The sequence below is a fragment of the Falco rusticolus genome, chromosome 14 (assembly GCF_015220075.1).
Source record: "Falco rusticolus isolate bFalRus1 chromosome 14, bFalRus1.pri, whole genome shotgun sequence".
NCBI lineage: Eukaryota > Metazoa > Chordata > Aves > Falconiformes > Falconidae > Falco > Falco rusticolus.
The window spans coordinates 14,165,542-14,309,720 of record NC_051200.1 but is presented as its reverse complement, the minus strand read 5'-3'; the positions used below and the strand labels follow the sequence as shown (position 1 = coordinate 14,309,720).

General features: G+C 41.5%; 1 protein-coding gene across 14 annotated transcripts; it reads left to right on the top strand.

Moving 5' to 3' along the window:
• Positions 1-23,335: 23,335 nt before the first annotated feature.
• On the top strand, positions 23,336-108,099 carry KLHL13 (kelch like family member 13). 14 transcript variants are annotated; one of them, XM_037408112.1, is made up of 10 exons: positions 23,360-23,428; positions 33,654-33,741; positions 42,286-42,344; positions 51,447-51,518; positions 86,570-86,711; positions 88,242-88,374; positions 88,638-88,834; positions 95,815-96,610; positions 104,179-104,292; positions 106,324-108,099. In XM_037408112.1, exons 2-10 carry the CDS (start codon positions 33,712-33,714, stop codon positions 106,809-106,811), a joined length of 2,031 nt encoding a protein of 676 aa, XP_037264009.1. In that variant the 5' UTR covers positions 23,360-23,428; positions 33,654-33,711; the 3' UTR covers positions 106,812-108,099. The 14 variants fall into 14 exon arrangements, with proteins under 14 accessions (XP_037264011.1, XP_037264018.1, XP_037264016.1 ...); XM_037408118.1 differs by having other exon boundaries at positions 23,364-23,428; positions 33,654-33,718; XM_037408114.1 differs by lacking the exon at positions 42,286-42,344 and having other exon boundaries at positions 23,336-23,428; positions 33,654-33,718.
• Positions 108,100-144,179: the final 36,080 nt, after the last annotated feature.

Below are 144,179 nucleotides of genomic sequence, written 5' to 3'. Positions count from 1 at the left end.
CCTCCCGGGGATGGTAAAGCAAACTAACTCGGAGCTATTTCTCTTCCACATAAAGGCTGAGCTTGAGCATGCTGAGTCCCTTGGACCTTTCCACTTGCTCCTCCTTGCAGCAGGTCTCGGGTTATTTTGACCCTCTCTGCAAGCGACAAGACCCTGGTGGCTTTTCTCAGCTCATTTCCAGCAGTTTGGTTATTGTGTACCAGTTGAAATACTGATTGCAGCGTGTCTGCAGTAAAGCAAGCTGAGGTCTGCCCCATGCACAGATCGACTTGGCTGCTCTCTTTGCTGAGAAATGCAGGAGGCTCGCAGACTCTTCTGCATGGATATTTCAGAAAGGCTGGAAGGCAAAATCAATTTTAAATGGATTAGCTCTTATGGGTGTACCTCTGTTTTCCTGAGTATATATCACAGGGTAATTTAAATAGATTAACTCCTATGAGTATAGCTCTGTATCCTGAATACCATGGAATTAAGGGAATCTTGTTTTGTAAGATCTCTGGGAAGGACACGGATTCGTTGCACAAAGCACGGGTCTCGGCGCAGGCCAGTGTCTGTTGGGAAGGAGCTTGCTCTGTTGCTCAGGTTGCTGCTTGGTGCTTATCTTCCTTCACGTGTCTTAGAGCAAACAACATTTTGCTATGCTCTTCCTCGGGCAGGAGTGAAAGGTAATTCTGGTACAACCGAAAAGCACCACTGCTTCTGCCATAATGACTTGGAAAAACATATTGCCGTGGGGGAAGAAATGCGGTGGAAATGGAGCTCCCCCTTCCCTGGCACTGGGGCAGGCATTGGGAAGCAGGGGCAAGAGGGGGTCTGGCACTGGGTGCCATGCTGAGGGTGGCATCCTTAGGCTCCTCTCCCCCTTCTGCCACCTGGGTTTGGGTGATTCCACAGTGCCATGGCACTCCCACGTGCAGATGGCACCGCTGCGGGGGACTGTGTATGCATGAATGCAAGAGTCACACTGCAGGCAGGGGGGGTATCTGCTGCCAGATCCCCTGCAGAGTCACTCTGCCTCTAGAGCCAAAGCAGCTTCAGGCCCCCAAGCATTTAGCATACAGGCTGCTGGAGTTTTTTGTCTGAAGACCTGATTTGGAAAGCAGTTTGCAAACCCGTGGAGGGCTGCTGCTCCCTGGCACAGTGCTCGCAGGGTGATGCTGGCATCGGGAGAATGGGCACTGCTGCAGTGCAGTAAATCCTGCAAGGATTGCCAGGGCTAAGGGCTACACCACGGGAACACTGTGAGGTCTTTCTGATGCCTGAATGTTCATAGTCACATTTTTATCAACTGCTGTTATTAATGTCAGGAAAATACTGCAAATGCATAGTTAAAATCCTGGCAAACACTCTTGCAGCCATCCCAGTCTCTAGATCTCCCCAATAATGTTGCAGCTCTTAACAGATGCATATCTGTGGTATGCTTGCAGGTGACTGTCAGTGGTAAATCCACTGTCTGCCCTCAGCACAGGATATGTGAGAGAAGGCCTTAGCACTGATGTCCAGCATCCGTCTGGTGTCCTACATCAGGACAGAGTCACGTAAATGGATTAACTCCTGCAACTTCAAGGCAATTCCCTGTAACTGAAGGACCTATGTACATTGTTGTAATTGAGGCTGGTGTGCGCAAAGAGACCAGATAACCTGTGTCATGGAAAATCACATTCATTATATTTTGTATCTATCTCTTCAAATGTTTCTCTGTAAAACATTGTTTTCCTGTTGTTTCTCAGGTGGCACAGCCATCACTACCTTTAGATTTAAACCTTGCAGCATAAGTGGGATGGATGGAAGCTCATGGACCGATGCTCCAACTGTGCTTTTGTCCCGTAGGTGGGCTCGTTACTTGGTGCACAGTGCCAGTTCACTGCGAGGTATTTCTACTCCTTTATTCTAGTTTGCACAAAGCAGAGAGCTAGGTGGTCACCACAAACGCCTAGCTCTGCGACTGTCAAAACTTTACACTATTTATACAGTTTAGCTTACGAAGACATCAGCCTTCACTGGTTACAAGTTACCTAATTCCTTCATTTCTTAGTATTCAGTTTCCTATTTGCCAAATAATTCTTCCTCTTCTCATTTTAATTAGTTCACATGCTCAGTCTTAACTTCTTTTTGGGTCTGGGGGATTTCTTGAGTCAGTGGTCAATGGGTCGTGGTTGTGAGCTACCCCTTATGGAATTATCTTTCCCCTAGTTTTTGCTGAGCTCATTCCTCGTGATGAACTCCCAGCCAGCTCATCTCTCTGTGGGGGTGCTTCCTTCTGAAGTTACTCTTTTGGACAAAGGATTTACTGATACTCAATGAAGTGCTTAGCATGATATACAGAATTACTTATCACTTGAATTAACCATTAAGAACTCCTTTGTTTCAATTGTCTTAAAATTAAACCTCTAGCAATTAAACTTCTAGCAAAAAAAAAAAAAGATTTTATTACTTATTCTGGTAATCATTTGATATCAGCGTCATTTGGCAGGCACACATCTCTGCCCATGCTGGCCTGGATTTGGCAGCTGCTGCAGGCAGGCACGCTGCTTCACCCTCACTACTTCCTCTGGCCATGGGGGCTAACACCTCCTGCTCCTTCAGTGCAGGCTGTGCCACAAGGTGTTTGGAAACACAAGACAGCATCGCCCTGTCTTGCAGATTTTAACCCTTCTTTTGTTTTTACAACAGAAAAATGAGCAGCTAATTCTACCAAGCCCATAAGGAAAGACTTGCCCTTTCTGGGACCCAGTATACGTCCCCAAGCAGGCAAACTCTGTGCATGCAGCACAAAGAAATATGTCAAGGAACAGAAGAAAACACTTCAAGAGATAATACCCGTGTATAAAAAAGCCCAATGAGTAACTACTAGTATGAACTTTGAAATAAAGGAGCCAGACCCTTCCTGGAGGAGCCACAGCTGGATGTGCAGGGCGGGCAGGTCCCCAGGGCACCAGGCCTTGGAAGGCTTCTGCTGGACCCTCAGAAACACTGGCTGGCAGCTGAGCACATGCTACTCGCAGTGCTATTCAGCAATAAGCAGGAGGTACCCTGCCAGCTTGCAGTAAAAGCAAATATTGACATTTTGGTGAGGAAGGAAGAGAAACTTGTAAATAGCATCTCGGATAAAACTTTATTTAAGCAGACAGAACCTTTACACTCACAAGCAATGTGAAATCCAGCAAAGACCAAATGTCAGACCGTAGCCTTTAAAGAACAAGACAAATGACCACAGTAAAGGACACAACAATAAATAAAGCTGAAATCGTCAGCAGCCCTCAGAGCACTTGGAGGAAGCAAAAGTTGCTTCTGCAGAGCTCTGGTACCAGCATCCCACCCGTCACCATGCACGGTGCACTGTGTGCAGCAGAAACCAATTTCCAGCTCGTGCTACTGAGGATGACCCTGAACCAAAGGCGATGATTCCTCATCCTTCTCTAGTGCATGGTGATGCCTGCGATGTGCTACTTCACAGCATAGACAAGCTGCACCAGGGTCTTTTTTCATTGAGCTGTTCCAAGGCAGAAAAGCAGTGTTTCTCCAGGGGCAAAGCTATAGGGCTCACATGCCAGCACCCCAGTGCTAAACACAGTGATGTTAATCCCTGGCACTGGCAAAGCAAGACCCAAGGCAGGTCTGAGGTGGAAGGAGCTTCTCTTTGTGAAACAGGCAGTGCAGAGCATACTTTTGAGTGGAAAGGGCCAAGGCTGAGCACGGCTATGTAACAGCATGGAGGTTTGTGGCACCCTTCGTGCCTGGGCAGTGCAGGTCCTGGCTGGATGTGCTGGCAGGGCAGGGGATCGCGCTCAGTGCTTTGCCAACCGTTCACTTGTGCCTCTAGCTAGTGCTATAAATAGTTCACTTTCGTCAACCTCAAGTTCATCACCAAAAGAGAGCAAGCAGATTTCATTTGTTCTGAAGAGAGCTTTGTCTAGTCTTCATGGGGAGAAATCAAGCCTGGCTTATTGCATTTATTATTTATACAGGATGGAATCCTTTGCGGTGCAGCAGCAGGGCCAGGCAGGGACTTCTGATGGCAACTGTGACCGTCTGTCCTTATTCCTGCTAATGAGGGCCGGGCCAGATCCAGCGCTGTCTGTGGCGGTAGTTCTGCTGAGCCTGGAGCTAACACCAATGCTCAAATTATTTCCCATTAGTCAAGGACGGAATAAAACAAGATCAGCGAGGCTTAAAGCCCATGCAAAACCCCTGTACAGCACACTGAACTGGGCACACTCACATGCAGAAATGACTTGTTCACCTTTGCATAGTAAAGTAAGGACTTTCACAGGGGGTGACTGTTGCAGAGCTGTGGTCTCAGGGATGCAGCAGAAAGCATGGCTCAGTCTGTGTTTTGACACGTTTAAGTCAGGTGGGTGCTGGGAAGAGCAACTTGTTAGGAATCACAATGTTCGTACTCTTGTTGGATGCATTTGGCCCTCAGCATATCGGAGTTTAGACACCAGTGTCATCCCACTCGCATTTGATTTGCTCCTCAGCCCAGAATGTATTCCTCTATTTCTACCTATTATGGTTCATTAGATCTAAAGAATAATCATATTGCTTCAGCCTGAGGACTCATCCCATTTCTTATGCTGATGTACACTGACACAAAACCGGTCAGGAATGTGAAACTGGCAATATTTGCTTTGAGCTTCCTCATGTGAAGCGCTGTGGGACCGAGTCGTGCCTGGATGCCCACCGCAGGGCTCTCCGGTGCAGCAGTGCCACGCTGCGCTGTGCCAGCTGCAGGCACTCCTGTTACAGCACCATGGTCCTAATCAAAGGGAACATCAGGGCTCTGGCTCAGGGACTCGCTGCTCCGATGCAGATAACACCACAGCCCTGGCTTGCAAGGAGACTATTGTGGGAAAATGCTAATGTGACTTTTGCCGTTTATTTACTGTAGGCCAACACTAGCAATAAGAAACCACAAATTATACCTGGCTGTAAAGACAAAGGCAACTCTGCAGAGTGACTTCAGAAATCAAGGAACATGACCCACAGAGTTTCTGTAACGTAACAGCATATAAATATACCATCTTCCACATGTTCTTCTAAATGTCCTGGAGAGCTGACAGCAGTCTGTCCCCGCTGCTGCTGTACTCTGGGCTGCACAGTCCATCGGCAAACCTCAAGCCCCAGTTTGTACCTTTAGCCTGAGCAGCCTCGTGTGAGCCGATAGCTGTCTCAGAACACGATGCTCAGGCAGCTTTTTGTTCTGCAAAGGTCAGCAGTGATGGGGAGAGGCCTGGGGAGAAGCCAGCAGCTTGACATATTATTGCGGCCCGGATCAGATCACTGTGCACGTATCATGCCTTTGTTAAATGGGAAATTAAAGAAAAAAAAAAAAAAAAGAGTAAATTGGGAAATGCCAAAACATTTCAGCACCGCGCTGGGGCTGCCTGCCCTGCCACCATGCCCAGGGAAGCATCAGGTAAGGACTCAACTCTCAGCCTCTCCCAGGATGGCAGGCACCCCCTCAGCCATCGGCCACTCTGAAAGTATATCCTTGCTCCACACATATGTCTGGGTGTTTTCTCAGTGTGTTGCATACCTGCTTACGCTCGTGGAGAAGAAGTTCAGGGCCTCCTGCTTGCACCTTCTGCCTGGGAGACAGCCCCTGGCTGGGGTTAGGACCACCCTTCTCTTGACACGATGGTGGCTCAGCTGGAGAGAGGATGAAAAAGGTTTTGATTTGGTACTGCAGAATGGCAGGCGAGAGACCTCAAAGAGCTGGCTCAAAATGAATTATTTAATTTCTCGGTGGGAAAGAAGTACTTCAGCACCAGAGTATTCCAGTGGAAAACACTGGTTAGTAGTTAGTTAGCTAGAAAATCCTGACCTGAGTCCTGCTGGCAATGCGCAGACGCAGTGTCTTCCCAGAGCTTGCTCAGAGCAAAGTTTCACCATCTTCCCACATGTACGTAGATTTGTTTTGTGCTCTCTTGAGTGCACCCTTTAAGATCAAGCAAAAAAATTAGCATTGTTGCAAAAAAAAAAAAAAAAATCCTGCCTGCTGGTAGTTTGGGAGCCGCTGCTCTGGAGGGAAGTGACTCATCCTTACCTATAGAGCAACAGCTTGCTCTAGCCCTCGCTGTGGGGAGTACAGATGCTCCGGTGATGCTCAGGGTGAATTAACCTGCCCTTTGCGGGGGGAGTCAGTTTGTGCCAGGAGTGGGTCAGCCCTGGGAGCTGGAGCCTTCCTCCCAGTTTGGCCTTCATGTACATCCTGGTGCCGCTGGCTGCAAGGCTCCAGAGAAGCTCTTGGGCACCACCACTAGCCCTTACACCTTTTTTTCCCACCCCTAGTGAGGAGCAGACCGTGCCTTAGACCACAGCCATATCAGGGATCTGTGGTGTCCACCCCACGGGGCTTGGGGCAGGAAAAATCCTGGGCCAAGCTCCTTTCCCCAAGCCTCAAAACACTCAGCAGCCAAGAGCAGCTGGTGGCATTGCTGCAGGGAGGACCTAGCATACTGGTGCCTGAACCCTGCCGTTCCCAGGGTGACACTGGTGCTGATAAAAGACAATTTCCCACACGTTCTGCAGTTTACATAGTGATTAGCTTCTATGCTAATTCCCAGGGGGAGGTAGCCAAATTATAATTGGATAGATGACGTAGCAAGGGTGTAGCTTAACTCCTCAGAAGCCTTTTCTGAAGCAGATGGGTATGATTATGCTGTCTGCATTTCTAGTCAAGTGTTTGTTGAACAAGGTGTATTCTTTATCTAGATCCAGTGCTCCCCCCTCCCGCAGCCGGGTGCTGAGGCAGCAGCTCTGAGCCGATGGAAGAAACCATGTAGGTGCAGGTGGGTTCAGGAGCAGCAGGACAGCCCCAGGCATGATCCTTGCGGACACGAGGCAATGCACAGAGACAAACACAGGCACAGCTCTGCTCCTTCCTTCTTGATCACAAGCATTAGGGTTTGAAATACTGACAGTTTTTGTTTTGTTTTCTTTTTTTTTTAATGTGTTTTTCTACAAACTTTACACAGTAGGTGGGGTTTTTCTATTGGCATTTTTCTGATGACCTTGCCAGGTAATTGAAAGCTTTTGGAAACCGTGTACAATCTCAATCTGCATATGTTCTGAAAGAAAAAAATTGTAGGAAAAGGAGTAAGGGAACGAGTTGAGGTTCACTTTCCCGCCAGCAGCTGCAGAGTTGTTTGGCCAGTGAATGATGCTGGGGCCACAGCTGGCAGGCAGGCAAGAAGCAAGGGCAGGCTGGGAACATCCCCATAGCTCTCCTTGCCTGAACTGGCTTCCATCAGGCCCAAGGAGACCTGGAAGGACACCCCAGACAGCTCATCCCTATCCAGAGGAGACACCTCTCAAAACAAAACCCAGAGAAGGCGTCGCTGTGGATGCGCTCAAAGCATGGCCCCATCTGCCCAGAGTGTTTAGGGCAGCATCTCCCTGCAATCAGGGAGAGATTAATGTGGGATGGAGCACTGAACTGCGGTGCTGAACTTCCATTTCAAAGTGCTGGGCTACGTAATAAAACCTTTAATCATTGAAGAAAACAGAGAGGCATAAAAATAGCGCTGAATGCATGTAACACTGTGGCACATCTGGCTACGTGAGTCACTTTTAAGCACAGAAGTTTTTTTGAAGGAGTAGAACCTCTGATGTTTGTGAAACTTCAGGAGACAGGCTTAATAGCAGGGGAAACAACTAGAAAATCATCTGAGTACAAGTTGCCACAAGGAACGGTATATATGCTACAAATATATGTATTTTGGCAGTGGAGATTTAAGGCAATAGCATCCACATCTGATTTCTGAAGAATTACTAAGTACTTATTTTTGTCAGGCAGTTTCTCCTTAGGGAATTGTTAAGGGAAAAACATCTCAGGGGCAGCAAAGCAGCATCTCAAACAAACTCCTAAAAGACAAGCTGTGATTTTAAAGTTAGAGGAAGCATTTAAGAAGGCACAATAAGTACCTGCCAAGTGGCTCAGATGTGGCTGGATTTCTGCGGGTCTTTTTTCCCTTTGCTTCCTTGGCAATCTCTCCCCAGCAAGTGGCTTCACACTGACCAGGAGGCTTGGACACATCCAGCCCTGATCCGCTGCACACAGCAAGAACCGCAACCAAAGGCAGAGCTGGGGTGTTATCTGACCAGTGCTGGCAATAGCTACCTCTGATTTCCTCAGCATTTAGAGGGTCTTAAAAGATTTTTTTGTCACTGGCCTCTCGGAGGTGTCAGCATGTCTAGTGCTGAATGTGGGACTGATCTCCCCAAAGACACGGACTCCTTTTGCTTTGAATTACACTTAAATAAGCAGAATTAAAGAACGTCTACCTGAGAGACTGCAGGGGAGCAATCCAGCAGAGAAAACAAAAGCAAGGTGGTAATGTTAGAGAGAGGTTTTTAGCAGAAAAGCCCTGGAGGTTGTGCCTTTGTCCTAATTTTACACTATTGGTTTCATACCTTTCCTTGTATCCTGAGGAGTGTTATTACAAGATATAAATAGCTGTGACTGAGAACAGAGCAATAGCTTTGTCTCTTCTACAGCAGAGACATTAACTACGGAGCATTAAGCAAGCAACCCTCCCCCTTGAAATAATAAGCAAAACTGATGAGATTCATTCATGCTTGTAAACGCAATTACATTCTGTGATGGTACATGTGCATTCAAATGAATCTCAGACCAAGGCTGATGGGTGGGTGAAAAGGGATCACTCTTCCCTGTGGTTCCCGTGAGCCCCAGGCAGATGCCCAAAGCAGGCAGAGCCCAGCCCCAGTGATGCCCCATCCTCCTTGAAGTGGTGCAAATGCTTTGAAGAGAGAGCTGTGAGGACATGAGAGTCAGACAAAGCACTTCAAATTAATGCAAAAAATGGATGCAGCTTAGTGCTGCTGAATGGCTGCAGTGAGGGAGCATGTTAACGCTCATGGCCATTGGCATAACCATGCCTGAGATGAGTGGGACAGAGGTAGCGGCAGCATGTTTCAGTGGGGCCAAGACCTATTTCAGAGTAGAAAGTCAAGGCTGACACACTGAACCCATATTTCTGCCTGCATTTACCTCCATATAGCCTTCTCCCTGCTTCTGTTGGCCCCGTCCATCCTGTTTGTTGGCCTATGCACTTTTCCTCCATTTTCTTCAAAACAATGCAAGGAATTCCTGTTTGAGAGCATTTCCCCAGAAGCTGAAGCTGTGGCACTGAAAGTCAAAATCTTTTGCAGAAGTAATTTCTGAGCGTCCTTTTACATGTCAAGGCTACTACAGAAGTAACAGCAGCAAGAATGATGCCTGGTAGAGGTCTCAGCATAATCTGTAAAGTTTCTCAAAGATCAGCCAGCAGTGGCAGGTATCCAGATCTCAGTGGAAATCATCTCACATGATCATCTCAGATTCACATCTCCTTTTGAAGGAGTTCACTGGTAGAGGCAGGCGTCTGAGCTTCGCTGGGCATCACCTCTGTGTGCACATATTCAACCTGCACTTGGTCTCTGCATATTTCCTTGCCTGGCACTTCAACACTTCTTTTCTGACCTTCAGTGCTTTTGGTTATAGACCCTCCAGAAGCTGTCACAGGACAGCAGTTGTCCTCTATCAGCAGCATTCTGTGTATCTTTTCCTAGATATTTCCTTTCCCCAGCCGGTCATGTTTTCTCCTCTGTCATGATACCCAGACTCTTTTAATTTCTTACTTTATGACTTTTCCAGTAACATACACTATTGCAGTGAGCACCTTTCTGCGGTTCTCCAGCACGCAAGTGCAGGTAGTAACGCCTTTCCTGTGGGGATGCTTTTCTTGGCTGAATTTGAGTGTTAGCTGCTATCCCTGTGGCTTGCAAATGCTCACAAGGGCCAAAGGCAATGTGCAGGACACTAGCGTGTGTCCCCAGGACAGCAGAGCCCAGTCTTCTGGAGTCCCCCAAGGTCTGAAATGGCTCCTGGGGGTAGGGGGAGCCTGGGTTGTCACTTATCCTCTGCTCCGATTGAACAGGGCAGGTACTGGGAGCCCTTCAGGATGATTAACACAAATGCCCCAGTTTGCCCTACAGTTAGTGCTGCCTTTGCATTTTTGCTTTGTGCATTTGTTACATTCAATATTAATTGCTGCAATTAAACACTGCTTTACTGTTTATTAAAGTTTTGTAAAATTCTGCCTGTTTTATCTCAGGGCTTCCAGGGAGGAGCTGGGACTTCCCTTCACGGTGTTCCCACCCTGATCTTGGAGATGCTCTGTTGCTGGAGTCCATGCTGGAGTGAGCCAGGACTATGTCTGAGCCTTCTCCTGCCACTGCTGCTCACAGCACCTGAGAGGTGGTGGAGCAAGCTCAGGCCAGCTTCCAACTGCTGCCCCAGGAGGGTGAGCGATTTCTACCCCAGTGCCACTGGCTGGAAGTGACAGAAAGGTATAAATCCCCCCTAACCACCTCAAGGAGCAGAGCCAGCCATGAGCCAGCTGACACTGCTGTGGTGCAGGGCTGCTTGGTGGCCTTTCATATCTTAGGATTAATATTTTTTCCTTTTACACAAATCACGTTTATATTCTACATCACAGAAATTTCAAGGAATTTGTGTGTGGATCCTTGTTTGTTCATCTCTCCCATATATGTTAAATGTTACATGTAAAATATACAAAATGAATTACAAAATACCTTTGTGAAGGTTGTTGGATAGGGTACCTGAAGGTGAGCTGGGAAAACGGTTCCTTTTCCAACGATGCAGTGAGACATACTAAGGGAGTTTTGCTCTTTAATGTAAAGTTGCTTCTTATATTGTTATGACTTTCTTTAAAACAAGAACCCCCCTGCAAAAAAACAGGGGAAACAGAGAAATGGCTAGAAAATGCTTAGCAGTGGCACTCCTGGAGCTATAGTGGTTTGAGGATGGAAGTGGGACAAGGGAAGCGTGATGTTAACCTGCTCTCTCCAATACTATAGAAATCTCTACTGGCAACAGGATACTCTCCTTTTGAAACACAAAAGGTAGAGACTATTTTTAGCATTTTGATTTCAGAGGTCAGTATATTCAAATATTTATTGGATCTCCACTCTTGCAAGGGTGTGTCTATTCATTTATAGCTGCTCGGTGTTCCTGATTATGGTTTTTCTCATTCTTTTGTTGAGTCCCAGCTAAAACAGCAATGTTTACAACCCTCCTCTGCATATTTTCCACGTTCATGTTACACATAGAGCAACTGGGAACAATAGCACCCATGGTGAAAACTAAATCATGCCTGGAAAAGAGGTACAGTGAATGCAGTTGCTGTAGCCAAAGGAAGTTATATTAACCTGTAGGGTCTTTTGGCCTCTGCAGGGGCCAAAGCCTCCACTGACCACCACGATCACCACTGCCCGTGCCTCTCAGGCATCAGCAAGCTGTCAGGAATGCTCCAGGAACCAGGCATCCTGGCTGCTCTTATCTCTGGGGTGCTGCGTGCCCAAAAAGCCCAGGCGCAAGGGTGGATGTATCTAATACCTTTTTGTTTCTGACACCTACTTTGTATTTTGCAGCACCAGGATGGAGTCACGCTGCAAAACCCAGGCAGGATGAATTAAGTGGGCCGACATACATTCAAATCAAATAAATTTGCAGCTGCCACTGGATCATATTCAAAGAAGAACTGATTTGGGGAGCTACGAAGTGCACAGTGACTCATATATTTTTTTAAGTGGTCTATGCTGTTTATTTATTATGCTTTTTAGCATATATAATATTTTTTTTTTTGGTTGGTTTCTGCAGGAACTTTCGCAGCAGCAGGGTGGATATGTGTCTGGCTGTGGTCCATGCTCCCCAGCTACTTGGAGGTGCCAGCCCGGAGGCTGCCTCCCATCTACAGTGCTGAGAAGGGAGTGGAGGGCTGCGGCTCCTTGGAAAAGCTTTTCTGCCAACAATTCGCAGTGGGACTGATTACACATGTCCTGTGTTGCTGGCCAGATCTCTTCTCCTGGAGTGATGCTGATTTCTGTCCTGCTTTGGCTAAGCGGAGACTCCACACCACTGAAGGCTTTTAGCTGGGAAGTAATGGGATAGAGGTGATTTCTTAGACTTCTTTAGCTAGAAAAGAAAAATGCGCTTTTTTGGCCCTTCACTTCTGAAACAAAAGCAGTGAGCTGAAGTGCACACAACCTCCCGCCTAGAGGTCGATGTTCATTTAGACAACCTCCTTAGAGAGATGACTTTCTTTTAGATTCAGGGTACATTGTCACGATCTCTCTTTATACTCAGGGTTTATCTGTAAAACCTTGTTCTTACAGCATTCCTCATTAAAATAGAGTTTACACAGAAAAATCGTGTGGTCCAGCACTGCCAGCATCAGGCAGTGGTTTGAGCAGGTGTCACTGGGACTTGTCCACATCTCTGTGACCTGCCTGGGAAATTGTACTAGGCTGTTTGCAGGGGCTTGCAGAGCCGTGGGTGAAAAATGAGACAATATATATAGAGAGACATGATCAATTATTTCAGAGGTATGGTGGAACATCAAATACACAGTGAAACACTGACATTGGATTTTAATGTCTTTCCACTTAGCTGCAGGCTGCAATTCAGTTACAATTCGGATGCACTGTATTAAACTGTGATTCCTCACCACCCCTCAGGAGCTGCACAATAAAATGCAGGCAGCATCCAGGATACCTGCTGCATTTCTGAGCATCAGCAGCACCATGGGCAAGCAGGAAGGATGCAGTGAGGCAGGAGCAGTAATCTCTTTTTAAAGGCTTCCTTGGCAATAATTTGGTGGGACCAATGAAAGTTTCTGCTGTCAGAAATGTGTATTTTTAATGCCAAATCTGTTGATGAAAAAAAAGTATAATCAGTGCAAGTACCTCAATTTTTATTTTTTTCTCCTGAAAAGCTCAGGGACTTTGGAAGCTGCCTCTGGGGTCTTGCGTACAAAGGGTTCATGCAAGGAGACTGAAAAGAGGGTTAAGCAGCTCAGCTATGATGCCTTGAGACAGAGCAGGTCTGAGAATGGACATGATTTTTCTCATTTAATGAGAATCCTCATTTCATTTTTTAATAAACTGATTCTCTTCCAGGAGGAGTCACAAAGGAGGCACATCACCCCACCGGTACACAAGGGCTGGCCAGGAAATGGAGTTGGATATAAAAAATTTAAAGTGTATATTTAAAACATTAAACAAAGATGGTCTAAATTCCTCCCTGAATAAGAAAAGGAATAAAGTCACCGATATTTTCAGGCAGCCCTGCATGGCCCAGTGTGGCTATGAAGCAGCCCAGCAGGATGGAAACCACGCACAGTGGCGGCTGATTCTCCACTGAGTGCACATCTGCCCATGCAAGGAAAATCGATTGCCATTGGCATGCCCAGGGTGTGCGGGTGGAAAGGAACAAGAGCCCCTCTGCTGGATAGCGGCAAGTGTGCCAAGGCAGGGAGGAGAGGCAGAGGTTTAGTGTTAAATGGATGTGATACCATACACCCCAGCATGATGTGGTGGTCAGCGTCCTCGGGAAGGCACCCGTGACATCAAGGATTCTGCTTGTCTGTGAGATGGCAAAGAACTATTAGCTGCATCCTTAAGCACTGAATAGACAGGGCTGCCTGCAAGGCACAGCCTGTGGACTGTGCATGTTGCAACCTCTGCTCCTGAAGGGAAATGCAGAACCAGTTTTCTTTTTCCCTCTTTGCCTGAACACCTGGATTAGAACATCCCTAAGGATCCCTCCCTGGCACTGAAGGGATTGCTATAGAGCAGATATCCAAGGTATCTGAAGGAAAATGCAATCTCTGCCTTGTAAAGCCCCCTGAATTCCCAGCTGTGGAGGCTCCAATCATCACATAAAAAATACTGTCACAGAGCCCAGACAACAAAACACTGGAGAAAAGACAATCAGGGCTTGCTTCTGCGCCTCTGGTTTTAATGGCACAAAGAGGAGCACTAGCTGCGCTCGCTCATCAGGCACTCACAGCTATTTCCAGGAGCCTTTCAAGGATATTTTGAAAATGCTTGCTGTAGAGTTTAATGGAAATTATTTTCAATGATGCATTGAACCAAATGAAGTGCAGCTTCACTGATACAGACACCCTATATATTTGTATTACTTTTGATACTGCATTTCACTGGATTGTGTCTGGGTTTGCCTCTATACCCTATGGACAGGCATTCTATGTGATCCCTGTCCTGTTATTCAAAAGTGATGTTTAGAGCCATCAGAACCCTGCAGCTGGGACCAGCAGTAAATAAGGAGTTTCGAAAGCAATTGGCCGGGTTCACCTCCAGTATTTATCATGCTGTCGAGCACCTATAATTTCCCTGCCAATACTGATGACCTGTAATTTACAACCCACACTTTATGCTAATTCATTATGTCTCATTGAAGGGAGGATTGCACGCTGCTGAGAACTTTGGCCAAAACACAGAGAATCAAATTTTAAAATTAAAATAATGTCTTACCCCACCCCTGGCAACAAAACAAGCAGGGTTTTACAGGTTCTGGGCACAGCGATGAGGGCCGGTGGTGATCAAGATTTCCGTCAGCAGTGGCCTTCTTTCCTGTGCCCCCTCTTTCTCATACACAAAATTCAGGGTGACCCATAGCAGACACAGAGCTCATATACACAGGAGCTTTTGCTCATGCAGCCTCTACATGGCAATACACTGTCTGGGAGATCGACTAGAACTAGTGAAACGATGATCCTGTGGCCCGATTGCTGTTGTTTACAGCCAAATGCACCTCCTTAAATGAAGCCCATGTTAGAAAGCTTGTGAAAAGGGTAAATCTCTGTGGTCAGAACAGATATCCCCGGGCAGACCTCGCGCAGCAATCAGTCTCTTCAGGAACTAGGCTGTGAACCTTGCAAGGAGCTTAGGTTGTTTCTTTTGATGTGTTGTGTTGTATTTTTGTTTGTGAATTTCACCTTCCTTTTGCCATTTACGCAGGCTCAGTGGGGGTCTCTAAAATTCACCTCTGCCCTCTCTGGTCTCACAGATCTTGATCTTACCAAATCAGTATGCGAGTAGCTGAAACGTTCCCCTGTTGCTAAAGTATTGGACTGAAGGGCTTCTTTGTTTTCCCTCCACAGTCAATATCCTTGTTCTGGACAGAAAGATAAAGGCATGGGCTTTTAGTGCAGTCACAACTCAAAACTGAGGATTTATACCCACACAACTTCTGCAGTAAAATACCCTGTAATGAGGTAGCTGCTTTCATTAGATTCTGCAGATACTGTGCACACTGCAGTATCTCAGTGGTACAAGCGTATTTCATGAAAATTTGTTTATCTCTGAAGAAATAACATAGCAAATAAACCCTTCACTGCTGCTCCCCCAGTGCTGTTTAGCCTCAGTAGATGTACCCAAATCTGCCTCAGGGCAGGAGAGCACATGAGTTTGACATGTGCCTCCTTGCTCTCGGGGACCATCGTGATGAGGCACTACATTTTATCCTGTGGCAACTTGAAACTTCTTTTTGAAGTGTTGCTTTTGGAAATGTCAGCTGCATAGTCCTGTGTTGTCCCCCTGACCAGGTTTAGGGGTAGCTCATAGAGTACTGAGATGCTTTACTACTGGGTGAGCTCAGTTGATGCATGGAGTACTTCCACATCACTGACATTAACTAAATTTGCTGCTCTTGGAACCATTGAGCTGTTCTTGCTTGGAGACAGTTTTGTTAATGTATTTCCTGACAGCAAACAATAATTTATTTTACATTCATTGTGATCTTTAATTGGGAGTGAACTTAAAGACAGATTGCTTGGATATAGGAACTATCGATCACTGCAGAAAGCCCACTTAGCAGCTTACATTCTGCAGAACAAGAGTATGCAGCTGCTTGCACCACTTCTGTGATGCCAGGGCAGGTAAGAGGTAGTTCTTCTGCCAGGACATAGTTAGGTTGTGTCATAACCAAATTCTGTCAGATTTTACAACTTTCACATGAGCAGTGCTCCAAAGATCAGCATGAGTGTTTGCAAAAAGCAAGAAAATCTGGCTTTTAATACTTTTCTCATTACAGTGAAAATAATATGACAGAGATCCGTATTTTTCTTTGATATGGTAGTGATAAAGGATGATTTATTACGACATGCAGGCGTTGTTAGAGTTCCAAACTTTCTAACCTTAATGTTAATTGTAAGGAAACAAAGGTGCATTGCTTTCTTCTATGTGGAAAGAAATTCCCAGGTACCAAGCTAGCTTATGGAGTGTGCCATGTACCTTGAGCAAAAAAGCAGTGCAGTGCTGTAGTGCACTGCTCTATTGCCTCATCAAAAGGCACTGCTCTCCCTATTGCTCCAGGGGGAATTACATACATAAACCCTCCATCTGGCACAGGCCACTTTTCCTGCATCCTGGCTGAACTCTGTTGGCTGGAGCAGTTTCCTCCACTGGCATTTGTTCCTTGTCCATCCCCACCTGTGGGAACGGGAAGGAAGATGAAAGTGATCTTCTTTATCCTGCCACATTCCTGGCAAGATAAGTGTTGAGCTCCCTGTTTCCTCTTTGTGATAAGAAAGACCTGTATCACCAGTTTTAGGAGTCAAAAGCAAGGTGATTTTACTGAAGTTTGCGATTTTATTATTATTATTATTTTAAATTCCTGTCATATTCTTAAAGCTGACCTGTGGTCATATGGGAGAAGTCAGTACCATTTGCCAGCAGGGAACAAAAGCATATAAGCATGCAATGATAGATTGTTTAGCCTGGAGAATATACAGTCTACAGAGGGGAAAGTAGTTATCTGTGGTGACTAGTAATCCTGTGCAAAAAGTGCTGCAGTTAATTGCCCAAACTAGAAGAACAGTGAGGACTTGCAGAAGACATTGATTAACCCAGCATTTCTGCTGGCTGTTGAAACTTGTATATGGTAAATGAGAACGTAATTATTTCATGAATCATAAAGCATTCCCATGCTGGCACATCAAAGCTCAATGTTGGGACATTCTAGCTGTACAGACATTTAAAAATAAAAGAGAGATTGATGGGAATGATATTAAAAGCCCTTTTGTAGCACATTTTGGAAATGTGTAGAGTTCAAGCTGAGTATTGTATTTTGTGTTTTTCCTCTGACATTTGTTGGAAGCATTTCCTTACTTGCACTACTTCACTTATTGCCTGACAGCAAAAAAGGGATTACATCTGGCTATTTTTTTCCTTGAGATAGTAAAAGCTAGATCAAACCCCAAACCTTGGAAACGAGACAGTGAAGATACAAAACTGGCTTACAAAACCCCAGATAACTGGGACTTAGAACTTTCTGAAAATCTATGACTCAAATGTCGGATTCCCACTCTTCCTGGACTGTCTCAAAACGTGTGTAAGAAATTAAGAAAAAGAGCAATCCAGAGTAATAGTACCACTAAAATAATAGGTTGCCCCAACCCTCTTTAGGAATATGTATCTCAAAGAGAGCAAGCAAGGGAAGACTTTACAAAAAAATTCCTGTAGGACTTACAAATGAAAGCTGCTGTGGAAGAGCGCCTGGATTTCCAAGGAAATGTCTTGACAGAGTCCTGCACTGAGTTCTTGGGCACAACCTGCAGCCTTCTCCTGCTCCCCAGATAGTTCTTTACCGCAGCTAAGGAAAACCACTCGCTGGCCAGTAAAAACCAGTGATTTTTAAATTGTAATATGTTATAACATAAAGGACTCAATTTTAAAAATAGCTATTCCTCCAAATCTAAAATTCTGCTTCACTGAGATTAGCTGGAGGAAAAACATGATAAACTCCAAAATGACTTTGGAGAAAATTGCAAGTTCCACTGCTATTTATTTTCTTTGAATGAAATCATCTGAGGTAAGGGAAGACTCGATGCTGAGACTGGCAGACTGCAGTTGGTAAAGGCTTGTTACTTGTCCTTGCTTATGTTCCCAAGGAAGGCTTCCAAAACAATTTATTCAACCGAAGATGAGGAAGTCCTTGTTACAAATGTAAATGTTGCAATCATACAAGAATTTGCAAGACAAAGTGGGTAAAATATTTTGTGTGGCCATCATGATAACTTGTACCCTGGGCAATGGACCTCTGATGCTGAAAGGGAGTGATGGACGGTCTGATCCCCACTTCACCTGTTTATACAGAGCTGGCATGATACAGCAGGAAAGATCTACTGCTATTTTGTTTAAAAAGAATAACTCAAATAGCAGTCTTACCACATATGAGTTTAAAAAAATAGGATTAAAATGTCAGTGTTACTTTTTTTTTTAGTCCTTCATGTTATCAAACTATAGAGGTTATTGTAGCACAAGACAATGTAAGGATGTAAGTGGCATATTTAGGTCAGATACTGTCTTTGTAGTTGCTATGTTAAATTTTGCAACCACTCCAAATTCCTGAGGCGCTTAACCCTCCTCTTGCACTGGGATGGCTTCCTTTCTGCCTGAATGTTAGTTATGGACTGTACTCCTTGCAGTACTCTTCTCTGATTTCCCCATCTTTCCTTCCACTCCTTTCACATTTCATTTATCTTCCTGAACTCTTAAGGTTTGGATCAATCGTACCCTGAATGTTTACTGTCTTTTTTTCCCTACACATGATGAATTTTAATGCTCAGTGGCCAAAGTAATTCCCCCTTCCTACACATTTTAGTATTTTGACTGTGTCTCTCTGGTGACATGCTCCATTTACATTGGAAATGTTTCTTTGAGAATAGCAATGATGTTTATGCTGATTTCTTCCTTGTTCTGCTGCGGTTTTGCCTGGTAGAGAAGGGCAGGCTGTCCAAACAGCCGGTTTGCTCTGCTGTCCCCAGTAACCATCATTTCCACAGTGGGAAACTGTATGGAGGGCATAGAGAGACCAGACATTAACAGGGCAAAGAGAGATGAGACATTAAAAGTGGTATCAGCAAAAATTAGGTTTTAGGTTAGTTTTTTACACTCCTTTTTGTGTTTGTGGGAATGACTATGGATGGTGAAAAAAGGCTGAAAATCAAGGCTTGCACACGCAGGGTCTATCTGTATTACAACTGTAATCTAAAATGCTAATGTGTGCCAGCACATACCAGGCAGTTATTTTCTCTTCCAAGCTTTGGTGGGTTTGCATGGCAAGGTTTTGGTAGCAGGGCGGGGGGCTACAGGGGTGGCTTCTGTGAGAAGATGCCAGAAACTTCCCCTGTGCTGTTGTGTTTTAACCCCGGCGTGCAACTAAACCCCATGCAGCCACTCGCTTGCTCCCCCTCCCCGGGGGAATGGGGGTGTGAATCAGAAGAGTAAAAGTGAGAAAACTCAGGGGCTGAGATAAAGGCAGTTTAATAGGTAAAGCAAAAGCTGCGCAGGCAAGCAAAGCAGAACAAGGGATTCATTCACCGCTTCCCATGGGCCGGCGGGAGTTCAGCCATCCCCAGGAGAGCAGGGCTCCATCATGCATTAACAGTTAACTTGGGAAGACAAATGCCATCGGTCTGAACATCCCCCCTTCCTGGGAAATGGGAGAGGCTTTCCTTCCTTTCTGGTGTTCCTGGAAAGTGGCTGGTGCTTCCTGGGAGCTGCGGGAAGTGGAGGTGGAGTAGGGCAGCGTGGTAGAGCACTGCTGGGACAGTGAGCCTCCCACTGAGGATTTTGAATTTGGTAACCTCCTTGGGGAAATTTCCAATTCACACCGTGGGAAAACAGCACATATAGGATGTAGGTACGCTCTGCTCTGGAAAGATTTTTTTATAAGGCTTCACCAGCCTCAGCAAACATGATTTATTGCTGCTCAAATCCCTATCTCCCTCTTGGAGGTTGGAGTAATACTGATGGAGCTGCTCCAGACAGCTTTAGTTACTAAAAAATAACTACAAGATGTTACTTTTTAGTCCAGGTTAATAAAACTGACTTGGAAAACCCAGCTCTGTAGGATTTGTTACGCATTAGTGGGGACAAGAGTAGTCAGTGAACTTTGGAAATGAGTGTGTATGGCTGGAATCAAGCTGTCTGTCACTGGGGGTGATGGGGAAAGTTGAGGGCTTTAAATATTCTTAAAATTAATTATTTTTATCACAAAATATTTTCAGTGTTTACTGCTTGACAGATATGCACCTCGCATGTCATTTTAGAATTATTTTAATTCTGTGAGGCTGTTATCGTGGCATGAATATGCAGATCTATCTAACACAGAATGTTTTCAGTATAGAAAAAGCATAAATACTGAAAGCAACTTTTCTGAACAGCAAAATGCAAAAGGTGCAAGGAAATAAAAAGTGCTTGTGCAATGGACAAGCTCGCTTCAAGAGCTGGAAGTAGATGCATTTTACTCTACAGCATCGCACTTGGAGAAGGGGTCGTGGATGGTGCAGTTCGCTTTGGCAGGCGATGCTAGCCAAAACAGCTGGAGAAACGCTGCCTTAAATACACATGTATGTGTACTCCCCCTGCAGCTCCTCACACGCTCAAATTAAGTTTACCAGTGACTATCTGCAGAACTGCAAATAGTGAATCTACCCCGTCACAAGCAATTGAAGCTTAATAGAGCTTGGTTCCTCTTAGTTCCTTAGTTCCAAGTTCTGCATTTGGCTTCCTAATAGATTCTGTTATAATTTATGACAAATGTTCAGAGTGAATTGTTTTGAGCTCAGGTGGGGCTGGGTATGCGTTATATTTTCTTTTTAGATAAGATCAAGTTGTAAAATTTCTGAACAGGAAATACTGTTGCTGAATGGATATTGTTTTCTCACTGTAATCTGTAATATCAATGCAAAATGATTGCGGGGTGAATATAAACATGCTCTGTCTGAACTGGTAATTTTATTCATTCTTTATACTGCTGTTAGATGCTGGAAACATATATTGCCTCGGCAAATTGTGTTCATTATAGTTATCAAATGTCAGATGTGTGACATAAATACTTAGAATGATGTTTTGAAAGGTACTATGCTGGAAGTAGACTTTAATAGGAAATGTTTGTGATTACAGTCTTGTGTGAAAGTTATGTATACAAACTTGCCCTGTAGATTGCTTTATATTAGTAATTTTGTATATTTTTCTTGTGTTGTGTTTATACTCTGAGATGCCTGACAGAGGGACTACAGCAAATTTAAGGTGGATTTCTTGCAGATAAATAGATAACAGAGACATCAAAGCTTCATAGAAAAGTATGCTTGGAACAATTTTGTTAATGGCAATATAACATTTGAGCGACGCTAGTACACAGATTTTCCATATGAAATCCTTAGTGACAGAGCCTAGGTCTGCTGAACAGGGCTTTCCAGACCTTCGCCTGTGCAGCTGGGCTGTCATCTAGGGGCTTCCAGAGGCACATCTGTGGGTTTTGGTGCTGAGAGATCCCAAGTAAAGCCTGGGAAAACTTGCCTGGTTTTCAAGGTGGAACATTTAGAAGAACACCGGAGCACTGTTAGATTCATTTGTCAAGTCATTAGCAAAAAATATGGGTATATTCAATTGTGAAGTGAGATGGAACATGGGCTGTAAAAATCCCACCTTCTGCTATGTAAGTAAGCAAAAATGATCAGAAAGTTTCTCTGTGGTTAGAAGTGTGGGTTTGAAACCTGGACAAGAGCCCATGTTAAATGTGCATTGTAGACGTTACCTTGCCTTGGGAATAAAAAGAGCTGCAAGAGCATTGTATCTGGAGGGACCCGTGTTTTATAGCTACGGTCTTTTTTAATGGCAAATTTCACTTTCTAATGGAAAGAAGTAAGTATAAAGGTGAAGAGCTCACTGTAACAACCTGCCTTTTGTAAAACACTGTGAGCGAGCACATTCCAAGACTGGAGTTACTCTGGGAACATTTGTGAAATAACCAGCGTGTCGCTATGTCCGTGTCTCTTCTCAGTGGAGATGCGTTCCTCCCAAAGTTTTGTAAAGATAAGTTGAGATTGGCGCTGGCTCATGCACGAGGCCATTTTCAAGGACAGAAGTAGGAAAAGTATACACACAAAATGCTTTCTTCTACAGATGAGATACTGAATTTCTTAACAGCTTGAGTCTAGCGACGATTGGTTCTCTGTGCCTGAATTTGCTTCCGTTGGTGTTAAAGATGTGAAGAGAACAGAAGTGAACCTGAAACTGCCCATAGCAAAATCTGTTAGAGAGTTACTTAACCAGAATCTCTTTCACTCTGAGATAGATGATATGCTGGCTTTGATAAGCCAATTTCAAAAATTTCCAGATAAGACGGCTTTAAAAGCAAGCAGTGCTGGAGATAGGCAACTCTCAAATGGTGTGGTATGATCTCAGAGGTTGTTTAACCTTTCCTTTAGGGCTAAAGCTGGCATCTTTCAAGCCAAGGACGTTTACCAAGCTGAAGTTACAGAGCTGCTACGAGGAGTTTATTGCAGTCTTGGCTGGAAGGCTACCTATGGCTTCATAATTAGTTTTGCATCCAGTTCTGCCCTGAATTGCATTGCTGAAATTCCTATAACTTCATCAGGGCTGACTGGTCTTAACTAAGGCGTTATTTGCCCTAAGATTACCTACAGGCAAAAATTTGTTGAATGTTGGAGGTTCAGTAATTAAAGGTGTGTTTACAGGAAACAATACAGGCAGAATGGCAGAAGAAAAACAGTTCCCAAATCGAAGCTTCAGCCACATGAAAGAGAGGACAGGACTGTGAAGAAACCTTGGGGTTACCATCCTGCAGTGTTACAGGAGCAGGTGAAGCAATTCTGAGCTTTGGTCAGAAAAGCAACTTGGGGCTGGCCTTTCACTTGGTAATAACGCTGGTCCCAAATTAATCCCCTGGAGAACACAAGGAGATGTTTTTGTACATCTATCACTTGCATTCGCTAAGTCACCAAGGGCTGTTGCTGCCTCTTGCTGTCCTCCCTGCTCTTCCAGCAGCTCTTCTTGATGCACCGTGCTCCTGGGGACAGCCCCCACAGGCAGTGCTCCTGCCCCTGTGCACTGCAGCCTGCCCCCTGAATCACCCCATCCATCCCTCCCTACCTCCTTCCTTCCATCTATCCATCCCTCCCTCCCACCCACCCACCTACCCACCCATCCCTCCCTCCCTCCCTTCCTCCATCCATCCATCCATCCACCCATCCACCCATCTGTCCACCCATCCACCCATCTGTCCACCCATCCATCCGTCCATCTATCCATCCATTCACCCTTCCATCCGTCCGTCCGTCCGTCCATCCATCCATCCATCCATCCATCCATCCATCCATCCATCCATCCATCCATCCATCCATCCATCCATCCATCCATCCATCCATGCATCCATCCATCCATCCCCCCTTTCCTCCCTCCTGCCCCTCCCCGGCCCGCGGGCACATACCACGCCCCTTTTACATAGCCCCGCCCCTACCACGCCCCGCCCCCAGACACGCCCCCTCGCCAGTCCCCCCGCCTCGCCTTGGTCCCCTGCCCCCTAGGCGCATGCGCACAGGCCCGGCGCCCGCCATGTTGGCGCGGGCGGTGACGTGCGGTACCGGGAGGCGGGGCCAGGCGGAGGCGGGGCCAGGCGGCGGCGGGCGGGCGGGCGGGCGCGGGGAGCGGGGCCGCGCTCGGGACTTTGGGAACGCTCCGGAGCGGGGCCCGCGGCCGGCGCCGGGCGGGCAGCCGCGGCCCGCAGGTGAGAAGGGTGCGCGGGAACGCTCACCGGTTCTGCCCCGCTCGGGGTCCCGGTGGGGCCGGGGGCCCCCAGTGTCCTGCGGGGCCTGTGCGGCCGGGGGTCGCGGGCCGGCGGGCGGGGAGCGGGGCCGCCCTGTGAGAGCGGCGCGGGGCCGGGCGGCAGGGAAGGGGCTCCCCTCTGCCGGGGGAGCTGACCTGAGGGCGGGGAGGAGGGAGCGCTGCTGTTCGCAGCGGGGGGGGCCTCGGGGTGCCCTGCTTGCACGGGGTGGGGGGGGGCGGACAGCGTGTTGCAGCGGGGGGAGACCCGGCTTGTGAGGGGGGGAAAAAGAGGGGCTGCCCTCGCTGCAGCCGGGAGCACCGTGCGAGGGGAGAGAAGGCGTGTGCAGGGGGCAGCGGGCTGTGCCGTGCCCCGCGGGGTGTAGGCGGCTGGGGGACGGGGGTTAGCGGGGGCAGGCGCAGGGGTCGCGGCGGGCGGGGGTCCTGGCAGGAGGCGGCGGGGAACGAGGGGAACTGGCCGGGCTGGGGGTCCCAGCTGGCTTGGGGAGTGGGCTGCTGTGCTTTCTGCTCCTCCGAAAAAGTGTCTTCAACTCTCCTTGCCCAGGAGTCGTTCCGCAGTCAGTGTAATGGTCTTCTTCCTTCCCCCGACCCTTTCTGCTCATCAGTGTTTATTGTTCCCCGGCCTTTAAATAGGCTGGTTGAGGTCTGGGTGCAGGAAGGAGGTTGGGGGATTACTTCTGAGATGCGGCCCTTAGAAATGGGGATGCAACTGTAGGTTTTAATTAACTTATCGGTTTCTTCTCACATAAAATTTAGGCCATGCTCTGTTTTTACTAGGTACTGTTCAGGACTTTTTGCCTTGCTATGAAAAACATGATGCTAACTTGAGAGCCCTTGGAGTTTTGGCTCAGGTCTTCGTATAGTTCAGGAGATGCAAGGTGCACATCTCAGTTCTGTATGGCAAAGGCCTCTTTAGCCTAGATCTTCAGAGTGTTAGTGAAACTGATGCTGTCATGGACCTGCTGTGAAGTCTGCATCAGAAATATCTCCCTTCCCCGTTTAAATATGGCTCATGCATTTGAATAGAATGCCACAGAGGACTCTTCCTTATTCTTTCCCCAGTGAGCTACACATAGAGATAATGCTAATGAATAACCTTCAGGGCACTCTCCCCACTTCTCTGATTTCATGGTAAAGCCTGTTCTTCAATCCTGTTTAATACTAGCATACACTGCAGAGTGTTGATAGTAAAAGAAGTTTGGGTAGTAACTGGGATTAAATACTATCCTGAATGCACTTCTTGTGATCTCTTTGATTCTGTGATTATCAAAATTGTGCTTCTAAACATTTTTCCTTCACTTCTGAAGTTCAAAAAATTGTAGTGAGCTGCCAGCACAAATTAGCATGCTGTTCTGCTTCAAAGAAGCAAGACTGTTTCTCGTGAGCCTTGGGTTGACACCAGGTGTCAAAAATGAATTAAAGCGACTTCACCCCAGCCAGCTTTTTATTATTATTTTAAAGAGTTTCTTCTGCTCTTCTGTAAAAGATTTACTAAACTGAAAGTTAGCTGAGGCTATAGTTCAACTGTACATAAACCGTAGCAATAATAGTGGCTTGGGGACTTGGCGATTTGTGGTGTCACTGGCACAACTTCTGGTGGTGCCAGGCATGAAGCAGAACAGCAAACTTACCCAGCCAGAAAAAAAGGGTCATGCACAGACTGCCTGATCTAGTTTGCAGCGCGGTCCCACAAATGGTAGCAGAGCGTGTCTGTGGGGAGATGATGAGCGCTGGGATCATCTCAAACAGCTTGTGAGGATTTGGCTTGCTCAAAGCAGGGCTGAGTGGGGTGAGACAGAGAAAGGGAGCATGTTCAGCTGATAGCGCTACAGAGGCAGTGTGTGTGAGATGGATGGTGAATCCTTTATGAGGCTATAAGGGGGCTCAGAGGGGAAGTGAAATGTAGCTGCTGCAGAAAGGGCTCTTGTGCTGCTGGCACATGAACTGGCGAGAAGCACAGTGGGGTTGAGCATGCAAAGTAAAGCCTTGCTTTTTCCTCTGAATTCTAGTAACCTTAAGCATGTTGGTTTGTTTCTGTCGTTTTGCAACAGGCTGACGGAAGTGTTGGGAGTTTCTGGGTGGTGGGTGGGTGGGGGAATCAATAAACTGTCTCATGTTGAGTGTACCTCAGTATCATATTATACTTGTATGCGTTTCATTGACAGTGGTGATCAAGCCCAGGATGTCTGGTTCTAAAAGCATAACCTTTGCTGTTTGATTTAAAAGTTTCAGTGATGTTACTTCAAGGGCTGTATGTTCTTAGTATGGTCCAGCTGTTAGAAAGGGGCAATTAGTCCACACTACAAAGAAACATGTTGGTAGAGACTCCAAATGAATTTGCAGTGTATTCTGCTGCGAGTGTTTCTGCTAGCAGTACTATATCATCTCCACAAATACCACAAGCAAAGCTATCAAAAATGCTCTGCTTTTTCATGGTTGTTACGTTGCTGAAGTAGCAGTGATGTTTAGTACATGGCTTTTTTACTTTATTCTTTTAGTTGATATATCTGTGCTGGCAAAACTGTCTGAGACACTGCACTATGCAAAAATTGAACAGTCATGAAGCATTTGTTTTAAGAGCTAGCAGCCTCAGAGAGTTTATTTGGTGTTTGGCTGTTTCACTATATCAGTAGTACAAAACTTTTCTAATGACTCTCAATAGCTTATGAGAGTTGACTTTGATGGCCTAGGGCTAGGTTCACAGGGACAGATGCCTTTATCACAGATCTGGCATAGTGTATATGGTGTCAGCGTGAGTGGGAGGTAAAAGCTTAAATAGATGGGGCAACAGATGTTCTGCTTTCTTTTCAAGGTTCTCTACTTTCAGCTTTTTTTAATTCTCACAGCTGTATTGCATTGTCAGAATACTGAATGGAAACATTTTTATGGTTTTCTTTTTAACTATTTGTGATGCAACAAGCTTCCTAAAATTGGGAGATTAGAGCTTTATGGATAAATTAAAAACTCTAGCGTGGAGGAAACTTTTCTTAGTTCATTTGCTATCCCTAAGCCAAGTGTCTTTGAAAAACTAGGAAGTAGTTAAGCAATGTCAGTGGTCTCTGGAAGAAAAGGCATGCTTTCAGTGAGCATGCAGGGTAATTGATAAATTTGCTGGTTTCATCTGAATTATTTTCATAAAACTTTGTCTCTAAGGGTTTTACACAGTGGTAAGTGTTTCAGGTGAAAGCGCACCTATGCTGTATAGTGTGGATAGCCTCTGTCCCGTGTCAGAAGGATCTGACAAGGGAACTAAGCTCCAAGTGCATTGAATTGCAATGTGTGACTTGGTATTGGTGACAGGAGAGTTTCAGAAGTGGATTTCTTGAAGGTATCTTTTGGATTAGGATATGATCTGTTTGAACCCAAGAGGAGCTTGCAGGCTGGGACAAAATTTTAAGTCTGACTCCTTTAATTGGCTTGTATGTTTGAGAAGACTAACAGTAAGAAAATTCAAAAGATTTCCCATGTTCAATGTCCTATAATGAATTTGATGTCTTCCAATATGTATTTTGAGAAGACATTTTTACGTGAATCAGGTATGTTAAATTTTTGAAGAATGCACCAGCTTCTGACTTGCGTTGTCAATGTTTTTGCTTTGAACTTGCTGTGGGCAGTATGTAATTTTCTTTCCTTATGTGGAAAAAGTGCTTTGTTGTCAATACGAACGACACTGGTCATATGATTTCTTGGGGCTTTTGTTTTAACTTCTTTGTGATTGATGCAGCTGCTTGGTGGTGTGTTCTATGGTTGTGAAATGTGAGATTTGTTTGGCAATGCCAACATGTTCTTTTTTTTAAAGCTATTCTGCTTGGTTTCTCTAATATGAAATATTTTAAATATGAGAAGACTTATGTACAGGTGAAAGCAGAAATGAAAATAGGTTGGGAACAGAAATTTTGCTTTCAAAGAAGTTCTCAGAGCTTTTGCCTTGACTTGTAGTTGCTTAAATTTTGAGGGAAACTTAAAACCTTTTCCGTTGCCATGTTAAAGAGCATTAATCCTGGCAGGTGCCCTGTGCCCACTTGAACGGTCAGGTTATGTGTCCTGCTGTTCCTTTCCACAGGACCCTGCTCCGGAGGGGTGCCCAGATGGTGATGCACGTGGAAGGCTATTGACAGGGCCAAACTGCTGGTGTCTTTTCGTGCAGGTGTGGATGGGACCAGAAGCAGAACTGGTTGTCAGTAGTCAAAGCAGCAGGACTTTACCCACATTGTCGGACACTTTCCTTTGGCTCCCGCAGCGTACTGGCATATGTACTTGTTTGTCCTGTCTCTCGGAAGTCGCTTTATTTGCCTGAAGGTGGGAGGTATAAGCTGCTTTAGGACAGAGGTCCTGTCTAAGCTGTTCCACCTTGGCAGAAGAAAAACAGCCAGCACAAAGCATGTGGGAATGTATTGCACAGGTCTCATGGTTCCAACCAGGGATGGGATGATTTGACTGCCTGTGCTAGCTCTGAGGACTTAAAAGTAAATGTTTTAACAGATATTGTAGTACTCAGTATGTCAATACGTTAGTCCCATTATGAATGCAAATTTCCATCTTTGTAAGGAAGTGAGGGAAGAACTTTGTTCTTTTATTCTTTATGAGAAAAATAAATAGAGGGACAATTTTATCAGTCTAGTGTTCAGAAATTGCAGACCAGGGCAAATGAAGACAGTGATACATTGTAAATAAGCTTGATTATACCTCCATCTGGTCAAGTGCAAACTTTAGGAGGAAGGTGAAGTTCCATGTTGTGAATAAAATAAAGCTGAATTCTTGAGGTGTATAATAATGATTAAATATTAGAATCCTGTATGTTGAAGAAAGCAAGGATAAACGTGTAAATTTAAACCCAGTTCCTTTTGATTGTTTTTTATGATCTCCATGCGAGTGGTCTGTTCTTATATCAAGTTGAATGTGTTCCACGTGCATTCCATTTAGCATCGTGGGAACTTTGATTCTTTTGAGTAACTGACCTTATCTGGTAATGCTAATGTGGAATATCCAGCAGTATGTTAAGATGGTGATCTGAAATATCCAGCAGATTTTTATTGTACTGGCACAAAACCCAGCTCTCTAAAGTTGAAGCTGTTACACATTGATGTAGTATGTTTTCTACTTATTTAAATAATCCTGTAAGAAATAAATACGAAACATTTCTTTTAAATTTTAAACTCCTTCATAAACCTGTTACGGATTGAAAATTAAGCAGAAGATTCACACTTGGAGGGCAAAACCTGATGCTAGAAGCTTTGGAGGCAGTTTGGTGCTGCAGGTACCTCATCTGATACGTCTCGGGTGGTCCTACCTTGTGCCCCAATCCCCGCTGCGGCTCCCTTGGCAGAGGTAATGCTTATGTGATTGCAGGGTGATTTCTTTCATGCTGCTTATCTCATGGGAAACTAACCCACTCAGTAATGTTTTTATCAGTTCGCTAACTCACCCTGTGGCTACACCTTACTATTGCTCTCACAGGTAGAAACAGGAGTGACGTGGCTGGAGGTGAGTGGAGGGAAAGCAAGACTGCTGTTCCCAGCAAATGCTGGGGATGGAGCATCACATTGAACACAGCAGGATGGGGACAGTGCTCCCACTTGAAACTAGTCATGTTTCCAGATGCCTTTAAAGAGATGTTCCTGGGACTGCTGTTCTCCAGCTAGCTTTCTGCCTGTGTAGGAGCTGAATGATCCACATCATTTCATGCTTTCCGTAAAATCTTTACATGAAAGCATCAGTTCTGCACTACAGTGAGGTAGAGGAAAGGCTTTTTTTCCTGAGCTCTGGAGGAATCAAAACACTGGCCTGCATCCTGCTCACAGATGTTATGTGGCTCTTGAAGGAAGCAGAGAGGGAGAAATGGTTTGCCCTTCTGCCTTGTCAACTTTTGGCTTCGCTGTTATGCAACAGGCATGGTTCTGGGCAAGGTTATGGCTGCCCACGGATTTTGAATAGAACAGAGGAAGTGAGTAGCACATCCGTTATTTAAAGAAAGCTGTGAGTGGCACTAGAATCCTACAGACGTTGGCATGTATTCTGTACATGTATTTTTTTTTTTTTTAGAAGCTGGTTACCCACCACGGTGCCAGAGTTGTAGAAGGCTTGTATTAATAGTTTACACACACGCCCCCGCCCCCGCCCGCCAGCCTCCTCTCCCTGATCATCTTTCTGCTCACTGCTAGTGAGGAACTTTTTAAGTAGTAGCAGCTAGAAGTTACAAAATACATGTGGTTGTATTGCTGTCACTTATTAACAACTATATTTTATTGCCTGTTTATGTTGGAAGCTTTTAACGGGGACAGAATGTAACCAGTTCTGTTTAATATTGAATTTGTAACTTATCAGTGATGGTATATCTAGAAATCTAAGCTGGGCTCTTGTGTTTGCTGTTCTAAGCTTGTTTTTATACAGTGGAATTAAAGTATTTCCTTCAGGGTATACGCCCTATGAGATATATAAACTAGAGACCTTGCAAGCTTACACAGTCAAACTGGAAATTATGAATGAAACAAGTGAGCTACAAAAGAATCAAATTGTAAATCTAGATAATTCAGCAATATTGAATCTGAATTTACTAGATTGCTTAAGTTGCCTTACATTGCTTCCCCAATGGCTATGCAAATCAGACCAGTCTTTTGTGGCTGCTCACATTTGTCACGGAAGAGTAACGGTAAATGCATAAGCATTCACAGTCTCTGTTCTTCATTTGACTTGGGTGTTATAAAATACTGGTATCTTTAATGGCAGAAGGGCTAGTGTCAGGAGTTTCATAATCTTGGTGAGACTTGGTACCATGTTTTCTCTGAGTCTGAAAATTTTGTCCTTAATGTCCAAGTAGGGAGTTTTGTTATTTGAAGGAGAGTAGTAATGAGGTGATTATATTATCAGCTATCTTGGAGTTGGTGGACGATAACTCCACCAGTTATCTTAGCGATGGTGGTATCGTTAGCTATGAGAGAGCCTGGGCTGTATCTTTGCAAGTAGGCTAATTTTTTCAGGAATTGTTTAGGAGCTTACCTTAATGTAAAGTTGGATATGTGGAGGAGTTTGCTGTGATGCTCTAAATGGATCATGGTACAACTCCCCTAGCGTCTCCTTTTAGCAAGAAGATGGATACCCTGGGGTTTTGTTTTCTTACCACAATTCCTTAATTTCAGGTTTTTTTCTTAATGCTCTTGCTGATCTGTATACCTGATGGCATTTGAGAGCCATAGTGATGGACCAAGACCTTGGTGTGATAGTGCTTCACATGTGCAGAATAAGAAGGCAGTTTCTGTTCCCAAATCTTATGCTACTGTAGTCTTCTACTTGTTATTTTGCTGGGGTTTGTGTTTGGTGGTGGGTGGGGTGGCTACAACAGAATAAAAAATAGTTAACATTGTTGGCAACATCTTAGTAAGCATGTAGTCTAACTTTAGCCTGTGGTGGTAGCATTTTTCTCTTTCAAAACTTGTAGCCTTAAGGCAACTTAATGGATTTTTACCAGCATCTTTTGCCTTCTTTCAAGGGCAGAGGCTTGCATGCAGTGTGACCATAGGTGCTCATGTGGCTGTCCTGGCTTGTGGAGTTCTAAGTTACGTCTTTTCTAAGAGCTAGGTGAAATTACTTCCCTAGAAAGGGCTGAGCAAATGTAAGCAAGAATTGCCCTCCTCTTAAAATTCATTCCTTGAGTCATGACAAATGTGCCAACAGGCCTAGTTTCTTTTGGGACTCTGGCAGGGGTTTCTTGTGTGGTTTTGCTGTTGGCCATCATTCCCGGCTTGTAGAAGGAGAAAATATTTCAGTAGGGGGGCTGTAAACCTTCCTTCTGGCAGCTTAGACAATTATGTGAGCTCTTCTGCAGAATGCCAACCAAAATAAGCTGGAGTAGTTTAAACGGCCTAAATAATCACGCTTTGTATTGGTTGATCCTGAGTAAACAGGTTAAAAAATACTTAAAGCAGCTCAGCTGGTAGCCTTCTGGCAGAGAGCAGGGACAAGCAGCTGAGGGTGCTGAGCTCTCCTGTGGCACAGCTGTATTGAGAGGAGGAGATCCAAACCCAGGGCAGAGGTTCGCAAGCTAAAAGGCTGCTCAAGAGGTAGAAATGTGGCTTCTCCCCTGCAGATAACCCTGTGATTGCAGGTGAAGTAAGAGAATCCCAGTTCATCGTCCTCACAGGCAGCGGGTGTGTTTTCTGGTTAGGCTGTATTGATCTGCTGGTGTGGAGTGAAAGAAGAAGTGGTTCAATTTAAGCATTGCTGATGGGGATGCAGGGGAGGGCAGTAGTGCTAGCGCTCTGCTGATGGTGCCGCCAGGCTGGCAGGTGCTGTGGGATGAGGTGTGGGGTTGATGTGCAGCAGTGTCCTGTCTTCCCCATGTGTGTATGGAAAAGTCACATGGTTGTAACCAGCTCCCATTACTAGTTCAGATTGTTTATTCATGAATAAAATCAATGGTAGGAGGGGGGGGTGGGCCGGAAAATGCGAATGTGCAAGAGAAGAGGTTGCATGGCAACACTTTATAGTCCTGAACATGGAATCAAGAATAAATAATGGTGGAAAAAGAAATGGGAGGAGGAAAAAATGAGTGAGTTGGAGGAAAAACCGCTATCTTTGTATTGACTTTATTGTTTCAGTGCCATCCCAGATGTGTCTAACAAGTCTGGCATTGTTCGAGATTTTCATCACTGAGAGCCTTTCATAAGGCCCTCCACTGTAACGCTTGTGTGTGTCGCTGGCGTAGCCTGACACGGCTTTGCAGAGACGCAGGTCATGCAAAATGCTCTGCTAGGGGATGGTGGGAAGCCTGGATCTTCCTCCTGGTTTCAGAGGGCTTCTTGCCACCAGAAACTGTTTTCTAACTTCTTGTCTTTCTGGCTTTCTTCACTGAAACGACCTGTGTAAGAGGGTTCCTGGTGGATTGTGTGTGCCATTCCTGACATGTTAATATTTTAATTGTGGAACACGGGTCTTTCTGATGGCTGCCATGCATAGATGGGCGTGTGTAAAAAGCAAAATAATTTGACACGTTTCAAGGAGGAATATCAAAAGGAATAAAGCTTCATGGAATAAGATACAATAGGTTCTGTTATCTTCAGGTAACTCCTTTCTTTTGGTTAAGAAGATTGAATGTCCTGTAGTGCTTCTTGTCAGTTTCCTATGTGATTTTTGTTGTTAGTATTGTTTTATTGTTTTAACTGGATGAATAGCTTCAGGTTGGCAAGGGCTTGTAATAGACAAATTATTATTAATTCGTTGAATTATAGAATTGACCCTCACTGGTGTTAACTGAGTGTGAGAATACGAGTTGCCAAGTGTAATGTTTCAGTTTTTTTCTTTTCTGAGGGGAAATGCAGAGGAAGTGAAAGCTGGCAGCGCGTTTACCAGCGTTTCCTCGCTTTGCTTTACATTAGAATGAATAAAAAAAGGACTGCCATTGCAAATTACAATACTGCTAATTGCTCTTTGCCTTTTGGGGTAACTGGCTGCTTTTTTCCATGGACATGCTATCTTTTCAGCATTAGGAAACAAAAGCAGTGTCTTCTCCCAAATCCTGCTCTCCAGTTGTTCGTTCTGGCCGGTAAGATGACTTCCAAATGGCGGTGAAACCTTTCACTGTAACTTTGTGCTATTTCAACTCCATTGTGACTGGTGTTCTTTTTGCAAGCCCAGCCAGATAGCTTCCTGCTGTGGTAGCAACTGTGGGGTGAATTTATGAAAAGCATGCTTGGCTTAATATCATGATGCAGGGTATTACTTCTGTTAGGACTTCTATACCTCCTGTGACTTGTGTGTGCTTAGTGATTTACATAAAATGCAGGGTCTGCTTTGGAGATACACATAGAGACTGTCTGACTAGCTTAAAAGCAAAAATTAGCTCAAACTTTTTTTTCTTCTGCGCTGTTGTTAGAATTGATTTTTATTTGAAGCTGTAGCCTTCCAGAATTGTGTATGAAATACTCTGTATACATGGAAAAGAGCAAGATGCCACATATTTGTTGTGAGTTATGTGAACTTTCCCTCCAGGCAAGAAGTGGGGCTATCCAATTTTCCACTCACAGTGGAGACAGAGCTCAAAGAGCTGCAGAAGCCAATAGTTAACTCTGTTGGAGATGCTATACCCTGCAGTTCTTTAAAATAACATCTACAGAGAATAATAGTGTGCAGACGTATGTGACAATTTTTTTTTCTTTTCCTGAACCTTGTTCTAGATGTCAAAATTAACCTGGACTACTTGGGAATGGCGAAACATAGCCCTGGGATCCTGCCATGAACAGTAAGAAAGTTGAGATGCTTTGTGTATGGGAATCATTATTTATTTTTTTTAAATGGCTAAACCCCAGTGAAACTGTTCCTGTTCAATTAACATTAACTAGGCAACACATTGTGTAGTTCAATGTGGATGTGCTCCCAGCTTTTCATGCAGTAAAAAGGCAGTACAGTAAGTCAGAGGGGTGGCTCAGTAGGGGAGCACTCTTTGGGAAACAATACCGGGGAAGTCTCTGCAACCAGTATGACACTGGAGGTGGGAAGGCTATTATGGGTGGTGCGTTATGAAATTGAGGTGGTAGCTGAAGGATGCTTTCCTGTAATGTGTAATTATATTGTGAGACTCCGTTGTTATCTAGTGTATAATTATATCGAGACTCCATTGTCATGGGATATCTTGAATGCAAATTAGTTTGAAATGTGATTAGACAAATTAGTGGAAGAAAAAAGTGAGTTGTGGAGTGGTGAAGATGGCATTCTGGATGCAGTTTGTGGGAGGAAGGCCCTAAAAATGTGGCTGAGGGAAGCTGTTGTCACTGCTCCTCAATCAACTGCTGTTAGACAGGTAGCTTGGCTAAACGGGTCTTTGGTCTGACCTTTCATATCTGACTTCCGTGTGGTGATTTCCTTATATTAAACTTACTGTTTAATAGATGTTGGTTAAGTGGTTCGTGCATCCAAGGAGGCAGGCACCTTTACAGATATCCTTGAGTGTCAATCAAAATATTCAGATACTTTTGTGTTGTTGGTAGCCTGAAATGTTCTAGTTTGCATACCTAAATAAATATTTAGGTATGTACATGCTCTGTATTATTCATATAGTTTTTTCCAGGTGGTGTTGTAGGCATCCTTAAATTGATGCATTGAAAATTATTCTGATGAATTTTCCCAGTACAAAATAGATAACTTAAAGAGAGACTGTGTGGGTGAGTAGCATGCTTGTAAAGTGTAAATTTTCAGCAGCTGCTGTTGATGCTATTTGTCAGCCTTTACTGGGACAGAAATTAGAAGGCTTGTGTATTGTTGGAGATGATGATTTGGATATAGTCAATGGGAAATGAACAGCTCTTGGAAACTCTTGTATCTAAACTCCTCACAGCAGTTTAAATGCTTAACATGCAAGTGTTCAAATGAAAAAAAAAAAAAAAATTCGTTTTCTTTTGTAGAACTCCCTGATCATGTCATGTTTAATTCTGTGGGAGCAGTGTTTTACCCAGGACTTTCAAAAGCTCATTGATATACTTGAAATGTTAGGCACTGTTAGAATCTTGAAAACCTCAGAACTCTCTTTTGATGAAAATACTGTAATTGTTAAATTGTTGTGGATCAAATTACGTAGCCTTAGGTCATTTATTAGAACAATTGATAAAGACAGAGGAAGCTGTTTAGTTCTTTGTACAAAATGGTTTAACAAGGAGATACTGTTAAGACTGCTTTCAGCTTTTTGAGAAGTTTGTTCAGCTTAGCTGGAAAAGATAAATGTATGTATTTGTAGATTATTAAGTAGCTTTGAAATCTTATGATAATGCAGCTAAAGCTTCAGTTTACTTTTTCTGATCATGGATAGACTGAGCTAACAATTTAAGCTGTGCTGCTCAGAAGTAAAACATTCATTTTCAACTGTCCTATTTAGCAAGCTTCACTGTTTGAAAGGTAAGGCAGGAAGCTTTGTTCAGCTGTTTGCTGTGACAAAACCTTGTGATTTCTTGTGGAGTTGAGAACAAATGTATGTAATGTCAGAGTGTAATCGCACATGTACAGTGTAGTTAAGAGGAATTTTAAGGAGGAAGTGATTCTTGGTACAAGTTAGGACATCTAGAATGATCTTGGGTTTTTTGTTCCTGGCCAATCAATTACCTAAAAATTCTGCGGTTTCTCCTCCGGCTCTTTTTTTGAGGTGGCTATTGGAGCCAAATGAGTTGTACTGTTGTACTGGTGCTTAAGGTTCTCGTGTTTGGGAGGTTTTTAATGTCCATTTCTAGGACAAGTGGCATTAGAAATCTAAATCTCACCTTGGTTATCAATCCTCTAGTGTTAGAACATGTCCTCCTGATACTAAGTAATAAGCTAAATTACTAACATGTGAAGTGCATCTTATTCAACTCATGTTGTTTGGCTTATGATAAGCCAGTGAGTTGTGTGTGCTATGTTGTGCTCTGGATAGCCTTATTGACCTAGTGTTTCCTGAATTACCACTTCAGTGATTGTGTCTTTTTTTTAAGGTATGCTTGAAATAGCTGTTAAAAAAACAAAAGAAAACTAATGCTTTTAAGTGGATCTACAGCCTGGTGTTCCCTTAGTTTCCCCCTTCACCTGTTAACAGCACTCCTAAATTAGTAAGCTTGCTGATGGTGATTGGTGTTTGAAATCATGCTGACTAACTTGATGCAGAAGCATTTTTCCCAGGACTTTATTTGCATATGTATATATATATATATTTTTTTTTTCAAAGGATGTGGTTTAGATGAAGCCTGTGGGTGAAGGACGTGGCTGACAAAAGTAACAGCAGGTGGGAAGGCTCAGAGTTTAGTGCAAAGTGATTCCAAGGTGGCTTGTCACATGGCTACTTGAATGGTAGCTTAAGGAAATAACATGGATTGAATTTCTCAGTGAAGTAGGTGTCTCTGATACTCTGGTGTGTGATACAGGAGAGGTGTAGCAGAAGTTTTTACAGCAGAAGTTGGGAAAGTGGGCTTTAATGATCTGAGCTTTTTTGCTTTTTTTGGGGCAGGTAATATATGCTGGCTATCAAAAGTCACTTCTGAAGACCGGAAGATTTCAGTCTACTGGAGCATACATTAAAATTAGGAAGCTTCACAGGATTTCACCTCCTGTTGTTATCACTCATTTTCAGTCTGGTGTGAACTGGCCTTTTCATTAACCCTTCCAGAGCAGCATTTAGTTGATGCCTCTAAATCTGTGGCATACACTCCCCAGAATGGAGCTCCTTACAAATGGAAGGGTCTTAACTCTGTACATTCAGGGCTTTTGAGAGATAACTATTAAAAGCCTTCCTCCCATCCTAACCATGGAGGCAGAAGACCACATTGCTTTTAATAGAGGAGTGGCGTGGAAAATGCTTGCTTTATGGTCTGGACACAGACAAACGAGTATGGGCATCGTCATCGGTAGGGACCTGCTCAGGACTGGGTGTAGGGATAGCATCAGCGGGGCATCAGCATTTTAGGCAGCTGCTACTGCCAGACCCTGTGGGTGCTGTGCATAGCTCTGAGTGATGCTTGGAGCTGCAGCTGTGGGTGAAGAGGTGGTGCAGGTGTCTGAGCCAAGGGCAGGTGAGACAGAGCAGTGCTGCTGTCCAAGCAACAAAGCCAGTGTGAACCCAGGAGAGTTACTAACCTGTCAGGTCTGCATGGCTCTGGCAAGGAGCTGGTTTGTCTCACATGTGCTTTCCTGTGTTTTTGGACACTGGTCCCTGCTGCCTCCTGGTTTCCTCCCTGTGCTGGTACCTTAAAACTCGCTGCCACTGTGGTGTGTCATCCGCAGCCTCCTCCTGTGCCCCTTTGTTCCCAGGCTGGGATCATTTTGTGTAGAGCTGGTCTTGTTAGGGCTCAACCTAATGGGAAAAACGTCCGTTCATTCTCTGGGGTTGGATTAAGCTATGCTGTAATTGCTGAAGCTCCTTGTTTTGAGATCATAATATAGGGGCATCCAATATGGCATTTCCCTGCTGCCTGTGGTGTCATTTAAAACTGCAGGTGTTTTACTTGGGTGTGCTTTGTAGGCAGCGTATTAATGGTTCGATCTTTGGAGAACTGTTTTTTCTTGCTATATGAGTGGAATACGATACCGAGAAGCTTGTTTGTTGTACATAAAATATTACTGAAGACTTCTAAGCTTGTGTGAACATATTGAAGCTTGGTTTGTGTTCCTAAAATAGGTTGAATAGAATTTTCATTGAACATATTTTTAAAGCACATTAACAAAGGGCATTATGTAATTGCAGTTAACAAGCATGGTTGCATTGCTTTCGGTGGGTAAAACGCCTTCGCTTAACACAATTATTAAACTTCTGTTAGGATAAGATCTGTTCTGCTACCTGGAGTTGTATTTCAACAGATAGTTGGCTTCCTTTACGACACTGAGTTTTTCAAAATGCAGTACCTTGGTTAACTGAAGCGAACTGGTACCTTCAGTTGCATCTTCTGTAGTCTTAAGGTAAGGGGGTTCTTTTGTGTGTGGACTTGATTTTTATTGAAAATGTTTAAGTACTTGCATACTTCTAGTTTATAGGTGGAAAATAGTAATGATTCTGCTTGTTAATTATTGATTATTGGGTGATATTTGATATATGTTAGTGCTGCTCTTGGGTAATTCAACTCTGATGCCTGTTATAAAAGCTGGGAGGCTGTGCTCATGTCCAGAAACACGTACAAAGTTCACGATGAAAATTTCATACGTCAGGCTATCCTGCTTTTAAGATAAAAATGCTGTTTTAGGCATATAATTCTCTGTATTTATGGAGAGATTTTTCTTATTTTTACTTTTATTTAGAGATTAAAGCAGCTCTTTCAAGAGTACAGTTTGGTGTCAGATTTAGTCGGCTGCTGCTGAAGGTGCCAGTGCTGTCTTCTGCTTTTTGCACAGTTGGTCATTGGGTGCCGGGGATGTGTGGGTGCTACCAGGTGAGTGGAAACACCTTGCTGGGCTGATGGGAGGCAGTGTGTTAGCTGTGCTGGGTGCTGCCGGCTGTTTTCTCTTGAATTCTGCAGCTGGTTGGTTTGTTAGGTTCAGCAGAAAGTAAGCAAGTGGTAGTTAGGTCCAACTAAGCGTAATGTGGAACTGTGTCCTTCGTTAATGTTCTCAGGCTAGAATTTAGTGTCGTGCTCCCTGTAGATCTAGTCAACAGTCTGTTTTCCAGCAGTTCTGTTTTATGGTTTTAATTTTCATTGGCTACTGTTAGTTTTCATGTGCTAGAGAAAGGACTGCGTTCATGTTGTAGGTCAGGCTAAATCACGGCATCTTCTGGCTTTGTGACTTCTGAGCATCTTTTTGAAAACAGCTTCCCTTCTGTGGAAATGACGTGTTTGCTGAGGTCTGTCCTCTGACCTGCTGAGCATATTCTTCATGTTCACTGTGCGCTCTTTTGTTTACCCCTGAGGATGCATGGGTTTGTTCATTTAATGGCTTCCTAGACTGCCCCACACACTTCATTGTACGCTCTTGACACGTGTCACTAATTTTCTGTTGTTTTTGAAGAGCTGACTGTAACTGATACGAGTAACCTACATAAACCGTGTGCATTGTCTATCAGCTCTGAAACATCTAGAGCATTCTGATAGCAGATGAAATATAGGCATAAAGTAGTTTCACAGGGTGTCTGCTATGTGTGTTGTGTGCACTGGCATATGACCAACACAGGTAGTGTTTTTATTGACTTTATGGAATTGGAATTAGAAGTAGTGTAACTTCTCTGAGAAATGCTAGTCAATTTATACATGGGTCTTGACCACACCTCTTTTATTCTGTCTTCCCAAATTCATGCTGAGGGTCATTAAAACAAATATAATCTGTTATATAGGAAATGAATCATTATTCATAAATATATGTACTTGCTTTTGTATATCGGAAAGAATGATGACAAAATATAACAGCAGCAACACGAGCATACACCACAAACCAAAGGGACCTGAGGAACTTGCACAGCAGTGAGAAATTTAGCCCCCAGCTCCTGGCCCAGGGAGGCAAGTTAGTGCTGGTGATCAGATTTGTCCGTTCTGTGGACACAGTGAGTAGCTGTAAAATTGTAAGCAGAGGTGTGAATTTCTCATATTTGTGCGTTGGGCATGTAGAATCAATGGTGAGGATGGAAAAGTTGATAGCGGTGCTGTTGTTGAAGTTGAAGGTTAGCTAAAACTTTTCTGACTGTGAAAAATTTTATTTTTAACGTGGAATTTGAACTATCTGAATTTCTGTGGTAGTGAGACTTGGTGTATGTTCCTCATGCACTTGATGAATTTTGTGCTTTATTGGAAGAAAATCCATCAGTTGACAGTTGTAGAACTTGTGTGCATCAGCTTGCCTGCACTATTTATTTTTATAATCTTTAGTTTCCTCCTGTGTACAGGGGGAAAAAAAAACATTTCTCATTTTCTACTGCAAGTCAGCCCCACGTGGCTGCAGAGGTAGTTTTTGTCCTGTCAGCAGTGGTTTTAAAAAAAGCCCCTAACTTTAAAAAAATAAAATAAAATTCAGCTTTCACCTTGTAGTATAATTGGCTCAGCTTTCTTTCACAAGCAGAGTAATGTGAGCAGAAAACAAGCTGTTCTGCTAAAACCTCATCCCAGAGATACCTTCAGGTGAGAGCAGGAAATATACAGATAGAAGGGATTTAATTTTTGAAGTCAATCTAATAGCTTTGTACTGGAAACTAGGCAACAGGGGTGAAGTTATTAGAAGTAGTACTGACTGTGTGTAAATACGTTTGCCAGTTTAATGTGTTAAACAGTCTCTGCAGGAAGGTGAAAGTGATGTTTTCAGGAGTTCAGGTCTGGTTTTGTTGGGCACAGCACAAATTTATTGTGTGCTGCTAACCCTTATTTCTTGAAAAACTTTAAAAAACTTGCAGCTAAGTTGACTTGGAGTGACCTGTTTAGGGAAATTAATGTAAAGTGGAAGGATTATCTCCCCCCCCCCCCCCCCCTTTTATTTATAGTTTAATAATCGAAAGGCCAGCTTTTCTTCCTGATCTTTAAGCAAGCTGGAGTGAGCAGTATAGTTGATCTGTACAGATAAGCAATCCTGTTAAAGACCACATCAAAGGAACATGGTTTTGACCTCACCGAGCAGGTGTATGCGAAGATGCTTAACTATATACACAAACTCATCTGTAGTATATGCTTGCTCAAGAGGAGGCCAGCTTCATCTATTTCTTAGAATTAATTTAATCCCAGCCTTAGAGTTCTGTGAAGTTGAGGGGCAACTGTCTTTTGATCCCTTCCTGCTGTTGTGTAGTGTATTTGCCTCATCAGAGAAGCCTGTGCAGTGCCCACAGGATGGTAAAAGGAGTGAGACTACAGTGTCCATCCTAATTACATTAACCACACTGTGTATCATGTAGAACTTTGCAAATAACTTATTTCTGAGTATGATGGTAGGAGAGTGGTTCAGAAGTACATGGTACTCTTTGAACGTGTTAGTTCTATGATAGAGGATAGATAAAACATGTTCTATTTATTCATCAGACTTACTTAATAGAGGAAAGTTTTGAAGTTTATTTGGAACAAGGGGATGTCCTAAGAAGCAGCAACGCCAGGAGTTAAGAACCATCTTATTCTACCTGCTGCTTTAGCGTCAGTGCAAGGGAGTGGGCAAGTTAGGTGCTGTTAAGCAATTCTGTTTGATGCCGCCTCTGTTATGGCATGTTTAAAGTACTGCAAAGCACAGACTAAATTTATAATTCATGTTTACAAATATTGTCTACTGTTTCTTTCCCCTAAATGTCTAAATCTGCTTTACCAAAGTAAAATTTTAGAGAGGCTCCTAAGTTACCATTGCTTGTGAGCTACTCTGAAGTCAGAATTTTATGTGTAATGATAGAGAGGAATTGGAGGGGAGAGGATGATTTGCAGAAGTTTGTTTTTTCTTTTGTATAAACAGACCTGTTATTTCAAATCTGTTACATATATTTAATGTTTCGTGACCATATCTAAAAATACTGTTTTACTTGTGCATGTTGAAAGTATTAATTAAGGGGTAGGAATTGCTCCTTTGGGCTGTGAGTTAATAGTAAATAGTAAAGAAATATCTAATTCATACAGCTACTACCTTTTTATCATTCACTTAGGTTTATCAATGGAAAATATACAAAAGACCAAAAGTCAGAAGTGTGGTATTTTTTCAGGAGTGTTGCATAGTTTATTTCTGTAATGCTTGCTGCTAAATGATGTCAGCAAATTGAAACATTACACCTTTTCCACTGTCCCTTCAAGTGGAAGTACGAGTTCACAAATTTGAGTAGTCTGTAGTCTCTCATTTCAGTTAATGGCTGTAAGATATTCTTGAGACAAAAAAAAAAAAAAAATTGAACACGGAATATTTATCAATTATATTAGATCTTAAACATGGAACTCCTTAAAATTTTGGCCTCTTCTGTACAAATTAATGTGATTACGTCTTGCACATAAATAATTTGAACTGTTTTTCTCCCTCTTAAAATAAAAGGTGGCTTTAATGAGTCACAGCTTCCATTTCAGTAAATTGTTCACGGGATAGGCAGGCTCAGGAACAACTGGGTTAAACCAAGAGATTATTTGAAAAATCTAGGGCATGTGCTCTCTCTGTTCACTTGATTAGTTTTCATAATTCATCCTTGTTTCCACAGCACAGAGCAGTGTAATACGTGCAAACAAGAAGCAGTTTTCTTCCTTTTGTGCTCCTTTATCTCTGTGATTTTACGCGAAAAAGTCAGTGAAATGGGGGAAAAGTCATATTGTGTGTGAATGTTTAGAATGAGTCTTGGTTGGTTTTGTGAAAATCTGTGAGATCTGAGAAGCAGATGCTATTTTGGGATGTCTGCCTGTGACTCTGCTTCAATTCTTTTCTGTTTGACTACAGGTGCATGAAGAACAGAGGAGATATTTCCGCTTATCAGAGATGATGTGGAGAGACACTTTGTGAGTAACCGATGTGTGTTTTCTGCAAAGCCCAAAATGCTAATGTGGGAATTAATTTATGTTTTTGTTCCCACTAATTTAGAATAGCTGTGCCATTTGCCTGACAGCTTCATTTGGTTCTGGAAAGCTGTGGATATAGAGCCCTTCATGGAAACCACAGACAAAGCTGATAGTTGAAGTAGAACTGGAAAAAGCAATAGAATATGTATGGTTTCATAAATGATTAACCATGATGCCTAACTTCTTTATACTGATCAGTCTACCGAAGGCTTTTACTGTTGGCTGCAGCATGTGTGCTAGGCATCGGTAAAACCCAATGACTTTGGGTAAATGGGTTAACCTCAGTAGGGTTAACTTGGTACTTAAGCTCTTCTGTCAAGCTTACAGGTGCTACCTATTCTGTGACAGGTTATGAATGCTTTATTGTCCTTGTCTGATTTTGATTGGAAGTCTGATATATTTGCCATAAAGAAAATAGGAGTAGTAGCAGTCAATAGAAGCTTTCCTGAAAGTTTTCACTTCCCATCTACTGGAACACAACAGTGTTCTGGGATCATGCAGTTAAACTGCGCTTCCAAAATATTACAGGAAAGAATGAACTTCTGTGACATAATATAACTATACCTAAATAAGTATTTAAAGGATTTACTTTTGTGGAAACAAGGCCACTTTTTAAATGGTTACAATTAGGTGATGAAATGTCCTGCTTGTCAGATGGACTCCATAAATATGCTATGTTTCTAGTGGTATAGATGCATTGGCCAGCTCTTTCCTTTCCTGCAGTTAGTCCCAATGTTTCCTTTTTTTTTTTTTGGCCAAAATTCCAGTAATTATAGGATTTTCCATTATAGTCTTTGTGCTTAGTTTTTTTGTTTGTTTTAAATATAATATGAGTAATGTGGTCTTGAGTGCCGCCTTTTAAACCATAAGCTTTGATACTCTGGAGCTACTGCTTTGTTCTAATGATAATTATCTGGGAGAATGGTACCTTTGTGGACAACTTCAGTGCTTTTCTTGGCACTGAAGGGCTCAAGAGAGGAGAACTGCTGTTACCTCAGGCACCTCAATTTCTAAATTCTTTTGCATTTATAGTATTTATGCTATATAATGAAATTTTTTTTGTTTTTAACTCCTAGTTAGGAACCAATTTGGTTTCTTACATGGGATTTGCCTTTTTTGTTACCTAGATCTAAGGAAAAGGTTTTTTTAATGTTTCTTAGGCTTTCCTTTTCCTGGAGCCCTTTGCATACTTTCATAGATATGATTTCGTGATTTGTAGTTTAGTGTAACTACTTAAAAAATTGTCATTAATGCTTAAGCATTAATTTCCTCATTCTAGAGTGAGGTTTGGTATCTGCAAATAGTGTCTGGTAGTCTGTCTTGCTTTCAGTCAAGAGAAAATCCTCTTCAAGCTAATACTGTCATGTAGTCACCTTTTTCCCTTGACTTCTTCCAGGCTTTGGCTCTCAGTTCAGGAGGGCTCCAGGAGAATTTCTTTATAACAGCGTCCTGGCAGGGTGGTGGATTCTTTATGAAGCAGCAGGGGAAATCCTTGTGCTGATCCAGCTGACTTACCCAGGAGATAGTGTTAATTTGATGTACTCTTTGACCTTGAGATCACACTCTTGTGGCCAGAGTCCATGGAGATTTTGCTACAGTTGGCTGAGTAGCAGTGATAATATGGAACATTCTTTAATAACTCTTAAGAATAATAATGAATGTTTTTAATAATAAGATTATATTCTGTGGTACCTTTTATGAATAACCATAGTAGTGGATTATTTGATTTACTGGTCATGGCACACGTTGTTCTTGTTTTCAGATTCTTGTCAGGGCTCAGGCAGAGTCCCTAGATTAGATCTTGTGGGCAGAGCTGCTTTTTGCAGCTCCTTGAGCTGTTCCAGCCTGCCCCCGAGACCATCATCTCTTGGCAGTCCCACCTCTGACCCAGGTAGTCAGGTAGGAGTTGCTCAGGGGTCTCCTACTTGGGCTGCTTCATTCATGGATGGCACTGTGCTTAAAAGTGTCCCTGTTTAAATTCTCCAAACTCAACAACAGAGATTCCTGCTGTTAGGAATGAAGTGAGGGGGTATGACTATAGACTTGGTTTGGTTCAGATTCTTTTGCTTCAGCTTTCTAGGCTGCTTGCTTAGGACAAATGAGCTTTTTCATAACCAAAAATATTCATCCTTTAAAAAAGAAAATGTTCTTTAAACTCTTGCTGTAGCTTTCTAGAAGGTATAAGGGTGAATGAGGGAAGTAGTAGTTGTGTGGCCATCTAATCTACATGATTGCATAAGTTTGTGTTTTAGACAGGTACAGTGTTTTAGAAAAGTGCAGTTTTATTTACTTGCCAGCTGGGTATCGCTACAGAACTTGGAAAAAATTGCAGTTGAATAATAACTTCATTATTTTCACTAATAAGATATCTTCGTCGTTAACAGCTTAATACAATTGGAACTAGAGCGATATTTTTTTTTACAAGAGATACAGTTTAGATATAAATGTTCTGAGTATCAGTCTACATAGCTTAAAATATTTCCATAGTGATGCCAGAGTTACTGATAATACATATGTTTTTCTTTGAGTGTATTTACAGATGTTGACTATTTTTAGCGTAGTAATTTTCAGAAAAGGCTCTGTGAAAAATAGACAACAGTTATTTTGTGGGGCTAGCATTTAATTCGTACAGATGGTTGCTGTTAAGGACCTTTTAGTTGCGTTGCAGACAGCTTTTCATGGTCTCGAGCATATGGCTGGGTCAGGTTGTGCTCTGATACTTAAGAGAGTGGATAAGGCTTATAGCCAGTGACACCCACCGTGAGCAGTGTTTCTGGATTTGCCTACGTTAAGACTCCTCTGTGTCAGCGTTAGTAGCTGCAATAACAGGTAGTATCTATCTGGCTAGTTCCTTTAGTTCTTAGGGGGTTATTGAAAGGGTAAATACGGGTGAGATACAGTGGGATAGCTTGTGAATTGAATAGAGTCAGTCCTTGTTGCAGGTTGGAGGCGCAGGAACGGGTTTCTTTTCCCAGTTCTACATGATCATAAACTTGGCTTATCTCTGCGCTGTAATACTACTTTCTGTAGAGTGGTATTTATGTGGTCATATAAAGTTTGTGGGTTGTATAATGGAAATTGCTATTTACCTGTTACTGCTGTTTTTATCGTGGTTGTTACTGTGCAGTTAGAACATGCATTATTTCTGGTTAAAAGTGGAAAAATGTTTTGCCTTTTGAATGCTCAAGCAGCAAGTTTAAAGGACTTGAAATATGGACTGCAACTTAGTCCATTACATAAAAAAGTGTCTTTGCTAATAAGAATGTGTAATAAAAGCTTTTTCATGTAGTAGCATTGACTCCTACATTCATAAACTTCAACAACATTAATTCCTAAGTATACTGGATAATATTTAACTTAAAATTGTAGAAATAAAGTACTTCAGCCAAAACGGAGATAGGCACCCATTCCCTATGCTGATTCTTTTTTTCCTGACAGGCTGAACGAGGGTGCCTTCTTGTACTTGACATCTGCCCATGTCTGAGTGAGTCTAATTTGTACAATAGTAAAAGGTACTTGAGCTGTGCCCTCAGTAAAGTAGATTAGGGGTGTATGTGACAAGTTGGACACGGAAGGGACATGATGTGTCTAAGCTATTTGGTTTCCTCGTGAATGGACTAATATGTTCCATTGGCCTTCTCTGATCTTAGTAACCACGTAAAGCTTTATGCTCTTAGAGTAACTGGCAGTCAGCAGGTGGTTTTTTTACCAGGATTTTTTTCACTGCTAGTGAGGAGAAAGTGGGATCCAAATGTCATGAGTCCTGTTGTCTACTTGGAGACAATACAGGTTTTTCTTTTACTTCTATTTGTGGGATTGCTTCTGTGTGTTTTTTTTTACGTGCCATGCTTATCTAATCAAACTTGTCAGTGGATTCAGCAGTGTGCATTTATTAAGTATAGGTGGTGATCAATGAACTATGCTGAAGTTGTAGCTGTAGGTGAAAGGCTTTATGAGCGATGGAAGATGCAGGTGAAATGCAAGTCCTTTACATTACACTGAAGGTAAATCTGTGAGGACTCAAACATTTTAAGAACATGTCTACATCAAACTGCTTAGATATTTTTGGGTCAATTAATAAGCTTCGTAATATTTTTATTCATCTTGCCATAAATCTGTGAGAGTTTGCATTTGGTTCATTGTGCAAATCCAAGCATGAAACAGTTGATGAGTGGGCTTGTATTTAAAATAATATTTCATTTAAAACAATGTTTTGGTACACACACCTCAGCATTGTAAAAATTTTGCGTTCTGCTACTTTACTCTCAGTGCAGGGGGTTGGGACTGTCCTTGCACTGTACTCTGACCTAGTGTCACATGCTGCTGCTTGTGGAAATGGGTGAGTTTTCAGGTCCTTGCCCTGTTTGTGGGAAAGGTGTGATGCTGTGTAACAAGGTAGTTTTTTTGTCCTTGGAAATCCTCAGGTAAAAGCTACCTTTGCTGGCAGTAAAATAAGGACATTTGAAGAATGGAAAGGGAGGGGGGCAAGGGAGAACCCTACTGCCACCTGTAATGCATGTCAGGTGCATGGGACTCACCAGCCTGATTCTTCACAGTTTGATATCCAGTGCCAGAAATACTGCCTGAAATGGTTGATGTGGCAAGAGGTGTCCCTTCCACTACAGCCTGGAGGGATGTGTCTGGGGGGTCTACTGGATGGTGAAGTACTGGTGGGCAAGAGCTGTTCGTCTCCGCTCTTGCAGAGGCTGTTGGCTGCAAAGCTGTAGCAGGCAGGCTGCTGTGTTGGTTTAGACACAAGGCAGTGTCGTCTTCAAGGTCATTGGTGTGGAAAGAAGCTCGTTTGAAACAGACGAACTTTAGAAATAATCTACAAAGAGAGGAGGGATCTTTGACTCGTGGCAGACTCAAACTAGTGCATTAGAGTTTCAGTAAAAGCGTGTGCTCCAGCTGCGTATTGTCCTACATGTCGCTTAATGAGTATATTAGCAGAGAGGTCTGCTTTTAAACTTTAGTTACATAAATTTTATATAAAATGCTATTCTGTGTTTGCTTTGGAATTTAACAATGACTCTGTTATTGTCTGATTTGTCGCTCTTAAAGTCCAGGTTAGGAAGCTCTTAACTGCCAAAACATAGATTGACTTCAGAGCCATGATCTGTTAGGGCACAGATGCTGGTACTTAGGCAATGAAATAATCCTGTTTTAGCATGGGAGCACAGTAGCAAGATTGTGTTCCTGCAGATGTTGTGCAGAGGTTGAAATTGCTGAATGGTTTTGAGATTATAGGTTTGATTGCATTAAGACTGTGTGAAGGTTTTTCTTGCCCTGTGTTTATTTAAATTTTGCTGTCTGTATGTTTTATAAAAGATTGCTGTAGCTATGCAGTGAAACTGTATTCTGATTTGGTGCAGGCATCTTTCTGGACTGTTTTGTGACATGTTTTAGGATGATCAGGGTAAGGCAGTAGATCTTGCGGAGCTTTACGCTGTGCACATTGGTAAAGTTTCCATTGCCGGCTTGCATCCTGTGTGTTAGAGTGTATTTTTCACAAGCCGGGTGTTTACATTGACTTAATCGTGCTCTGTCTGCTGTACAGGCTAGTTTTATAGTAGAATGGTTTACATAGAACAAGAATTACTTGCACTGATTTTAAATATGGTTTTGTATTATGGAGTTCAGTGTAGTGGATCCTGTTCTGTTAAACAGTCTCACTTCCTTTTTGGTGTATGCAGCTTACCTGAAATTGCACTGCTTGTAAATGGCATTTCAGGAAGTGTGAACTGATCCAGCATGTGCCTCCTGCTGAATTTTAATGAACTCCTGTGTGCAATATGAAGTGGGTTGTCTTTTTGAGTAACAAAGCTTCCTTAAATTTTAGGCTTTGGACAGTTTCATGTAACTTTTGTTTTTAGTGATGATCTCTTACTTTTGCTTCAAGAAGCCAAAACTGAATAGTTTTGGAAACAGTATTACTTTTTTTTTTTAAAAAAAATGTAGTAAGGAACACTCTTGTAGTCTTTTCAATTAAATTGAAAAGTCCATGGGGAATATCTTTTTTAAATGTTGATCTGATGCCCTCTTTAATGCTTGTTTCTAAGCAGCATCTGGGTGTTTGCAGCTGGATCAGAATAGCTGCTGGTGGAAAGGGCTGAGTCTCTGCTGTTACTGTGCTAGCAGAGTGCTTGGCAATTGGCTTGCAGCTGTTACCGTGTTTCGTTTTGATCAGAGGTAATCAACTTTTTGTACTGGGTTTGCAAGAGGCAAAGTGTTACCTTACCAATTGCTTACTTGCACTTGTAATGCTTACCTGTGCTGTGTCAGCCTTGAACTCCTGGTTCTTGCTGCAAAGGCTCAGTGATAGTCTATTTTACTGGAGGCAGTCTTGTGTTATAATTATAAATAAAAACAAAAATTCAAGAAATTTATGAACTTCATGATGCAGCAGTTTTTTTTTTTACTTTATCCATATGCACAACTGACTGATAAATATATATCTTTCATTCTTTTGAATTTGAAGATGGTATACTTTTACTTAATTTTTTTTGTGTATGTGAAAAGTACAGCTCAATATCTAGTTTGCAGAAACTCTTCTTCAGTAATGTTGTGTGAATACTCACCTGACAAGCAGTGCTGGTATACAAAGGTAAAACTAAATGTCTTTCATCCAAAGTGCTTGTAACTTGGAGTGCAAAATGAAGGAGAAGTGCAGATGGGAATCTATGGAAAATCAGAGTTACTAAGAAGTAATAGTTATGGTGTATCAGCACTCTGGCTGTCAAGTGCCATGTGTCGTTGCTGACTTGGTGGTGGTTTTGAAGGAGAAATCCTCACTGCTCGTGTTTTAAGGCTCCTTTGTGTAAGGGGTCACATGAAAGTAAACAGAGGTGCTTGTTGGACAGTTTGCCAAAGGTTGATCTAATTACGGGGAACAAATGTTGCAAATACGGCAAAGCTGAGCCCTGAAGGGCATTAGAAAACAGCTTTTTATGCTTTATGTGAAGGGAAGCAGGACTATTGGAAGGATGCACTGTGGTAAATTAATGTGGCTGAAGGGACAATGTAGGAAGACATTTCAGAAGTTTCAAAGGTTTAAGAAATGTGGAGCTTGTTTGAAACCAGAAAAATTTAATTTTGTGAAAGGTAGATTTTACCTGAGTAGATAACAAGGGAGAAAAGGTTGCATCTTGAGGATGTTGTAGAAATACCTTTCAAAAAAGTGTATTTGACGGTAACTCTTTATACAGGCAGCATATGCCTGTGAAGTGTGGCTTTTTCCCAGTTTATCCTAATAGATGACATGTATTGATAAATGTCATTTATCAATGCAGCTGCATTTGTTAAAGGCTTTTGCTGGTCTGAAATTGTAAGTCCATTTAGAGGAACAGCACCTTCATGTTTCCTATGTCTTCACTCTTTTGCCAAGGGAAATGATCCTGCAATTTCTTTACTGCCCCCTGGCAAATGAGTTGCCAGTCAGGCAGAATTCCCCATCCTTAATGATGTAAGTACTGCAGGCAAGATGAAAAGTATAAATGTAGAACTGTCCAAAGACTCGAAGTAGTATGTGGGTAGAAAAGAAGAAATGAAAAGATTGTTTTGATGTAAATATTGTCATGTTCACCCAAGGCTTTATAATATTAAAATGTCTGAAGACTTAGTTCAACTTGAGAATTTCATTTTCATTCTTAATGCTTTGTTGGCAAAGAGAATGACTAGGAAAGTTCGGTGGTGGTTTTTTTATACAGAATTTTTCATTGTCTGGAATGCTTTGTGGTGACAGAAGTGACTTAAGGGTGATTTTAATTGGGAAGCAATTCAGTTCTTAGCACCTTCTTAAGAAATACCTTTAATGAAGAAAAAAGGAAAAATATAAGTGCGTCCTTGTGAAGGGAGTCCCTCTTATCTTCTCTACAATGGCATTTTAGGTATTGGAAACTTGTGATTAGATCCTTCTGAACCTTTTCTTCTATAAGCTGAACAGAGATGAGTAAATAAGAGAACAAAGGAATTTTCTTACTTCATTTACTGTTTGTGCTTCAAGTTAGGCCCAAATCTGCTACCTTTCCTATTCAGACTTTCAGCAGTTGAGGAACAGCAAAGTTGGTCCTTGCATTGAAATAGAGCACTGTGATTTTATTTCCTTCTCACAGAAACTGCCTCTGTAGCCCCTCTGCTACCAAAACCTTGCCATGCAAACCCAATACAACAAATTAATTAGAAATTATCATCCTAGATTAGATCCTGCCTTTGTGGGCCAGAAGATGACTCATTGAAGATTATGGTAGTCAAGGTAGTCGCAGAAATACAGGCAACGCAGCTGAGCAGTAGGGAGTGAATTCATGCAGAGAAGAGTGCGTGTGCACTAGCTTTGTGGAAGATTGTGATAAAGGCTTTTCATAGAGATGGGCATTTTTAATATTGTCTGCATACAAACTGGGTTGTTTAGCCATGTGCCAGTACAAACTGGATCTCCTGGCCTCTTCCCAGTACAGACTGGGCCCCATCCCAGTACAAACTGCAAGCCCTGGCCCCATAGCTGTACACACTGGTAGCTGTAGCTCAAAGCACCTAAAGCTTGAGGATGGCAGGGAGTGTGCTGATGTTTGGTTTAGTATTATAGCCCTGCAAGGAGCAGGGAGTTGGACATGATGACCCTTATGGGTCCTTTCCAACTCAAGATCTATGTTGTGGTTTGTTTGTTGGGTTTTTTTTGCCTGTGTCCTTTTTTAACTTCAGACTTTTCAGTTGATGGGGTTTATTCTTGATTTTTTTTTTTTTTTTCTCCTGCTGTTGATAGTCTGGACATATTTCTGTAAAAATCTCAAAAGGTAGTACAGAGATGGATAGCACACAGATACTGTTATGCCTGAATAAATTTTAGAATGGCCCATCTCCTTTGTGGCTCTCTGTGATTTAGTTTTTTCTTCAAACAAGACTTGTTACCAAAACCAAAAGATGGACTCCACAGGTCTTCAGGTGTCACTTGCTGCAGCTTCATTTGTTCTGCCATGTTAAACACTCTTCAGTGTGTCTGGTCTCATCTAAAATTACATATTACATTTTATCTCCTTTGGTCAACAGGGGAGTTACTAACCTGGGAGGCATGGATCATTCTGTGCTCAGAGGGGAGGTGTCAGCAGTGCTTCATGACAGGTATGTTGGAAGTGTCTGAATTCCTGCAGAGACATGAGTTTTCTTCAGAATGACAGCCTGGAAGGTCGTGTGTGTGGTTTTTGTTTTTGTTTTTCTTTTTTTTTTTTCCCTTCCCCATCTGGAAAACTGAGGAATTCTGGAAGAGCTAATTAACAAGTGACTTAAGAAATGAAAGGATGTGGTTAGTGATTTGTAAGCTAATTTGTTCCTCAGAGATGGACTACGTGATTTTCAAAGCAAGAGGACCTCCACCTTCACTTCCCCCTGCCCCCCAGCCTTAGTCTTAACAGTTCAAGATTTCTGTGGATTTTTTTGATTTAGTTGATCCAGTTGCCATTGCATCTGCTTTTAGGTATCCAAAGGCCAATTTTAGTACAAGGAGGCAATAACAGTTGCTATCCAGTCTTTCAGCGTATGCTGAAAACATTCCTCATATGACTGGAAATGAATTTCTGTCTTACAATATATTGAAATCAGCGATTCTGTCTGTCTTGGTTACACTTTACCTGCTATTTAATCTTTTTGTGCTTTATGATTTAAAGCAAGAGTTGAGATGATAACCTTATCCTGGAAGAAATTCCAGCAACCTTATTTCAGTGTCTTCCTTTCTTGAAATAAAGTTCTTACTTAAAACATAATAGTTCCTTTATTAAGTCAACCTGAAAGCTATAAAATTGTTTATATTATCTTGTGCTGTACTTTGTACGCCTGCAATGGTGGTTTGGTTCATCTGATTAATTTATGTTGGAATGACTGGTTTCATTCTTTCAAAGAAACAAGAAAAAAATAGTATTTTTGTAGTGTAGTATCTTTCTGTAGAAAATCTTTGAGGTGCATGCTATATCTTGATTAGTTTTCACATTTTTTGTAGTTGAATAAGAATGTCATGCTTAAATGGAAAAGAAAACATAAGATTAGATGTCTTAAGTTTATAATGAAGTAGCTGCTGGCACAAAAGTTTCTGGCACTCCTTTGTATAGGAGCTTCATCATGCCAAGAATGTTAGTTTTGATTTGATGTTTTTTGTTTCTGAGGAACTGACAGGGTACTTTTCTATACCGCTGTATGAAACATAGCAGCATGAATACGAGTGTTTCAATTTGTTTTCCTTTGTAGGTGGTTGAAAATATTACTGCATCAAATGGCATCATTCATGACTAGCAATTTTCTATTAATGCCATTTAAGACTTATACATTCTTCATGTTGATTGATTGTTAATGGCATTTAATCATTTAAACCTTTCATTTAACTAGATTAATATATTTAAACAACTGTTTTAAGCATTCTTCTGAAGCATAAATGCTCAATTATTTCTGTTCCAAAGGTTGTATTGACATTTAGCAACCTTGTTTTTTTTAGCAAGTTTAGACTGAAGAAATCTGAATGTTTGTATGAGTATGACAACAGTTGAAGTTATGTTGGCAGCAGTTAAATCATTCTTGTAGGATGATCAAACTGAGCAGCGTGCTGCTTTCTGCTTCTGAGGCAATTTTTCACTGTACGTTTGATCTTGGATTAGAAGTTACAGATTTTCTGCTTCTTTTTTTTTTTTTTTTTTTTTTTTCCAAAACAGGCACACAAGTGCCCGTTTTCTGCTGGGTGCATTTATGGTGACTTAAGCATATCCAGTCTGTTTCACTTTTTACTCTTGTGTATGAGTGATTCTTATATACTGCTGGCACTCAGTATACATAGGAATGCATATGGCCATTTAGCAGTGTTGGTCAGTCACATTTCTGCTTAGCATGAAAAACAGCTGTTTAATGAATGATGCTTGATGAAACTTGAAGAAAAAAAAATTGTAAAAGCTTTCCTTAAAGCAGAGTTATGATGTGTTCTCTTTATCTTCAACTTCCAGTCTCTAGTAATCCCAGAGTACCTCTTTACTCCATCCTATTTCCCTCTAGTTACTCTGTTGTACTTGATTTTATTTAGCAGACATGCCTCTCTCCGTCTATACCAGTGACATTACAAGCATTTTCTCTTCTTCTCATTAGGTTTATGAATTTGTCTGTTGTTCTTAGGCAAGTGCACTTTTTTATTTATATTTTATAAGTATGTTTTCATTTGAGATTTGAATGGTGGCATTTTCATATGAAGCCTTGTGAATACATTCATGTAAGAGTTAAAGTTAGAAAAGAAAGAACTGGAAAAAATCTAGTGGATTTTTCTTTTTTTTGAGGAGATGACAAGTTTCTTATTTCTTGAGTACTTGTATTGGTCACATCTGGTCTCAGTATGGTGTGTATGACAGTGTTTGTGCTTGTTTAGGAGGAAATGTTTTCATAACATCAGTGGAAGGAATAACCTCTTCAGTAAAAAGTGTTTCCTCCAATAAATGCTTTTAGCTTTCCAAATTACTTTTTTATTTTTTTTAACCAACATGATTTAAAGAATAATAAAGTAAAACCTCACAGCTTTAGTGTTGACTTGCATTTAAATAAAATCTCTAATTTTTTTCAAGATTGACTAGGGAAGAGTAATGTGTTCTTTGTGATGGAATATTTGATGAAACAGAAGTTGCTCTTGTGTGACTAGAAATTTATATGCAGTTTTGCATATATTGGAAAGGTAGCATTGGGTGTACTGTTAATTATTTTTTTTCCATGAAGAAAGGATAGGTGGTTCAACGTAGAAACATTCTCGTATATTTAAAAGCTGGTTTTTGGTTTTGGTTCAGGTACATTTGTGGGTTAACTGCAGTTAAACTCCCTCTGTACGTGGTTTCTGGATCTTAACATCTGCCCAAATATAATTTTAGTATATGATTTGAAAACTGGTGCCTTTGACACGTGAAATGTTTGCAACTTGATCTTGATGTGGGAAGCAAATAGGTGTGGATCTAGAACGCTTTGTATTACACATGAAGAAAGTGAGCCTACTGCTTTTAATGGGAAAGGAAGGCTTGCAGAGTAGGCGAGCTGCTTGGAAAATCTGGCTGGTTTGTACTGTGTTCATGACTGGGTAAGCGGTGTTTGCTGAGAAGTTCCAAGTCTGGAAAGTTCTCCAACTGGTGACGTGTTGTTAGCAGTGTAATGTAATCTCATGCTGATTGTCACTTGCCCTTTCAAATCCATACCTGTCTTCTGTCACTTGGGTGGATATGCATTGGTTGGAACGGTTTTCTTGATGGCGAGTGGTGGGTGTAGTGTTATAATTAATTGTTTCCCTGCTCAGTTTGGTGTTTATTTAATGTGTCAAGTTAAAGCCACTTTATGCTTATGGTAAGGTGCTTTAGAGTCCTAAAACTAAAATAATCTTCTCAAATAGCGTGTATAGCATTATCCCTTAGAGAGGTTATGTGATTTTTCTGCACACAATTTATCCATTGCGACCCTATATTTAAATTGGGTCTATTAGTTCTCGGTCCAGACTGGCACAGTTCTTAAATTGATAATGCACAAAACATTCAAAAACTAAAATAACTCCTGTTGTTGCAAAATTGAATCATTTTAATATGCTGTTTAATCTGCCTTAGCCAGCAGTTGATCATCTAAACAACTTCAGAAATAAAAGTTGTCATCTTTTAAAGCAACAATGCTATCTTTAATTTACTTAGTCCCAGAAAATACTTTCGGTGCTAACATTCTGCTATAATCGGTGTCCTCCCATATAGTCAAATATGGAAGAATTAAATTATTCTTCATTAATAAAGGGAGGGGGAAGAAAAAACTTCTCTGTGGTTGCATCTGATCAGTTTTTGTGTCATTCTGCTGACAAGAAGGCACCTAATTTTGAAAAGAGAAGTAGACATTTCTTTGTGGGTGCTAAATAGTTTGGTACTTCCTACATGTAAAAACAAATGACCAAACAGCACCCCACCCCAGAGTAACTAACTGAAGGATGTGTATATTTGTGCCTTACTTGAAGGGAAAACAACCCTCACACCTGAACCGCAGAAAAACTTGCATTATAAACCCCAACCAGTCAAAAAAACCCAACAAACCCCACTTGTATATTCCATTTTTTTAATGCTAGAGGTGTTCGAGGTGTTCTGCATGTATATGTTCATGTGTGCAGCATGATAATACGTTTCTGACGATTCCATTGTCTTTGGACAGCTGGGATGTCTGTGATTCAGGTTTTAGTTCATGTGGATGTAAAATGAGGCATATCTTAAAAAATAATTGCACAGTGGTGGAAACTATGCTGGAAAAACAGGATACCCAGTCTTGCTTGGGTGTTCACCGTATGGGGAGATCTGTAGGATTTGCATCTGAAACTGGTGTTTTGTTTTGTTTTGTTGTTTGGTTTTTTTTTCATTTTAAATGAGCTGCTCTTCAAGCTAGCTAATGTTGTTAAGGATAACTTGTGAAAATGAGAAGTGTTAGGTTATATTTGCATTAGTGTCCTGCCCTGCACAGTGACATTTGAAGCAACTATTAAGTTTTGACATGGTCTTCAGAGGTATCATAAGTATTCTGCAGGACCAGTGAAGGCTGCTGAGGAAAACAATTTGTTTTTTCAGACAGCGTGTTCTTCTACAGCCTGGTGACTACCAATCCCATAAACAGATGGACACTGAAATTTGAGATCCAGATATTGGTATGATTCCTGCAGGTAACAGTAAATTTAACAACTGAATATAATAGTGCACTGTTAAAATGTACAAGTATTTCCATCACGGAAAATCCTTATCTACAACTATTACCACTACTCTGCCTTGTTACAACGTTGTGCATATATTTATGCCTGACCTTCCTAAGACATTTCTGAAACCTGAGCGTTTTGTTAATCTCCTTCCATCTTCCCAAGCTATGTTATCACATCCAGCTCCATCGTGTTGGATTCCAAACATTTTCAGCATGCAACTGCCCTGTTCCAAATTCCAGACTTCTGGTTTCATTCTTCTGCTCCAGCTCACCTCTTACAGGCTAGTTGAGTCAAAGCTGACAGCCAGGTAGGTGGAGGTCTATCAGCCAAGGACCTGGAATGAAATATAATTTGAAGTGAATGTGTTAAATCTTCAGATGCTGTCAATGTGCTTCTGTTGTCCTAAGGAGCACAGAGGTCATGTATCAACAAGTCAGCAAGTTCCTCAGTACCCCAGCTGGACAAGGATCTCAAATCTGTTTTCGCAGTTGCTTAAATGTGGGTCGATGTGACCTGAGTGAGTCAGAGCAATGTGGGAGTGCAGCAGAACATGAGAACTGAAGCAGAGGAGTTTGCAGTCTTTGTAAAGCTGTTCTCTCCTGGCTAGAGCAGCATCTTTGGCTGTTGTCTGGGTTCCTCTTTTCTCCCACAGTGCGCTTTTCTCCTCTCTTGTTCTGTCTCCCGAGTAATTAGAGCACCAATGTGACTGTTCAGTTCTGTTTCTGGATAATTAGAGCTGGGCCCATATAGTTAAATACATAGGAGTCTGTCTGGGGCTTTGCTTGGGGCTTTGCCAGGACATCACTGGTCTGTCATTGTCAGCCGGAAATCCTTTTCTGTTTCGTGGGGTGTGACAAAGACGTCAGCTGATGAGCAGTAATTATGTGATGCATGCTGGCTCGATCTGAATTTAGACTAGCCATCTCTCTGCTATGCGTGGTTTAGGAGTAATGAGGAGTGTTGTTTAAGAACAGAATGGCCTTGTTCTCTGGACAGTTATCGTGCTGGGTTAGAAAACCATTTACAATGCAGAACTTGGGAGCAAAGGGGGGTAAATGAACTGAATCACATTACTGGAATTTGCTATTAAAAAGAATTTATTATGTGCATGCAACAATGGAAAGCTAAGGCTTAATAATTTTACTTAGTTTTACTTTTGCCCTTTAGATTCTGTATGCTTTCATTGGATTACAGCAATGAGGTAAAAATTTAGTCACGCTGCGCCTTGTGCATTCTTCTAGAGTGTTGATAAAAGGTAATCGTAAATAGTCTCCTTATCTGAAAATGCTAGATTTAGTTACTCTACACTGAGGTGTTTGATGTGAGGGCTGAGAATCCTGGACAACTTCTTAACTGTTTATTGAATGTAATTATTTAACATCCCTGGTAGTCTTCAAAGAGGTCTTTTCTTTTTAATAAATCAGGATTGTGTGTTTAAATTGAGTATTGCCATTGTTCTCCCTCAAAATCCCTGAAAGCACATTTCAGGAACCAGCACAATTTTGTCATATAACAAAAAAAAAAAAAAAAATAAAATTCCCCAGCAGCTGCTTTTTGCACAGCAAGATGTTCCTATTTTGCTTATGTTTCCACTTAAGTGAAAGAACCAAAGAAAAAGGTATGTTTGTGCGTGTTGTTGCTTGATTCAGGATGTGAGCCAGAACAGAAGTTTGCAGAAACCTGATGAGAAGTACTAAAGAAAGAACACTCTTCTGTAGCAGTGTTTATGTAAAACTCCTGTGGTCTAATAGTTACTGTAACTGTTGGTTTCTGCATAGGTTTATTATTCACTGGAAAGTTTTTATTTCAGTGTTTACAGAGACTCTTGTGGCAAACGTTCATCTTATCTTGAGCTACCAACTGCGTTTTGCTTCAAGTTCCGTGCTGACCCTATTGAATAAATACCTGGCATATTGCCCTGCCTTCGTCGCTTCCTAATCTGTCTGACTGCTGTACCCTGTGCTTTTTGGATTTGGAGTAGTGTATGGCTGGCTCATTAGAGATTTCCCAGGTGCCCCCAGATTTAATCTTGCCGCTTTTTCATATTTCCATTATATGCTATTTGAAGGCTGTAAAATCTTCAGCTCTCAAGGGTTGTAGTATCATGAAAGTATTGAGTTCATCTGAGATTACCTTTGACTTGCTAGACACCAGAAATGATTTCAGTTTAAGGTTTGAAATTTAGAATTGCTGTTCCAAATGAGTGACTAGATGTTTGCAGTTTAGCAAAGCATTTCTTCGGTGGCAGTTAAATGACTGTAAACACATGGGTAGACAGGAGCAGTCCAGGCATGACTGACAGCAGTGCTTGACTTTATTTTTTAATTTGATTATTTTAACACTTCATTATGTGGGATTGTAGCATTGCATTTTCCAGGCAACACTTTGTGCAATACGCAGCAAGACTTTGTTCAGGTGGCCACAGTCTCATTATGCCTGGTCTGAGTTACTATCGTGATTCTTCTCAAATATTACTGTGCAACTTTGGTGTTATTGGTGACTTTTGAGGTTGTTGGAAAATCTTTCAGGCAAATAAAGTGGTGTTACAGCATGACTTGTGGTGGTGTTTGTGATGAAAATAATGTTTTGTACTTCTCGTGGTATGTGTATACCTTTCTGCATATCATCATTCTGCCTGGTGTGGGCAAAATGATAATTACAGCATTTCCAGAAACCAAACTGCTGAACTTAAGAATGAGTAAAAGCATTAATTGTAAGAACACGTTAGAGCAAATCTTTGCTTAACGCATAAGTTTTGCTTTGTTTAGAATCCAGAAAATGATTATAAAATGGGACACATACTGCAAAGAGCTGAATATGTATATAGCTGAAAGAATATGCAAAGGCTTGTGGGAAGGTGTGATAAGTAAGTGGGGATGCTTATAGATGTCCTTGTATTTCAGCTGTGTCTTATGTTGGTTCTGCTACTTGTACGTAAGTACCTGAGCATGGTCGTGGGTTTCTGTGATACCTACACCAAACTTCCTAATCACATTTTAAATTCATGTAATTAAACTTTAGTAGTCCAAGGTTAGTGGAAAATTATAGCCAGAAATTCTAATTTGTGGGTCAAAGATTGTCTAAAGTTGGAGAATTGTTAAGGTTTGTCATGTGAGGAACAGTGGAGCATCAGAGTTGACGCACTTGGAGTCATTTATCCACATAATTGATTAATGTTATTTTACACCTAATTCTATGCCACCTTTCTTCCTTTTCCTGCTTGGGAAACTGTCGGTGGAAATTTGACATCTTGAAATGGTGTTATATTGAAGGCTTGGGTTGGAAATGTTAAAATTACTGAAATGAAGTTACATCTTAAATTCTTCTTTCCTTGTGTGCTTAGCAGTACAGATTATATTGCATAGATCCAGGTATGATACAGAAAGAAGGGTGTTTATAGTTCTTATATACACTTGTCCTGGGACAGTGTTAATGACACTTTGGAAGTGGGAGGTAAAGCTGGAGAAATTTGGTTACTGGCATTGTATGTGACTCTGCTTTGGGTCACCTGCTGTGCCTTTCAGTACAAACCATTTTTTTTTTTTTAAATTACTTTTCACAGTTACTTCTGTGAATCTGTGTTGTAAGAAGAAATGGTAACTGGAAAGCTGATAGTGATAGCTGAAGCACGTTACGTGAAGAAGTTTCTTATATTTTTTTTCTCCAGATATCTGCTAGTTTCATTTGAAGCTTTCTTTTTATTGTGTCGGCGAGCTGATGAGTAATGACTCCCTGTATACCTTTACCATTCTTTTTGTGACGCTGTGCACTCCTAATGTATTCCTTGTTGTCCGTCTGCCTTCTGTGCTGTTAAGTCCAATCTACAAGTTGTTCCTCTTACAGAAGCCATTTCACAGGCTTGCTCATCCTTTTCACACTCTGCTTTTTCCAGTTCCTTTGCTATAGCTGGTGAGATGGGGCAAAGTGCAGAACAGCTCCCGTCGCAAACCAGGTAACTTGAGGGAATGATGCTGTGTTTGCCAGCAGGTACTACAGGCTTAGGAACTTGTATGGCTGGGCACAAGCTAGTCCAAGCTAGGGATGTTGCACAAATCAACTGACACTTAAGACAGTCGTGTTTTGCATCAGTGTTCTGCATGAATTGAGTTTTCTGTTTGTGCTGGGTTTTTTCCATTTAAAATGGGTATTTATGAAAATTAGTCTTTGTCTTGTAGAGCAGTTCTTATGAATACCAGAAGGTGGCATAACTGATTTTCCTAAAAGTGTTTTGATTGGAAGTAATACACGGGATTCTACTAAGCTTATTTGAAAGCTGCGGTGAAATTTTGATCAAAGGAAAGTTGGAACAGTTTAGCCTTTAAATATTAAGGGAGCTATTCAAAGATGTACTCACTCTGCTCTTTTTCAAAATGTGAAAAATCTGATGGGATTCATGCTGGCTTTTAGATCTGGTTTTTGGATTTGAAAGTAGTTAACTGAAGTGCAGGATGGAAAGAAAGGGTCTTCTATCATGTGTGCAGTGGAATTTTTTCCTGAACTGTTCTACAGAATCCTGGTTTTCCATGAACACATTGTTTAGATAATTTGCTTTACCAGTTTGCAAAATGAGACTTACTTCTGTCTGTGTTAAGCTCTTCAGGTTAGCTGGTGCTATGCAAGAATAAATTATTGATATAGTAACTTAACAAGTTGTAGTTTTATGCTGTAGCAACTCTATAAACACGTGCAGATTCATAGGTGTACCCATGTTAAGTGTTTTAAGTAGTAAGTGGAAAGGGTATGCAAAAAAAGACCAATAAGCATTTAAATGAAAATTTGTTTTCAACATCATATGTATTTCATTCTGGCAAACTGGAAACTTAGTCTCTGTGCAGTGTTGCCATGCATTAAATGTTGATTTTGCATTAAAACTTTTTTGGTTTGAATAGTTAAATTGATTGGTGTGGGACAAAACCAAAACTTTGGAAATAATGGGATACATGGGATTTTTTTTTTTTCTTTCCTTCAGCTCCCTCTGGCAGGCAAACACCTGAACTACCACTGCCTTGTTTTGAACTGTTCCAGAGAAAGGCTTGTCCCAATTCAAAGTTATCACAGTTGTTTGGTGTTGTGTATGTATGAATCGGAAAGATTTTTCAAGTGCAGAAAAGTAGATGACTGTAGAAGGCTCTAAAATAAAAATATTTCTTATTTTAGCTGACTTTCGTGCAGTCTTTTGACACGTCACAGCTGTGCAATGCCATTTCATCCCAAGGACCTCTATACCATGCTCATCTATTGATCTTTTTTTTTTCTGTAATGTGGCCTTTCCTGAGCCAGCTGTGATTCACTGGAGCAGCACAGATGAGTGATGTGACTGTTTTGCATACAAGTCTAGTGGTGTTTGCAGAACTGAGACACATTTTTTTTGCTGGCTTGAGGGTGGGTGGTGGGGAAGTGGTGCGGCTCAGCTGTTGGTAGCTGTCACCCGGGCTGACCCTTCGACCACCTCTGGTGCAGTCTTCCACCGATTTTTAAAAATTTATTTATTCCCCCTCCCCAGTTCTGTGTTTCTGAAGGGCACTTTGCTAGGATGAGGTGGTGTGGTCACATCTACAACACTATAAAGATCTCAAAAACTGCCATGGGTGTGTGGTAGTGCTGGTAGAATGGCTCAGCGGTGGGACCTGTAGAAGCTGCTACATGAACGTTTCTGAAAACATTGAACTTCAGTTTTCATTAGGAGTCAGAAGTTTTATATAAATAAAGGTTTGTATTCAGGAGACTAAACTATTTGATTTAAATATTTCATAGTTTTTAAAAATTCAAATAAGATTACCATTCTTCTGTGGGCCTTTCTAAAATCAGCTCGCTTAGTCTTTTCTCGCTACGTACAATTATTTTATGCCAAGCAGTATGTCCTGATTTGACCCTAAATTATCTGGGTGGTTGTGTTGTCACTAATTAGGGATGTTGTACCTGCAAACTTGTTCCTGTCTACTAAGTAAGTTAAAACTGTCATTTCAAATCTGCTTTTGGAAATGAGTTCATAGTTTGCCCACCATAACAAACTTGAATAAAATAACTTGCATCTTTTGAAACTTTGCCTAGGAAATGTACAGTTTTCTCTAAAGTTATATTCACATAGATGCTAAAGAAGAAAGCACTTTGTAATTTTCTTTCTATAATTTCATTATTACACAGGAATTTTGACATTTGCTGAATTAGAAGTAGAGTATAATGGTGTATTTCAGAGAAATGGAACTGTATAAGATGAAGTGTCATTTCTGCGATAATTTTTTATCTTCTAGAAAAATCAAAATGTAAGCAAGGTATAAATTTTGAAAGTCATGTATTTTTTGTAAATGTTAATAACCACTAAGATTGTGCTAAGTCTGTCACGTGAACATACTGATTTTTACACCCTCCCTACACCCCATTCAGCTGAATGTTAAAGGCTGTGCCTTTTGGGTCCTTTGTGTAACAAAGCTCAACAGGGGGAATTTACAGAAAACCTTTTTATGGTAGAAGATGACTAGATACCTTCTGAAGAGGTAGTATTGAACTCTGCAGAAATCTTGCAATTAAAGCTGCTCCATGCACTTAAGATTGCAAGGATGGTTAGAGATACCATTGAGGTGTAAATCTTCTTGAGATGCAAACACACATTTTCAGTGTCTTTGCTCCTGGCCTCCTCCCAAGTGCAAGAACCTGTGAAAAGTGTATATTTTTTGTCAGTTTTCACTGCTGCTGTTGGGAATGGAAGAGCATCAAAATGAGAGACCCAGTTACTTGATTTTGCTTTCCTTTTGGGAACAAGTAGCGTGGAGGTTATCACTGGCTTAATTTGCTGAGGGAGGGAGGATCCTGAGCAAACAAACCAGGGAGGTCCCCCACATTGTCTTTTGGAAGGAGTCTTTGGACTACACCTACCTTTGTCAAGTGGGAGGAGCTGATTCCTGGTTACCTTTGGCTTACAGGCCAAAAAAAACAAAACAAAAAAAAAATTAAAGTCTGGCGGATTAGTACAAGACACCCTTTGTCCCACATGACTCGTAAAGCTGTTCCAGCTTCAGTACGAATTCCACCTGTTCTCATAACATTTAGTTGGAATGATCTGCAGACTTGAAACTTTTTCTAGTGTAGAGCAACTGTACCTATTTTCATGCTGAATGGGGGAAATACTAATGTTAGTGATAAATTGTAAACGGAACTTGTTGGTATGTAAGCCTTTCACATACCATTATGTGTGAAGGCAAGCTGAACTTTAACTGCAAGTTGCTATTCCATAAAAAAAAATTGTATCTGTGTGCTTAGGACTAGCTGATGGCTAATTGATTGACTCTATGAAGTGTCGCTTTTTTTGTGACCCCTCAAAGGGATCCAGCCAGCAGCAGTGCAGTGGCCGTGGGCAGCATGGTACAGCAGCTTTGTCGTTTTCCAGAAGACTCATTCCTGCTGTTTCTCAGCTCCCCGGTTGCACGCCACAATTTCTGAGAACCTGGTTGTGAAGCAATCAGCATCTTTTTAGAAACCTTTTTAATCTCCTTCTTCCCCGAGGGATTCTGACCTTCAGCTAAAGATGTCGGACTGCCCCCACTGGAAACTTTGTGGGTTAGCAGATCAGATCCATCGGAATTCCTGTGCTCAGAGAAAGTTTATCTTTAGAGACAAAACAGTAAGTGGTGATCCATGTGCTTCATGCTTGCTTCCCCAGGCCTGCCCTTCTGTGGGGACTGCTTTGCCTAGTTGTGCAGGACCACAAAAACTCACTTCAGTGGATAAAGACAATGAGGTTTAGGGAATGCAAAATCACTAACAGATTGCATATAAATAATGGAAGAATGAAAGAAGCAGCCTACAAACTTTTACTTTAAGGATATTTTCAAAAAGCTTTAATCAACACGTGACTTTACACAATCTGCAGTTTGCTGTCTGTGGTGCAGGAAATACTGAAGTTGTTGGTGGCTGGTGCTTCAATCCTAACCTCCCTTCAATTACTAAATTGTTTAATATATTTGCATCATATGAGTCAGATGTGTAAATGTATTTAGGCATACTTCACTAAAATAAATTGTGCAGCCAACAGACCATAACAGCTGTAGAGAAGTTGTCCAGAAAGAAATTCTTTGTAGTTCACAGTTTGACCTAATAAAAATAACTGTTGCTTCAGACGGTTATTTTCAGCAGGGTCAATCTGGCTGCTGTGACTGTGCATTCAGATTTCTGTAGTGATTTAATAAATATAATCACCTGGGAAAGATGAGCACAGTTCTCTGAATAAGTTGGTGTTAATTCAGAAACATTTCTTCTGAGTGGTATGTTGTCAGCAGAGTACACAGGCTTAGATCAGAAGCTGGAAACCTTCATTAAGTCACTTTGGTTTTACCTCCTAATAAATGTTTTAAGACCTTATTTTACCTAATGCTTTCTGTGTATGAGTAGTTTGCCTAAACAAAGCTGAATATTTTTTTTTTTGCATACTGTAACCTGTAGCTTGTCATTAAGTTAACAGTGCATCTTGACTCTTGGAATTCATTTCTTGGTAGGAATCTTACCTCAATTTTAAAGCAAAGCCCTCTTCAGGAATAAACAGAAGAAAATGCAGAGCATCCATAAGTGGCATCAAATAAAAAAATACTTCCATGGCCAAACCCACACACTTAGGAATAGATTTGAGAGATTTATGAGACTGTGTAATTACAAAATGTATCTGAAACTGAATTTATTATTGTAATAAATTAACCCTTCTAAATATTAAAAGTGCGATTACTACAAGGATTAGATTTGGTGTGTGTGTCCCCTTTTCCTGTGAGTTTCTGGGAAGCTGACTGAAGACTTAAGTTGTGTTTTTAAAAGAGTTTTTAAAATATCTGATTGTGATCTGATGGAAAATGGTGTGAGTTTTTAACTGTTTGCTGTTGCTGAATAATTTTGGAAATTTCATGCTTGGACCATCAAGATATTTTTCTTGCTAATGAATGATACTTGCAAGGACCAGGGTTGTGGGGTTTGGAAGAATGTATGAAATAGAGAAACTCATTACTCAACACAATTACTTCTCAGTCAGCCAGCTGCTGCCTCTTTGGTTTTTTGAAGAACATAAATTTGGGTAGTCTCAGAATCATGTGAGAACTCAAATGTTTCCGAACTGAGCGTCTGGGAGGGAAGGGGAAGTGGCTGTGTCAGATATAGGGCAATATGTATTGGTCATACATATATAAAAATGTGTATATATAGTACATATATATATAGTTTGTGTGTATATAGATGAAGACATATATATAGTGTGCATATGTATATTTTTGTATAAAAATAATGTTTACTGAAATGACGCATCCTAAAATGTTGCTGCAGCAATTTTCTCACACAGGAAAAAATGCTGAGTGGGTGGATGGCAAACTGCAGTACTTTTTGTTAAACGTGTGGTATATGCCGTCTGCTTAACCTAAAAAAAAATACAAAATAATAATCCCCCCATCTTTAAATATTTCCCCGTTTTAGAAATGGACAAACACATTGCTATAAAGACAGTAACCTGTGTTGCTTACAGCATTTTGACAGCAGGAGGGGATGGCTACAAACCTAATTTATCTCACTTCTTTATGCTTTACAATATATGATTATTCCTTGAGCGGTCAGCCCAATTTAAGAGTTAAATATATTTAATAGTAACTATTTTGTGAGCATCTCTGTTCCATTTATGAAGCAGCGTGCATCTTAATGTCTACAGTGCAATTGTTTCCCAAAGCATAGCTACTGTCTGAGGGCTTCCCCTTCCCCCCCCCGGTTATAAAAGAAATAAAAAAATATTTGAAACAACACAGCAGATAGTATGTCAAAGTACATGTGTAATTTTTGGAACTGTCTTCAGTTATTTTAAAGCTTATTTCTTAACTTAATTAAAAAAAATGTGAATGAAAGGTGTTTCTTTGTAAGATGGATCTTTGAGGATTCTAGAAAAGTTGTAGTTTCAATAAAAATACTGTCAGGTGCATATTGCCATTTTTTTTCTATACTTCAATATCTGGGGAATGTTACAGTGTTGCTGTGAAGGAACTGCAAACATAACTGCACTAGTTTCCATTGCTTTCCTCTTCAGGAAGATATTTGCTTTCCCTTCATATGAATTTTGATATGAATATTTTCACGATATATAGTCAAATTGTGGTACCAGACTCATATGTAGGGCAGTACTGTCAACACCATCTTTTAATTCTCTTCCAGTAATCGGAACATATGCAGTTTAATAGATTGAAAAGCCAAAGGTAGAGGCATGAGAAGCATCCATGTGAAAGGGAAAGAGCTGAATAAGGGGAAGCAAACTAAACTATCCCACTGAATTTTTTTTAGGGATCCTGAAGAGAAATGTTACACATCCTTATTTGCCCTACTCAGTTTCTAGACTTCTGCCTTTACAGCCTTATTTAAAATTCTGAAATTATTTGATGTAGAAATGATAATTGCTTTTGAGCTCCATGGCTTTGTGACTATTTTATGGGATTTGGGGCGTTCTTTTTTATTTTCTTTGTGTCAAAATGGTCTTCAGTGGCGGTGTGCATCAGCTCAGCAGGTCGGTAGTTGTAAGATAACACGAAAGATCTGAACGTTTCCTTCCAATGCGAAACTGAGTTTCTGCCTTCAATTTGGAGTGAGTTTTGCTAGTGCTGATATCACAAAACAGCTATTACAGAAGTACAGTATATATCCATTTAAACATGGAAACATGGCTTTGTATCAATGAATTTTTAGAACACAGGTGTTGGGGGGAAAAGAATCTCAAAAGTCTGAAGATGTTTACTAGTCTTACCACCACCATTGTTACATGTTTTTCTGTGGTGTTGAATCTGGCATCTTTTCGTATATGAACACTATCAGCAGGAAATAGTCTAATGTTATAAAATATAAAATTTGCAACACAAATATGTAGGCCTTTCTGTTGTCTACGTTTCTAGATGAAAATGGGAGATGTAAATCATGCTGTCACTGTAACTGAATGTTTTTTTTTCTGTAAAGCTTAAAGAAGCCTGGGGCTTTGGAAGTGCAGAAGACTTTTCAGGTCATGCTGGAAGGGGTTTGCAAGGCTTGAGGAAGTTTCCATATGGCTTAACCCTGTTCCCACCTAGTGCTCTCAGTTCCTCTGGTACTTAGTAGAATGAAAGGAGAGAGGTAAGCAGCTTGTTGGAGTGGAACAGCCACAGCAAATCACTTGGCTGAGCAAATATTTTTCAGCTTTGTTTTTTACAGTGTAAGGACAGAAAAAAGAAGTTACACTCAATCTGTGCAAACTGATAAAAATCCAGCGGCATGTCTAGAACTGAACTTTTACTCTGCTTAGTTTTCCTACAGAAAAAAATAATGTGGCATTCCAAGGCTGAGAATAAATATTTGTAGACTAGTACAGTTTGACATTGTCACTGGGCTGTGATATATCTCCCTGCTTGTGACTTTTTCTTTGAACTACGGGGCATGCAAAGATGGCTTAAAAGTTTTGTTGGAAGTACACATGTGCCAGACGTGTAAGCATACTGGGTTGTAACAGACGAGCTTGTATTTTATAATGGCATATATTTTATATATACCAGGTGAAAGGCAGCAAAGGCATATATCTTGACAGTTGGTATGTATGAAACGATGTGGTAGCAGCTTAGCGTTGAAGTTGCACGAAGGAGGGAAGAGGGTATCACAAGAAAAATTAAGACAGTCGCAAGGGAAGTGGTTTTATCTGCATTCCTACACGGAAGATTAGGGAGGGCTGGCAGAAGAAAAGATGGCAGTGATCAGCACACTTGAAGGGGAGGTCCTGTGTGTTATTTGTTCATGTGCTTGTGCAGTATGGTGCTGCGTGCCTGCTCCTCTCGCCTGGGGCCGAATCCTGCGTGTTGGCCTGTAGCGAAGCAGGGTTTGGTGTGAGGGATGGAGGAAGAGGAGTAAGAAATGCCTTGCTCGGTTAGGCACTCAATGTACCTCCTCTTCTGGGATCAGATCTGCACTGCTGTACAGCCTCAGTCAGCCGTTGGCCATGCTAACAGCTCACGTCTGTAAAACGGCAATGTGGGATCTTGCCTTTGGTCTTTTTATTGTCTCTTTTTTCTTCTTATGCCACCTGTTCAGTTACTTTCTGGAGGAGTTTTCTGCAGAAGTGCTTGTTACTGTGTCAGTTACCTTACTGTCCACGTGCTCAGTGCAGCTTTGGAAATACTGGCGTGGAAATGATTACTTTAAAAACAAAGGACGACTTCTTTCTCATCTTCTGTGTATAGAATAGAAGATATGTAGGAGACTGATAGTAAGTAGAATGTAACTTTAAGCAAGTCCTAAGTGCTAGATCCTTTTAATCTTGAACATGAACTTGCTTGTGAGAAAAAAAACCAGAAAGCAAGACCTTAAATGGTCCCAAGAAGCTGTTTAATCTCTATTGTTATTGTGGGACTTCAGCATTTAAGGGTTTTAAACTGAAAAGCAAAGCTCCAGTTTGGTGTGTTTTCCTAACACTTGTCCTAGCAATAACTGTTTTCTCGGCAAGTAGGTTTCTGCACAGAGCTGTAATGCTGCTTTTGTCCCTCCAAACGAGTTAATTTGGGGTTGAATGGCAAAGCGATGTAATCCGAGAACAGAAAATGTATATTCAGTGGGTACAATACACTCCAGGAGGTCAGGTTATTTCCCCCATATTTTTAAATGTGTAACTAAACTATTATTGTGGCATCTTAATTAAAATAGCAGAATAACATACTGTGACTTTTCTGTTGTCTTAGGAATAGTTTATGTAAAGCATAGAATACATTTGGGTAGTATTTTCTCTGGGAAGACACAACTGACTGTCAGGAAGAAAACAGTATTTGATTTATTTTTTTCTCATGTGCAGATAGGCGATTCATTTCTCGCGTGGTTTTCCTTTTGCAAATGAAAAGCATTTGCCTATTTTTAGAGTACCTGGCACTAATTACTTCAATTCCCCATTTTGTACATTGGGTGTTTGATCAAGCAGCGTGTGCTGGACATTAGGAGGAGGTGAAGTTGGGCAGTGCTTGGGGTTCATATACTTTAAAAAATATTTAGTTATAGTTTCTTCTGTGAAGTTTTTAATTAGGTTACTTGTAAATTAAATGGAAAAATAAATGGGAACAGAAGCACCTAAAGGAGAATGAATGTTTGAGAACTAATGTTGCTTTGTATGGTGAGTGATGTTGTTGGGTCAGAAGTGAGAAGCAACTCCAGTTTCTGGGTGTGATTGACTTGACTTAAAACACCAGTCAGTGCTTGGCAATGACTGTGTGGCTGGAGCTGGCTTTTCTTTTACTGGTCAAAAGGGTATTTCAAGAGTTACTTCTGAAAAAGTGGCCCATTGATTGTCCTTAGCCTCATTCTTTTGTATTAGTAATGCTACTGTTAATAAAAAAAAAAAGTGTAATCAGCTCCTTGGGGCTGGCAGAGCAGAGATACACATTTAAAATGAGTTACCAGTTGGTTGCACTGGCTGTGCACTTGGGATGAGGAAGGGAGTAACAGTGTTTGCTTATTGTATTTTGAGACAGTTTCTGCAGGTTGACAAATGCAAAAGCAAAATTGAGTGTTATGAATCCAAAATTGTGCTGTTTTTCTTTGTGGTTATAATAGCTGCTATCTAACATCTCTCAACTTTTAGGCCTTCAGTGCGGAGAAGGCATGATCTAGTAGTCTGAGGTTATGTGTGTGTGTGAGACTGTACGCGGTATTTACAGTGTGAGCAGGCGAGCATGGCTGTTGGCATGTAAATGCATGAATTCTTTTCCTAAAAGTAAGACTTCTTTATGTTAAAACTGCATACTTGCTCTCTGCAGGGCTAGTGTTTCTTAATATTTATAACGTATAAACACTGTTGTCTTACACAGCAAATGTCTGTTCAGCAATCAGGTAGCAATTTCTGTGAAATTTGTTGCCTGTGTTAATGCTGCTCTGCTCATGTGTAATTTAGAACTTCAAAGAAATGGGAGAGAGCGCCTCAATTGTTTGTCAGATAGGTGACATTTGAATTAGTCCTCACCTCTGATCGTCCTGGGTTATTTTAGTTCCTTGCCTGTGGTTATGGTAACAGCTTCAAATGCCCAAAACTATTTTGGGCAAACATTTTCAATAATAATGACCAGAAGCAGAAATTATTCCCTAGTGATTTCATCTCAAAAATAAACTGAACAGTGTATGTTTCACTATTATGGAAAACCTATCGGTGTTATTAAATGTTACTAAAGTGTATAAATTTACAGGAATACTGCTCCTGGTTCTGTTCTTTGTTGCTGAGTAGTGTGACAGGGTGTTGGCTTTTTTTTAATAGGATTAAGCTGTCCTGATGAACAGAAAAATTGTCGTTCTGTACAAAGACTATTCTGAAATATGTAGATTAAACATCTTTGTGTTGATTTGGTCTGCTGTGGCAATACATTAGAAGTAATTTTATATTTTTTTTTTCCCCTGTAAGGGAGTCAGTATAGTTGAAGGTCTACCTTCTATTCCCTAGAAACGTGCTCTGCTTATGCACGATATGCTATTAAATTCTCTGTTCCCTTTTTAATAGGTTGCCTTCTATGCTCCCCACTGTTGTCAGCCCCAGGAGGTCACCAAGCAGAGCACAGAGTTGCAGAGTGGTCCCTGATGGACACCTGCGTGACCATCTGCTTCGTCAGTACTTCAGGCAATTTGTGAGCTGCTGGGGGGGGCGTTGAGAATTAGATTCTTGATAGCCTCCCTACAAAGACTGCTATTAACAGCGTGCTACTCTCTGCTTCTCTACTGCAGAAGACAGAGTGATATTTGCGTTCCCATAGCATGTTGCAAAATGCATGAGATTTTGCTCATCCTCCTTGGAAATGAGAATAGGAAAATGAGAGCATCCTGAACCAGAAGCTAGTAGAAGAGCATGCAGAAACCTGCAGCGATTTGTGCTTTATTTTGTCTTCCTAGCTATGGATTAGAAGGACTGTGATTTTTGCAATGGGCTTTTTCCATAATGGCATTCTTGTATTGTTTGGTCAGAGCTTGCACAGGAGGAAAACAGGCTGCTGAATTTAGTCACTGATCTCTATTAGCCGTGGCCTAAGGCTATGCTGAGATTTATATCCCATTTGTATTGTTGCAGCTCAAAAGAAGAATGTTCAGAGGATGACAAGTGTATTCTGAGTAGGTATGTTGTTTCATTTTCATATGAAACCCATTTTTTTTTTTCTGCTTCAATTGGTCAGAAATGAGGTTATAATAGGAAGAGACTATAGTACAGTGCTGCAGTGTCCCTGTTAAGGTAGAACAATAGCATCAGAAACAGTTCTTTAAAAATTAGCTGCTTTTATTAAATAAAGCTGCATTGTGCTGGTGTGCACAGTGCAGTCTTTCTTTTTTTTTTTTTTTAAACATATACTGCAGTCAGCGCTTCCCTAACGAGGTGGCACTATTGTTGAGTTAGAAGGATAGAATCATCATATTGCTTTAGGGGACAGCAGGATTTAAAAGGAGATGCCTTGCAGCCCTGTTTTACAGATTGGAAGCATCGGTTTAAGGGCATTGGCAGAATCATTTCCTTGTTCTTAGCAGCAGCCACTGCTGTGTCAGTAGTGTGTGGAATGGAAGTCCTAGTTGGTAGTCTGTTATGGAAACGCTGTTTACTGTTATTGTAGTACCGTGGTGACAACATGCCATTGAAATGGAAAACGAGCTCTCCTGCTATCTGGAAATTCCCAGTTCCTGTGCTTAAAACATCCAGGTCATCGCCACTTTCTCCAGCATACATGTAAGTGAGAGAAATGAGGATAATAAGGTGGGATTGCTTTCGTGAGACTACCCTGTGGCAAAATACCCTGTTATATATTGAATGACATTGGCACTCAGAATTTTACCTTGTTTTCTATGTAGACCCCCCCCCAGATTTTATCCTGGATGTTTCATGATGGATGTTGTGTTGAGTCTTTCCCTCTTTGTTGAAACGTAGAGAAACTGTGCAGTTTAAGCCGTATTCATAATAATATCTTATGTGCTCATTTAAAAAGTTCATGTTGCTGTTAATTTGTAGAGCTGATCTTGAATTGACAAGTTAAGCTTTGAGGCAGGCTTTCCTTTGTAGTGTATATGCTAACAATTTGTCCTCCTGACTATTACACTTTGAAATTAAACATGAAATCACCTGCTGTATTGTACTGCACTTTTTGTTCATGTAAGTTCTCATATAAAAGAAATCATCCTGATTTGGTCTTGTTTTATTCTCGAAAGTCTTAGCCTGAATACAGATTGAATGTCTTTTTACAAAGTTACAGTAAAAGCTTAAAACAAATAGAAATCATTCATATCTGAGTACTTATGTAGTTACGCACTTTGTCCATGTAAAGTAGCTTCACATGAAACAGTATTTTAATACACATGGAAACAATATGCCTTTGTCTTGCCAAATCTTGATGGAGCTTTTGTTCACCTTTTGTTGCTCTGAGTTCTCTGTTAGCATATACAGGTGGCTTTTTTCCTTCAGAGAAATTAAACTAAGCGTAGGGTACTGAATTGCTTCTGCCTTTATTTAAAGAAGCAGCTTTTTCAAAATGAGGAACAGTTGCTTTAAAATGCACAAGTAGCAGTATAGATGACTTGCCTATCTGGAAATTACTATAAATACTATTCCTTTCCAATAGCATTCCAGCCAAATACCTTCAATATTAGTGCTTTTTACGCTTGTATTGTTGTCTTACAGATAGTCTTTTGCTTCAGCTACTGTAGGGACATGCTGTAAGAAATAGGTATTTACAGGTCCTCTAAATGTCGTCTTTTTATAGTTGTTGCTGAGGATTGCATTGCTAAACAGTGGAGCTGAGACAATACAACGTCGTATGTGTGGTCACTAGTGTTCTTTGTTTAAGAAGAAGGCTGGGGTTTAAGGAGCTAACCTGGCTGTATAGAACCTATGCTGTGCACGCTCCAATTTAAGATTAATTTTCATGGAAGTGCTTCAGCATTTTCACTCACTAGATGCATCAAATATGCTTAAGGCTACCAGAAGATAAACTGCTTCCAATAAATTGCCACTTACTCTGAGTTTTTAAAAAAGTACAACTAATACAAAGGAAGTGTCATGATAAGAATTGTGAGGTTTTTGAACCTATTTCAGAGGAATAGTGTCTTTAGTGTTGTATGCTGTGCTTTTCTTTTTAAACTCTAGTACTTATTAAATGCAAGAAAGATCAGAAATAGCCTGGTTTGATCTATCTGCTTCTGGAACCGAGCACTTCTTTTGTGTGTCACCTTTAAATTGCTAATCTAGCTCTCTGTATGCTCTGGCTTTTATGATGGGGATCATGTAGCTGATTATCTCAGTGTGTGTTGAAAGTATGTGAACAGGTTTAGTGATCATGCTTAACTATATGATGCCGAGCTTATTTGGAGCATGAGAAATATGTGATCAGCAGCCTTAATCACCTTTTTATAATGAGTCAATGTATCCCACTGCTCATAGAGACATTTCTTCACTGGCACACAGTCCTGACATTAGCAGGACTCTTAAATCTAATGTTGCAATTATTCGTGTACTTTATAAAGAATGAGAAATATTATGAAATGGCACCTATTTGATTAGGCAGTATATATCAACTGATAAAAAACCCCCTTGTAATTTAGGTTGAACAGTAAAATAGGTGGTGGAATGAATTATCTTCATTGCAGAGATTACAGTAAATTTGCTTCTGTTTTATGTGATCCGATATTTTTCATGTTGATACGTGTAAGTTTTCTGTCTTAAGTATTACTCTGCACACTGGCGAAAGGTTTGTTTTGAGTAAAAGATTCAGGAATAAGTGGCATGTGAGATGGAACATGTACTGATGTAAAATAAATGACCATAAAACTCTTGAATTCACAGACGAACACTTTTGTACTTGGTATTTTGCATCTGGAGTATACAAAGGTATAATTAAGCTTTTAATCCTTTTAATACTTGAGATCTTAATCTTATAGGTTTGTAGCATAATTTGGAATGTGAAGTAGGGAGCTCTTAATGGTGTGGGTTTTTTTGTACTTAAAATGAAATTCCAAATTTTCAGGTTTTTCTACTAAAGTTGACCTTAACGTTAAAAGCTTCATCCTGCTTATGACTTAGAAGTAACTTGCCTAGAGATTAAACTGATGGTCAGGAGGCAGATTTTATTAGTGTTTTATTTGGTCTGTGTACCCGATACCTGAATTCTGCCTTTGTTTCCCTGCATCGCAATGCCAGGACTGGTGGTCATGAGCATGTTTGGTTTGGATGAAGCCAGGATCGGCGTACAAAGTGCCGCTGTAAAACGGGTAACTGCCCTGCGAGCCGTGCAGCTGGGGCGGTTTAGCTGCAGTCTCTGCTGGAAAAGTTTGTGGTAGCTCCTGAGGTGGGGAATGAGTACAGAGAGCTTGTCCCAGAGAGTTCTCTGCTGCGGGAAACTTGTGACTGGGTAGTACATGAAATAAAGGACCTGCTGAAGTTGAGCTGATGACTTGGTAGGCAAGGACAGGGTTCTGTTTACTGGGAAGTCTGCTGGTTTTGCTGGCTTTGGTAGTGCTTTCCTGGCAATGGGAAGGAGCAGCAGTGAGATGCTGCCTCTTGGCTGGTGGTTTTGTTTACCACCAGTTATTTATTAGGGATATTTTCAGAATATTCTGACTGCAAGAAGTAACGCTTCGTGTTATACACAGGGTGAAGGGTTCCTCTGAAGGGAAATGCAGATATCCCCTGGCTTCTGGTGGAACTGGTCCAGAGTAGCTTGAGCTTTCCCCCAGGTTGGTGGAGAGATCCGGTGACATTGCATAGGGAAAATTAGGTAGTATTGGAATCGGAGCACTGGCGTGTGACCAATATATGTAGGTGTAATGCAGCCTGGCTTACTGCATGAGTTGGGAATGTGCAAGATACGTGTGCATGCACGTGCTTTTGTCAAGCTGCTTTACATTTTCTTTCATGACGCTGTGTTGGGGTTTGGAATATAGATTCCTTTGGTCAAATTAACTGTGAAAGCTGTTACAGCAAGTTTATGCACCACTAGTGAAATCATGTTTATATTTGTGGTTGTGTTGACTATGTCGGGACAGACCTAGGTGACGTAACGTATTATGTGGGCAGGTGAGCACTTTCAGCAAGTGAATTAGAGGAAATGACTGAGTGAATAATATGGAGTTGGAGAAGTGGTATTCCTTGGCATCATAGCTGTGTATTAACAGCCCTGTTAAAAACAAACAAAAATCCCACCCCACCCCAACCCCAGTGACTGACATAAGCAGAGGTTAAGAATAGAAGCACTACTTCAGAGAGGGTGAGGAATGGTTCAGAATTTTACACCTCAGCTTTGAGGTATAAAGGAATATGCATCCCGATTATTATTTACGGGTTACATCATCTCATACGTTAAGAACGAAGAAGAGAATTCTTTCTTATTCGCACTAGCAATGCCATTTATATTGTTTTCCAAAGTTGTGCACATCTTCCATTAACACGAATGGAAATGTTTGTGGAAACTCTGGAGATTGAAGTACTATGATGGACATCTACAAAGAATCCAGTAATGCAAATAAACTATTTTCAGAAATGCTATTCTTATATATATAGCCTATAAATATATAAAATGCTTATATAATAAGCCTATCTATATTTTCTGAAAAGTTAAATATTCAGTTAAGTATTTATATGTTTAAACATGCCATGTTTAAAAATCAGAAAAATTAAAAAAAATTATTAATGCAGAATAATTTGGTTGTAAACTTACTGCCTTCTATCCTTTTACGTGGAATGGTGTGTTGATATTTTAAATGGAAATTATCCTTCACATGTGTTTTCATAAATAATGGACTAATGTTAAGAGAAATAAACAAATGTGACATTCCAAATCTATTGCTATCAAAGGATTTGCAATGCAGCATATCTATCCTGAGTCATGTGGTTATGAAATTTGTCCGATAGGAAATGCTTTGCAGTAATGGAAATCAGTTAGTGTGCAGAAAAGCAGAATAAATTCTTAATACTCTGGAGTAATCGGCATTAGTTTTAGCTGCTTATATAGGTTAATGCTTTTGTGTCTTCTTTCAAATCTCCGATTTGCTCTACAATGAGCTCTTTGAATTTATGCTATACAATCTTATATACTTAAATGGGAAAAGGTGTTTATGCATAATTCATCTGACTATCTGTATTAGTTTTCTTTTGTGAGACCGCCCTATGTGTTTCTGTCTTCATTGGTCATTTTTAGTAAATAAACACTTTTGGGCTCTTGAGCATTAACAGACTACATGGTATTCACACTGGAATGCTCGCCTGCCTTTGGCAACGTTTCCATGTTAAGCAATTACCTCCTAGATATTTCACATTTCAACATGTTGAAAGTGTGCAGGTCATCCCAAATATATATTTTTCTTAAACTAATCTGGCAATGCATGCAAACAGATTAATTGGGTGGGTGTGGAATAGAAGGGGTTTATGGCTTATGAATAGAAGATTGCTTTTTATCCCAGCAATTTGGTACATAGAGTTATCATTTGTGCCTGTAGATCTTAATTTTGCTTTTTAAATAAGTGTTTTGATAGATTATTCTAAGTTCTTGAAATGTGAAATTTCATTGCAGTAATAAACTGGCAAAAACAACAGAAAAAAACCAAACCTGGTTGTCTTGAAGTTTCCCAGTGCTCATGGTTTTTCTGGGCAGACCTTTACAGGTGATGCTGTGGCTTACAGGTCCCCATAATTACCTTCTCCTCCTTATGTAGCATGATGCTGCAATATTGACATGTTGTGACATGCTGAAGAATCTTTATTGAATTGTCTTGATTATGTTACTCAGCCTGTTCTGCCAGAGTGTCAGTTCTGCTGGTTTGTCATCTTTGCCATAATTTCCTTGTTACTGTGGAAAAATCTTGTTGCCCAGTCTCTACTCAGTGGGATTTCTAGTGTTTTGCAGTGTTTTTTGATGACGTTTGGATGGAGATACCTACAGATTTTCATAACGTGCTTGGTGAATATTGGGTTTTCAAAATACTAAGTCACTTGTTCTAAATGGTTATAGTGGGAATTGTAGTGTAATCAAGCATAGCTATAACACTAAAGTGGAAGTGCACACCTATATTATTGCTTTAATATTTTGTCGAGCAGTGACTGAGATTGTTGCAGTATCAAAGTTGCAAAAATATTTTTTTATGGGATGAACAGGTCACCCACACCTGTTATCTGGCATGCTTAGATTTAAACTGTCATATAGGGAAAAAATATTTTACAATTGAAAGTAATTAATGTCCCCCTACATTTTCCCCAGGAGATTGTAATAAAGGAATGCCAAAGCAACTGTGAGAAGTGACAAAGCAAGAAGAACAGTCGAGCAGACCTAGGCAGCAGAAAGAGCAGGGGTTAATTACCAAAATCTAATGTCAGAATCCTGTTTGCTTGTTTGCTGGCTTTTAAGCTATCGGAATTATTCTGTGCAGTATATAGAGGGGGAAGAAAAAAGCCAATACTCTGGAAAGGAGTTGTACCTAAATCTGTTGAAGGAGTACAGTGGCATGTGTCCTATGACCAAATCTTGAATGTGCAGGTGCCACCTTAGACACATAGATGTTTTCATCTAAGGAATCATTCTGCACATTTAACAGTTGGTAAGTGTATGGAAACTAACTTTAAAGACACATCAGGTAGAGCTGTAATCCGCTAGTGCATGCAAAGTGTTTTAAGTATTTCATAATGCATAGGAAGTATTCAGCTGCCTAGCTAAATTATGACTTGACTTTTGAACACTTAAGACCAAATAGGAAGGGCAGGGAGTAGGATGTGCAGTGTCAGTCCAACCTAAGCTGTGAAACCCCTGAGTGACTTGCATTTTACCCTTTTGGACTTCAAGGAAATAAAGTAGTTCTAATTCTGTAGAAAAGCTACAAAGCGTGTGTATTTGCTTTGCTTTTTCTGTTTTTAATAGTCGGAATCAATAGACTAACACTGACTTTGGCAAAAAGTCATTAGAGAACAGTTTCTAATTTAACATCATTAAACAATCTGAGTCTGCAAATTTAAGCTACAAATGGCTCAATGAATGTAAACCCTTTGTCAAATAGATAAATGTGGATGTGACACTAAGGCTCCCAGAGAGACTAAATACTGTTAGGAACAAAAGCTATATAGCAGCGACTGAGCCAAATACTGCTTTGTTTCTGTGGAAAACAAATTTGAATTAACCAGCAGGCTGTAATTATGCCACAAACAGCTTGAGACCTCTGATAGTTTAGTTGTTTAAGAAGGAATTTTGAGGAGAGTATTTTCTGTGTGTGTATCCTTAGGAAATCATCCTGAAATGGTTGCTGATGCTCGGTCCGCTTGTGATGGCTTTGTGGGATCTAATTTTGTACTGGCTTTGGTCATGGTGTGGCCTTACTGGGAAGTGAAATAAAAAGGTTCAAGTGATGGTGGGAATATCCTAATTTCTGTGGTGTTCTCCTTTCCACCTGGATCCATTGGCGCTTGGAACAGTGGTCGTGTCTTCAATCATCCGAGTGTTTCTAGTAGCTGTCATCATTTCTGCTGACATTCTGCTTGGCAGAACCTTTTTGTCAAGATGGGGATTGTGTTGAAGTTCAAAGAGACTTAACTTTTTTTTTTTTTAGGTACAGTCAAAGGCTTGACACTTACACACTAGTCTCCAGAACTTTGCTTCTAGAGTAGCTTAAGTAGCTTAGTTACAACCTAGCTCTGGCCGAACAAGGTTCGGTGTCCCTGTCCATCAGGTCGGTTTGTATATGTTGTTTCTCTTGTGGCTTTACTACTTTTGGTGGTTGTGCCTGCAGAGCTGCTCAGGGCTATACAGCTTCGGAACTTGATTTCCCCTTGATTTCCCCTTTAGACACCTTGTTAAGCTGATCATTGCAGTGAGCATCTCATGCTGTCGCTGTGTCCACACAGCATTTAAAGTTGGCAAAATACCTGCCTCTGCTTGCTGCCCATCAGCACGTGTCCAGAAACAATCTTTGATGTTCCCTGCTGATTTCGGGGGTTTGGAAGGCCTATATCCTCCTCTCCTGCTGTCCTTGGCCAGAGACTTGTGGAAGTAATATGCCACTTCACACTGATTTGCTCTGCTGTATAGAGCCTGGTTTTCACAGAACGCCCTTAGAGGACAGGTGGAAAATGGATATGGGAATGCCTTTCTCCTGGAGTGGAGATACAGAAGAGCTCGGTATCAAGTTACTAAACAAATGTGTAAATATTCTGCTGTTACTGCTGTCCTTAATCTATAAACAAGGTCAGGTATAAAAAGTGAGATATTAAAATATGAAGATCAGAGCATTGCCCCAGGTGAGCAGTGTTCTGCAGTAGCTGCTGTAGCTACTTTTGAAAATCACACCCACCGTAGTTAAAATGCAATGTTAATTCACTTGGGGTAAAGGTTTGCAAACTTGTGGTGGCCCCTTTCAAGTGAACAGTATTAAAATGGTGTTTTGAAGAAATGCAGTAACCTGATAAATGCAAAGTGTTTATAGTTATGTTATCGGCAGCTAGTTCATTTTTAGAAATGCAGCCTTTAAATTGTTCTGTAAAAACAGTGAGATCTGAAGCTGATAGCATGGGACTAGTGGTTAGAACAAGAAAGGAAAAAAAGGCATGGTTGCTGCTGCTGATGCTTTGCATCACAAAGACATACACACAAAGCGATTTAGGTCCTGCCTTCCCAGGGCTGCTGTTGCATTCATCCTGCTTTGAGATCTGTAACAGCAGCCTGTGTCAGTACCTGTGTGCTGCCAAAGCCAGAACTGAAGTTTGCTGAACATGTTGGTTAAGGGGGGAGTTAACTTGCTCTGTCAACCTGTTGGAACAAAAATATTTTGTCTTTGTGTTCTAGCTGGAGTCACGTATCTATTTTAAAATGTAAAATTGCATTTTCTATAGAAACTTTTGCTGTATTATTATAATAAGGAACCATTAAAAATTATAAAACTATCTAGTTTTACTGGGCTACTAATATATACTACAGAGGAATGAAGTTAGAAACTCCTGTTAAAAAATGGTAATAAAAAGATGAGATGTTATTTTAGGGGAAGACAAGTGTAAAAGTAACTTCTTTGCCAGAATAAAGGATTTCCTGAAATTGCGTGGGTGGAAGATAAAGAATGGAAGAAATATGAAATACCATGATTGTGTAATTTTTTAATCTAAATTATATTAATATTTGAATTTCTTAATAGAAGCATTATGAGATTTTCTTTTATACAATGCTGCCATATCAGTTATGCTTATTGAGCTCCTAGGTGGCCATGTAATTTGTTGGGGAATTCCTAAATTCATTACTCACGAAGCTGGAACATCTGTTCATAATGGGAAGACAGTAAGGCAGTCAATACTTAAATTATTTTTTGGCAGACTAAGCATACTAAAATACTTTTTGGCAGATTATGCATACAAAGTAAAGAATTACTCTATCTAATAGCAAATGAAAGTTTTTCATTGTATTTCAGTGGCCTTTTCATTAATAGGTTCATTAGCAAATCACATGCATAGCTGGATGTATAGGGATAGCCCTGTAATATACCAGATTATTTTGATAGATCATAAAATAGGAAAGACTTGTCTTGTAATAAGAATATCTTTGTATGAAATTGAAACCTGGTTCTTTGTCTGCTGATAAATACCAGAGTACTGGCACATGCCAGGAGTGATTGCTGAAGATGCCATTTACCAGTGACCAGAACACTTGCAGTCATGGTTCATTGAACAGTAATTTGACAGAGAAAATAAGGTTATAATCCTTTCAAAAACAAGCTATTGAGCTTCACCAAATTAAGAATTCACTATCTGGCCAACATGGCTTTGGCAAGCTTAAACTGAGTTATGTAAAGACTGTGGGTTTTAAATAAATCGGAGAACATGCACTCTAAAATATCTGTAGCTGTAGGCTGATCTCCTTACTTTGTTTTCAAAGACTCTGCACTATGCTCTGACAAACAGATCAATGGTTTACTGATGTAAATGAACAAATCCCCAATAACGCGCGTAGTTGCTGTGTTTCTGTTGCACCAGACTGAGTTCAGCTACTTCTGAAGAAAACACAGTAACAGCGTATTGTTATATTTCATTCATGCCACTGAGCTCTATACAAAATGGCAACTCCATAATTTGAATATTCTAGCTGAGAGTAAAACTTGTCACAGTTTCCACAGACCCCTGCTTATCACGGGTCACCTGGGTGCCTCCGAACTGTTTTAACAGGTTAGTATTTGCTAAGTGCTTTGGGAAGCAGTTTGCCTCTCTGAGTCCTGTTGTAACTCCAGCCACTTAAAAAGTATTTGTCAGTATGTGCTGGAAAGTTCCAGTACTTGTAAAGCCTATTTTGAAGGAAGGTACAAATAGCAATTATGCTAGAGATGTGGGCAGCTATGTTTGCCAGCAAGCCTTCAGCTAAGGATTGAGTAAATTTCAGGTTCTGGTTCAGGCTTACAGGGTCTTGTGTCCTGTCCTGGTCACAGAGTTAGTGGCTCTTCCCCTATATCTGTATTTCAGTTTCTCCTTTAAAGTCGGTTCACGGTTTCCATAATTCCCTGTAAGTAATCTATAGAGATTGCATACAGAATTGGGAGCACTAACGGACAGAAGTCTTGTAAATACTTTGATCACTCTGTGTGTTTTCAAATTGCTTATTTAGTGTTCTCCTGGAATACTAAGCTCCTTAATGTTTGTGTCAGTCTAGATCCCCAGTTGTGCCATTTCTCTGTGTGCAGGGGCCAGCAATTAAACCTAGAAACTCATGAAGATCCATTGAGATGATTTCCAACCTTCTTTTCATTAACAGAAGTCAGCTGCTCTTGTTATCCCACCATATTTTGTCCTGCTTTGCAACAAGATTTAGGGAATTATATACCTGATAATATTTAAAATCCGTTGAACTTGTATCTTTCCAGTTAATTAAATATTAAATAATGTTACTGAACCATTCCAATTCGAACTCTGTTTCCTCTGCTGGGGTGGTGCATAGCTATGGTTTTCCTCTGCCTGTGCGATGGAAAAAAAAAAACCCACCCAAACAAAAAAGCCTCAGAACATTCAAACCCCAGAAAGTCAGTGTAGCTTCACATTAGCTTGGCAGGACTCTGGAACTATTGTCATATTTTTTGTCATAGCTCAACATTTGGCTTAGAGTCTTCTTTCTAGTTCTAAAGTAACTGCTAATTGCATAGATTGTCAAAGAGTGTGTTCAGGTACCTTTTAGTAGATGAACAAGATTAAAAATATCTCCAGAGAGAAAATGGTTCTAGTGGGCAGTCACCTAAAGACAGAAAACTTAACATCTCTGTAAAAAGCAAAGCTATCTTCCTTCAGCACTGACAGGAATGCAGAAAATGGATATATAAGTAATATCTATATAATGCATACTCCGTATTTCATCGCTACTGAATTAACACTTGGAAGTACTTGGAGGTTTAACTCGGAGTAATGCGAGAAGCACATTTGGTTCCAGTAGCTAGGAAAAAACCTGTGCTGTGCATGAAAGAATCAACATAAGGTTGGGAGGAAGATTCTGACTGACAGCTTATTCTGTGATAGCAACTAATTAACCTCTGTCCCCTGAACGGCGAGTCGCTGCTTCCCAGAGGTTGCAGAGTCCAGCAGCTCCTCCGCCTTGCTGTTGTGGTGTTAATACTCATTTCATGCTACACTCCGACGTTCCGTTGTTCCTGACACTGTAATGCTCAACCCCCTCCAGTCCAGGTGTATACGTTGAAAGCGGTGTCAGCACCCACATCTAAAGCAACTTGTGAATTATCATCGCTACATGTTATTGTAGTTTTAGCAGTCTCCTCCAACTTCTTTTAACCCTGGTTAAAAATGCTGCTGCTGCACTTCTTGCTTAATGATTTCTATGATCAGAACAATGAAATTAATTAGAAAATGAAATAGCTTTCTTCTTTGGTAGTGTGTTTAATTGTGGTATGCTGTATTTACAATACAGTAAAAAAATATCAATATGTTTACATTCATTATTACCTAATTATAGTGCTTAGCAGACCTATGTTAATGAATGTAAATAATGCTTTTGGTAAGTGTCCAAACAAGACAGATGTACTTACTATGTTTTTGTTGGGAATTTGGTTGGATACAAAGCATGTTACCCGTCTGTTCTGGCTGTGAATGGCAGAGTTATTTCTGAATATTCGCTTTACAGATCTCCAAACAGAAGTTTAAATAGTACTATATTTAAGTTACTTAAACTGATTAGTTTAAAATTTCTTTGCAGAGTACTTTTTAATTACTGTCATTGTATATGATACAGTGCTTGGGTTTTGCTGGTTCTTTGTCCGTTGGTATCAGTGCAACCCATAAGAGCTCTTGCGTTTTCGCATTGTCTTACAAAGTCAGGTTTCTCTTGTTGTGCGAAGATAAATCCTGAAACTGGTACAAAGCCAATGACAAATTCATAATTTCTGGTCTCTCCGGGAGTGCTCTTTCCTTCTCGATGAATGTCACAAGACTGGGATTCGGGGGATCAGTGTGCTGTTGCCCAGTCTTAATGCTGACTGTCATTGTAACTTCTGCCAAAACCAGCTCCTGAAGGTCACTTTCTGCATAATGGGAGAGGGTGCTTGGCCTTCCGAAACTGTAAAGCTGCAGGTAAAAAAGGTGGTGTAGTGAAAAAGAAAGTTAAACCGAAACAAGAAAATGTACCCCCACAAAAAACCAAAAACCTGCCAAACAAACAAAAGGAACCCAAACAAAAAAAACCAAAACAAAACCTTTTTTTTTAATCGTTGTTTAGATATAAAGCAAAACCCAGAACAGGAATAACATAATCTTCTTATCTTTAAATACATGTATTCTCATAGAGTCATATGCTGCCACGTTAAGGTTTGAGACTAGAACTGTAGCATTTATATTCTGGTGTATTTTTATAATATGTAAGGTTGCAATTTTTAATGTCTAATTTGCATATGCAAGTTTCTGTACATATATAACAGCAAATTTGCAAGAGAGTGAAAATCTTCTGCAGAAGAGTGTCAGGTTGTGAGCGGCTGAGCTTGTATGTGTGATACAGGTATTGGACGACTCCCCATTATGTATTGAAAATCAGGCAGGGCAAGTAACTGTTTATAGCCACACTTGGCATGTCTAATGCCTACTTTTAAGTATTGCAAATTATTTTGAAATACATCATATCCTCTCTGTTGGCTGTGTAATTAGAACAAGGCGCCTCGTGCTGGAGAGGACCTCTTTGGACAAAGCTTGGGAAGGTGTACGTAACGTCCCGTTCAGAAAAACGCTTCTGTTATCACTGCCATTCTTGGAACAAATGAATCGTGGTCAAGGTCTTTGCCTTCATTTGTAAAACTTATGAATTATGCTGGCTGTTAAGAAACAAAGTAGCATCTTGTAGGTGGCAAACATGGTAAATAGCCCACTCCAAACAACCAAGAAGGCTGGTTTACTTGTACGTTTCTTTTCCTAAGGGTTTTGACTGATGCATACATCTTCTGTTTTCCTCCAAGTTTAGGAAAAGTATTTTAAACCACTTCGTATAATGGCTATCTGATCTGACATTTCAGTAAGATCTTTCAAGAGCAAATAGTCAGATTTATGCTAGTTGTCTCTGTGGTTCTTTCCCACCCACGCTTGCAAGTCTCCCCACATTATTTTATATTTCTTCTTAGAAAGATATGTACAAATTTAGAGGCTGAGTGTCTTTTGAAATTATGCTAGCCTTTTCCCTTGATATGATTGTATTAAAACTAAACCAACAAACAAAAACCCACACGTGTGCGCATGTGTGCACAAAATGAAAACAAACCCAGAACACCCTAGAACAAAGTGAACAACATAATTTTGGGTCATGAGCTAGCAGCTGCTTTGCTGCTGTCTTACATCGTTATATGCAGTTGTTGAATGCCAAAGATAAGTTTTGGAGAGCACTTTTTGAAGGTATACCCTGTCAAACTTTATTTAAATTGCACTCCGGATTTGCTCTATAAAATAGAGATAATTGTTTCAAAAATGACACAATTCTTGCATGCTGCAGTACATCCACATTTATTAATTCTTTCAAATGTCTTGAGTATTGGGTTGCTGCGTTAGAAGTCAAAGCTATTTTGATGTACCCTTGTTCCTACAATCTGTCATCATGTCTGTGTGCATAAAACCTCACTGTTTCAAACCCATGTACGCTGTTGAATGGTGAATTTGTTTTGAATATGTTTTTGTAGCTGACCTTATGTACTCATGGGTTTGAACAAGGCATATCGGCACTATCAGGGTAACACGTGAGTTTCAGAAACTGTTCTACATAGTCCATGTACCCAAAGAAGGTGGTGGTAAATTAGTTTTTAAAAATGAACAAAACTTTTTTTGGGGGAAAAAATATATTTTTCATCTGCAGATTCCCAATTTGTTTATGCATAGTGATTGCAATTAAAATTGGAGGGGAGGGGGAGGAATTTAAGCACATTGTTGTCACTTATTTAAAGTAATTTCTGAAACTGGCTTGGAGGCCAATGTTTTAAGCTGCACATTTAAAATTTGGAAAACTTCTTTTGTCTGAGATTTGCAGCAATTATGTCAAACTGCTATGAATCTTGTTTCAAACATGGATTCTTTATTAATAATGAAGATGCCTTCATCTGAGGGTTAACAGCTTGTTTGCTAATTAATATTGTGTATATATGCATTATACCCCTATGCATGCTAATAGGTAGTACATTAGAGCACAGAAATTACAGGAACTAGTTATTGTTAATATTTCTGGAGATGAAATTTATTTACATTTTGTATTAATTACAGGTTAGGGTAGTTAGAATCTCATATGCATATCTTTTTATGTAAACTTAATTTACATTTCAGGATTAAAATGGAAAGCTAATAATAATGCAGTAATTCTTTAACAGTTCTACCTGAAATTAGCTCTTCCTATCTAGATTTGGACACTAATTGCTTGGAATCAAAACCATAAGTATTGACTTCATACTACTAAATATTAAATTACAATTATTAATTGGTCACCTGCAATAGTAAAATATTGGGTATCGTGTCCTTCTAGTTGTGTGTTTCTAAAGGTAGCTTGAAGTTACAGCTTGACTCTCCATTATGTATATTTTCTATTATATTCATACTTGAGCCAAGATAATGCAAGCCGTAAGAATGAGATTACTGAATTTTAATACTACACTGAAGAGTTTCAGTCTTTGAGCTTTCCTTGGCAATCTGGTAAGATACTTGATTTTGAAAACTGGATGAAACTCCTGCAAGTATCCTATGATACTGGAAGCACAGTGTCTTAATCGGGGAGGTAGGGGTGGAAGGCAAAAAAAATATTTGCTGAAAATGAAGTTTTTGAAGTTACGCTATTCTAGAGACTGTTAATGCTTTGTTTTCTTTAGATTAGCTGAAGGGGATGACTAAGGACTGATTCTGTCACCTGCTGATTTTTAACCTGTAGCCTCTATGCTGTTACATTTCATCCCAGGAGACTGGTTTTAGTACACAAGAGCACTGAATGAAAATTAGTTTGGTCTTAAGGTTTCTTTGTTCTAATCTTCTTAGATCTCTGGTGGAAGAGGAGGATCCTCATATGAAAGTGTCTCTTGGTAGCAGCGATATGGGCGTCTCTGCCCATCTACAGTCTTCGAAGACAGGGACCACAAGATTTTTCACCAGCAATACTCACAGTTCTGTGGTATTACAGGTAACTAAATATTCTTGTGTCGTCATTGATCTGTATTGAGAATTCTGGCTGCTCTAAATAATGCCTCTGCTCAACAGACCTTATCAAGCTAGTAATTCCTAAAAAGCCTCAAAAAAATGCACGTTAGTGTGCTGTGCTGACAATGCCCACAAGCATGCATGGCTTCTAACTTTTTCTGCCAGTTAACAGTTCAACTTTTAGCAACAACTTGGAAAAAAACCTCTGGCCTTTTCCTTGGGTTGTATTCTTGTCCACTCTCAATTTCTAAAAGGTAGTATCATTTAAACTGTGAAGTGACAGCTGTATAAAAGAAGTGCACTTGAATATAATCATGTAATTATGTTAGGCGAACACTTGTACCGGTGCCTGCGTGAAAGCTGCCTTAGGGATGTGATGAGGAGAGCTTCATGTTCCTTCTTCAGTGCCCTAAGATGGCAAAGCCCTGCCAGGTTTGGTAGATTGAAAATTTGGTAGAATGGAGAACTGGTAGGTTGTAAAGCCTTATTTGTATGAACTACAGATAAGTTGTTTGGATCGTTGAAATACATTAGTTTTATATAATCCTGTGTTTGGCTTCTGATTTATTAGAGCTCATACTCATTTTTTTCATTTGCACTCTGTTCTTTTCTGTGCAACAAATTTGAATGTTCATTTCTACTTACATTTGCAGTTTTAAAAATACAGCCTTGCTTTTAAGGTACCTTAAGTTTTAAACCATGCGGGCTGATGCCAAGATTTCTGTAAGTGTTAAATGTATAAAGACAATATTTACATCCCTGTTAGTATTAGAAAAACATCAGACATGCCTGGTTGAAGGGAATTGGTTTATATTTGAGCTTCTGTTCCGCAGTGCATGAAGGGGGTGAGTATTTCACCCATCCTCCAGTATCCTCAGCTGGGCATATGTTTAGAGGAAAATCTTTCTCTAGGATGCTGTTGTGGATGACTTTTTTGTTACAGTTAGCCATTGTAAGTAAGTCAGAGAAGGTCAGATATAGAATGTTAGCTTATTTTGGAGTTCTTGCTGTGTAAACTTCGGTAATAAATTTGATAATTGTGAACCAGGCGACAGCTTTCCTTTCAGGCTGCAGTATTTTGCAGCTTCTTAGCACTTAAACTGGTGTGGAACAGAATTATATCTAGAATATACATTTGTCTGAAAAGGGTAGGTCCAAAAAAGTTATCAGTCTGACCTACCTGAAGCATTTGCTGGAGCTCAAGCTTACAAAACAAACTCCTTCCTTAAAATAACTTCATTAGTGGAAGAAAGCTACTTTCTAAGGCCCACTGTACTTCGAGTTCTTAAGCCATTACTGGAAAGTAATAATTATGCTGCTTGTTTTTCAATGGATAATTGTCATTGAATATGCTAGAGATAATGGTTGTAAGATGACAAATTATTTCTTAGTGACTTTTTGGAACTACAGTACATATGTACATGAAAGTAAATACTTATGTAAATAAGGGAAAAGAAATAATTTCCTATTCCCAAATCAAATGGATGCTTCGCATTGTGCTTTTTTCTTGCAGGGTTTTGACCAGCTGCGAGTGGAAGGTTTGCTTTGTGATGTGACGCTTGTTCCAGGAGATGGTGACGAAGTGTTTCCTGTGCACAGAGCGATGATGGCTTCTGCAAGTGATTACTTCAAGGCCATGTTCACAGGTGGTGTTTCTGTTAGTCATGCATACTGCTATCTCCAAATTGTCATAGTTTGGTCACTCAGACACATGTCCAGTAAAACACTTGATTCACAGTTTGAATCGGCCCAGGACTACAAACAACTCCGTGTTGTTGTGCTCTCTCTGCTTTTGCATCTGTTTTTTCAAGTTAAATTTTAAAGCTCTATTTTAATTTTATATAAGTTTATGAAATTATTTCAACCCAATCAAAATGATCATACAAACTTACCTACCTGTCTCTTTCAGGAGGAATGAAGGAACAGGATTTAATGTGCATTAAGCTTCATGGTGTGAACAAAATAGGCCTAAAGAAGATCATTGATTTCATTTATACTGCAAAACTTTCCCTTAACATGGACAACCTTCAGGACACTCTGGAAGCTGCCAGTTTTTTGCAGATTTTACCTGTTTTGGATTTCTGTAAAGTGTTTCTTATCTCTGGGGTAAGACTTACGACTTGTTTCATGCTTACAACGATTAAGGCTTCTGTGTGTTGTTTTTCCTTTTATAACAACAATGACTATGTAATAGTCAACGTTAAGTCCAAAACTTGCCATTATTCATAATTTGGATTCACAGAGAAAAAGTTTGCTTTGTAGTTATCTTGAAAATCTTTTTTTCCCTATTATGTACAGTGTGAGTTTGATATAAATGTTATACCATGTTAAAATTCTTCTAATTCCTAAGTGTATTGCAGTGATGATAGCAGCAATGATAATCATAGTTCCCACATTCATTACTGGATTTTTTTAGTTCATGCCCTCGCACTCTGTATCTTTCCATAAGAAAGCTACTTGGCGAGTTAAACTGAAAACAAATAATAAAGAGCAAGCTGCTGTTGCTGTCTGTTAATACACTTTCTCGAAAACTTTTTGTTTAGAGGAATGAAGCCCACAATTGTAGTGATTGTCACAGAGACCATTACATCCTCTTTGTAAACCAGTGAACTTGGTCACAGTCCTTTAGAATAATGTATCCTCTAAAAGGATTACTAAAAGGGACGTTAGAGAAATGTTGGTTATGTGAGAGAAGAGCTACAAGGATTTTGTGTCGATTGCCATATTTTGCTAGAACTAAAAATAGCTTTGAATGCCTACTGGGAAACATTTTTTCACAATCTCAAAAATAAGTGCTTTTGTAAGGAGGGGACAGCCTCTCCTACCAGTAGTGGTTGGTCAAGAGAGGAATACTTATGTAGCATGGTTGCTTTTGTGCAATTGGAACAAATAAAAAGTTTGCCCTGCAAAGCAGTACACTGTAGTTCCAACGTAGTACAGTCTATTTATGGTTTAGAGTTGCCCTGCTGATTTTTATTTATTATAGAGATTAAATTCTCACATCTTGAACCCGCTCTTGGCAGGGGGTCTGCTTTGATAACAACCTTTTTTGCTCCTCCTTTCTTTCCCTTCTGTTTTTCAGACTTGGTATCCGGTTTTGTTTTGAGGCTGTGCTTTGGAGAATGCCATGCTCCCTTCCAGTTGAATGTCAAATAGTTTTGCAGTTTTCTCTGTATTAAAAACACATTTCTGGTTTTTTGCAAAAACAAGAGAGCTGTTACAGATTCAGCTTGTGAAGTGGTAACTGGCTTCTTGTGTAAGGCTTTTCCTGGGTGGGAAAACTAATGTGAGATGTGACATGAAAACACTTCTTCTGGCTCCAACCTCTCGTTAAAAGCATTGAATTTATATTCCTCTGTTTAATCTTGTTTATTAAGGATAGCTTGGCTACACGTTCAGTCAGCTTGGGTTATTATTCAGAGGTTTTATTTGTTGAACATCCTTTCCTTCTTAAATCTTAGGTATCAGAGGTTTCAGCGTCGCACTGCATGACTGCACTCATTTTACTGTTAACTTACTGCAAACATTTTGTTTCATAGTTATTTCTATAGTAAAAACAGTGCAATCTCAGAATATGGGTGCAGTTATCTAACTTAAACACAGTGTATAAGCAATGCCAATATATGATGCTTCCATACTTTCCCTAGTCCTTGCCTTGTCTTGTATTTATATAACTCTTTGTCCCGCCAGCAATAAGGAGCACGTGCTTGGTGGGGTGGCAGAATGAGTGCTGTTATGAGCTGTCCTATCAAAGCAGTTCTGCCTAGAGAGATACTTGGGCATTATTTCTGATGTTGCGTGGCGGTTTTCTGATGTTAATTGCTTATATACTTGACTAGAAATCTTACTTTACCTGTAACAAGGAAATTGATGTGTTTTACATGAATTATAATATTATTTGGGATTTGGCTTTTTGATAGTCTGTAATGAGAAGTAAAGAAGCAGGAATTCCTATTGCTCCTCATAGTACGAGCTCAGAGATGTGACCTCACAAATGAAGACGGGAACTGGGATTTATGTAAGCAAGAGGACTCCAAGCTGCTAATAACAGCAATCTGTTTCATAAGCAAAGTGTTAGAAGCTCTATAACGCTACTGTTTTGCTTTCAATTTTGGCATATAATTGACCAGTTCTCTGAGAATGTTGTGATAAGAGTATTAAGATTAAATGAAACATTAAATCCCACACTGCCTGTTTTATGTTGCTCAGGGTTGGTGGTGTGTTTGTTTTTTTTACCTTCCAAAACGATGCAGTCTGCCTCTCTCCGGGGTTGACGTTGCTATAAATGCCAACTTGGAAAAAGGTCTCAGTGTTCTTTTGAATCAGGGGTATGGAGTGGCCTCCCTTTGATGGGTGGTGAGCCCCAGGGATGCTCTGTTGCCCTTTTCCCTTTCTGGGTAGGGCAGGGCAGCTGCTTGTTTATTTTTCTTTCTTGGGGAAAGAGCTTCTTTCATCTTAAATCTTGTTATTTCAAAGAATTTTTTTCATTGTTTAAAGTGCTTGTTTTCTGAAGATTCCTTCACTTACAGTGACTCAGTCATTGTTTTTATTTAAGTGAGAAATGTCTTGTTTGATACTACATTTTGAAAGAATCCAGAAGACTTCATTCATTTTTTTAATTGAATTTCTTCTCTGAAATACTTCATTCATACCGATGATGTTGTCCCCTTAGATGATCATCATATAACTGTAGAGGAAGTACAAAACTAAGTTTGTGCTGTCAGTCTAGTTACGTTCTCAGCATCCTTGTATAAATATGAATGAACTTTTGAGTGCACTTACTTTGAACTGACTTGAATTTGTTGGAACAAGTACCAGAGGTGGTGAGCGAATGGGGTTTTTTTGCTTTTTTAATTACCGTGTCTTAGTTTTACAAAGATTATTCCCCATTATACTAGCTTTGCTCCATTTTTGAAGGAGCATTTCTGTAATTTAAATGAATTTTCTGAGGAAGTCTTGTGCTTATTTCTACTGAAATTAGCTGAGAGCAGCATCTGAGAGCTGATGTAACCATTCCCAGTCAAATACTTAATTGTATTTGAATTGTCTAGGGAGTCCATTATTAAAGAGATTATAGAAGTCAGTTTATGTAAAGCATAATGCAACTGTGTTACTTCATAAGAGGATATTGGAAATACTTACAAAGGAAAGCGTAAGTTTAAGGAAACAGCTTAATTTCTGGAAAAAAAGTGAGACCTTCATAGAATGGTTATATGTTGGAGCTGACTTCTAAGCGTTCTATTTGTTCTGTATTTACTCCTGTCAAATAGCCCATTGCTCTCATAACGTTTGCTCTACAGCCAGATTCCCTGCAAATACTGGAATGTAAGATGTTTTCAGTCTTACTTTTAAATATTTATAGCTATACAATAGACTAGGACTACTCCCAGGTTCACATCTAAATGAGCCATAATGTAATTAAAATGAATAAAAATGCCGTGGCAATGTTTTCAAGTAGCGAGTGCTAGAGAACGCACAATAATGTTTTTGCAAAAGTATCAGCAGTGTACAAAATGGAGAAGGGTGGGAAACCTAGTCAAGTAAATGACAGCACTCGGGGGAAAATCACAGGGTAATGGGGAAGGGGATGTTATAGTGTCATTAAAGACAGCATTCCAAAACACTGAAAACTAACGTCTTGGCTGTACCTGTCATATAGCTGCTTAAGAAAATTGTATTCCTTCTATAATACAGTGCTTTACACTTTTGTAACAACTACCAAGTTGTCAGATGTTAAGGTCTCAATATTTGGAAGGTCCTGTCTTGTCACAAGAACTTGGTTAACTGGGGATGGAGCAAGATGGTGTCAGTTCTGCGGGAGCGTGGGATCTAAAGCCGGGGCCAGCTCTGCCAGCCCCCAGAATCTCACCTGTTCTAATGTGGGTGTACGATTGATTCTGTTTTCTGAGCCGGTCAAATTTCCGTGCTGCTATTTCTAGACTTCTGTATACGGGAGCCCACAGAAAAACTGAGGATTTAATGCAAGCTGTTTTAAACTCAGACCCTTTGAAACACCATGTTAAGTGCTTCAATGTCTAACACTCATTGAAACAAAAGAAGGTCAGACGCCTAAATGTTTTGTGGTACTGGGCTTGAGGACCTGATTTTTCTGTGCATGTTATTTCTCCCGAGTTGTTCTCCAGGGTTCTCACACTTGCAGTCATTTTGCTTTGTGTCCAGTTTTATATTACTTTATAGTCAGTTAAGTTTTTACCAGAACTTGGGAAGAGATTGCTTCAAAGTTTCAAAGAATTGTCAGCTGCTTTCTCAAGAAAGTGCTTTGGTTTTTGCGTTTGGTTTTTCAGGCTGTGCTTGATTTGCCCTTTTTTTGAAAAGCTTTTTAGTATTTTCTGGAACTTTTACTTCTGCTTTGTAATGAGCAATTACAATAAATAGTGTGAATAAGCAGCTCTGCTCAATAGTCAAAGCCCAGGTAAAATGGGGTTTATTTAGAATTCCTGACTTTGTAAGAAGTTGCTTAGCTCTTTGACCCATTACAGCTTTTAGCTCTTTCTAGCTCTTTCTGTGTGAGTATCTTTACTAGTTACTGGATTCACTGTACGGCCAGTCTTACATTTTTGTTTCATATATCCATTCCTTCTGTTCACTTCAGTGGGATTTCCAGAAGTAGCAGTTCCTTCTGTTTGTTGACGAGCTCCTGGTTGACTTCCATTGAAAACCATTTCTGAGCCTCTCATAAGTACCATAGCATAAGTCAAACTAGCTGGTTTTTTTGGAAATCAGTTGAGTAACTTACGTATTTAAGTGTTTAAATAGAGTTATTGTACTTCAATGCTACCCAATTTTGAATATTTCAGTAGGAGTAACTATCACTTCATTCTGAAGGGTTGCTTTTTGGCTCAGGACTTAAGAATCTCTAGAGTACATATTTTTATGACTGAAATCTTTGCAAAGAAATTTAGCCTCATACATTGATTGTTATCTTTAGCGCAGAGTACAACAGGTAATAGTACTTTTGCCAAGGAAAGTAAACTTTAAGGAAATGTTTGATATGGTACCCTGATTTGAAGTGAGTGGAATTTTTTTTAGTGAGCCAAAGTGCACAATTTCATAAGCATATTGGGGAGTACTTGCAATCGTAGCATGAAAAAACCCAGCAACCAGCCAACCCCGAGTGCAGTACAATCCGAGTGGATTAATTAAGGCAGTATAAGGTAAATTTTCTGAGAATTAGGGGGTGACTGAAAACTGCTGGTGTCTGGTTCATCAGTCATGAACAGTGTGTGATGTGTCTATAAATTTCTCAAATGTAAGCGTTCCAAGAATGCATTCAACTGCATAGATTTACAGTGTAACGTGATTCTGGTAATACATCAGCTAGATGCGTGCGTGGTGGGCACTTGATAACTGGCATGTATTCTGCAGTAGGTCTAAATACTTCATTGCAACCTGAACACCATGTACCAGCTATACATGATCTGTACCTTTTTTGCTTTGATCTTTTACTTCAAGCATGCCTTCTTTGTATTCAGTATCTTTCCGTCTGCTTACCTTGATGTGGAGAAAGTTCCGCATCTCTGCAGTTTGATGCCAGTAAATGTATTCCAAAGTAATTTTTAAATACAATGACTGTAGAGCAAGAATTAAGATTTGTGTTATACTGCAAGTCAGCTGTTTATTAGAGTGGTTTTTTTCCATGGCTTTATTTTTATTATACAACTTGAAAGAAATTTTACAAGTCAGAATGTTTTATTTAATTTACTTAATTTAAGGTATGCTGTTACTTCCATTATGCAATTAATTTCTGCAAAATAAAAATCCTAGAAGGAAATTTATCGAAATTATTTTGATGCTGATTCTCAAAAACGGTCTAAAGAAGAAAAAAGATGTTTCTTAACATCATCAGAGCATGTTTTATAGGTCACTGCTAGCTGATGTGATTATATTTTGATATAAGCAATGTGGACTGTCTTGTAATACAAACATAATTTCCATGTGTATATTGTATGGATATTTTTATAATAGAACTCCTGAGAGTGTGCCAGGCATTCCTTATAGATAGGATCTGATTACAGGATTAGTGTTCCTGGAGATGGAGAAATAGATTCGGAACCTTTGCCCATATGAAGGCATTTGAGGGTGTGTGAATGAAGACTTGGAATGACTGCAGATCTTAACTCTAGGGCAAGTTAGATCAGTTCTAGTGAATTAAAAATGTCTCCTATTCCCATACTCATTAAACTTTTGAATTGTCTAGTATTAAAGGGCAGTGATCAGATTGAGTTATACGGTATTAAAAGCTTGTAATCTCTGTCATGACCAGAAGGTCATTTGAAGGTTTTTGAATTCTTAGGCTGCAGTTAGGTTGTAGTCCTCAATCTTTGTAATCTTTCTTAAAATACCCATGAGATTTGGAATCTTAAATTCTTTTGGCATTATAAATATAATGAGATTCACAAAGTGTATGTGTGTATATATATATTTATATAAACCCACTACATTCTTTTTTTGAAGTGTATTTAATTTTGTGCATGTTCTGCAAGAGCACCACCTTGATTTACTAAAGATCCAATTTTGTTCATTTCTATGGCATGCATTCATGGGATTGAACACTAAATAAATTGTCTGAGATACGCAGTGTTGGAGAGGTAGCCGTGCCATTCTCTTTGGCTGCATTATTACAATATGTTTTTAACGGTGTTAGAGAATGTCTAATGGTGAGACTTGTTTCTGGGTTGTTCTCTGTCACCTTGGGCTGATCACCTCTCTCTTAACTGTATTTTCCACGTCTTCCTTACAAAGATGTTTGCAGAGCTTTTCAAAGATGAATTGCTGTATAATTGCTGTGTATCATCATTGTATAATGTATCTGACATAATTAATATATGCCATCTGCTTGTTACTTGTCTCATTTCTTTCTTCAAAATAAGGAATACATTGGGTCTCCCCTTGCAGTCATGAATATATACATCACGTCAAACATTTATTTGCTCATGTGTAAATCACCTTGAGCACTGCAAAAGGATGAAATATTGCTGAGTCTATAGTATTCATTAAATTCTACATTATCATTTAGATACCAAATTAAGACAGTGTTTTGATTCCTCTTTCTGTTTCCTTAATAGGTTTCGTTGGAAAACTGTGTTGAGGTTGGGCGAATTGCCAACACATACAATCTCACGGAAGTGGATAAATATGTTAATAATTTCATCCTGAAGAACTTCCCTGCATTATTAAGTACTGGTGAATTTGTGAAACTCCCCTTTGAACGTCTTGCCTTTGTGCTTTCAAGTAATAGCCTTAAGCACTGCACTGAACTTGAACTTTTCAAGGCGGCTTGTCGCTGGCTGCGGTATGAGGAGCCTCGGATGGAGTATGCTGCAAAGCTGATGAAGAACATCAGGTTTCCACTGATGACACCCCAGGATCTTATTAATTACGTTCAAACAGTGGACTTCATGAGAACGGACAATACCTGCGTAAACTTGCTTTTGGAAGCCAGCAATTACCAAATGATGCCGTACATGCAGCCAGTGATGCAGTCGGAGAGAACTGCCATTCGGTCGGACAGCACTCACTTGGTGACGTTGGGGGGAGTGCTGAGGCAGCAGCTGGTTGTCAGCAAGGAGTTACGGATGTACGACGAGAAGGCCCACGAATGGAAATCCTTGGCTCCCATGGATGCACCAAGGTACCAGCATGGCATCGCCGTCATCGGGAACTTTCTGTATGTAGTCGGGGGCCAGAGCAATTACGACACGAAAGGAAAGACGGCGGTTGACACGGTCTTTAGGTTTGATCCTCGCTACAACAAGTGGATGCAAGTTGCATCTTTAAATGAGAAGCGCACCTTCTTCCACCTAAGTGCCCTCAAAGGACATTTGTATGCAGTCGGTGGTCGAAATGCAGCGGGTGAGCTAGGTGAGTGCTTCTCCTGCAGCATAGCTTCTTGCCTTGCTTTTTAGGCCTTGAAATACCGTGCTGCCCTGTGAACGGGTGGAGAAGAATCGAGCTGAAGTTGTGGGCGTGCAGCTTCATTCTGGAAATATTGTAAACGCCTAGAGAAATTTGTCTGGATACTGTTAGGAGTTGCTTTTAGAAGGGCTTCCACAAAAAAATTTCCAAATACATGTATCTAGTGTATTGATGCATAATACCAAATGATTTCACCTTTAAATCTGTGTGTGTCTACTTATATAAGTGTGTATATGCATATAAACACAGCTCTCTCTATGTATATATAAAATATCATTACTGAAGCTGAGCAACCAAACCAGCTCTTTTCACTCTTAAGGGATACACGACTGTCTAACTGAAACTCACTGTTGTAAAAGATGCAAATTTTCTGGAATAGTAATTTTGAAATGCTAGAATTTTTTTTGTTTGTTTGGTGGGGTTTTTCGTTTGTTTTTTTTTTTTTTCTTAGTGGGCTAATGACTGAGTGATCTATTTCACTCACAGATCAGTGAGATTCAGATCTCCTGACAGTCTGGATGTTTTAATTACTAAAAATGTTATATTTTGCTTGTGGTCTTGTGACTATGTAGTTAACTTATTTATATGAATGACTCTGTCCTGCTGTCTCCTTTTTTTCTCCCCTTTATAAATGATGATTCATTTTGCTTGACCAAAAAACCCCCACCCCCCTAAAAAAATATCAATTTCAGGGAAATAAGATGGTTGGAAAAAAAGAATAAATACATGTAACTTTTAATTTAACAGAAGTCCGTAGAGGACGGTCCATATTAATGCACTGCATTTTCCAAAGCCATAGTGGCTAGCATTTGCAGTCAGGTCAGAGAGTGTACACTCGATTTAAAATCGAAATGTTACAGTGATTATGCTTGGCATTTTAGCATAGTATTACATCTAAACCAGGTGTAACATTTCATAATTTTGTTTGCTTTCAGCCCAATACTTGACAGTGTCCTGTAAGTTTTTGTGGCAGTATCTCTTGCTGCTAAGGTTTTGCTTTTTAGAAATGCACAAATGTCTTTTAAGTGCTGAGAAACGTGTTTAATTGAAACAATGCAAACCTTGACGTACGCTGTGGCATCTGTAACCTTATTTAATCAATGCATCTCAGTCATTCACATGTAGTTTGTTTCATGATTATATTTCACACTTTCCTAGGAAGCATATAGTACGTTATTTCCACTACACACGACTGGGCTGGGTTTGATAGAAGTTTAAAATACATTCTAATGTTTGGTGAAAAAAGACATTTAAAAATGCCTTCTCTTTCCAAAAAATTTGGGAAACTGTTTTGCAATAACTTGTTTTCCCTAGACAGCCATTTTCTGATGCAGATCCCAAGGTTTTCTGAGTTATTTTAAAGTCATTTCGCCTACCTGAAAATACATTCTAAACCAAGCTTAATACCCTGTAAAATACCAAATGTACAAACTAATATTTATTGCTCTTTAGCCTATCAGAAAACCTGACTTTCTCATTGAGCTATTTTTTAATGGTATGAATTAATAGCAGATAATCAGATTGCTGTCCTTGTGTATTGTACCACCTAAACAGAGTAGGGTTATAAGAATATCAGTGAAAAAGTTGCAAGTCTAACAAAATAAATATGAAATAACTGTCCCTAAGCCAGTGCCACCTGTCTGTAGAGCAGGCTGTAAGCACAGTGTTTTTCTCAAATTAGATCAAGCAGTATCGTTCTGCTGACCTCAGCTCTTCTGCAGCTTTAATTAAAATACAGAATCTTATCACCTGTCTAAAATTCTTCTGTGAAGATATCATTAAAATGCTGCAGCAATTTCCGCACAGACCTGAAAATTGTCATTGGCTCGTTCTGTGGGGAGAGCACTCTATAAATACCAAATATTGTAGCTGTCCAGTGCTTTGATTTGGGGCTTCAGTTTCTTTTCTTGTTAATTGTGAGGCAAGTCACTTTCCATTTTCATGTTTCTTTCATAAACCTTGACAGCCGAGAGATGAAATCCACCTTAAACTTCCCATTCTCTTCAGATGAGAAAAACTCTCAAGCTTTTCATAGAAGAGAAGGTCAAATATGTGTTGGACAGGTATTAAAGAAGTTGCCCTTGGGTTCAAACTAATTTCAGTCTGTTGTTAGAAAGGAAGAATTCCCAAAACCTGCGTTCAGCTTTCCGGAAGATCAGCTCTTATGGAAAAGGGCCAAAGGATTAAAGTTAGTAAAATGAATTTCTTTATTTTTTGTTTGGTTGGGGTTTTTTTCTCCTCTGACAGTCAGTGGAATAAAAATCATATTTTTTGAGACTTTCTATCAAGCCTTACCAAAACAGTTTTCAAATTTTTAATCTTCTGAGAACTTTGTGAATACCATGCTCTACCTCAGTAGTACGTGGCTTAGCAGTAACAAATAGCTGCTGTTTTAACAGTGCCTGCTGCTGAGAAAAGTTTAGTTCGTTGCTAAGGATGGGTGAATTTGCATATATATATGGTACATGCGTCAATGTGGTAAATGTCTTTGAAACAGTCTGAATGATGAGATTATAATTCAGATTTTTCTACCCCATGACGATGGAGGGCTGTGCAGAAGCATGCACCACTCCCAAAAGTATTGTAAGTAACTGTGGTTGGCTCTTCTTCACTGTCAAGGCAGGCACCTGCCACAGTGTTCCCAGTAGGCAGGGAGAACAGCACTCTGGCGTGAGGAGGAGACCAGCCTGGAGAAGGCAGGTGTGCAAAAGGTGAGGCTTTTTGGAAGAGGAGACAAAGGGACAACCAGGTGTGGCTCTCAGATACTCATGGAGCGGAGCTCACTGGCAATTTCCAGCTGTGCTGTTGTGCAGGGCACTGGATACTGTTTTCTCAGACAAGTCGATTTTTGTAGCTCTTTTTGAAAGACTTCAGTTGTGGTGCTTTTGCTAATGGTAGAAGCTGTGCATTTGAAAGTATTTGAAAGCTTGTGCAGTTAGGTACCTTGCAGATACTTCAGGCTCTGCTGCTGATGGCTTGAGTGCAGTTTGACGTTTTTGTATATGAGCTTTTCCTAAGCACTTTGAGGGATGTTGGGTTGTGACTCAACCACAGATTCATTGACACCATCATCATGCTGCAATAAAGACAGAAAGAGATGCCTTGTAGTCCAGGGCCAGGACAGTTACGTGTTCTTCAGACCCCCTGCCCAGCAAGTGGGAAGGCATTTATTTTCCCAGTGCCTTCTATGATGCTTAAACCTCATTTCAAACAACTTCTTGTTTATGTAAAAACTTCTTTTGTGAGTTTATATAATATATTTTAAATATTGTTGGTTAAGGAAAAGAATATGCATCATTACCCAGTTGGGCTGCTTGCTGTCTGTGTAGTACTGTGAACATCGAACCAAAGTGTGAACTGGAGGACCTCTTGCATAGGAGATTATTTTGGAGTGGCTCTTTGCTGTCCTAGGGACAGAATTACTCAGGACTGCGTAATTTAACCAAGTCAGCTTTGAGTTCCACAGAAGCAAGCTGTATTGTAGACATAATATTACAAAATGAAGATCCTGGGTTTTGGGACATCACACACACTTGCTAAGTGCTGCTGTAATAAACCTCAAGACACATTAGAAGCTACTGACAGAGAAGTGCTAAATATCTGTATACTCCTCAAATAGCATCACAGATGGCACTATAAAATGAGTGCAGGCTGATCGTCCCCTGGGACTGCCAAAGCTCCGTGTCGTTTTGAGATTGCTTAATTCTATTAAAACGAGGCCTGTCTTCCCTGGATTATGGTAATGAACGGGTCAGAAGCTCCACAGTTAGACATAAATAAAGCCTGATTTGAGTCATTCATGCTGTTGGAGAATGAATCCATCAGTCTCATGCTATATTATATAGGATATATGCTTAGGTTCAGTGAAGTAGCAGTTCTTTTGAGTGTTTGTGAACTGTGCTCTGTCTGCAGATGATATCTAGAACATCCTGACTCCTCTCTTAAATTGATGGGCACCTTTAATAGCTGGAATTTTGAATATTTTTTTTCCTTCAGCACAGAGGGAGACCTTGTTAAAAAAGAGAAATGGAATGACCTTGCAAGGCGATGGAGAGACAGCTATGTGTGAACAACCAAACAGAACAGTAGGATTTTTTTCATCTGGGAAGTGATTAGCTTTGTTTCAGAGCACAGGAGATTTGAGATTTGAGTTGAGATGGTTTGTCTGAAATACTGTCAGGTGGTATTTAGCTGTACTGGTAATGTTTGAGAGAATTTTGAAGCCACATCAGAAAGTGATCTTAGACTCCATGTTTTCTCAGATAACTAATGTCTTTACAATGCGATGATAGTGATGGCGGCAATGTATACCAGTTTCTGCATGTTTTATCTTCTCTTGCTAAATTGATTTTTTGGCAAGGATTTCTCTCTTAAATGCAATCTGAACTGCTGAGCGAGATAAACAGTTGTCCAGCATTGAATGTCATGTTAATGTGTTCGCTGCTGGCTTTGTGATTGCTTTGCACACACTCAGCTCTTCCTGTCCTCACAGTGTACTGGTAAGGTAAGATCCTCACCTCAGCATGGATTGGAAGCACCGTGGGAAGGAGGATGCCTTTGTTTTTGTGAAAGCAAGTAGAATGATGATTTCGTTGCAGCATAGCAGTGAACAGCAGGTCAGAAGGGTCTGCTGTCAGGGTAGAACTGGGACAGCTATAATTACTTGCATGTCAAATTTGTTTTTTCCCTGTTCTTGAAATTTCTGCGCATCTTTGTTCTGATTGCTAAATAGAACAGAGTAGGAAGGAGCTTTCTTTTTTAGAAAAGAATATTGAAATGAAAGAATAAATTTTATACAAAAAAGAGCGTGGATTTATTTGGGGATTGGGCAGATGCTGCATGTGGTGTCAACATGGCAATGCATAGAAACATGATGCAGATTTAGTTATAGGTGTAACTTCTGGAATGAATTCTTTGTGCCTGTACCTTTATGTGGGGAAGAGGCTGTCTCCAGCTTTCACTGCCTTTATGGTATGTAAGTCCTTCATGGATGTACAAAGGTTGCAGGATATCAAATGGGAAAAACACCAACATTTTTTAAAGAGTCTTTTACTTTATTAAAGGAACTCAAGCCTGACTTTAAAAATTGCCGTTGCAGATGTATGCTTGAATGCCTTTTCATACCTTTTCTTATGCAGACTTTTTTCTACCTGTACATGTGTGTAATGTGAAAGGTGGCTCGGGGCTCCTTTCAAATGGCCGAGGTAGGAAATGAAGTAACAAGGTTGGACCGTAGGAGGAGTCTTGAGTGAAGGACTGATCTCCTAGAGTGAACTTGGGAGCTTGCCCGTATTGAGCAGGTTTAAATCACAAATGTGGCATGTCAACAGGAGTTTTTAAGACACACTTGACTTCAGTTACTTTGCATCAGATTTTTTATTTTCTGTCCATCTTATAAAGCCCTGAGATGGCTGGCATAACTGGGAGTCCATATGCAAGGCACTTTTACAAAACCAGAAGCATTTCAGGCTTTCATTACTATTTTTAAACCGTTTCAAGAATATGAAATTAGTCATTTCATACCTGTGAATAAACGAATATAATGTCTTTTGAAACAGGAATTTAGTGTGTTTTGCCTTATATCATGAACATAATGTTCTAGACCAACACTTTTCTGTATTTCTTAAGTTTAAATTTCAGCTCCTGGTTGGGTAAAAGCTGAAGAAAATCCAGGGTGCTATAACAATTTAGCAATTCTTATGAGCGATATAGTTTGGGGTTTGGGGTTTTTTTTCCTAATTTTTAATCTTGGATGCTGCTGAACTGGTTGTCAAACAGTACTCCTGGAACTGGAATCTTTTATTTTGAGTGTGTTTACTTCAGATACTAATTGCATGGAATTAGAAAATATCGTCCTCTTTTGCAACTGTCAGGAGGCTGTGCATTTTACAGCAGCTGAAAGATAATTCAGAAGGTCGCTGTAATGTGGTCTTCGCTAAATTTTTCTGTGACTAGGGGATTTTTTTTGTGGTAGTCTGACACCATAGATATACCTTACTCTTCCAAAATGTTCCAAAGGATATTTTTAAAAGACAGATTTGGAGTTAGGGTGAGGTACCCGACAGTCACTGTTTTGAGTGTTACTGATTGGTATACTTTACTGGCCTGGCCAGTACTGTGAATGCTGGAGGCTTATACTAAGTAGTTTCTGCCTTTAAAATGGCAAGTTTCTCAGCTTCTAAGTATTTTTGTCTCTTTTATTTGATATGTAATCCTGGACTGTAAGTCACCATCACAGATTCCATAGAGCTGACTCAGATTTTCTACCCTTGATTGAATAAAAAGCTTGTTCTAGAGCAAGTAAAAGGCCACTTTGAGAGACAGATTCAATTTTGTACACACAGTTTGTAAACATCTCTCTTCAGAGATCAAGCATTGTATAACAAGCATAAGAGTCTGATTCTTAATTTTAAGTATTTAAGATGAGCTTTAATTTGTCTTTAACACAATTATTAACTGCTTTGGGCATCGTAAGGTCACTCTACAGGATTTTTCACGATCTCTAGCCCCTTGGTCATGTTGTACTGATCAAGCTTGCTCAGGGCCATTATTAAATCTGTTTTCTGTTTCTACTCTGTGTGCTTTTTGAATAGCCCTTTTCCTGCAACCCCTCATCTCTTCCATCATGCTTTGAAGAGAGGAGTCCTCAGAAATGCTTTCTGCAAGGACACCTGGTCTCGGGGTTTCTTTTTAACTTACTACTAGCCTCTACAATTTCCAATTTGATAAATCCTTTGATCATTTTAACATTCCAGTGCACAAAAACTGCACAAATGGATCTGTGTATTGACACAAGCACTGTTGCTCTCTATCCAAGGTTCAGTGGTGTTTCACCTTGAATTTTTTAAAGCTTGGCTTTTGTAAACTGTTTGAATTGGTGACTTGTATATGCTGTGCAGTTGCTTAATAACACATTGCAAGACAATAGAAAATTAGTCAACAGTTGCTGCTCCATTTTGAGGGCATAGGACCATTTCAATGTGAAATATCAAGAAGAAGATCCAGCCTGATTTTCTGCATGGATGGGACATTGCTGAAGAGTTGGGTCTTTTCTGGTTGCCAGATGTGTAGATCCTCTTTGAGATAATTTGAAGTTTATTCCCCCTCTCTCTACAGCAGACAATGGAGGGAGTTGTACGAGAGGAAAGGGCAGAAAAGCTGAATTCACCCAGCTTTGTTGCCATTTTCTCTGATGTCCCACAGCTTGTACCTCTGGCAGGGTTCGTGAGTTGGGGCAGGTTGTGTCAAGCAGGAATGGGAATGAGACAAGTGGGAGACAAGAATGCAAGATGGTTTTTTTCTTCCTTTTTGTTCCTCCGGGACAAAGCTTGAGGTTTTTCTGTATTGTCTGTGGACATAATGCTCAATAATTCCCTTGACACTTTCTCAGTCGAACAATGTTTTTCATTGATACTTGCTCTGTTTATGAATATATTACTGCCACTAGGACTGCACTCAAAACCAAACTGCCATGCTAGCTTCAACATTTTTATGTTCTCATTTGTTTTAAACAGCTACTGTGGAATGTTACAATCCCAGAATGAATGAATGGAGCTATGTCGCGAAAATGAACGAACCCCACTATGGTCATGCTGGAACCGTGTATGGGGGATTAATGTATATTTCAGGTAAACAACTCCTATGATCATATCATCTCTGTGGAACAATTACCTACCTAACTTTTCCTGTTTCAGCGGGAAACAATAAAAATCAGTTTCTAGTTGCAGTAGGTTTGCCACGGTATAAGCAGTGATGCAATTTCATTTGAAGCCAATCAAATAGGGTATATATTGCAGAGTCTGAGAAGATTATTTTAGATAATATTATGCATTTACACAGTAAATGACAACTTTGAATTCCAAAGGAGTTATTCACTTTGTCAGAATACATTTTTCTATGGCAGCACTACATACATACCTTTATATAGCAATAAACATTAAACACATCCTTTTTGATACATTTTGGAAAGCATTAGAAATTTTAGTACTTTAAAGAGCATCAGCCTTCATTGAGCTGATGGAAAAGGATAAGTTTTGATGTTAATCACTATATATGAATGATGTCTGTACTTTCACTGATGTTTCATTTATAATATGCTCAGTCCCATGGTGTCAAGGTTATAGTTTCATTCCATTTTTTTCCAAACTGGGGGCGGTAGGTTTTCTGCAGATCTGGTATCCGGTCAGTTTTTAAAGAAGATTCAATCTGTCTGTCGGTGATCTCCACAGAGATCACAGACCTCTGTGTATGTTCTCCTACTGCAATTTTAAGGGATGCTCTTTAAGAACTGAGCTGAAATTCAGGGTGAGAGGTGGGGTGAGGTTGCATAGCTGTAAAGACCTGGTGGGGAGATGCACTGGAGCAGGTGTTTTGAATCAGGGGCCCTTGTGCCAGTAGGCTAGGAGGGGTTTGTTTTAAAATTTACCAGAATGCCATAAGGTACAGCTTCTTACTCATCTATGAGCAAGTCCATTAAGCTAGCTTCTAATCATTGTGCTGCTATTTGTACTTTTTTGCCCATTTTGCTTGTTATACTGCAGGCAGCACGTACTTATGCTCCCTGCTGTATTTTTTTCATGTAGATGCTCTGTATTTCCCAGCAATTTTTCTTTACCTCCTGTCCTCTCAGATGATATCCCCATGTCCAGACACTTTTGTGGTTGAAAATGTGAAGATTAGTTCCTTTTGTCACTAAAACCTTTTCTCTCTGACAGGCTTCCAAGCACTGCCACCCTACTACGGCTGACATTAAGTATCAGGGCTGGACAGTCCCCCTGTGTTTGGGTGTTTTTTCTGTATTTAATTTTTACTGTCTAGCTGAAGAACTGGGCACTTTCTTGCATCACTCCTATAGACACCACGCCATCTCTGTCCACTAATAATCCAAGCGTGGTAATTCAGTGTTGAACGCTTAGCCCTGCAGGAGGTTGTTCAGTAGCAGTGTGTTCTCTGCATAATTTTTAGCACCTCAAATATGGCTGTGTTATGGTCTTAAACCATAGCTAATAAGCCTATGGTGTCTGAAACTGGCGTGACTGCTTTCTGACCTTGCCTGGTGACCTTGCGGAAATGTGGGACTATTTCACCTCCTGATGGGAAGTAGCCCTGTGATTTCCCCTGAAGCCTCTCTTAACTGCTTTTGCAAGGAGCCATGGGGAAGGTAAATACAGAGAGAACCATAGGTATTTATTAACAGAAGAATATTTGAAAGCTGTGTTCTCTCTTCAGCTCAAGTTGAGTTTTCTGAAGAAAAATCTGCTAAGTGATAGGACCACTTGAAACACAACAGCATAGTATCAAAACTTGAAAGGATTTTGGTTTTCTTCGTGGTGAGAAACAAAACTATCAAACCGAACCAAATGTAAGCAAAGAAATAATTTTGCTGAAATGAAGCGTAGGTAACAGGTTTTTTTGTTCTTTTATTCTGCCAGTGTCATCTTTGGTAAGTACTGTATGAGCCATGGCTTCTTTTCATATTTGGATTTAGAGGAACAAGGTACGTTAAAAATATCATTTGAAATGGAGTACATACGTGGTAGTAATCTAAGCTGAAGTGCAGAAGTTTTAAGGAGGATGTAATTAATTCACTTTAATGTATTTTTTGCTATTGAGTGCTTATTAGGGTGAACGCTACTCTAATATCTGTTTTATTTCTTTAGGGGGAATTACCCATGATACTTTCCAAAAGGAACTTATGTGTTTTGACCCTGACACAGACAAATGGACTCAGAAAGCTCCAATGACGACAGTCAGAGGTCTGCATTGCATGTGTACTGTAGGAGACAAGCTATATGTTATTGGTGGAAATCACTTCAGAGGAACAAGTGATTACGATGATGTTCTAAGCTGTGAATATTACTCACCAACTCTAGACCAGTGGACTCCAATTGCTGCCATGTTACGTGGGCAAAGTGATGTTGGGGTTGCTGTCTTTGAAAATAAAATCTATGTTGTTGGAGGATATTCTTGGAATAATCGGTGTATGGTGGAAATAGTTCAGAAATATGATCCAGAAAAAGATGAGTGGCATAAAGTATTTGACCTTCCAGAATCACTTGGCGGCATTCGAGCCTGCACTCTTACTGTTTTCCCACCGGAGGACAATACAGGGTCACCGTCTAGAGAATCTCCTCTTTCAGCACCTTAAAAAACATCCCTTGACTTATGATGTTGTAGTAACACCTTTGCACTGCATCATGGAGTCTATTATTTTTCTTCAATAGTTTCTGTTAGGCTTAGCCTACAGCATTTCATACAGTTACTGGGGGGAAAAAAAAAAAGACTTTGACATTATTTGTGCTGTTTGTTTGGCCTAGAATGTTTGTCAAGTGGTTAACAAAAAAAGATGTACTCACCCGAGCCAAATGTTTAACAAATGAGAAGATATTGTCTATAAAATGTATGAACTAGGTACGTTATTAATGTTGTGTATTGGGTGTGAGGTATCTTATAGGTTACATTTGGAAGCCAAATGAGTCAGATTTGAAGACTTTGTATTGAACATGTTCTTTCACTAAATTTCGTAGTTGAAATCCTTTTTCCTTTCATTTTTGACTGCAGATAACAAGGGGAGGTAGACCACATCAATGTGAACTATGTCAGAAGGTTGCCAAGGGGCCTGAGCTACCTCCCTCTTTTCACAGAGTATTTTTGACATATCTGTTTACCCACCTGATTTTGTGGGTGCTTTCAGAGCATATGAAGTTTCTTAGGCAGAGGGGAGAAATAAAATTTTAAAAAATTAACACTATACAGGAAGCGGACCTTGTAGAGGCCGGGAGTTTTTTTATAACATGTTATCGAGTGTTTTTCCTGAGTCGGTTGAGTGATGCTTCAAACAAAAGATTTAAAATGTTTGGGTTTTTTAATTTGGTTTTTTTGAGGAATTGGCTTCCACTTGCATGGGAGCACACACTATTAACAAACGGGAATTCAGTGCAGTTGTATATTCTCTTGTATGCCTGTACTGAATATAGGTAGAGAAGGGCTAGAAACATTAACTTAAGCCACTGAATTTGACCAAGTCATTCCATCGAAACAAATTTAATCTACCTTTTCTCCTTTGCTGTTGAGATAACTTGCATAATGTGTCCTCTGTATAGTCTCAGTTAATAAGGTTATTTAGCACAAAGTGCAGCTTCAGCGAGAGAGCTGCTTTTGCTCAGTGAACTTGGACTACCACGTTTTACCTTCTTTTGTTCAATAAAACTTTTAACTGCAGTTATTCAGTCTAAGCTACCTCATTAATGTATTTGGTTTTCTTCCTCACTGTCTCCAGGATACGCATTATGTATATCTGTGTGGGTAGATTAACTTGCTAGGAAACCAATGCAGAATGATCATGAATGGGTATTTTGACCTACTTTTAAGAAACTATTTTGGCCTGATGTGTTCATTTTATTGTTAAGGACTGATAAAAGAACCAACTGTCTTAATTTTTTTCTTGGAGAACTACTGCTTATGTGTGCAGCCGTGCAAATTTACAGAAATCTTTATCTGCTCCAAAATACAGTGCGCTGCTGGCACATTGCAGCTCCGAGTGCTTGTAGGAGTCTAATACCATCGTGCTTGTTCTGAACTTCCCGTCGCATGTTACCAGTGGTTTTGCTAATGAACACAGTCAGAGGGGCATTGTCTGGGGAAGTCTTTAAACCAGTTAGCTTATTTGGTTGTGCTACCTGCTAGCAATAACCATGTAAAGCCGAACAGACTTTTGCTGGGAGTGTGCTGTTTGTATTTTGTCCCTGATTGATGCATCAAGCAGCACATTACTATGGTGTCACTTTTGGAAGTACTGATATTTATTCTTTATGCAGTTTACTAGTAATTTATTGCATATACTGGTAATTTATTGCATTTACTAGTAATGATCACTACCAAGATGTATGTGTAAGCTTTAGGCTACATAACTGTTTTGGTTAAAACCAAAAGCAATTCTTCCTCTTTAAAAAAATACCTGAATTCCATGTAGCTGTGCAAGGTTGTTATAGGTGGAATAGTGGCACCAGTGGATACTCTTGGAAAGTAGCCAGTGAAGATGAACTGACTCATCACCTTAAGAATACTCTTCTAATGCTGTGCAAAGCACCACATAGGAAAAGGTTCCTCTGTCGTTAAAGTATGTGCCAGTCATTTAAGCGTCACATGCTACTAATATATTTTTTTTCCAGCTCGGAGACCAGATTTTAGAGCCTGCTTAAATTTAAGTCCCTTGAAATCCATATTTATTAATTAAACGGAAAAGTAGTTGAAGTAGTTGTAACACCTTTTGGATAATGTAAATATATCCTGCTGTTTGTGTGCTGGAGTTGAGGAGGCACCCTGTTTAAAAGCAGGTATCCTGCTGATATTCTCAATTCAGAAGAAGCTTAGGGTGGGTTCTAACCATTATGAGATGGTTGGAAGTCAAGATGTCAAAGTTCCGTGTCTGACGGGCCTTGAGAGTAGCCCAGGAGCTGGTATATGGCCACGATGTAGAGAGATTTTTATTTTTTTTTTAGTGTATCATCTATTGTACTTGAAATGGAAGAATTATTTTTGAACGTAATTTTGTTATCAGTGTTGGACACAGCATAGTGGATTAAATGTAGTGCATCAATCAAATTAATCTTTGAGGTTTTTTTTTCTTCTATCTCTCTCCAGATTAAGGTGTTCATAATGACATTAGTTAACACCTGCTTACCAGGATTGAAAAGCAAACCTCAAGGATTTGCCAAAACCTGCAAAATTCTTCTGTTAATGCAGTGTAAAATGACTTGATGCTTATTACATCTTTCTTAACCATAGCATAAGAAACTCTTTCCATCTCTGAATCCACCACTGTAGGTGTACGTGTAGATACAGCAGATATTCAATCCCTGTTTTCAGTGGGCTGCCTTTATGATCTGTCCTGATGATAAGCAGCCCTGGTTTTTTCATACATCTTGAATTCTTTCATTTTGCAGTTATGGTAGCTAAATGAGAAAAGCACCTGGATAAAAAGCAATTAGTCTATATTTGTCATGAGAGCAAATAAGACTACATTAGTGTGCTAGTTGGGATTGCTGCTGGAGCTGCCTGCCCTCTCCCAGTGACCGCAGACCCACGCTCCAGTCTCAGAATTCATTTGGACGTTGCTTTTTTTTGGTGCCCAATTAGCAACAAATGTCAAAAATGCTCACTTCTGTATTTAACTCATCACAAGGCCCGGCTGATATCCCTACAGAGAAACTGAAAGATGAGACATTTGGGATGACACTTCCCTTGTGCTGTGTTTTGAAATAGGACAAGTATGATGGGGAAGAAAACCTGGGAAAACTCAGGTTATTTGAAGTTTTTTGCCCTGTTCACATCGATGAGCCGGTGATCTGCAAATGCCCGGTTTTCCGTGGTTCCCCTTCCCCTAGAAAGTTGTATAAAGTGTAAGAGTCTGGCCCAGGGAAGGTAGTTCATGGTAGAATCCAACCTACCTTGGGGCATTTGCAGTCTTTGTGTTCTTCGGATAATGGAGTTGGCATGAAGGGGTGAGAACTGGAACAGCAGCAGAAGGCAGCTGGTGGCCTGACCTGTGGCTCTAGAGTTGCCGTGTGCTGAAGAATCACTGTGAGTCTTAACCTATTCCCAGGACAAAAAAAAAAAAAAAAAAAAAAAAAGAGTTGTTTTCTCATACCTCAGCGCTCTTTTCAAACTGCCCATTCTGTTTCTTCAAGGAGTAGCTTTTTAGTAACAGTCAAGCTCAAACCAATAGTCTGATTCTTTAGTGGAATAATGGAAATCTTGGCTTAGGGCAGTTTGCATACAGATAAATAAATTTCTCCCCAAAAGCTTACAGTCTTAATCTGCTGACTGGTTGGACATCAAAAAATAATTTGATGCCACAGCAGTGAGTGCAGTACAAATGTCTGGAGAAGTTTGTAGCTGAAGATTTGGGGATTATCTGATCTGGAAAGATCAAAGGATATTTTTAAATTTTTTTTTGCAAATGTCATTCTACCTACTAGAATTGTTCCTTCTTAATTTATCCTCCAGCTGGTAATTACGTCATCTTTGTGTTGGTGTCTGACACTGCTGGTTGCTAGTTTTTTAATTCTTCCCTTTTGTAGCTGACGTCTTTGTCACTTCCTCTGTTCCTAATTGGAATCGATAAAGCTGAAGCTTTCCTAGTGGCATGCTCCTCATGTCAAGGGAGAAAATAGCCCGCTGCTGGTATGTAACCTGCTTTTGATAAATGTAATCATCATTCAGCTTGTGCGTACCTGGAAATAGATAAGCAGTTTTAACCTAGTAAGCGGTGCCTGTGTGTTGGAGTAACGCGTGTCCCATTTCCTCCTGGCTTGCACCTTACATGGTGTTTTAGGTTGTGCGTATAGGTTACCCAGAGATCTGGAGGGTGAGTCAAGCTCTTTTATGTAGCACTTCATGCTTTCCATGCTCTGTGGAAGTGTTCTTTACTTGCACAACATACGTAGCTTACAAGCTATTTTTTCTCTTTCGTATTTTAGTTAAACTGGAGATGATAGTTCTTTGTGTACAGATGTGGTCAGGAAAAAAAAAAAAGTCTTAAAATGCCAAGTTATGTGTGCTTTGCTTAATGATAAATTTTTTGGTCCCGTGGGTGTTGCAGGACCCATTCAGCTGTGAAAAGGTGATTGCGGTGTTGAGAACAAGGTAGGGAACTAGGGTGACTTGACTGACTTGACACTACTTCCCATGTTTCTGTTGCCAGTCTTTTACACATCATTAAGTGAACTTCTTTTTTCAGTCCATAGGCTTTATCTTTTGATGGCCGGCTCTGTTGGACCTGCTGATCCCCTAGATGGGATTTGTTCCACAATGTATGCTACTCAGTAAGATGTGTCTAGTTTTTTCAGGGATTCCAGCATCAGTGATGCGCGGGAATCCTCCAGAATTATTTAATGACTAGGTGATTTGTAGAAAATGCAGCCCAGTAATCTGGGAGCGGTGCTACAGCAGGAGCCATGCATGGTTGACATTCCAGAAGGGATGATTTGGAATGGGGATTGTCTCCTCCTCCGTGTATTATTTTGGCTCTTGAATGCTGTTTTTTTCCCCCTCATCCTTGGGAGTGTTTGCTGCTGCTGTTTGGGTTTCTCACTTGTTATTCATGAAATGAGGAATGCTTCCCTGAATCTGTAGTGGGAGTGAAAGGTTCCGTTGGTTCTTTTGAGCTACGTGCTGTCAGGCTATCCATGTATTCATTAAAATGTTTTCTGTCCAGGGCTCTGTTTCCTAAGCATTTAGAAGAATTCAGTTTGCAATGTGAAAACATCTTAGACGAAAATGTGTTTGGTATTGGAAACATACATAAAGCAATTAAACTTGAGGAATAAAATTACAATTCTAAGCAGGAAAGCATTTTTTAAGGGTTTGTTGGCATGGTTCAGAGGCTCCTTTGGACGTTGAGCTCCCACAGCTTTTTTTTTTTTTTTTTTTTTATAATGTATGGTTGGCTTAGGTGAACCAGAGCTCAGTCGTTCCTACCTGCTTGCACTCTGGGCTGGCCTGCTGCTGTGTTTTGCCTTAGACCACAGCATTCTGCCCTGACTGGTGTCTTGTTTTCTCTGGGCAAGCATAAAAGCACCCCTGCTGTCTTCCATGCTGCCTGTTGACTGAGTTCCAAAATAAATCTGAGCTTTGAGGTGTTTGTTTTTTTTTTACATCTAAAGTACATTATGGTTCTGGCATGCTAAAGATCCTGTGGAGCTGTGGAATGAGGACCGTGCTCTTGACACCTAATCACCCATCCGCCCCGCACGGTGTTTCCAAACCCAGCTGAGATCTGTGTATGGAAGCAAATCTCTAAGGCTGACCTAAAATTTTAGTTACCCTGGCATCTACGGACCACCAGAATCTCCTGGTCTACTTTTCAAGGAGGGCTGTGCCCCAGAGGTGCTGAGCCCTCTCGAAGCGGGTAAGCACAGTGACTCTCGGGTGTGCAGCGCTTCTTCCTTGGATTCTGCCCCTCCTTCCTTCTGTGCCTGTACGGAAATTGCAGGAGGGAGGGTCAGGGGCTGGGCATGTTTTCCAGGTCTCAGCAGAGAGCAAGCTTGTTGACTCTCATCTGTCTGCACAACAGTGTGGGGAAAAAAAGAACTGTAGGAACACTTCAGGTTTTAAACATTGACTCATGGAACAGTATCAGTTAATGAAGGAAAAAATATCTAAGCGGGTCCATTTTAACGTGCGTTCCTCATCCAGAATTGTTCCAAAGTACTTGGCCTCTGTTGAATTAACAACTTTGCCTTTACCTCCGTTGTTCAACATCACTGTAAAAAAATTGCTTGGTTTCTTTGTGGAAATAATTTTCCTTGCATGTTTTATGCACTGAAATAAACACACCACTGATCACCTGAGTCCCCTCCCCATGTTTCTTACGCAGTGCCTGCCAGTGTGTCTTTCCATAGTCTTACCCAAACCTTTAACAGCTGTCAATAAATATCATTACAAAGTCACAGAACGCCTGGTAATGGGTGCAGGCTCCTGTGCTGCGTTACGTACGGTAAAGAGGGCTCATCCCTTTGCGTAAATACTGCTGGGGGGAAAAAAAAAACTTACTTTGGGGAACAAGCGTGCCCTGGATCAGACATTTAAATGCAAATTATTTTGGCGTGTGCTTGTTTAGTTTTGAATATTTTACCCTTTCAGATATGTTTTTGCAAATAATGCCTGTGTAGGTATTTTTATATATTTTTTTTAAATAATGTTTAGATTTTTATAGATTGTATAGATTTATAGATATATAGAATAGCAAGTGTATTCCTTGCTAATGGATGGGTAGAGCACTGGCTGGTGAGATTTACTCAGCCTCTGCTTGCAAGGCTCCCTGTCTGCCCAGAGAGTGCATGTGCTCCCCGCTTCAGAGGAACAGCCCTGTGTAACTGAAGAACCTGCACCAGCGACAGGAGAACTGGACTTGGATGGAAAATCAAAGCAGCTTCTTAATTGCAGTTAAAGAAAAAAAAAAAAAATCAATGTCCATGTTTCTAGAAAGGGGAGGAAAGCTGCTGTACTTTAGGCATGTTTTGTTGGGAGTTCAGGGTATTGGCAATGACAGGATTGTTGCTGTAAAGAAAAACAATTAAGTGAATTGCTGAGTCTGTCCCCAAAACAGAGACAGGTTGTGCCCGTTGATATCCAATTAACTATTAACATTTGGCTGTGTCTATGTATGGGATGTCTTAAGTGCTCATATATGACAGACGCCTCACTTTTCTGCTGTAATCACACGAACGATGCCCTGGTTCCCTTGAGTCACTTTTTCTTTAGTCGATTCTGAATAATGTTTTAAAATTATAGAGAATATTAGAGGATATGCTTGGGGTGTGGGTGTGTTAATTGTTTTTTTTTAAAGCCAGTTTCTGTATCTAGCTGTTACAGCTCTGTTGCATTTAGTTGAATGCAGCAAACATGAAATGTGAGGCTTTGTTTTAATCGTTGAGGTTTTTTGGAATTGCTGCTGCTGCTTTTCGCTGCAGAGTTTGAAGGAGGGAATGTTTCTTCCTGTGGCAAGAAGAAACGAGGAAAAGGGAAGCGTCAGATGCCAACTGGATTATAGCGTATGCTGTCAGCAGCTCTGCAATTTGGGACAATTTTATGATTTATGATCCTGTCAAATTTATCTTGTTTAATAACCCAGGAGGTTTCCATTTGGCCTGCAGTGACACAGTGCTGGGAAAAGAAAAAATCAAAAATCTCTGCGTTATTCCCCGAGCTGTGACTTTTGTCCCGTGCTGTGGAATAACAACGCACGCTTGTCTATGCCAAGGCTGAGGTGCCGTGCCTGTGCCACCAGCCTGGGGACAGCCGGTGGCACCGGGGGGCTGCGGGGGCAGTGAGGGGCTGTGCGTGCCGGGGGGCTGGTGTTGGTGCCTGTCTGAGCAGGGGCCAGGAAGGCTCACAGCGTGGCTTGTGCAGGCAGCGGAGCCCTGAAAACAACTTCATCCCACTGCGTGGAAGCAGGGTATTTTGGTTATCCTTGGGTGTTCGTGGGAGGAATGTGGATCTGGGCTCTCCAAAGCGCAGGGCGAGCCTGAGCTGCAGCCCTTGTGTGTAGTGGCCACTCTAAGAGGGTGTCTTGATGGGATCACTCGGATTTAATACTCAGCAGCCACTGATTTTTGAAGAGGGTCAGGGTTGTTCCCCCTCCATTTTCTGCTTGAAGTATTTCTCACACGTTTTGTGTGTCTGATTCCAGACATGTTGGGGCACACAGAGGCTAAGTAGTCAGGAATGTGGCTGAGACCTCGCATCACCAAGTGCATCTTGTACTTAGGGATGCTGATGAGATAAAAGCTGCAGCCCTGATTGCTGTCTCCCGACTTCCTCCTCAAAGAAAACCCATCCTATTTGTAAACATACATTTTCATTAAGCCAGGCATCAGGTCCGAGAGTTTTAAGATGTTTTATGTTCTCCATGTCATTCCTCATTGTTACTGTCTATTCCAAATTAGGATGAATTTCTTCTTCCGTTAACACCATGTGGCAGGAGAAACCACGCCATTCAATAAGCAGCTGTATCTTGCAGTTTAGGGTTACTCCAAAAATGCACTTAAAGAATTGCATTTCATTTTCCTCTTCCATATTTATACACTTATAAACGTGGACTTTCTGGAATTTAGATAACTTGATAGAGATGACGTGCCATATGGTCGCTGGGACAAATTCCAGCTTAACAGTCCACTGGCTGAAGGGAAATAGCAGTTACTATTTTGAGCAGTATAAAATCAGCCTATCAATTGGCAACAAATTAAAAATTACAGGACTTTCTTTTTACAGAATCTGAATTACAGAATACAGAAATAGTCTGAGCCTTCTCCTCCTCCCTGTGCCCCACACGGAGCTGAGTTTGTGGTATCAAGTCATTAAACTGTGTTCGTCTTACTACTAGGCCATTGGGAATGGGTTAGAATTAAGCAGAGGAATGCTCAACATGTAAGATGCAAATATGAAAGCTAACAGCCAAGGGAAACCTCTGTGTTACTAAATCTTACTGGCACAGCGTTCACGGGGAGTGGAGGGAGGGACCTGCTGGAAGAAGCCCTGAATGTTGCAACCAGTGGGCAAAACCAGTGCCCTGGAAGCGGGAGCATCACGAGCTTGCGGCAGTATGTGACCTCCCAGCCGTGTGGCTCTTCAGCTTCACAGCGAGTGGCACTGCTGTTTGTCCGAGCCCCGCAAGCAGGTTCCGCATGGAGACCTGGGGAGGGCAGGGCCAGAGTCTTGGAGGGGCACCCTTGGCCCTGGCTGTTCACGAGCTGAGTTCAGGGACTGGGTCTTGGTAGGAAGGTGCAATACCTCTTTATTTTCCTAATTCTCCTGTTTGCAAAAGGAAGACCTTTCTTTTTCCTGTTTTCGAAGCCACCTGGGAAGTCTGTCTTCCCTTATGAGTGAAATGGGAGCAAATAATTCATGACGTACTTTTGATGCTGGTTATCATGTAAGGTTTGAAGTACTTGTTTTCTCTTTCTGTTTATTGATACTATTTATTTTTTTTTCTCTAAAGCTCTAACATCTTTTGACCTGCCTGAAGGTACATGGTGGGTCAGGTTCAGACCTTTTTGATGTCAACAGCAAAGACTATGCTGTCAAGTGACTGTATTGACCACACACGGAAGGCATAGGAGAACCTCATGAGGAAGCATGGGTGGTTTTATGAAAACAGCTGTTGAATTGCTGCAAGCAATTGGGCTCATTGCAGGAGTGATTAAAAGTCTGGTGTGGTATGGATTAAATGTCTCAACATGGTACCAGGCTGCCCCTTCCTGGCTCTGAACCATCCCTGCTCAAGTGTGGGAGGTGGCTGCAGCCTGGCTGGGTATCCCACGGCCGCAGGCAGGGTGAGGGGACTTCCCCATCTTCCAGATGGGTAACCGCTCAAAAAGTGCGGTGGCATCTCAGCCAGCTGTATTCTGAGCCAAGAGATGCTTGTCCTTTTTGGTTAATGCCTCTGCCAAGTGCTGCGCATCACTGCTGTGTGATGTGAACCGTCAGCCCCTGAACCTACCCGTGCTGCTCTTGCAGGAGGTGGTACGCCCCGTGCTTCGTTGTTGGTGTCTACTTGCTAACTGTGGACTTTATCCATGTGATCTGACAGCCTTCAGTAACAGTACTCAGACTAGTAAGTAAAGCGCTCTGACCAGGCATGTGACCTCACTGTCTGTGGATCCTGGACAGCACGTTCTCAGATGCGTTGCGCTGAGGTATGAATATCGGGTACCCTCGTGTGCCCTTCAGAACTGGACAGTAATAATATGTAAGGGCCCAGTCAAAAACCGGCAAAGTGGCTTTTTATCTGAATGTGTTACTTGTTGACTGGTTTTTGTAGGGGTTTTTTTTGTTTGTTTGTTTGGTTTTTTATCCAGAAGGCAAAGTATACAACGTCAGGACCCTGGCAAGGGAGAACCCCAGGTATCGGAATTTACTAATATTAGAGATACTCACTTGGCAATTTCTTTTTTCCTCTTCCTCCTGGTCCCTACTCCTTTGCTTGGAAAATACATGGATGACTTTGTGTCTGACTGCTCTGAATATCGGAGGAGAGCGTTTCCTCACAGGCACCTCTGCTCCTGCAGATCAGGGTGGCACTCTGCAGTGCCTGCCACGTGCGCTGACGTTACCATAGTGCTGCAGAGGTGGCATCAAGGAGAAGGTCACCAGTGCACGAGCTGAACTGCAATAATTATTGTAGTAACTCTGCTAACAATAGTGGAACTGGGCTGAAAATGTTCCTGTCTGGAAGTCGAGCCACTGAAAGCCACCTACTTTTTCCTGTATTGTTCAACAGAAACAGGGGCAGCTCCTAAATGTAGTCGGTTTTGGAACCTTCCCTTGCCTGGAATTGCAGGGGTTGGTGCCCATCGCTACTGTCAGATGAAAGCTTCAGGAATGGTAGGTACGTCAAAGCCTGTGAAGTAGCTTGCAGTTCCGTTGCTGTCTTCTGCTGTGCTGTCTGCTCTGTATTTAGGCTGTTTCGTCTTGCTAGCATCACATCACATCTGTCAGCTGTCTGTGGCTAGAGATATATTGTAAACAAGCTGTCAAGGTGGAGTGGGATGAATTATTTCATAAAAAAAGGCAAAAAAAAATCAAACCACCTTGAATGGCTGAATAAAAAATTTGAGTGTGCCTGAACAATAGCTAAATATTCTTTCTTCCATTTTTAGTTCTTGTTCCGTCATAGGTAATGGTTTATCCATCAACATTTGGTTGCAAAAATGTGCACTCCAGTGGCAAATACATGGCGGTTTCAGCCCTTCTCTTCCCCTCCTTGCCTGTAGGAAGTGCTTTACCCCCTCCCAACAGGCTCCCACCTTTGCTTTCCATCGTGAAGACGCTGAGGAGCAGTGCAGTAGTTTGGTGACAACTTGTTCTTCAAAACTGTATAGCCCCAGCAGCGATTTTGCCAGCAACGTTTGTCCTACTCAGATCTTGCAAATTGCCTGATACTTTTGTGCTTCATTTACTAGTTTTGCTTAGTGGGACGACTCTGGGAGTATGAATGCGGACAACATGAGAGAAAATATGTTCTGTAGGCACACAAGAAAGCTTTACTTAGTAAAAATAACTTTGGTTACCAATTAAAAGTAACTTTCTAGTGGCTTCTTAGGATAGCCATCACCAGTTCTTGCGTGTTTGCTGCTGAATAAAGTGAAAAACAAGAAGGATGTAACAGGGGAACTGGTTTCCCTCAGTTGAAAAAGATGCGATGTCATTTAAGGTCCAGTTTCCTTCCAGCTCCAGTGAATGTGGAACAAGCTGAGCTGTTGGTGTTTCAGTCACAGATCAGATTTACATGTCTTGATGAAAAGCTGTTGCAAGTAATTTTAGGCTCAGGAAGAAAATCTGGAGTGTATTCCCGGCATTGCTACAGGCACAGGGTGGGGTGAGTTCTGTTCGTGCCTGTCACCAAGCAGCGAGGGAGCTTTTTTTACCAAAACAAAATGATAACATTACTGGTAAAATGAAAGTTTGATGAAAGCTGCAGTGATTTTTAAAATACTGTTTACCCTTCAGCCTGTTTGATAGGTCCTTAGGGTTTTGCTGCCTAAGGGTGGCGGAGGCCAGGGAAGCATCCAGACCTTGTGCGTGCCTTTTTGCAAGGCTGCCGGGTACCTGAGAGCTTCAACACCCTCCTGGGGCACAGCTTTCCTCCAGGCAGGGAGCGTCTCTCCTGCAGGCGTGCTCAGCCTCCTGCCTGGCAGCCTCTGTTTCCATCCGTGAGAGGGGCAGGAGCCAGCACTCACCTGCCCAGCAGTTTCGGGCTGCCTCTTGTTGCTGGCGGCTCCTCGCTCAGCCGTGCTATTTGTGTGGGTGATCTCCAAATTGGATGCTTTCTGGAGAATATGAGAATTACTTTGGTCACTTCATTTTCTCAATATAGAAGCTAAATGAAACAGAGAAGGCAAACGAGTTCTTGCATACAAAGTGGTATTTGCTGGCTAACCAGATCCCAAGAGGGTCCTACTGCCAGGCAAAATCTATACATCATGGTTTTGGGGATTTATTTTTACATATTTTTTTTTTTTTACCTCCAAAGAGTTGTCCTGTATTTCATAAAGTGTCATTGCCTTTCCTCCCTGATGGGTGATCTTTGTTATGACAATAAAAATAAACGTGTGGGTGTGGTTGTGCGTTTGTCTTCCTGATGCTGTTTCATAAGCTAACCAGATGCTTTCTCTTGCCTGCAAGTCCTCTAAATGAACAGCCTAATTGCTGGTAAATGAGGGAACTGACCTTGAGGAGCAGGGAGGGAGAAGATCCTGACTTGGGCAGTGGCTGAGCCCAAACTGGCCAAAGCAGTCCCACGATCAGCACATCCATGGGAGGCACTTTGTATACTCTTTAAGAATTCCCAGTTGCTTGCTTTAACACTTCTGTAAAACAAAATTATTTTTTTTTTAATTTTTAATATTTTTTTTTTTTTTGGCAAATTTGGCCTTTGTGTGAAAGGACAACACAGGGCTGGGGCTGCATCCTGCAGGCTGGAGTACTTCTGCAGGGCTGACATGAAAGCAACACCCCATTTGGAGAAATTCAGCAAGGAACTGCCTGTAAAATTACAGGGGGCCAAGTTCCTGTGATGAAGAGATGTTGGAAAGCTGCGACATGAGAAACCAAAATGAGCCTGGCATAGATGTAGAGCGCTTCAGTGAGGTGGTGTTTCCAGCTGGCACACAGCCCTGCCGGGTTGGTATGGCTTGTATCAAGGACCTCCAAGAGGTGCCATAAAGGGAATGAAAGGGTGTAGCTGTGGGTATATGCATGGTCTGGGCACGGTGAGGTGTATGGTCTAATTGATAAATGCACAAGATTATTGCAAGCTTTTGCATGTAGTGGTTGGGAGGGTTTTTTTCTGCTATATTCTCACAAGAAAATAACTGATTGCTTTGACTATTTTTACCCCTTAAAGACGTCGAGCCATCGTTTAGCTTCTTTGATGTATTTTCCATGTATATTAGTCTGTGCTGTTGTATTAGATAAGACTAACCATGATTCGCTAATGAGAATTACTGTATTCCCAGAGACAAACCAAGAGTATTTTTAGCAAGGGGATAGACTAATGAGATCACCAAGAGGATATGTGGTCGCATTAAATATTGCTGTTTAATATACAGACATTTTGCAAAGGATTAGACATTGTAAATCCAATGCTTTTTCCGAGTAGGATAAGTATCACTTTGAAATTATATTTAATTGTCCACTCTAGACTTTTATGTCATTTACTGTGTCTAGCCATGCTATTAGTGACTTACGTCAGGGAAAGCCTGCTGTGACCTTACAATACACAAGCCTCTAGACAGTTCCTCTCCATGCTTCTCTCAGGGCAGCTTGTTGTTCTGGAATAATGGCTTGGTATGAAGGAAAATAAAGTTTAGCTGTACCAATGGAGAGAAGGGGGGGTGGGAAAAGAAGAGCCTATTTCTATGTGTAGAAGAGCCCTTGAGGGTGATGATCTTGGGATGCCTGGGTGCGTGTCATGGTCTAGGGTCCCTTGAGCTCTGGATCCCATGTACCTTTGAGAAGGTCCTTAAGTTGCCATAGTAGAAAGGAACCTGGTTTGAGGCTGCGAGATCTCTCAGCCTGGGAAAGACCAGGAATAGGGATTAAAATACTTTCTCTAAAATAATTAAACCCAGAGGTTTAGCAGTAACTGCAAAATGGGTTAATTCCCAATTGAAGTTGCCTTTTACTAAGCATCTGATGGCGTGAGAACTGACATGCAGCGCTCCCGCCGAACTGCACTAAATGAACTCCTGATAGCTTTTCTCCTCCAGCAGGATTAAAGCTGCTTTCCCCAAATTAAAGCTGGCTTCTAAACGGAAGGAGTGCAGCAGCAAAGCTCACCGACATGGTAAGCAAAACTGATCAGATGACTCATCGCCCTTGTTTGTAGAAATGATCCTTGAGGGCTGCTTGCAAATGTGAAATGATGACAAGTGCGCCCACCTGATGCAAAAGGACCACCGGAGCCCTGGAGCACATTGCCCAGCATGCCAGAGGGTGAGAGCTCAGGGCCACAGCTGATCTCCAAGGAGGAGAAGCTTTGCCCTCCAAGGCCCACGTCCTGGGGGGAAGATGCTGCAATTAAAGCTGGTTCCCAGGGCAGGTAGGTTTTCCAGCTTTCATCGCTCATCTCTGTGCATGACACCTATGTGTGAGCAAAACAGTTGCTGATGGCCAACACGTCGCTGCCTCTGGCTCAGTGACTGGGACCTGAGACAGCAGCACCTGCCCAGCAAATTTCTGCAGCTGCACGGGCTCTATGTGGAGGGGCCCCAGCCCGCACCCGCTGGCGTGCTGTGTCTCCGTGCCATGCTGAGCTCACACGTGCACCGAGGTCCCATGCATGGTGAGCCCCATGTGCGTGTTCCTGACAATGGCAGGGGCTGTGGACCTCTGCAGGAGGAGAAAACCCTCTTCCTTGTGTGTAGGGGAAGAGCCCAGGTTGCTATCTGGTTCTTTGCAGAGATTTTTAGCTGCTCAAGATGGGTTACAGGGCTGGGATCTCTGGGCCCTGGTGCTCGTGTTCCCCTGTGTCCCCCTGTGCTACAGCTGCCGCCCCCTCCTGCCATCCTCCCTCCTTTGAGCAGCAGCTTGCAGGGAATCTGGGGGTCACCACCCTGTGCTGAGGCCGTGCAGGCATTGCTTTGGTGGGCACTGGCAAGGCGGTCCCCGACAGCCCCTTCCCATGCTGCAAAACCAGGATGAGGGGAAGGTACTTGAGCAAACGCGGGCATTTCCAGCGGGAGAAAGCAGCTTTTTTTGAGGGTTTTGAGCTGCGTGACCAAACGCGTAAGTAATTTTAGGAGCTGCAGACCTGAAGGGTGGAGGGGAGAGTGCACAGCCCTGCCTGTGGGGAACAAGAGCCCTGGGGCTGGAGTGAGAAGAAAGCGGAGCCCCGCTGGGTGCCATGCTCACAGCAGCCATCACAGCTGCCGTCCTGGTCTGCACAGGCAAATGGAGCAAAGTCACCCGGAGCACAAGTTTTAAACAATGTCAGTATTTTCTCAAGGTGAAAGTTTGCTCTATGTTAATTGCTGGTAAATACCAGCGCTACGGTGCTTCCCTGTGTCAGAACAGGCTCAGGCTGCTTCCCTGCAGCTGGTGACTTGGATGGAGCCTGGGGCTTGAGCAGGAAAAATGATGGAAGGACCTGCACTGCCCAAGCTGCTCTTTGGGAAACTCATGGGTATACACTAAAACAAGAAAATCCAGCAAGCTGCCAGCTCAAGCATCGCCTGTGGGATCTCCAGGGGGAAAAGTGTAGTGGTCAGTCATCCGTCATCTCGTAGGGTTTTGCTAGGAAAATGTGTATTCCCCTGCTCCAGCTGAGAAGACAAGAGCTTGTGAGAGGGACGGTGTGAGCAGGGTCACCAGCTGCCTGCAGTGGGGAGAGCTGGCCGTGGGGCTCAGCGGAGGCAGGGAACACAGAGGCTGGCTTGGTGGGAAGGAAAATACAGAGCGTGTTAGAGGTCTAAAGGAGACATGAAGGAGAGGTGAAGGAAAAAGGAGAGCAGTAACAGGAGTAAGGGAGCATTCAGAAAAAGGGGAAGATGTGCAGGAGAAAATAAAATAAAAAAAAAAAAAACACTACAAAAAACACCAAAAAGTCATTATAAAGATCAGCACACTTCGGTCCTGCTGCTTCGGGGTAGTGCTTCAGCACTTTGCCAGAGACTTGATACCATTTTGTTTTATTACTGCAGAGAATTACCAGGCAGACAGGCTGGGAGCACTAAGAAAGCCTTTTTACAGGTTTATATTTAATTTAAGAATCTAATCTAATCCTTCAGTAGCCTTTCCTTTTTGTTAAATTAATGCTTAATTCCTTCCTTGCTATTTGAATGAATTCCTATCTGTGGTCAGCCAAAGATGAAATTGGAAATTAGAATTCTGGGGGTGTCATGCTGCATGCGAGTAATGAGAACTATAGGGTTTTTTACACAGATTTTGACATTTATTAATTTCCTTTAATACCACTTTTTGTTGTGTATGACAGTCTCATTACGACCTGGGGTTTGAGATTCACAGCCACGGCAGCTGCAGAGCCCAGAGGTAACCGGTGGGCTCAGCTCTGCTCCCCGTTCTACCACTGGGGAGACACGACCTGCCCACTGCGTGCCCCCCCAGCCCAGCAGCTGGCCTCCCGAGCATGTAGCACGTGGATCAGAGGTCTCAGGCCATCGAGACCCTCTGAAGCTTGATCTGGGAGCAGCTGGAGCTGCTGGCAGGAGTAGGTGGGTTCAAGGTGTGTCTGGGGCTGAGCATCATCCTCCATCCTTCCTGAGAGCTGTACTCTAGCAGCAAGGTACTGAGGCTCGCGTATCAAATTTTAAATAGAGTTTTAGAAGCCCTTTCTCGGATAGAGCATCCAATCGTGCTCCATAATTAAAGATCATGGTCCAGCCAGCTCTGCCCGGGGAGCGGGAGGCAGACCCTCCGTGCCGCTGCTCGCTTCTCTTTTGTAGTCCTGGCTTGGCAGAAGAGGCTTCAGAGACCTGTCACAATGGAGATAAGGACAGAAGCAAATTAAGATTTAGGAATTTCTTCTGGGGCTTTTCTAGGCAAAAAGAGGTTTTTAATTGGTTTTGAATTCTGAGGCAGCCAAAGATCTTTAATTAGGTTTTACATCATTCTCTGGTATCACTCTCCTTTTCTGCATTCAGCCCACCATGATTTAGGCTTCTTCAAACAGATAAAAATTCACTATTTGTTTTTGTTTCAAAAAATCAAGATACCGAGTAATTTCAGGTGGATGCTAAATAGAAAACAAATTGTTGAAACAAGCTTGCTGAAGACTAAAATACTGGTCTAATGATGCTATATTTAGCTGCTATATTTAGCATGTAGTATTAAAGACCTGCTAACTTTATTTTTAATTATTTTTTGTTTTCTTTTTATTTTCTGACACTTTTCTGAAGTGTCTGCAGTGCTGTTGTTTTTTCTTGGGACTGCTCTGTCTGAAAGAAGAAGAGATCGGTTTAGTGGGTAGATTTCCATGGGCAAAATTAACAAATTGAATGTGCTCAGAAGTCTGGGAGCTTTGCTTTCTATCCTGGGAAGCATTTCTAGAGGAGTGGATGCTCAACAAAATCCGAATCCGTTGCTCACTGCTGACTCCACAGCTGATCCGAAATAGCAGTAATTTTTCCATAGATATTTATAAAATCTTTTTTATGCTTAAACTCTGTGGATGTATTTCTATTAATTTCTGTTTATGTACTATGCTTTTTTTTTTTCTTTTTAGCCTTCTTCGAAAATTGTGGTACTTTCAGTTGAAAAATTCAATGGGAAAGAGTAAAAAATGACACCTGGGTGGGGTATTTTGGGTGGGTTTTTTGTGGGGTTTTTTTCGGGGGGTGGGTGGTGGTGGTGGTGTTTTGGTTTTTTTCCCTCGTGAAACCCCCAGTTTCTGATGAGCAGACCTTCTCTACCAGACGTGTGCTTCCACAAGGGCTGGGTGGCTCTGCAGAGAGGGGCCCAGGGCTGGCTCTGCCCAGCCCAGCGTGCTGCCACTGGGGATCCATCCTGCTCAGGTCCATCAGCCACCCTCCAGTTACGAAGGCATTGGGATGGTTTTGGATGCAAAAATATTGCCTCCCGTCTGCCAAACACTGCTCCTGCCCTGGGGAAATCCGGCGCTGGCAGTGAGCAGGGTGCCTGTCCACCCTCTCGTGCATCCCCTGTGTTGCGTCTGGGTCTCAGCAAGCTCCTGCCTGAGCTTTGGTCCTCCAGCTCATGGGGGTATGGAGATGCTACTGCTTTAGGAATAAGCTGCTGTTAGTCTCAGTGGACACCGTAAGGTAAACGGAGTGCGAAAGCATAATGGCTCTGGCACAAATGGGAGAGTATTAAAATTAATGTGGTTTGTTCATGTAATTGGTAGCTCATTAGGGTGAGTGCTCAGCTTGCCTCGTCACGATGCTGTGGTCCAGAAGCTGCCCCGGCTGATCCTTGCCAGCACTGGGCAGGACTGGCAGCCCCGTCCCTGCGTGCCTGTCCTGGCAGCTGGCTGTGCCACTGCTCCTGCTCACCCCCGTGCTCCAGTGGTCCCTGCTGAGCCGAGGGAATCCTGGCTTGGTGTTTGGTGACCAGAGGCAGGTCACTGCAAGGCCTCCCGGCTTGGTGCAGGAATTGCTGTCACCCCATGCGGACTAAGCCCTTTGCACCAGCTGAGCCTTTGCTGGTGCTCCCTATGGGGCAGAGGCCTTGCAGACATGGGCTTCAGCAGCTGGTGTTCCAAACCCCCTTTTTTCCTTTAGTGCTTGATTATTTAGATGTGAAGTTTTTCTGGGAGGCAAATGGGAGCATCTCGTACTCCATGTCCTGCACATCTGCTTGCACAGAGGAGCTCAGATGCCACCTGGGCCCCCAGGCTCGGCACGGGCAGCAGAGATGAGCCGGCGTTGCACCGACCTGTGCAGGGCTCCTTAGCTCAGCATCAACATGGGTAATAAATGCTAAGTCACATGCACTGAAGGCACTTCAGCAGCAATACTGATGGCTCTTCAAGAGGGATAATTCTGGTGGAGTGGCTTTCGATTTGTTCCTGGCTCATACGTCTGTCCTCTTCAGCATGGTGGGAGAAATTGCTTCATTATAAACTATTTCACAGCAGGAGACCTCAAAAGTTTCTGAATTAGAAGCAAATTGCACCATTGATTACACTTTTTATTTATTATTTTTTTTTCAAATCTTGATTCTTCAGGAGATGAAACACGTTTCTTAGTGCTTCCCTTCCCAGGGCGCTGGGGCAGCGACTAGAGCCCGGTGCAGAGCAGCAGCGAGCCGTGTCTCTGTGCGATGCACTCTTGCTCTTCAGCTGTGTTAGTCCTTCTGATACCACCACCTGCTCTCTGACTCTCAGGCTGAGCATTTCAAGGTTTTAAAACAAGTAGTACTTTGCAGTTTTACATAATTTGGTATTATGCCTTCCTCTGTAAGACAGCTATTGCCTTCAGTGGGAGCCTGCCATGTTCCTTGACCATCCCAGCTGCTTCGTGGACCAGGGTCCTTAATGGCCACCATGAACAGGATTGTCATCACTGATAATGTCCTTGCTCTGAGAAGTCTCGTTTCAGCACAGCCTGCTAGTGATCCCCACGGAGCTGGTTCCTGTTGTTAATCCTCAGCCGCTCCACCTCTGAGCAGTAACTTGTGCAGGGACATTTCACTGACTGCCGCACGCTGGGTAGGTGAGGACAAGTGTGTTTCCCTGCTCCAACAAGGAATGATGTGCTATTGGTCTGGCATGATTTCCCAGGGGTGAGAACACAAGGCGTTTCATTCTGTTTTCCACTTGTTTTTTTCCTGCTGTCTTACAGCTGATTATTACATTCTGATAGAACAGCAGAAGTGCTGTTCCCCTAATTAGATGTATCGCAATGCCCGGCCTCCCAAGTATTGACAATTGGCAAGTGTTCTTCAGACAGAGGTAATTGTCCAATATGGGAATGTTGATAAAGCAATAAAATGATTAACAAAATGCTGAAAATGTATGGATAAATCTGAAGCTGTCTGATCTGGGTCTTCTCAAAGCAAGCAAATAATGAGGTAGGTCAGAGAACAGATTCATCATCATCATGAAACAAAATTGTTTTTTATAAGATTGTATGACTCAAAAGATTCTTGCAGGCTGATCTGGCTGTAGGCCAAATGAGATATGATTGAAGGTATCTGGGAGACTGCAGTTTCCTCACTGTAGCCTTCAATAATTACTTTGAGCAATAAGGTTAGTCAATACCTGCATACGTTTCTTGTTCATATTGCCAGTAATTCATCTAATCTTATATTTACATCTTTTCAAAAGCATTTTTTGGTTCTCTGCACTACGATGCAGAACAACAGAAAAAAATATACCTTAATAGCAGTTTGCATTGGTTCTTGCACCAGAGAACTGCTGAGATGATGGCAAGCACTGCTGTCCATGGAAGAGCAGTTTGGGCTACTTGGGTGATGTGGTATTGGACAGTGTTAGGGAAAAAGAGGGTAACAAGGAAGTCTGGGTTAATGCATCTGCAGGGACAAAATTAATGACTGTAAGCATCCTGAAATTTCACAAGGCAGTCTTGCAATTTTTCCACGTTATTAGCTGTTTTGTGTGATGCTGTACCAGGTACCCTTGGCCTCTGGAGAGTTGAGCTGAGAGCATCTTCCCTCGAAGTGTGTTACTTTCCTGCACGTCCACGTTTCAAACATGTTTCTGGATCTAGCCACCTACCTCTGACCATTTCATATGTTTCAGTCCACAAGAGCTCCTTGCTAACTTCCTGGCACAAACGAGAAGTCTAAAGATGTGCAGCCCACATGGTTTGCCTGATCCCAAGCTTTCCCCCTCTGGAAAGCAGGGGGGCGATTTACGCCATCAGTTAATTCCTGCTGTTCTCTCTGCCTTGTTTAGTTCCTTGCCAAATGCTAGAAAGTGGGTTGCTATTGTCTTAGGCTTCTGTTTGGAAGTATCAGTTCCATAACTAATTATGTATGAAATCAGACTGTTTTTTTAATCACTTTGAAGTTTTTACAAGCACGACGTAGAGTAAGAATAGTACGGAAATAGACCAATATTTCCCCTTACTTTGAAGTTACTAAACCCACATCTAATTACAAAGTGATTAAGTCTGAGTCACCACAATTGTGTGTCTTCTGAACATAGTTTTCAAGCAGTATTAATACTCTTAAATACAAAGTATTTCATAAATAGAAGTGCAGGGGCTGTGAGGTTAGACCCTCCGTGCAGTCTGCATTTCATGCTGAACTCCAAGTTACCTTTCAGTGAGCGACAGCATTACATAAAACATCAAAGCCATTCTGTGTGCTGCATGGAAAAAAGACCTACCTGCTTAAAAAAGCAAAATCAATGATGGAAGACATTGCTTAGTTGTCTGTTTCTACAACTTTTCCTAGTCTTTTTTTAAATAATCATTTATTTATAAGTTGTAGGATTAACGCCTGAGCTGCTTTAAAACGAGGGCCTGGGGATGCTCCAAGGTTAACAATAGTATTTTTATTTTCATAGTGTTCTGTTTCACTTATTAAAAGCTATTGCACCTGGTGATAACAGTTACCCAGAACAACAGATAATTGAATAGGTTTAATGGAACCTTGATTTTAAAACACTTGCTTTGAATGACAATGTGCAAAGTTAAATAAATGATGGATGAGCAAGATTAAATGGAACAGAACTCTAATCTGCCTTACATAATATAGGAGACATTAATATAATTCTAAAATACCTGTAGTTAAAGGCTATGAATGTCATAGTCAAGGAGAACACGGATGCCACTAGCAAACATTATGTTCAGGGTCTAGGTGCAGTTTTACATAGAGCAGGATCCCCTGAGCAAGCTGGATTTGAAAGTCAAATGCCTGAACACATTCGCAGGAAAACACACGCTTGTTCTGACTCGATGGTAGCAGCAGCTCGTGGAGGTGTGGGTTAGTTTTGGGTTAACACCAAGGTTTTGTTGGGTCCATCTGGACTTTTGCTCTACCCTCTAGTCCACTGGGCACTCAGTACTACAGCAGCTGTGTCCCTCTTGATGGCCACTTTTGGAAGATGGGTGAGATTTCTGCAGAAATCCTCAAATTATCTTTTTAAAGCCATTTAGATGTGAAGAGAGCAGCTGGAACAAGGTGCTCTTACTCCACTACCAATTTAAGCAAAGGCTCTGAATACCATTTTGGAAATGATGCAAGGCTGGTGAACCTGGCAGTCCTTCAAAACTATTTTGAAGAGACACACGAAGGTCATTTAGGGGTTTACACATCTAACATGTTAGTCAAGGCTTTCTGCATGTGTACGAGCCCAGTCAATGGAAGAAGCCAGCTGACTGATGCTCTCCTCCAACAAAGATGTCTGTGGTGCTGGCTGAAACTACATACTTAGCCTGTGCTGCTGTCATCCCAGGGAGGCACTTCTTCTAGCTCTGCAGGAGATACTGTAGAAAAACAGGCAATCTCTTAATATCAGATTTATTCTTTCTAGTGTCGAACAGTGGGCCAGTGCTTAGCAGGTACAAAGTAAAGCAATTTGCAGAGTAACATGGAGTTAGAAATGCTTTCCTGTTACCTAAAAATCCAGAAGAAAATAGTATCAAAATAATAATACGGTTAATTTGAAAAATCACGGGTCTGCCCTGATCTGATTATGCACTGTTAAAAAACCCCAAAGGTACTGAGAAATTGAGTGCAGTCGCTTCCTTTTTTCAACAGAAAACCCCAAACAAGCATATGGTTAGGAGTGAAGCCAGAAACGCTGGGGATTGAACAGTTTAAAAAGGGAATGGTATCACAAAGCAACATGCTTATTGTGATCTAAGCCCCAGGGCCAGGCCACAGCTTTGTGCCTTTGGCACTGTGTTTGTCCAGGGTATGGAGATGCTGCTTGCAGAGGAGCCCTGTGTGTCCATCCTGGCCCTGCAGACTCTCCATGCATTGCTCTGCAGGAGCATCATGAGCTTGAGGGGATCGAGGATACTGCTGAACAAATGCATTCTAGAAGTCTTGTCATTTTTAACGTTCCCGTTTTGTGTATGATTCATTTTTAATCGGTAAAGGAAAGATATCCCACATGCTCATCCTCCTGAGACAGGTTTTCTCCTAGGCAAAACAGGGACATCCATGCCTGTAAACAGTTGAGGCTGGATTTTTGTTCAGACCACCTTGTTAGGGATTCAGTTCAGAGCCATGTCGTTTCCACACTGACTCATCTGGATCAAGAAAATGACTGTTTTCAGCGACCAGAGTAGGATGACAAACAAGTTTCATCAGACATTTTTCAGGGTCATGGGTTAATAAGACCATGAATCTAAGGGTAATTTATCTGAAAACCACAATGAAGTCATAGTCTTCGGCACAAAATGTCAGCTTTATTGTTCCAGCACTATTTGTCTGAAAAGACCGGTTATAGGTAATTTGTGAATTGTGCAAAAACATGAACTCATGCATAATAATCTTAATGGAGGTTGTTTACATCGTCTTCTTGTGCATAATTAGCCAAACATATGATCCAAATTGTTCTGGTTTAGAGCCCTGTTTTGGCTGGTCGACATAGCAGAGTTGGTGTTGCCAAGAGCTATACTGGGTAATGTTTTCTGATAGATCTCGTGTGTGATGTCTGTGCACAGTAGTGGGATCTGTAAATTCATGGCAAAAAGATCAAGGTTATCATAAACAGTAGTGTCTGCTGGAAACGAAAGCTGCAATTCTAGCGCTGGCATTTCCTCCGTGCCGTGCACAAGTGGCTGTCATCCGCTGTGTCTCATATGAAAGCCTGACGTTGAGTGACTGATTATATCACAGCCTTGAGATTGTGCCTTCTAATTAGGTATGCAGAACGAATAATTTTAGTTCAATTAGGTGTTGCTGGTTGGACAACTAACAGCATAATGTATGTCTGGACTAAGTATAATTATTAAACTCTTTCATGTCCTTGGTTACTGACACTGCTGGAAACTGGTCTTCTGGGTTGTTTTGGTTTTTGGTTGTGGTTTTTTTTTCCTTACTTTGGCATCATTTTACAGCATCCAGCTAAATTAAAAACAGCAGTAGAAGTTATTTAATATCTCGTTACATACTTTATAGGAAAGCCAGCGTCGTTTATATTACTGTAGTTATGATACTAGTTCTGAGGCTGATCAAATGTTTGTTGCCAATTAGGATTCAGTGAACTTTTACCTTTTTTTCCTGCTTCCAAGCCAATTCTGACTCATGCAGATGTAATAAGTTTCTGAGAAATTGTTTATGTAGCCTGCTCCAACAGGAGACTTATTTGCAGAGTGAGATCTCAATGAGTTACCTCTCCCCTATTCAGACTTCATCATGTTGTGATGTGTAATTTGCTTGCTAATTATGTTTGCTCCCGTCTTGGATTTATGAAGCTCTTTTAGCAGCAAAAATCAGTAGGACTGAATAAGCCGGGTGCGTGGGCTCTCCCAGAAAGCCCCAGTGAGTAGCCTGCCCTCTCCACGGCCATCCCTGGGGTAGGTGTCCATCTCTTCAGCCCACTCCGGGCTCTCCCACTGTTCCCGCTGCCTCCGTGCCCCCCAGGCAGGGCTCTCCCGCTCCTCCCTTCCCTTCCCTGCCTGCTCTGCTTGAGCGCCTGGCACAACGCCTCTGCCTCTCACCAGGTATCTCAGCTCCATCTTAGCTTGTGGCAGGTTGGTTTTGCTTGTGATTTCCCCAGCCCCTGGCTTAAAGGGTAGGAGGGAGAAGGAGTTTTGGGTAACAGATAAATTACCTGTTGGTGAAAGAGCTGCTGGAAGGGGAAAATGTGGCAGCGAGAGCCTACACAGACTACTAGCTAAGGAGGGAGTTCAAACTTCACAGCACCAGGGCCACCCCGATCAAATCCTTGCGTGCCATCAAGCCAGCTACCCCCCGTCCTGCAGCCGGTGAGCATCTTCCGAGCTGGAGGCAGGGCTGAGCCAGGGAACTGGAAGTGCTGAGCTGTAGCTGCTCCATCTCCAGCTCAGCCACTTTCTCATTACCTTCTCTGGTAACTTCTCTGATTTTACCTGCTTTTCAGGATATACTGTGGCAGCCTTCGGGTGAGAGCACCCTCCTTCAGAAGGGGAGGCAGTTGTGCTTCTCCCTGACACCCCTTTGTGTTCTCACGCTGCTCCAGGATCTCTCTCCTTTGATGCCAGCATCTTCAGGTAATAACTGCTCATTAGCACAGCTGAGCCAGGCTTTCATTTCCCTAAATCAAAAGCCTTTTACAGCTCTGCAGTGAGTATGATCTTTCCAGAAGATGTGTCTGCTTGAGCTACAGAGAACAGGTATGCCTTACACGCAGCGCTGTCCCACATGTATACCCAGAGAAATTGCTTATCGTGTCTTTCCTGTAAATGAGGTTCTTGCAAGTAGCTAGGGAGCTCAGCATGGACTCCTGAAACTGAAAGCCTCATCTGAAACCGTTCGGTTTGGGAAATTTCTGTCCCCAGTGAGCCCTAGTGGTGGTGTTCTGCGGTATCTGCAGTGCAGCATGCTCCCATCCTGCAGCTCTGCTCCAGGTACTGCTTGGAGCAGGTATCCTAACCCCCCAGGTGGGCTCTGTAGCATCCCGCACAGTGCAGGTTTTTGGTGCCACCTTAGTTTCTAAAAAAACCTCAAACGTTTCTTCTTGGTATTGTCAGATATAGGGCCAAAATTTTGCTAGTGAGGTGCAGTTCACTTAGGGATGCTCTGATATTGCATTATTACTCTTCCTGGAGGTGGAATTCTGCTGTTTTGATTCCTTATGCTGTGGCGTGGTGGCACACACCTTGTCCTTGACCATCTTTTCTTGGCACACCTCTGGGACCTGCAACATGTGGTGCTGCTGCAGGGCTGGCCCGCTGCCGGCACCCCCACATCTACCCACCAGCGCCACTTCCCCAGGTAGCATCGTGGTGCCCAGTGATGAGCGTTAAGCCTGCAGGCAAGTGTGCTGGAGCACAACAAGTGATGATGAGGAGACAGCTTGGGTTTTTCATTCTGGTGGACATCTTGGGGGAGGATGAGGTTCCCCCCCAGCATGGGCTCATTGATATTATTCCTTTGTACCAACACCCTGCTCTCTCCTGAAATTGCATGGGTCCAGCCCTGCACAGTATTTCAGGAGATGCCAGGCTGTTCCTTTGTGGCTGTTTATGGCTTCAAATGTTTTTCCTTTTATTGCATACTTCACATGCAATAAAAGAGAAATGAAGGGGCTGTTAAAAGAAAATATTCTTCCATGGCATTTATCTGTTCTGTGGGATGTTTCCAAAATTGCTTCTGAGTGAATGCTGCCTGTACCCCTGCAGCCTTTCCCCTATTCCCTTCTACATGATACTCTCTTTGCTTGCCAGTACTGGTTTTTGGGGGCTGGTTTCCCACCCCTCCAGCCTGCTGTGCAAAGCACTGGAGGCCTGCAAGGGGGTAGGACTTGGTTGCAAAAAGCAGCGATGCAGGAGCCTGTGGCTGGGGGAAGCACTGCAGCTAAAGCACAGCCAGGGCTTTGAGTACTTCTGCATCTTTTTTGAGCCAGACCAGCTGTTCTCAGCCCTTGCTGAAATGTGTGGCAAGATGCTACTCATTCCTTAGCTTTGCATGTTGCTGCTAAGGATTTGTTACTTTAGGAAGCAGTCCTGGAGGTTGCAGGTCTGACCTTACGGTTTACGAATACAGCTCTTTCTAAATGTGTGGATTGTGACCCAGCCCTGCAGTATGTCCTGCATGAGCCTGGGAATCTGCGGGAGGATAAATAGTGTGAAAGCATGTAACTGAAATTGGTCTAACCTGTATGCATATGAAGTATTTCTCAGAATGCAGGTTTTCTGCATACACTCACTTTAACGTTAGGGAAATTCTGGGCTGAGCCTGGTCACTTGTCAGGGAGATGCAAAAGGCACAGTCCCAGCCTAAGTGCCCTTCCCCTGCTGATCCTCATGAATCAGCTCCAAAGGCATTAAGAAATAGTGACTGGGGACTTATTAGCAGGCAAAGTGACATATCTTTCCCTGGCTTCGGTCCTGGGAACAACTGAGCAGTTTGGAGATTTCCAAAATAACTCGTGGGATGTTGGCCGTCCTCCGTGGAGGTCATAGGCAAGGAGCATCAAACTGGAAAATGAGTACCCTCAACATCAGTAAACAGGTACTCCTCTCTTTCTTCTCAGCACTGGTGTAGGAGGCAGTAAATGATGAGACTGCTATTGGTTTTTCAATTATAGCTCTTGCCTTGTGACTTCTGCCATCTGCTAGAGGTGAAGGTACTTTGAAGGCATCTTTACTTTAAATCCTACTTCATAACCAGTAAAATATTAAAGGAGGGTAAAATAACCTTGTCAGACAAATTTGATACTGGTTTTCTGATTGTTTTCTTTATAATGAGTTTACAAGCTTGGTTGATTAAGGTAAAAGGATTATAGGAGAGACTCTCCCACCTTGCGAATCTTTCCTGCTTTGAAAATAACATGAAGAATTTATAATCAGCAGCAGCATAATTTATAGTCAACACTGGACTGGTGGTAGAATAAGCTGATTTTATTACAGCTAAATACAAGGTGAGGTATAAAGGCAAAATAAATGTAGGCTGTGTTGGAAAGAGAGTGCTTTAACAGGGTGTTTCCGAGAATTTATGGTTTACAGCTGGCAGATGCTTTAGTGTTCGCAGTGGCCCTGGGTCTCTAACTTAGGGGGCTGAGGCTGATGTCAGCTCAGTTACAGCCAAAAAATTGAGCTGATCTCTGTCATTTGTGCTGCAGAAGTGAGAGGTGGCTGCACAGCTCTCTGCACCAGTGGTGTTCCCACAGCATCATCCTGCACCTCCTCTGGCCGTTACGGATGCAACAGCTTCTTCCTTGGCTCTTCCTTTGCCCAAAGGTGGTTGTTGCCATGTGTTGGTTTTCTTCTCAAAATCTAGCAAACTCTTACAATGCCTTATGCTGCAAGGAAAAGCTTTCTTTGTGCTAGTGCTCAGAACTGTCAATGGAGACTTAATTTGCCTCTTACAATTTGCAGTTCTCTGTTGTCTCACTGCCCCAGGTGTGACCGCATCCCAGTGGTTGTCAATACTTTTGGTGGGTGGAATTGGCACAGGCAAGGAAAAAATCTGGCTCTGAGCTTGTCATTAGGAGACAGCTTTAATGTTGCTACAGGTGAGGAAGGGCTTGCAAGGCATGAAAAAACCTGCACGTGTCTGGAGGCTGCAGGCACAGGGCTCAGCCCACCGCTATGGGTGGGTGCTCAGAGCAGACCCCTCCAAGGGCTGCTGGCCCCAGAACATGGTTGTGACAGCAAAACCTGACGTTTTCTGTCTGATAATGGCAGAGCAGTGGCCCTGGGCTGCGGGGATGTGTTCATCTCTCCAGCGTTTTCTGCGCAGCCCTGTGATCTGTAAGTTTATTTTCGTGAAAAAAATTTTAAAAGATGGTGTTCATTTTTGGCACGTGTCTCTGTTATTTATAGGAAAAGTAACAAAGGGAGAAGTTATTTCTCGGGTTTTTTTCTCACTTCTAATTGCTCCATGCAGCTCTCCTAGCTCATGTGCTGATAGCAGTCATTTTTATGTGAGTAAAGGGGATTATTGATTTTTTCTTTTCAGTTAGATCTATCCATAATGGGTGTGAACACAAGCCCCTTGCTGATCTCTCTGCTGGTGTTCAGTAAGTTTCCCAGAATCAAGATATTTTTGTGTTTTGGTGTTTGGGTTTTTTGTATTCTGAGGGCTGACAGGACCAGTATCTCCCAAGGGATTGTCAATGCATTGTTAGAAACCACGCTAACAATAGCATGATTTATCTCACGAGATGCTTCAGAGAATCAGACAAAGCCTTCTAAGCATCAAAAAAGCATTATGAGTTTGTTTCACAGGGCATCTCGTGTCTCTTCAGGACGCGTTGCAGATGCCAAGAGAGAAATTAGGGAGAATTTGTGGATATTAAGAAATGATTGAATAGCAGGGCTGGCAGGGAATGCAGAAAGTCATTTTGTCCTGTGCTTGCTCCAAGGCAGCAACCACTTACGTGAAGATCGCTCAGGGACCCTATCCCAGGAACTCTGATGGACCGATTTCCAGAGACCACAACCATCCAGCCCTGCGGTTCTGACAAACCTGCCTTTCCTCTATGAGGAACCGACATCAAAAAGTGTTCTTGTCAGCCTCCTCAAGGTCTGTCTTGCTGACATTCAATTTGCCTTTTCTTTGCTTTCTTTTTTTGATTAAGTTTGCTTGAAATCAAATTTCATCCCAGCGCTTCTCCCAGGGTGATGCCAAGCTCATTTGAGACTAATTCTTGAATTCATGAGCACAGAATCATTGCTAGTGTTATCTCCTTGCCTTGCACTTCTAGTTCGTGCACTGAAGTGATTAAGTTTCAGGCTGAGGCTTCTGTGGGATAACTGGGGGGGGAAAAAGTGCCTCCTCTATAGCTTGCGCCCACTGCAGGAATTTCTGCTTTCATTCCTTCCCCTTTATCACCTTCAGCTCATCTTAAAAGCTGCCAACGGTGGCTGTGCTGCTGCTCAGGGCAACGTTTGTGGCTGTGACCATGTCACTCGCGCGCTTCACGAGCCCAACATGCGAGGAGTCACAGAGCGATCCCAAATCGCCCTGTTCCCATGCCGTCTGCAGCTTCAGAGAAACAAGGAAACCGAGGCGCTAATCACTGTGGGCAACAGGCGTTCAGGCATGCCTCAGCAGCTTCATAACACAGACTGTTATATCACAGGATAAAATTAGACTCTGACCTTGAAACCTATCTGTGGCAGAGCTGTAGCTGTAGCCTTGAAGCCACCCACATCCCATGTAATTCTCTGGAAATTATGCACTTTGAAAATGCCTGTCTTTCATTCTGACAAGCTTAAATCTTTTCTTATGGCACAAAGGGCTCCTACCTTCTCTTCCAGACTTTGTCTCCCTCCTTTCTCTGCTGTGCACCATGCTTAGAACATTTTCTCCTAGAGCATCTTCACCAGAAAAGATCCTTTTTATCATGCATACAGCAGCGTGAAAGAGAGCCGCGCTGATCGTCAGCTCTTCTCAAGAGTTACTGCAGCCGATGCATTTATCTCCCAATCTCAGCTCCCCCTGGCAGTCCATTCACAGGGAAAAATAAAAACCAACAAGAAAGGAAGACTGAAGCCTTGATTGTAAATAGGTTTTGTGGAGAGGCAATATTATCTGCTTAAAAAGCAAGCAAACAAACAAAAATGCACACAAAGAGAGCCTGTCTCTCCTTTTGTCCTCTGAATGCAGCCTTGCTGCTCTTGATGTGAGAGTAGAAATGAGCAAATAGTAATATAATCAAAATGCTTAAGCATAATGAGTGTTTTGGTACCTGTATTTAGTGACAATGTTGACTGCCCTTCCGTTAATAATAGGTATGTTTGCAGTTCAGTGGAAGTATGATAAATCTATAGCAAGTCTGGGTAGATACCACTGATTTCCACTTCAATGGAAGCAGATAGCAAAGTCAGGTCTTTTATGACACTTAATCAATGATAAACCACCCAATAACACGTACGGACAAAAAGTGCTAGAAACCCCAACAGCCCCCATGAGCCTACACCAGTCTGGCTGGACTTCCTTCAGTCTAGCAGGGGATACTACCAGGTGTAATATTTTATCACTTCTATTTCATTTTATCCCAATTACAATGCGCACAAAGCAACGGGGTCATACACCGTAAAGCAGGACAGGAACAGCACTTCCCAATTTGTTTTTGTGCTGTTCCTTGCTCTGTCAAATTGTTCATTAGCAAATATGAATAAAAAAAAAATAAGGCTTTAAAATTAAACATTTAAAAATGGCTTTAAAAATAATTCTCACAACAATTTTCAACATTTTTCTCTAAGGGTTTTATTAATATGAATATTGAAACTACTCAGACCTATGGTTTGGTAGAAATATTAATCTACATAAAAACCACATTAACAACAAGGCACATTTATTCTGATTCTTGAAAGCTAAAAGCCCTTTTCTGAAATATTTACGTTTTAAAGCTCAAGGTAATAATAATGAAGTCTGCATATTTAAAAAGGAAGGAATTACTGTTGGCGAAAACCTTTGATTGTTTTTCCTTGCGAATAGCATGCTTTCAGTAAGAGTTGGGTCTCTCCACTGGGTGTAACACTCACTGTAAAACAATATGAATGAATCCAGTGCCGGAGTATCAGAGTGTCCTTTCTTCCTCAGTGAATAACGTGTTTCTAACAAGCACTCATAATAATATAGAGTAATTTCACAGTTGCTGGTGGTGGGGACTCTGTCTCACTCATAGACCCCACAATAAGAGCAAAAGAGCCTTAAATGAGGCTGGGAAATGTTTGCTCTAGCAATGAAATGATTGAAATAATCTCACCATACATAATACATAATAAGAGTGTAGGTACCCTCCTGAGACAGCTGAGAAACCCCTTAATAATGAAACGCTTCACCTCTGACAAAAATGGGTCTTTTGAATTTGCAGGTCTTGGAAGAAATAATTCCTGGTTTGATTGGAAAGATCTGATTTATACCCAGATGAACCCTGGGCCAGACTGAAAATGTATCTTTGCTTGCTGGGAATATTTATAGTGCCAAATGTTGGTACTGGACACAAATGTGGGAGAGGGGGTGGCTCCTGGGGCTGTGCTTAAAGGTGTTTTAGGTATCTCTTGTCATGCACAAGAGCCTGGAGAGACTTTGGAAAGTTCATTAGAGGAGATATTTCCACTCTCACTTTCTCTCTCTCTCGGTCTCATGATCTCTTCTTGTCTGTTCTCCTTTCTTTCATTAGCACTTTATATAATTTGACACTTCATCAGGATGATGGCCTGTTTACTGTATGCAAATAATTCCTGAATTATGCATGAATAATTATGAATTTGCGTATTGGTTTCCTGAATTGGCATATTGCCATGTAAAATCAGCTTCACTTGAACGTGAACACAAAAACATGCCGACGTGGTCAAATTAAAATTGAAGGAAGAGCTCACCTTGAAGGGAACGTGAGCTATTGAGCTGCTGCTAGAAAAGAGCAAGGTACAGCTGGAGCCTGATAGATGCAGCCATGATCCAGGGACTTGGTGAGGGACTGGGGCAATGGTGTGCAACGGGATGTGGTGGTCTTTTTTGCACTGTAGCATCTCTTCCGGATCAAAGGTACCTTCCAGACATTATCTTCACATACGGTAACCCTGGCTTCACTCGTGGCAGTGGAGTGATTTGCTGCATTGCCGGAGATCAGAAATGGGCTGTAGCACTCGACCTGACCACGCACACCCCACGTGAACAGTATTCAAACTGTGTGCTGGAAAGGGGCCACCATGAGGATCTGAACCCTTTTGTGTTTCCCCAAGGTTTGTGTTCTGACAGAACTGGGTCCCGGTTCAGTCGCTGGGACTGACTGGGGCCAGTGTGGGCACTCCTGAGGCCACACGTGTCTGTCGCTGGTGTGCCCATGTATGCTTTGTCCCATCCTGGCAGAACTGCAGATGCATTATCCTCGATATCTGCAAGACAATTAATAAAATTTAAGTGGTGTATTTAAATTTTATTTCTCCGCCAGTATAAACTCCTACAAAATCTGCTCCCAAGTAGCCAGCCTGCCTCTGATCAGATGAACTGGCGGGCTTCAAAGAAGACTTTGAAAGCTCAAGCCACCTTGTTTTCTCTTGCTGCCACGTGAAGGGCTCTGCTCGCTGCACTCTGTGCTCTGGCATCATCATCTGAAGAAGTTTTGCTACGCAAAGCCCCTCAGCAGACCCACTTTGCTCAGCAGATCTAAGAAGGGGACTGGAGGTGGTAGTAGCACTTTCACAAGAAACAATACAACTACTGAAGGTCTTTTTTCTTCTCTAATATTTCTGCCAAGATGACATAGAATATATTTAGAGCAAGGCTGAAGACAGACATCCAGTAGGCACAGAGAAACCATTGAAGAACTGTTCTCAGTTGGCAAGAAGGGCTAATTCTGGTTTGAACCTCTGTTGCCCCTTCTAGTAAGCTCTTTGCTAGGTGTGTATTGAATAGTTGCAAGCTCATGTGTGTCTGCATAAATGTTCCGGTTACCCTCTTCTCTGAACTCCCTGCCAGGAGAGAACTGTTGGTGACAACCTGCTTGAGCAAACCTTAAAAAAGCTGAACCAGCCCTGTGTGATGGTATTGCAGTGCTTTGTTCTGTGTTGTTTGACAAGGATTAATTAAAAGAATTGTTATTAATGATGCTCTCTGAAATTCTATCTGAATTATTCTGTCTGAAATGTTTGGTAGGTGTTGCAGTGCAGGAATGCCAGGACAGAGGCATATTGCTGCCCTGAAACCACAGGGGTCCTTGGCTCTGGCTCCAGGTGCGGGAAGTGTTATGCTGGATCAAAGTTTGTGTTTTGGTGGGGATTTGTCTGAACCCGTGATTGCAGCGAACAAAAGGCTGACATTTCCAAAGGCAACAGTTAAAAAAACCCTTGTCCCGTTTCTTAAAATCTTACCAGTGGGTACGTTATTCTCCCAATAAGTCTGTTATTCATCAGAAAGAGTTCACTGTAGTAGCTTTTGTTCTCCTAAAAAAAAAAAAAAAAAACAAACCGTAAAAAAATAATCATTGTTTTATTACTTTTTTGTGTGGATCTGAATTCTTAGCGAATGGAGATGTAGTATTTTCTTCATTTGCCTTGCCTGCTTAGCGTGGTTACATGGGGCCATAAGCTCAGTGGCACCTATAGGAAGGTCAGCTGGTGCTCCTTGCTCCATCCAGTAAGCAACAAAGGTGACTAAGTGAATCCAAGCAAATCCCCACCTATGAACGTTGAGGAGAATGTAGTGACGAATTTTGCAGAACCTGCAGAAATAAGGCTCATTTATGACATTTCACTTGTCCAATATCACGTTTCCTTCAGATTTGAAGAGCTGAGTATCTCCAGTGTGCTGCTTCTTGTCTCCCTCCTTTTTTTAACCAGACTCCTGTACTGGGATTCAGGACAGGGACCATCTCGTGGCTGCATGCACATGGGTCATCCCGCATAACTGAGCTGTGAATGCTGTCGGGGTGTCCTGGTCACTTAAAAATATTGTTTCACCAGTGTCTCATGCTGCGATGGGTGCCCGAGTCTTCTCAGCTTCCTTCTTTAAATCTCTTCCTTGCTGTCTGCCTGGGGAAGGCTTGCAGGATGCTGGCTGATGCTGGCAAAATTCCTTAGCACTGAATTTTGCTGATTTCTCGGCAAGTGGCCTGATCCATACTGCTTACCTAGCAGCTCCGCAGGCATTGCACAGGGCTGGTGCTATGCTGCCAGCAGCAGGCAGAGGTGCAGGAGGAAGGACAGGCTGGGGAGCTGGCAGAGCAGCTCTAACAAATATCTGGGCAATGGTACTGAACTGGTACCAAAGGGGATCGTGGGTGGTGAGACTGCAGCTCAGTTGGCGTTGTATCTTTATCACCCTGTACAATTATTCACCACTTCAGTGGTTCCAGCTCAGAAAGTGGTTACTGGGATCTGGGATCAGGTTGTCTTTTCTGCCCACCTTTCCCCCTCTACAGTTTATCCTCTGACTCCTACTAACGCCCCTGGCTGAGCCTGGCGGGGCTGGAGCAGGACTCTGGGTTCAGGGGGTCGGGGGGGGCTCTGGGCACCTCCCTGGTCCTGTCTCACCCACCCTGTTGGCTGTCTCCCTTCTCACCCATTTGTGATTCACCTCAGCCAAGGTGGGTGAGGGCCCGGCGCTACAACCTTGTCTCTTGACGTGTGTGATGATTTCATTAACAGAAATTCAAGACGATGGTCTCGGTGCAGACGTGCGTAATCTTCTGGCTGGGGATTCAAACCGGAGAAACACAGACATCTGGCACTGGGTCCAACCCACAAAGCTCGGTGGGTCCTGGGATTGAGCAGGGAAAGAAAAGGGGATTTCTGGTCCCACCAAGGAAGCGGTCAGGCTGTGAGCAGCCTCTCCCACCGGTGCCAGGAGGCGCAGCTTGCTGGAGGGCTGAGTTTTCACCTGCTGCCTGTCTGCCCCTCTCTGCCGGAGCAAAAGGATGTTTAATTGGTATGGAAATGAGCCAGCAACATCCTACATGTTCTTTTCTCTTCCTGGAAGCTCAAAGGGAGGGTGAATGGGGATTTGAGCTTTGCAGAGATCTAAGATATATTTTTTCCCCAAACACAAATATTCAGCCTACTCTGCTTGTGCTCTGTCTTTCTATATTTTCCCTGTTTTTCATCTGCTTTCCGTGTTTTTCTTATCATGACAATGGTGGTAAAAGATAAACACTGCTGCCAACAATGCTGTTCTAATAAAGCTGCAGTTAAAATAGCAAAGAGAATGCAAATTAAATACCATAATCATTTAGAAGCTGTAGGTTCTATTAAATATAAGTATTTTCCATCTTGGCTTTAGAACGTAGGTGGATTCTATTAAATGTAAGTATTTTGCTAGACGATTGCAGGGTAAAGGTTTTCCACAAATGCGCAGATAGCAAATGAAGGTGATTTCTTTTAAAAACAGCACAGAAAGGTGCAGTTGTTAAATATACGGATAATAAAGACACTCTGTTACTGACTCAACCTCTCCTTTCCCTTTTCAAGTCTGCTTTCTTCTGATGTTGCTGTTCTCCAAACCTCCTGGAATGAATCTTTCAGAAATATTAATTATACATTTATGTTTATAAACACCAGTGAAATGCCTTCCTTAGTGCATTGGAATTAACTTCCCTTTCGGCTTCAGCCAGAGCTGGCTGAGCACCCAAGAGCTGAGCCTTTGCTCAGCTGCTGCCCATCTCCAGGGACACTGCCAGGCTGTAGATGCAACATTTTTCAATATTTACAGTTTGCATCTGGACACGTGAACGTTGGTGCCAAGTTTTTGCCAACAGGGGACATCTGCTTTTCTTCTGCACCTTCGCGGGCAGCTCCTGCATGTGACCATGCATCAGCTGCGGAAACCATCCTGTGGCAACCCGCTCTTTTCAGGTACCCCACTGAAAACAGAGTCCAGCACTCCAACCCTTCTACGGATCTGGACTTTGGTGACCATTTCCCAGGTAATTTCAGCTCCCCAGGAAACCTTGCCATCCTGGTGCCTCTTCAGAGCCAGCAGCTAAATGCCACTGCTTTACAGGAATACTGAGCAAAGCTGACTGCTTGCAGTTTTGTGCGTGTAGCTCAAGTTGGCTGCAGAACACCACGGTGCTGTGCTGCCTTTCAGCTGATCGTTGGCTTTTCCTGAACCATCCCTTCTTGGCAATTTCTGTTGCTGGTTGTTCCTCTGGAGCACTTGTGGAGCTCTGGAAGGGTGCAGACCTGGATTTACAAAAAGCTCTGATGATCCTGTGGTTTTTATGTGCTAGGGGTTCTGAATCACCTTTTCTGTTTCATTTGTTCTGAATGTCTCTTCTGAGAAAAAAATTAAGGACTCGAAAACATAGGAGATGGCTGAGGGAATGTCCAGCTGTGTATGCTGCTCACGTGAAAGTGGGCTTTGTCCAAGTTCTCGGCGCTCATCCATTTGGTCCTCAAGGAGTGCTCCAGCACCAGGAATGGCCACGCTCCCGAAGTGGTCATGCTGAGCTTGGGATTGCTGCAAAGCCTCTGGTTTTGCAGGCACTTGGTGCAGTGTGGGAAGGCACAGCATTGCCTGAGAGGGATCAGCAGCACAACATGAATCAAAGGACACCACAGCGTGACATTTTCCATAGGAAGTTATCTCCAGTCAGAATTATTCTGGAGAAAAATATACACCGCACTGCATGGTGCCATTGTATTATGGATGATACGGAGAAAAAAAGAAAATAAAAGAAGTCCCTCTCCCAGCCTTCTGTCCATCTGCTCTGCAGCTCAGCAACACATGCTGAAAACACTGCAAGTCTCTCATCCACGGTGGCTTTGGGGCATAAGGAGCTCAAAACCTGTGCCAGTTGTCTGACTGGAGATACCTGGTAATGCCCAAATCTGGGAAGGTCTCCTGAACAGGTGAAAAAATTGTACATGTGTCTCAAACCAGGACCCAATTCCAGTATACACTTTGCATGAGGTTTTCTAAAAATCCATAGTGCCGTATGGAGGAATTGCATCCCGCGGTGCTTTCCCACTTACGTTTACATGAAGTGCAGCAACTTTGCTGAAGTTGAGCCTGAGATAAACATGGGCATGTGAGAAGAAAATTAGCTTCCGTATTACTTCATTCCATGTAAGCAAAACAGTATAAAAGCCTGAGGATATTTTTCACTGTTTTATGGTGAAAATAGAGTGAGGAAACAGATTCTGGGTACTGTCGGTGCTAAGCCTCATCATCTGCGTATGTGAAGCCTGGAGAGTAGCTGTTAGTAGATCTTTCAAGGTTAATGTAACTGATCTTATTTTGTTGATTGAATAAATGATTCTTTCCAGAGGGATTAGTTATAATCCAGAAGTTAACACATCATTTCATCTTTGATAGTGTTTGTACAAATCTTTATTATAACCTTTCAGGCAAACAGCGCTGCTAGCTCAGCACTTTTTATTGAGGGATTTGTGGCAAATCAGACTATTGTGGTGTATCTTCACATTAGAGCTAAAGGGGAATATTCTGATGAAGCACT

Excerpts from the sequence above, each read along its gene's own strand:
- KLHL13 (XM_037408112.1), top strand. The coding sequence starts at position 33,712 with ATGAACAGTAAGAAAGTTGAGATGCTTTGT. Across the intron at positions 96,611-104,178 it reads AAATGCAGCGGGTGAGCTAG|CTACTGTGGAATGTTACAAT; the intron begins GTGAGTGCTTCT and ends TGTTTTAAACAG. Across the intron at positions 104,293-106,323 it reads GGGATTAATGTATATTTCAG|GGGGAATTACCCATGATACT; the intron begins GTAAACAACTCC and ends TTATTTCTTTAG.